This window comes from Ambystoma mexicanum, chromosome 9, assembly GCF_040938575.1.
Source record: "Ambystoma mexicanum isolate Mex_15411 chromosome 9, UKY_AmexF1_1, whole genome shotgun sequence".
In the NCBI taxonomy this organism is placed as follows: Eukaryota; Metazoa; Chordata; class Amphibia; order Caudata; family Ambystomatidae; genus Ambystoma; species Ambystoma mexicanum.
In genome coordinates, this window is record NC_090931.1 from 90,510,644 (window position 1) to 90,654,822 (window position 144,179).

Sequence of the window (144,179 nt, forward strand, 5' to 3'; positions counted from 1 at the left end):
CTCTTGGCACCAAATGCATGAACCTTCTTCAGGGGAAGACACTTTTAATTTTTTCTCCACCATGTAATCCAGGGCCCCAAAAGTACTCTTCAAACCGTACTCCTATAATTATTCAATACACAAAGAAAAATAGGGTATCACTACAGATCAACATCATCACAAATACATAAGTCAGCTACATAATGCTAACTATATTCCAGTAACATTCAAATATGTACCTATATACTGGCAAGATCAATTGAACCCAATGGTCACTACATACCTCACAAGTAGGATTGCTGCAGTGTAGGTGTGCCTCAGTGCACCCAAATGCCCTCCGACCGCAGTCGATCGAGGAATCAATGGTGATCAATTTATCCAATTACGAATTGAGCATTGAGGAAGAAATGGTTCTGAATAAAGGTTTGAATTTTGTTGCCACCAAATACCATGATCCATTCGAGTTCAGATCTGAATTCCACAGTTTTATGCGGAAGGTCCATTTGAATGAGTTTTTTCGTAATGACAATGTTTATGAGAATGTTAACCATACGGGTCTTAGAAATAAATCTACTTTTTGTGCCCCTACACACAGTTATACCCCTGAATCTCGTGTTTTCGAGAAACAGGTTCTTAAAGAGGTATATAAATTGGAACAACAAGGCATACGGCATCATTCAAATTTTGGTAATACTCAACGAGAACTGGTGTCACGGTTGGCCAGATTACAAGATGTAGTAGTGAGGCAGGCCGATAAAGGCGGAGCCATAGTGCTATTGAACCGTGAGGATTATGTGGGGGAATGCCAGCGTTTACTGAGTGATGGCAGAAGTTATCATTCCATACCTTCTGATCCATCTATTGCTATGATGGAGATCATAGAAGCTAAAGTACAGAGTGCATATGAAGCAGAAATGATCAGTAAACAGGAACGTGATTACCTCATTAGAAAACAAGGACGTGTACCGGTTTTTTATATTCTGCCTAAGGTGCACAAGAGCCTTACTAATCCCCCAGGCAGACCAATTGTATCTGGAGTCAACTCTATCCTTGAACCCTTGTCCAAATTTGTTGATTTCTATTTAAGACCATTTGTGGTCAAAATGGATAGTTACCTAAGAGATACTTCGGATGCTATCAACAAAATTGAAAATGTACCTTTCACCGCAGGCCAGTTCTTATTGATTAGTCTGGACATACAATCCTTGTATACAGTTATTCCTCAAAGGGCTACTTTAGAGGTCATAGAAGAAACTCTACGAGAGAGGGTAGATGGTCATCCCGTCAGTAATGCCTTCATTATGTGGTGTGCAGAGTTTGCTTTGACTCGTAATTTTTTTCAGTTTCAAGGAGCATTCTTTGAACAAATTGAAGGCACAGCCATGGGTGCTGCCATGGCACCCAATCTTGCTAATCTATATGTGGAATATTTTGAAAAAACAGTCATTTATCCAGTCACCAACCCGTATAAGAAACACCTTTTGAAATGGCTTCGGTATATAGATGACATTTTTATACTATGGGAAGGAACAGCTGTAGAGGCAGAACTTTTTGTCGAGTGGTTAAATGCACAGAACCCTTTCTTAAGATTCACTAAAGAGATCAATGCACAAGAAATTAACTTCCTAGATATCACCATATTTCACCATGAAGGCCACCTTAAAGTTAAACCTTACAACAAGAGAACTGACAAAAATGCTCTTCTCCATTTCTCCAGCCACCATGCTAATCATATCAAGGAGAATCTGCCCTTCGGGCAGTTTTTGAGGCTAAAGAGAAACAGTAGTCTGGGGCAGGATTATAAAGAAAGTGCAGCTCTGTTGTCAAGAAAATTGTGTAATAAAGGCTATCCTGCTGAGCTGGTAAAGAGGTCTTGCAAAAGAGCTTTTAACAATAATCGAGAGGCCTTACTAGAGAAAAGACAAACAGATGATAAAGGTGATCGGATTGTATTTGTCAATACGTTTTCGAACTTGTCATACAAAATCAAAGGCATTATTAATAAGACATGGAAGAAAGTGTACAATGCTGAATCGACTCCACCTCCATTGGTGGCTTTTAGGAAAAGCCAAAATATCAGACAGATGCTCATTAGGAATGACATATCCATCAAACGTCCATTAGCACCCAGGCAAACTACTTTATGGGGCCTTCCGCCTGTTAAGGGACATTTTCCCTGTGGAAAGTGTGTGATGTGTGCCACGACGAAGGAAACAAAATATATTATGTTAAATCCTGATATTAAGTGGGTTCTTAATGAAATGACCAATTGTAACACCGAAAATGTTGTCTATTTAATTACATGTCCTTGCGGATTACAATATGTAGGCAAAACCAATAGGAAATGTCGTACTCGTATGATAGAACATCGAAGTTGCATAAAAAACCGAGTACTGCTAGCTCCTATAGTTAAACATTTTGTACAGATGAAACATTCCCACGAGGATTTCAGTTGGGTGATCTTAAAGAAAACTTATGGCAAAAATAAATCAGAAATAGATGATAAACTCATTCTATTCGAACAAAAAATGATTTACAGGTGCCAAAGTCATATCATTGGTCTTAATGAAGAAATTGACTGGCTGCATACTCAGAGATGAAAGGACATTGGGTGGTGGTACATCCCTATGGAGATATAGATATATCTGATGGGGCATTAGTGAGAAATATGAAGAATTAGTAAGATGCACTATGTATAGAAATGGTTTTTTCAAAAATGACACTGTTTTAGACTTTGAAAATATAATGTGATGAGTCGGATATGGTTCAGGTATTGGAATATATTTGTGTAATGTGTTGTATGGTTTACTTCACTTTGTGTGGGTAACTTTGATTACCTAGAAACTATTACTTTCAGAACTTGGTCTGATAATGGTCCCCTGGTTATGTTTTAAACCCCAGGTTTTTACCTGTCGAATGGACTAGACTTTCTCCAGCATGTAATTCTGGGTAAATTGTAATTATGGTAACTAATTGGCCTTCCTTGGTAGGTGTATGTGAGCGGGTTTATTGTACTTATGAGAGCAGTGGGTTAGCAGCCGTACCGCCGCGCTGACCGGATTTTTGGTTTTGGGTTTCCAGAGCTGCATTGGGTGTAATTCGCGTCCTTATGCATTGTTATTGAATACATTATCGGTCGATTACCCATGATCGAGTTAATCTGTTTACTATGTTTATGAAATAAAGAAGGTTAGTCCTTCGTTTATGTCTCAGCAATAGGATGCACGACGTTCCATGAAACAAAGAAGGTTAGTCCTTCGTTTGTGTCTTAGCATTTGTTTACTTGAACTGCTTCTCATTATGAAAACATGGGTTTAGCAGCCGAACCGCCGCCCTTACTGGAATCGATCTCTGGTTGTCGGAACTGCATTGGATGAAGTTTCCGTCCTCAATTAAGGTTACAACTATTGATATTTAGTACACTGTACTGCAAACGTTACTAATTGGGTATTAAATGATGGGCCTTCGTTTTATACGAGCATTTATTTGGATTTTCTAAGAATGGTTGATATTAAGTAAACTACATTGTATTGGGCATAGCGTGCTACAGAAATACTTGTGATATATTTTTTGTCTAGAACATTGATCAGGTTTCTTCTGTTGTAGGTTACAATTTTGTGGACAATTTAACAGCGACGAAGAATATGTAAACAATCTCTTCAACCACGCAGGAGTAGTGGCATGGCGTAATAGGTATATATGCATATATTGTTTTAAATGAGTGATAATGCTTTGGTGAAGGTTGTAGTTTCAAAAGCTCTATAGGGTTGTTATGGAAGGTATGACCACATTGAATGATAGGAATACACATGGGGTCACTACTTAGATGAGTAGGTTCATCGGAGCACTATATAGTTTTTGCGGTCACGTGAATTTGTGATGAAGTGAGGGAGTAGTGGTTGTGTTGTTCACACCACTGTTCGTTTGTTGTTCCTTTCTCAGCTGGAATCAGGTTCATGGTTACCAAAGAACCATTTATAGAACAGGATCAGACTTATTGAAAGAGGTCGGAGGGCATTTGGGTGCACTGAGGCACACCTACACTGCAGCAATCCTACTTGTGAGGTATGTAGTGACCATTGGGTTCAATTGATCTTGCCAGTATATAGGTACATATTTGAATGTTACTGGAATATAGTTAGCATTATGTAGCTGACTTATGTATTTGTGATGATGTTGATCTGTAGTGATACCCTATTTTTCTTTGTGTATTGAATAATTATAGGAGTACGGTTTGAAGAGTACTTTTGGGGCCCTGGATTACATGGTGGAGAAAAAATTAAAAGTGTCTTCCCCTGAAGAAGGTTCATGCATTTGGTGCCAAGAGGAACTGAAACATGTCGGGACTGTTTATTCTGAGTTAATAACACTCAGTGATTGGAAATGTTTAAATCATTATATAAATTTTATATGTTGATGTATTGTATTGTCATGTTACAGGAATGGATGTGAGTGAAACTAGTAATTTGTATTGTAAATGTATCCACTGTATGTTGTGTTGTGGGGTCCTTTTTACTGAAAACACTGTTTTAGAGTTAGTTTTATAAAAGAAAATAAACTATTTTTGATATTATAAAAAAACAAATAAGTACTAGGTCTATTTTTTCAAGACTATTGGTATAAATAGGGTTTTTCAGCATCACACGATATGTAAAGATCACTGTTGAGTGGGGAATGTATTTTCTGTCTCCTTTATATGATGATTATGTTGGTTATCCCCTAACCGTGTGAGAGAGGGAATGTTAAAACAAGGGGAACGCTAGACCTTTGTATAGACAGAATTAATCAACATCCATGTAAAGCTGAAATGCAATGTCTGGACTCGCTGTTACGCTTTCATAACACATGAACATTGACAAAAGATCTCTGCCTACTGAGTTAGAGCCTGTGCCAAAGCAAATTGTGCCCACTGCTCTCTCTAAAAACAATGCATTACCCATAAACAACGAAATGACCCAGGCTACCCAGCATTTATTTTTGTCAACGGTGCATAAACCATTTGATAGGATACTATTGGATGAATATTAACCTATCCCATCCCCCTAGGCACTTTCAGGTAAGGCAAACACCATAGGAGTTGATGTAGTGTACAAGGGGGGGAGAAATTCGCCCTCCCAGGAAGTATGTAAAGGCACTAGAGCGCTTATAGGTAGATGTGAAGCACTAGTAAACCCATAGTCCATGACTCGATTTTGTATTAGGTCTAGAAGGGAAACTGCAGGCTATCGCTGCTCACATTCACAACGCCTGAATTCTGTACAACATACTGACTCCACAAGAGCCCTGTTCCCATGGAAGTCCACTCCCCCTCATTCTTCTAGTGTTGTGAATATTTTGTATTTTATAAAGGAATGCGCCCTGCAAGAGTGAGGCCACACCAGGCTCTGTGCTGCATCCATTGATCTCCACTAAAGTGCCATTGGGCCTCTAACTCCCACCCAGTCAGATCAGAGCCAGCCTCACACCACTCATTCAACCTCCACACCTTTGCATTCCCAGATAAGCAAGCAACCCCCAGGTTTTAACACAAATTAAGTGTCCACAGAGGATCTAAGCATGCAAGATGGTATTTATTCCCAGCTTGAAAACATATCCCTTGTAACAAGAGGTATAGGGAGGGATAAATTAAAGATCAAAACTCAGGGTAAAGACCTTGAGGGCGGAAACTGTGGTATCAATGAAGCCCTAAATGTGTGGGTCAGCATGACTGTATTCTATCCTCTCTTCCCCTGGCACCATTTCCTGTGCTGCCCAGGTGTCTGACTCAATGGCCCTCATTACGACCCTGGCGGAAATCGAAAAACGATGGCGGAAATGCAATACCGCCATCGAATAGCGCTCGGTGCGACTATGACCCGTCACCGCAAAGTACGAAGCCATTAGCGACACCGTAGTGAACGCCAACGCTAACTGCACCAAGTACGCGCGCGCGCGCCATGCCAAACCGTAAATACCACCATGGCGCAAGGGTACGCGAATTCCGACCCTAGCGGACATGTACCTAACGCCATCAAGCACGGCGGAAAGTACCATACCGCCATGGTGAGAAGTACGGCATCGCGAATCAACCGTAAACGGCCCCACTGAGTGCCTGTACACCGCAAGTACAACTCCCCGTAGGTGCAATGAAGTCACAATGCAACCAGTGAAATGTACAAGTCACCCATGCATGCCAACGAACAAAAGATCCACAAGAGGGGCCAATGAGAGCTGCAGGGCACAGATGGCACGAATACAGAAGCCATTCCAATGGACATGACCACAGTCCCCCACCAAGAAACGCACGCAAACACAGGCACCTGTGACCAGCAATATTTCGAAAATCACATCATTCCACCAGTCCACCTGGCTGACCGGCATCTGTTACACAAAACCTAATCCCCCGCCCCTGAGCATGACATCATTCAAACAGTCATATTGGCAGCCCTCATCCCTGACCTCACTGGGCTTCGTAGGCAAACGCGCCCAGCACAGTACCACGCAACTATACTCCGAAGCTGGAACCCAATGCAGATCTCCTCACAATACATCGCTCCCCAAATAGGAACATGCCACATCACTTGCAAAGAAGAACGCTACACGGCCCATATCAGAATAGAAATTTAATGCACAACAAATTCACCAAGCCCATACAGCCATTAGGCCATGAACTCCAAAACACATTTCACCATTGTGGGCTGCATCCGCAAGAAATGACCAGCTACTTCTTGTGTGACGTCCTGTTCCATCATGGTACACAGAGCCACATTCACGTACGAAAAGGCAACATGGAAGCGCACAGAACCGCAGGGCCGTCCCAATGGGGAGGCACTAGTCCAGCTGAAAGGCCGAAATGTTGCTCCGAGCCACTAGTACTGCGTAAGGGCATGTGGCCCATTGGCGATCGTCCCATAAGATCGTAATGCTGCTCCACTGATTAACACGAAGCAGCAGGTGTCGGGAGTAAAAGCCATCTGCAGGAGTGGCATACAGATGGCAGTGGCAAAAGGGGAGGAGATACCTGTCAACCAAAAGAAAAGAAAAAGAACAGAATGGCCATCAGAACGACATTCGAACAACTCACTTCAATGATCACACTAAATCCACAGCCATATGCATGCTAGCCCACTCCAAAGGATCATCACCACCCCAAAACCACTTGCGACTCATAACTATCTATATCGAGGTGTAAACACCATCACACACGAGTGTACATGTGCATGCGTCTGTGAAAACAGAATCCATCAGATGGGATTGGTAACGTGCATGGACACAAGTGTCTGAGGGCGCGTCGAGACAGGGAGGGCTCAACAAGGCCAGATAGACGATGGTCCCACTATGGCAGCCCTGCATCACATAGCGCAGGGGAGGCGAACAGATTCCAAGAAGCCCTGTACATGGCAAACTCTGTATCAAATCATCTGTCCATGCATCCATTCATCATTCCCTCATCCCTGGATAAAAACGCCTGAATATTTACTCACATAACATTAGAAATATCCATTGAGTCTGTGCGTTATGCAGCCTGCAAAATCCACTGTGCCCCAGCCCGTAATTCCAGTGTAGTGAAGTAACATGTATTTGGGAACGTCCGGCCTCATCGGCCACGTCGCTATTGCGCATCCCAAACTATTCATATCAATCATTGCATCCTCGCCATGGCCCCTGTCTCAAGGACATTGAACAATAGAACGTTATATTTGCAGTCAGACCTGTGGGCATCTCCTCGCCGCTAGCTGATAACCGAAAGCGCCGGCCTTCGAATTCCTCATTTGCAACATCACGTCGAAAAGGCATCTGTGGCCGCTTGAAATCACAAATTAATCCATCTAGTGCGGCTGTGTGTGAAAATGGCAACTGCCTTCACTCACAAATGGGACGCCCCGCCCGTCGTTGCAACTCGGTACAGTGATGCATGAGGGCCCACCGTCACTCGAGTACTACGTTCCACTGACCCATCACAAGTCTGTTCGCGACTGCAAAGATTGTATGTGAAACAATGGGACCATAGCCGAATGTACATATCAACAAATGTTACACGGCCATCGGGTACAAATACATGATTGCAATAGCAAGATGCCATTCCTCGAATTGCAGCGTTGTGTGCGGGACGTGCTCGGCCAAAGGGGAGAGCAGCTTGCACAGGTGGAATGAATCACCACAGGTGGAGGCCATACAGCCTGAAAACACATAAATTGCACACCCAGTCTCCTCCCACAACCACACCCACTCCGAAATGCTACCGGCAGGACTCGCGATGTTGGCCCTGGGGGACCTGATAGCACTGCAAGTACTCCAACTCCAAAAAGAAGACGAACACCAACTTCAACCGGCCGCACGGAGGAGACGCAGGAGGAGGAGGAGGGCAAGGCAGGGCCAGCAAGGGCCGCCAGCACAGCCACTACCACCACGCAGGCAGCCCGCAATCCCACGCCTCCGAGCACATCCGTTCAACCTCACTGATGAGCAGATCCACACCCTCTACCGTTTGGACCGGGACACCATAGCCGCCATTGTGGACATGACACAGGCTGACCTTGTCAGCATGATAGATAGCCCAACCGCCATCCCACCCCTACTGAAGGTGGTGTCTGTACTCCACTTCCTGGCCACAGGCACCTACCAGCACACAGTCGGACAGTTGCATGGCATTTCTCAGCCACTGTTCTCACGGACACTATTGCAAGTGCTCGATGCCCTCCTGCAGCACGCAGACGACTACATCTCTCTACCACGCTCGGAGCAGGAAATTACCAACACAAAAGTGGGATTCCATGCACTTGCCGGCATACCGGGTTGCATTGGTGCCATCGACTGCACCCATGTGGAATTGGTCGTCCCACATGCCATGGAGGCCCAGTACCGCAACCGAAAACAATTTCATTCCCTCAATGTACAAATGGTGTGTGACTCCAACAGGATCATTACACATTGTTGTGCCCGATTTCCTGGATCAACCCATGATTCTATGGTCTTGAGGAACTCTACAATACCACGCTACATGGAGCGACACGCAGGGAACAGATCCTGGCTACTCGGTGAGTCTCATTACATGCATGAAAATGTGGGGTATGTGATTCGGCAATGACCTGGCAGGAAGGGGGGGGGGGTGTGCGTACGTAGCAATGGCATTGCACATCATACGTTTCTCGTCCACATACAGGTGATGCTGGGTATCCACTGAAGAGATGGCTCCTCACACCAGTCCGGAACCCACGGGACCAGCATGAGGAGGACTACAACCATGCCCACTCACGTACCCGTGTAGTCATTGAACAGGCATTCGGCCTACTGAAGGGTCGTTTCCGCTGCCTCAGCAGGTCTGGCGGGGCACTCCTGTACCGCCATGAGAAGGTTGCAAAGATGGTCATGGCATGTGTCATGCTACACAACAGGTGCGTACGTAGAAATGTGCCCATGCCCCCTGACGCAGAACTGCAAGCACATGATGATGGTCATGATGAGGGTGGGGATGTGGCAGCACCTCAAGGAGTCCGCAAGGCACAGGAGGGCCGTGACATTCGTCAGCATCTCATTGATGCATGCTTCTAGCACTCACGCCTGGTGGCTGATACATGGACACGGGACTCGTGGCACTGTGTGTGTCTGGTACATGCACAATATGGACTGTACGCCTATGATGGCCTAGTACACAAAGATCATTGTCCACACATCTCATTGGTTGATCGTGCATTGTTTATGGCATATGTGATATCATGTTGAACACCCTATCGACCCGCCACCCAAGTGAGCCCAACACACCCCCTCCACCCTCCTACCTCCCCCCCGAACACCAGTGTCCAAAGATGCTCATTGTCAATGGGCAGTCGCTATTGCAAGCCCCCTCTGCGGGTATCAGGGGCACCCCTGCCTGTGGAGCGCAGGTTCCTCCCAGATCTACGTTGGGGGCTGCCCTGGACGGAACTTGCAACGGATGATGTCTCTGCCTGCTCACGTCCATGCATGTCCCTAAGGGTTTGTGAGAGCTCAGTGAGCACACGGCGCACTGCGGCAAGTTCGGCACATACGTCTTTGGACGTCGCATGCAGTTCCCCCCTCAGGCTCTCGGTGCTACTCTCCATTTGTGCCCTTAGTGTCTCTGTACTTCTCTCCATTTCTGCCCTAAGTGTCTCAGTTGATGTTTCTATGTCTGCCTTAGTGCCCCCACATTCATCGGCATGGTCCTTGAGGAGCGTGGCCAGTTGCTGCTGTTGCACGATTAACTGGTCGAGGGACTGTTGCCTCTGCTGGGCCATGGCCATTTGCGGGGGTGTCACAGAGGGGCTGTTCGCCTCATGTTGCCCTGCCACAGGGCTTGTGGGGGATGGCCAGTCGTCGTCTTGTGGGTGCCCCTGCGTGGAATCCTCATGTTGTACGGGATGGGACAGACAGGGGGATTGGGACAGGTCATGGATGGATCTTACTTCGACATCCCCGTCTTCTGTGTCGGAGCATGCTGCCATCAATGGGGTGTCACCTATGGTGCTGCTGCCACCAGAGGCAGTGCCTTCTGTGGCATCCGTTGGGGGGACCTGTGGTGGTGGTGTTGTGGGCATGCTGGCTGCTGGGGTGCCTGTTGATGTTCCCTCCTCTGTGCTGCCACCTGATTTGTGCTGCTGCCGTGTCTTGATGCGTGCAGCTGAGGTGGAGGGTCTTTGGCCGTTGGTCTTGGCCCTCTTTGCAGGTGTGCTGGTAGGGGTGTCCTGATGCTCGTCGTTTGGATCGGACCCTGTGGTGGAGTAAAGGAGGGCGAGGGTTATTGATGGGTCTGTGGGTATTGGAATGGCATTGTATCACATGCATTGGGGTGGTACCTGAGGGTGATTTGGGTCGGGGCCCTGGAGGTGGTTTCATTTGTGTGTGGAGTGAGGGTGCAGTTGTTTGGCAGCCTGCAGTTAGGGTGTGCCTGCTGCACGTGTAGTGGGTGTTTTTGGGGTTTTTAATTATTTATGTATTTATTGTGAGTTTTAAAGTGCGCTATCAGGCCGATGTGTATGGACGTTCTCCTGGACATGTGTTTCTGTTGCACTATGTGGACACATGGTACTTCACATGATTGGACATTGTGGATTTAGCATTGTTTTATTTGGCCCACCTACCTGAATCTTCGGATGTCTGCACTCCTTTCTCCATCCCTCCGACTCCCTCTATGCTCTCCATTCCGATGGTGGAGGCACAGATTTCTTCCCAGGGGGTCAACTTGATGGGTGATTCAGGACCTCCCCCGGTGGCTGTGGCAATGTTGCGGTTGGCAGAGAGTATGCTGCGGACGCGTATCCGCAGGTCGTCCCATCGCTTTCTGCATTGCTGTGGGGTGCGGGGTGCGGTCCCCACCGCACTTACCCGCTGTGCCACCAGAGCCCATATGGCCTTCTTGTTCGCAAGTGCCGTCCTGGTCATTTGCGTGGAGAAGACGACGGCAGCATTCTCCTGGAGGGTCTCTGTTAGCACGGTGAGTTCCTCACGGGAGAAGTGGACCTGCCGCTTGTGGTCGCACGCTTTCTTCGCTACTTTTCCCATTTTTCTTGGTTTCGCTAGGGTGGATGACGGGTTGGGGTGTGTCTCAGGGTAGTGTTTATAGTGGTTGTGTGGATTTTGTGGTTTTATAGGTGTACGGCGGGATGTTTCCCGTTCCGGGCCCATGTTTTTACTTCCGTTTCCGTATATTTAGGGTCACCGTACTTTCCGCTTGGCGCTCACTGCGCTGTCCGCTGAGATGGGTGGCGGTATTGCACCTAGGGCGCCGTACGGCGGCGGTGTGGGCCGTTTTGGGGTCATTTCCGCCATCGCGGACTTTGCACTTCCGCCATGCCGTGGTGCTCGTGCCCGATGGGTCGGAATGGGCCGCACTTTGCTCCTTCGTGCAATGGCGGAAACGCTATTTACGCTGTGGCGGTCCGGTCAGTCACTTTCCGCCAGGGTCGTAATGAGGGCCAATGAGTTAATATTCAATCTTAGCATGTCTAGTTTTGATAGAAACAATGTATTAATGTGTGACCCGACCTTCACAGGGAGGATGAGCCCAGCCAACCCACATGGATACAGACAATGTGAAGGAACTAAGCGATTACCGCCTGGCATCCCCTCTGGAGCAGGCCCAGGTGCAGGGTGCCTCCAATCAGTGACACCCATTTGTACTGTCAAGTGTGACGTTGGTGGGATTCGTAAGCCCCTGTTTGTAACTGTACGGGTCAGAGCGCTCACGAGCAGCAGAGTCTGTTGCTGATATTTGTATTCTGTAATTAAACCTTGTTATTCTTGCAACGCTATCTCCTGGCCTATTTCCCTAGCTCGTTGTTTTTATTCTGGAGTGTGTGTTCAGAGGGATTTACCTCATTTGGTGACCCCAGTGACGTGATTTCATTGCTGCCGTACTTGCGGAGGTATCCAGGGGGCCTCTCCGTAAGGGCCATGCCAATTTACTGTGACCAGTCTCAAAATGCATATGCTGAGTGGCCCTTGCGGGTGCCCTCTTTGCAGAAATACCGCCTGCTCGTTGAAGCGGGGTACAGCTCCAGGGAGAGGCAGAGGCCTGTTGTGGATTCCCAGTGAACAGGGGCTTTACAGAAGAACGTGAACATGTGAGTATAGCCTGCAAGGAATAAAAATGTTCAGGTGGGGCTGTAGAGCAGTATGAAACGGATGAACACGCAGTGAATGGAAGTGAAAGTATAGTATGACTTATTGTTTGTGGACGTTTTTATGGACATTTTTATTAATTTAATTTTTAAGGTATTTTGAGGATAAACAAAAGGAATACAGGAGCCTTCCCAAGTGAGGGGAGATGGTGGCACCACTTTGCACTGTCCCGACCAGTGCGAGAGAGAATTACCAGGAGAAAATTAGTAGCTCCACATAATTAGAGAGCTCAGGAAAAGTAGTGATTGTTGTTTTAGCATGTCATTTTAGTTTATTTTGTTAGTGTATTTTTATATGTACGGATGAGGCCCAGAAGGGGCGTGTTTGGTGTGTGTGAGCGCATCAGGGGAGCATGAAGGGAGTGAATGAAGGTGAAATTGATGCTTTTGTTATAAACAGTTTGACAAATTGACTGATAGTATTGACACAATTATAATACATATGTTTCAAAGTGATATTGGACGAAGTGTAGTTTTGGATTAGGTTGGGGGACAACTGTACAAGCACACTTTTAAAACACAATATTGACTGCACATAGCCATGGGGACAGACACACCCCTAGACCATATAAGTAAAGCCCTGCCCTGTGCTGTGAGAAAATCAAGACGTACCACAACCAATGGGTGACTGAGACAAAGGAGAAGGAATGCCCACTCCTGGCCAGAGTCGGGGTCATTTGACAGGTGCGCCTTGCACCATATGTCCGTGTACTTAACGGCAAAATGCAAGGGGAGACCATTACAGTATAGAAGGGAGATATTCGACCTCTGGAGAATGTTTGAGGAAACTGAGGCCCCTGAAGCGAATGGGATGATACCTGACACTAGAAAGAAAATGGGTACAGAGGAGATTGGGAAGAGTGGGGAGACGAAGAAGTGGGTCTATCCACTCGCCACACGCCCAGTAGAAGGAGACACCAACCTGACATATGTGTCCGGGGGAACAATGATGGCTGGTCCAAGCATGGCCACACCCCCACTGTATATTGCATGCCCTAAAGTGTCCACCCATACAGGGGGAAGCGCAAGACTTCTCGAGGTAGCATTGGCCACCACGCTCACCGAATTGGCAAGGTTGAGGGCAGCCTGTAAAACAGCACGGCCGGCAGAGGGTCTGATGCTGCCCCCAGGAACGACCCAAAGACAACTGGGGATGAATGGTAGTCATGGGACTTCTTGTTCAGGATTGAAAGTGCACCCATAAGAACTGTTCATGTAGAGCGGGAGGGAGAAACAGACAGTCTGGGGTTGAGAATGTGGGGTCCCAACGAGGGGACGAGGAATATTGGAGTGATTTTGACGACACAAAGGAAGACAGAGGAGGGGCAGAGCAGGCACCCGTTACTACACTGAGAGTACAAAGTATTTGGGATGGAAGGTTAAGAGAAGTGTTGTCGAGGGTGGGAAAGGAAAGATGAAATTGCAAATGCCCTTAACACGTAAGTGCCCTCCCAAAAATCACAACGGGAGCGGGGAAATGGATTTATGCCTTTGAGAAACACACCGCTGGGGTGTCCCTAGCCATCAGGGACATTAAGAGCTTGTTAGTAGCTGCAGTGGGAGATCAGGCAGAGACAGTGTGGGTTAAAACGAGGTACCCGGAAGTATCCCTGAGCAATGATGCCCATGATAGGGCATCATTCAATATGATCAGAGCACGGGTATGGGACTCCTTTTGGCGGACGTTCCCGGACACCGCGGATTTACAGTTGATAATGCAATGCACAATGGGGGACAAGGAAGATGCTGCACAGTACATTCTTAGGGTTCAGGAGATGTAGAGAGCAGAAGCGGGCAGCGCCTAGGACCAATGCACATCCTTGTTTTACTTTATTGTAAAAAGAGCGCTCCCTATGGAGGTACAGAAGGCCCTTGTTAGGCAGAATTATATGCAGTACCCTTTGGAAACACCACACACAGTTAAGACTACAAGTGACAGTACAAATTCACTTTTGGTACAAGCCTGTACTACACGGTAAAGTGGTAGCGATGGCTGAGCAGCCAGACTTATCTCAAGAGTAAAGTGAGCAATATCAATAGTTACACAAAGGACAGCAATTACTATGATTCAAACAAACACTGACTCAAGGTTTCTGAGTAAAAGAATATATATTTATTTACAAATCAGTTATAAAACATTTCACTATTATCAAGCAGTTGAAAAATCACAATCTTAATACACTACACCACACCCAATAGATTCTGGACAAGTTAAGTTCAAAACGAAGTGTGAGCAAAATGGCACTCCAGTAATTTAAAAGGGAGGGAAAAGACAACGTTAGACCAAATTGAGCAGCACCAACGAGCAAGTAAGCAGGGCAATCTAGAAAAAGTAACTACAGTGAGGGAATCAAATCAAGAGACCAGGGTCAAAGACTTTGCAGAGGATCACACATTTCAGAGTAGTTCACGGTTAATTCTTTGCCAAGAGTTCAGAACAAAGTTGGTCGGACTAAAAGTTACTTTAAAGAATTGAGAAGGACAAGCCCTTGGATTGGCAAAAGATTTGAAGCACTTTTACCACGGACGGACGGAACGAACGACCCAATTTGAACAGTACCTTAAATGGAGAAGAAGGCTGTAGCTGAAGTGGACGTTCCTTGCAGGTCCTGCAGGCTTACAGTTCCTGAAGCAACTGTGGGACTGACAGGCAGTAGGAAGACTGGAAGGTCCTGCACAGCCCAGGGAAGAAACCAGCAGCAGAGCAAAGCAATGAATAAAAGGTGCGCTCCTTAAAACCCAAGCAGGGTCCGGTGCTCCTGGCTATCCATTTCACTGTAACTGTACACAGCAAATTCAACCAGAGTGGGAGGCTTGGCTTGCAGTTTGGCAAACTGGTTGTTCCCACCAGCTCAAGGAGAGAAGATTCCTTGCAGATCTTCCCTGTCGTTGAAGTTTGGAGTTTCTGACACGCAGCAGGGCTTCACCGGGAACTTCAGTCGTGGTAGAGGTCCTCTTCTGTCAGCTTCTCTTCGGTTCTCTCGATACAGTGGCGACTCTGCCTTCTCAGTCCCAGAGACCTGATTTTTATGCAGTTTTTCCCCATTTACAGAGCCTGGCTGTCAATCACACAGCAGGGTGGCTGTCCTGGCGGGACAGTCACATAGCCAATCAAACAGGAGTGCGACCTGGGTTACCAAGGGAACCCATGGCAGGGGTCCTAAAAGCCCTCCCTCACATCCTGCCTCCCCAGCCTTTCAGGCGCCTAAGGAGGACTTCTTTGCAGAAGCCCCCAAAGGTCAGCGAACAAAGGGACCAAACCTGGTTTGGCGCGCAGAGTAAAACACAAGAAAGACCTTTACAAAAAGAAATGGTGAATAAACCCTGCCGGAATCAAATAAAAGTAAAATTAATTAGATTATTTAAGTTCAAGGCTACTAAGGTAACCTAAAACAATACCAAGGCTATTTAAAATAACTGCGGTAGGAAAAATAGGGAAGATACCACTGCCACCAGTCAAATCTTAATGAAAAGGGAACAAAACAATGTTCCATGAGAGACAGATACAGAGGATAACTATTAACCCTTTCCAGTACTCTATGCAAGATAGTTTGTACTGGGTCTGTGGTTTTGAAAAGACTAATAAAGTCAATGGCAACTTTACATTTTCTGGGAAACAGTAGTCAGTCCAAGAAAATTGAGTCTGAGTTGGGAAGTCTAAAAAGACAACCCTGTGTCACTGCACTAAAGGTGCTGTGTAACACACAGTAAACAGATGATGCCTATTGAGTAGGTGAGGCTCCACAGTCTATGAACACAAAAATGTTAAACACACAGAGCAAAACACATGTAAGAGTGGGAAAAAAGGTTCACACTCTTACCAGGCGAACAAAAATGTATACTAGAAATCCAGCAAAGCTGCTGAGGGACTCAGTGGCTAAGGAAAATTGGCAATACTGGAGAATTCTCCCTAACAGCGATCGATAAGATAGCTGGGGTGGAGGCGAAGGGATGGTCTGAGATTCAAAGCATCATAGTGCACCATTGTAGGAGGATCAAAGAGCGTGAGAAAGAAATGATTCGGAGGATACAGGCAGAGGAAGCAAAACTAGTTCAAAATAAACTAGTGAAGGTAGCAGTGGTGTCAGCAGTGCCGTTCCAGAACAGATGGGAGAGGAAGGGTGTGCCTCAGTTGCAACACAGGCGAGGATGGCAGTGGCATGGGAAGACAATGGACAAGGACAGTGGGGAGGAAAGCAGCACTTTCTGGGGGCCCAATGGCAAGGAGGGCCGCAACGAGGATGATGTGGGTCCCAAGGGCAGAGAGGAGGGGGATTCGGTGGATAGGGATTAAGTGGTGGCGGGCTAGGGCAGTGTTGGTCATGCAGGATGTGGGGACACTTTTCAAGGGAATACCACAGAAGTGAGGGAATTGCAATTACAATCAACAGCCCTATAGGTGCCCCCACCCAGGCAGTCCACAAGGACCTGTTCAGGGAACGTCCTTAATCCCATATGAGACTCACCAGGCCTATACGCAATTGCCTCCACAAATGCCTGGCCCTTACCGCCCACTGCACCAGGAACAGATCATGCAACCCCACAAGCCCCACCCAAACAACAAGTCACAGAAAGCAGACACTCATTTGCTACTGCACCTAACGGAACAGCAGCGCCATACCAAGAAGCAATTGTGCTAGGTGGAACCCCTTTTCATTCCCAGGGACAGACACCAACCCCGACTAGGACAGCCCACAGAGAGCACTTGCGTGTCCACTACTGTCAATTACCATACATTGAGGAGGGGAACCACAGGTCGGGGCAGAGATAGGAAATAAACAATTCTTCTTTATGGTGGACTCAGGAGCAGAGAAGTCGTGCATTAGTGAAGGAAACTTCCCGCTATTAGGAAACATTCTCGACACGCAGGGTTTCCCTGGGGCTGTGGTAACAGTTCCATATGCCAAGGATTTAGATGTCAAGGTGGGGGGAAGGTTGTTCGAGTGCCCCTCCTTTACTCCGAGAGTTCCTCTGTCAACTTGCTCTGTAGGGTTCTGGTTAGCAAATTGAACATGACGATATGCTTCATGGATAGGGGGATTATCTGCGCCGCCCCTGTGGAGGGTTTGGGTTGATTGCATCGAATCTATTTGGTCCTAGGAGAAGTGGTTGATTTTGTTTTTGACAGATTGGTTTTGCTGCATATATATGCAGGGGGAGACCCAACGCACCCCACCCACTTAACTAGCCAGCAATAAGTATTTGCCTAAACCCACCCCCCACATATATATGTGGCAGACTACGTTGAAATATTTGTGACAAATTCTCCTGCAATCAAATAGGGTGTGCAGTAATTTACCAATCAAGTGACTTGTCATTAGCTGGGGGCCCAAGCCAGACTGACCTTTTCCAACTGCAGTGCGACTTTCCAATTCATGAGGATGGGCTTAATCTTTAGAGTGGTCGCTACAGAGAGCGGACACCTGCAGGGCATCAAATGTGTTCACATTGGAATTAACCAAGATAATTTTGTATAACAATGTTTTCAGATTTGAGAAACAATTATATTTACAAGTGGCGTGTACATCAATGGGGTCAGCAATGGCCCTGGAATACGCTAATTTGTTCATGAACCATTTGAAGAAAGAATTAGTCCTGAATCACCCACATTGATCACCTAAATTGGTCGTCCTGAAACAATACATTGACGATATATTTGTAATTTGGCGAGGTGAGCAGGAGGAATAGGATGATTTCCTGACATACCTGAATTCTGTTCATGAATGTATACAGTTTACGATGGAGGTGGGGTTACCTAAATTACACTATTTGGATATTGAGTTGGAACTCAAGAAGAGAATGTTGACAACTAATATCTTCCACAAACCGACGGATGTGAACAACTCTCTGCATTACATGAGTCGGCATCAAAGGCTTCTGAAAGACAATCTGCCATATAATCAATTCTTGAGGCTGAAACACATGGTTTTTGATGAAACTATGCTGAAATTTGAAAACGACAAAATGTTTGATAAATGTCGACAGAGAGGATATCTGAACGATGTAATTGAGGCAGCCAAAACTAGAGCAAGTGGAATACCATGTGGGGAACTTCTTAAAACAAAAATTAAGACTATAGAAATTCTGTTTCTTTACACACTCTAATGCTCCAGTCAGAATCACCACATGACACAACTAATCAAGAAGAACAGTAAATTAATCCAACTTGACATGCAGTGACAGCAACTTTTTCCAAAACCGCTGCTTGAGGCATATAAGAGGGGCAGGAACTTCAGGGATTTACTAATCAAGGCTGAAAAGATAAAACTAATCCACAGATTGTTCTACCGAAGAAGAAATGTGGAACATTTGCTTGTTTAAATTGCAACAATTGTATTGATATCATAAGGGGAATAATGTGAGACATCACAAACAGGAACCAAGATCAAGTTGAGAGATTTTGCGACGTGTGATTCCATTTCAGTAATATATGGTCTAAGTTGCCCATGTGACATCTTTTACATTGGACAAACTGCCAGAAAGATTATTAAAGAAAGATGCAATGAGCATAACAGCAACATAAGGAAAGAAAATATGCGCTCACCAGTTGCAAGACACTTCACAGAATATAGACACACAGTTTCCCAACTGAGATTTATTCTACTGGAGGTAGTACACAAATCTAACAGGGGTGGGGACTTACCTAAGAAGCTGAGATAGTGAGAGCTGTTCTGTATTGACAAACTGGACAGCTTGAGTCCGAATGGCGTGAACAAGGAATTTAACCTGGGTGCATACTTGTGAATTACATTATTGACAACTCATACACGTTATAATTGTCAAAAACTGTAGTTATATTTAGATGAGAAGGAATATCTCTGGTGTACAACACAGGTGGGAGTACTCCTATTTGTGGGGTTAGCCTGCCAGGATATCTGAATTGATTGATTGATTTCTCTAAATCAAGTTAGAGACTTGAGAGGGAGATGATAATGCCAATGACCAGAAAAAGACAACACCATGTTTTTAGTTTTTTCATGAAATAGATTAAAAATAGGTAATAACATGTTTTTGCGTCTTTGTTTGTGAACTACATTGCAAATATGTAATAACAACAGTTGTAGAATGGGGGGCTATAACTCATTTACCATGATTGTCCCAGGCTTTTGTCATACTGTTAATATTGTGAGCGTGGCATCCCATCATGAGTTATTCACTTGGAGTGGGCATAAAACTTGAGTAGGAAGAATGGTACCCCTTTGGGTATCACGAAGATTAGGCATCTTTGCCCAGGCACGTTGTAAAGAATTCCCTTCACAAAACTAACAGTCATGTTTTTATTCAAATGATGCCTCTATCGGGTACTGGATAAATTTGGATTACCCTTTTCTTATTTTCCTGTGCTAAGGACCTGCAGGATTTTCAATAGGTATCCGTTAGATAGTAAGTAGTGATTGAGCATTAGAATCATCTTACAGCAGCCACTTAGGTGAAGCAACGTTTGTCTACCTATGACGCCCTCACGTTATAACGTGCTGATGACACAACTTTAAATGCTGGCAGAGTTCTGTTCTGCTCGCACGTCATAGTGGAGAAGACTGAGGAGGATTGACTAGTCTAGGGAACGGTAAGCATGTCTGTTTTCATAACTTGAACCTATTGCAGTAATTTATACCTGGACGCTAACGAAGTTGTCTCTGAATTGTTTCAGGACTTTACCTACTGACAGCCCTACGAGCCGTCCACCGGCTTCCAGCATCCTTAATACTTGAGGGAGACTGAGACGTGCGTATTCCGCTCAGCCCTCAATTGGAACAATGCATTAGGTGGTATATTACATGTTCTTGAATATTATCAACGCTGATGAACACTAGGTGGCACAGTAATTATTAGCATTTCTAATAGATAATGGTAGAGTGTAATATGTTTGAATAACTAGATAGCACACCTCATTGGACTTTTGGCAATGTATATGAGCATTAGCAATAGAACACCCTATGTATATTTCTAGGGACTATTTCCTCAATTTTATAGGTTGACAGGTCAGCACTACTCGGTTACTGAAAATTAAGGAGAACCTATTGGACCTTACCCTCTGGATCCACACCAGGTGAATGATGATTGACAGGTCATTACAGATAAAATGTTGTATTAAGTGTAAGTCGGGATGACTAGTTGAATAGAACATACTAAAGATGTTGTACTCTTTGTCGCTTTTTACTAGACTCGGTTGAATGTTGTAAAGGTTGATGGACATTGGTCCCGAAATGCCTAGAGTATAGATCCGCTGGATTCTACAAATTGTTTGTAATCATGTTGTGATGAATATACATATATTGCTTGTTTAGTCCTAAAAAAAGAATTTATAATAAGACAGTGGGCCTCATTATGAGTATGGAGGTAGCCATGCTGCTAAAAGTGGCATGGCTACCCCCATATCGGGTACCAGGTCCAGGTCCTGCAAAAAGGGATTTACCGGCCCATTCCGACCTTTGAGGGCCCAGTAAATCCCTTTCATGGGACCCAGACCCGGTACATCCCCATTCCCATTTGAGCCCCCACAGGGGTCTGACCAGGCCTTCCTTAGCGGTACCCGCAGCAGTCCTCGTAATATGGCGGCCCGTAATGAACAAGGCCCATTGTTTTACAAATAATTTTGTGTGAGTGAATATTTCCTTTAAGGAATCAAACATAAATAATTATCAATTGGTTTACATTCAAATCAGGAGTGAAAGGGATTTGAGTGTTCCACAGCTTGTGGACCGGTTTCCAGATTATGCGTGAGCAGGCAGAGAAGCAAGCCAGTAGGCAGCCCCTGGGAAGATCAAGGTGTACTGAGAGAATGGACTCCTTTACAGTGAGCCCAAGACTTCTGAGATGAGGGCTAGCTGGCATTTGGCGGTTCCCCAGTGCCACACAGGTTCCCGTTGGACTTGGCTCATGATATTCCATTAGCAGGTCCCCTTGGGATGATGAAAACAGCTGACGCAATGTGGACTAATTTCTACTGGCCCCAGAAAGCATTTGTCTGGTCCTGCCACCGTTGCCAAGCATCTGGGAAGGTGGACAGTGCCACAGAGGCCCCCTTAATTCCACTACCAGTGGTTGGGCGACCTTTTGAGAGAATATGTATGGGCATTGTGTGCCCTTTGTATCCTTAAACCTCCTCTGGAAACTGGTATATCTTGGTCGTAGTTGATCATGCCACCCGGTACCCTGAGGCCGTTGCCTTGAGGAGCATAGGCTCTCATCAGGATATTCTATCATGTGGGAAACCCTAAGGAAGTTATTTCCGACTGGGGATCCAACTACACATCTGCGTACATGAAGGCGATATGGGATGAATATGGTGTTACCTATAAGTTCTCCACAGCCTTTCACCCACAAACTGACTTGCTTGTTGAGTGGTTCAATAAGATCGTCAAGGGCATGATAGGGGGCATGGAAGAACCACTCAGGATAAAATGGGATATTCTCCTGCCATGCCTCCTGTTGTCCTACCGGGAAGTGCAACTGAGCAGTGTCAGCTTAAGTCCCTTCAAGTTCTTGTTTGGTCAACCCATTAGGGGTTTGCTTAGTCTGGTGTGGGAAGGATGAGCGGGCAATCCCCAAACTCCTTCCCACGACATAGTGGACTATGTGCTCCACTCTGATCATGTATGTCCAAGTACAGTGAACAAAGCACTCAGAACCTGAAGCCCAGCCATGAGCTCATGAAACACTGACATGACCAGAAGGCGACTATGATGGAATACATGTTGTGCCAACTGATCTGGATCACGGAACCCATCTAGCCCAGTGCTGTGCATAACAAGTGGACTGGGCCCTACATGGTGCTTGAAAGGATCAGTAAGGTTATCAACCCCATTGATATGAAGACCCGAGGCATACACCTCCAGACTTTCACGTAAACTGGATGAAATCCCATTATAGCTGTGGTGACTTGGAGATGGCTCTGATTATGGATGACGAGACAGAGGAGGAGCCACATCCCCTTCTTGATCTATTACAATCAGAGCCCTCTGATGGGTCTCTCAAGAGAGTTAATCTCTCGACAGACCTCACAGAGCAGCAGATGTGAGACTGCTAGTGGTTGATGGATCAGTACGCCGGCCTGTCCTCCCTGACTCCTTGGACAATCGATCGGTGCGTCCATAACATTGGTACAGGAGCCAGTAAGCCAGTGAATAGAAGGATTCACTGGAGGTCAGACAAGGTCAAAGACACCATCAATGAGGAGGTCTCCAAGATGTTTGCCATGGAAGTTATTGAGACTTCCTGCAGTCCCTGGGCTTGTGCAGTGGTACTTGTAGCAGGTAGACTGAGGTCCGGTTTTGCATGGATTATCGGGAGCTCAACTCTGTCACGAAGAGGATGCACACCATGTCCCCCGGGCAGATGTGCTAATCACCTGGTTTGGTGCATCCCACTTCATGAGTACCTTCGACCTCAAGTGTTGGCAAGTTGGTCCGACCAATCATGCAAAAGAGAGGTCTTCATTCTCGGCCCCCGGACAGGCATTTTTAGTTCACTATAATGCCATTTGGACTAAATAATGCCCCTGCCACCTTCCAGAGGATGGTAAACCAGATCCTAATGGGGCTGGAAGACTTCATCATTGCCTACCTCAATGACGTTGACGTATTGAGCAACACCTGGGAAGACCATCACTAGCCCACGTGGAGCAGGTGCTTCAAGCCATGCGGAAGGATGGATTGACTATAAAGGTGTAAAAATCCCAGATAGCACATGGTACTGTAACTTACCTCAGACACCAGGTTGGTGGTGGTAAGAGATAGCCTCTCCAGGCCAAAGGTGAGGCGGTGATGGACTGGGATGTCCCAACCACCAAAACTCAACTGAGGGCCTTTCTGGTCCTCATGGGTTATTACTGGCCTTTCATTAAGGGTATGGGGCTCTTGCCCTTACCATTAATGACATAACTTGCAAGAAGCTGCTGATAAAGATCACTTGGACCCCTGCCTGTCAGTCATCTTCCCAGAGCTTGAAGGATGGCCGGTGCCAGCTCCCCGTTCTTGAGATCCCAGATTTCTGCAAAGAGTTTATCACATAGACAGATCCTTGTAAATTTGGCATTGGTACAGTGTTAGCACAACTAAACTCTGAGGGGGGGTCAAATCGTTAGGCACTTGACCAAGCAAGCGCGCAACTGGGCCACGATTGTAATAGAGGTGTTTGCAGTAGTTTTGTCAGTACGCAAGCGGAAACCCTACATCTTTGGGTCTCACTTCACTGTCCAAACCAACCACAGACATCTGCTGTGGCTTATGACCATGCAGGGAGAGAACCCCAAGTTATTGCGTTGGGCCATATCCCTACAGGGATTATACATGGACATCCAACACAAACCGAGGGCACAACACTCCAGTGCAGATGGCCTCAATAGGTACTTTTGCCAGGAGGATGAGCCAGACCCTTAGAAGGGTGAGTCTCAACCTTTTTTGGCTGGGGCCATGTCAGGAATTGCCACCAGGCAAGGGTGCAATGCACTGGCGATTTTGACTTTTAGTATCTAAAATGGTGCGGGTGATTCCTTCTCCAAAGGGGCAATCTAATAACCATAGCTCTCTTTTACTCTACTCCACGCCAAAAGTATAGTACCCTTGTGACCTGCTGCATCAGTTGACTGATCCGCAGCACCCGCTCTGCTTGTGGCACAGAGCAGCTTTCAAAGGTCACAAGACGACCCACTCGACCGCCCCGGTGTCAGCAAAGTCACTGAAGAACAGAGGCGACATTTAAGATATGCCCCACTGTACCCCAAATAGCATTCATGACTACCCCATGCTAGTGGCAGGGTTATTTCTAAGAATAAGCTATGCCTGAATTTAGGAGCAGTGCATGGCGATACGTATGATTGTGCCCCCACAAACGAATTGATATTGCACATATGTCAGCTCCTGTTAGTCAGCTCTCCTATGGGCGGGGCATGTGCATTAGGGTCAGACGGGCTGATACTGCCACCCGGCAGGACAGAAACCCAGATGACCCAGACTCACTTGGATTCTCTTTGTGAGGCCGAGGAAACCCTCTCCACCAGAGTTAGCTGCACAGAAGTCCCATGCAGGATGATTAATCTCACACCAGGGTGCTGTGTGTCTAAAGGTCTGTTGCTGTCAGTAGGAGGTAACGGGGGCGGGAGTAAGAGAGGCAGGAGTGGTCTGGACAAAAAATGACACCTTTCATCATCTTGTTTCATGCTGTCTCTCTTTTCTTTTCTGTCTACTCCGCTTTCCCACGGAGCAAAGCACTTTGGGTGAAAGCTCAAGATGGCAAAGTCCACTCCTGCCAGGAGCAGGGATTGATCCCCTAAATCAGGCTAGTTTTAGACTAATCACCTGAGGATGTATGCCCTTAAAAGAAGGAGAACTTGTTCAAGTTAGACAATGCGGAAAAAGCAACACTTGAATTAGTTCTGCGGCAATAAAAGCTTGTAAAAGTGATATTAACAATTAAAGAGGAGACCTACACATCTTTGGAACTTGTTGCCATTGCTAAAAATAAAACTCATTTATTTATTTATTTACATTTGTAAAGTGCCCAAACCCATGGGCATCAGGGCGCTGTTGCAATCCGGTTACACTGAAATGATCAGAAAAACAGAAAGACACAAAGGGTATGCAGGCATGGCTGGCAGACTGGGTGACATTATTGATAGGCGACCATGACCAGATACCGGGAAGGGTAGCATGTGTCTGCTAATGTGTCATGGGCGAGAAAAAGTTATGCAGTGAGTAACGAAGCGCTAAAGGGAAATGTCCCATCCTACCAGTGATCCAACCATAATAGTCTTCTTGGAAGTCATAGGGATATAGTGCCTAGAATGCTTCTTTCCTCAGGACAATAGTGCCCACCCTGATTTTCTCTTCAGGCCCGAGACTTAATAAGGCCCAGTGATCCTTTTGGAGTCAGGTGGAGGTCTTGTTTTCTTGCTGTGTCTGTGCAGCCCTGCATTTTAATATGATTTCCTGACCTGACAGGGCAGGAGGAAGGCCAAAAGACAAGATGGCCAAGGAACAAACAAAACACCTTGTGGCATGGCCATGTTGGGATACTAGCCACTGTTAGTAGCCAAACGTGGTAAACGTGGTAAGGCTAACAGAACATACAGTAAAAAGTATGAAAAAGTAACAGCTGCCACCAGTTTGTCCTTAGGCACACCCTATATAAACCACAATATCCCTTTGTGTGTATTCTAGAGTGATACAAAAAAAAAACATTGCACTGCTTTGGAAGATGCATTGTGCAATGATAAAAAAAAAAAAACCTTTGTTTAAAGTAACAAATTCAAAGGACTATGGGAAACATAGATTCCCTGTACTGACAACCTGTAGGACTAGTGGGTTTCCCAATAACATTTGAGCAAAAGCCCAGTGGAGTGAAGCTGAAGGCTCACTTCACTGTAAAAAGTCAGGACAAAAAACAAAAACAAAAGCAACACGTTTGGGTGTCCATAGACTATGGAGGGAAAGTTGCCAAAAAGAGAAAACTTTCCTAACAACATAGCATACCATGTAATACACACATGTGTATATTCTGCAGCACCCCCATGCCAGATGTCAGTGAAAATTGAACTCAGTTTTAAGGTCATTAAAGTCATATCTTTCTGCACCTCTTCTCACGGTATCTGCAATAAATGCATGTATTCAGCAGATGATTAACGCCAGTCAAGACTTGCTTATGTGTTCTCTCCATCATCTGACTCGGAAACCTCTCAAAAGAGGATGACAGATAGGTAACTAAGAGCTTCACATGCCTTTGCAGCCTGCCAGGCCTCAGCTGATGTTTGCACCTGCAGCCTGGAGGGCTGACATTTCTCTTTGAACCTTTCTGTGGTGATGAGATGCACACGTTGACATGACAGATGGGTAACTAAAAGCCTTACATGTCACTCCAGCCTACCAGGACTCAGCTGATGTTTGCTCCTGTAGCCTGGAGGGCCGACATTCCCCATTCAAACTTTCTGTGGAGATGAGATGTCAACTTTGCTGAAATCTCTGAACAGACCTTAAAACCTGGTAAAGGCATGCACCCCCTATCACAGGAGACATGAATTGTTAGTTTGAATCTTCAGCTGGTAGGCTCTTTAGGACGTTCAGAGCCATTTTATATTGCAGCCAAAGCAAGAGTACCTTAATATCAACCAATAAAAAAAAATCAAATATCAGACTGTTATTAATTGAGTACAGTAAACTTGATGCAAAACACCATATACAGATGTGTTTCAATGAGAATTATTTGTAGCATACGAACCTGTGCCATAAACCCACATTATCTCAAATGAAGCAAAGTTGGTGCAGCACTAATGTGGGTGACCAGGTATCTTCCATTTGGCTCTAGCTGATCCGTACCGCCATCTCCCACACCCCTCCCCCGACTGCATGGCAATTATGTATTCTTTGCAAATTTTATTTATTGTTTTATTTTGGCTTACTTAATACTTTGCAGTCTGCATTTTGACCCTCTTTATTTTACATCAAGAATCATTGCTTCTCAAACCGGCAACAGTGACCCATTAATATGCATGTTCCATCTGCTCCAAGGGCAGAGGGTGCCAACAGCACACTTAGAACCCAAAAGTGATTACGAGTTTGGCAGTAGTGATAGAACATGCATTATTCAGAAATACTACATGCTTTACTGCTTCGCCAAATTCTGAATTTTAACCCTGAAACTCTTCAATTTCAACTGATTTTGTATGGAGCAAATTAACTATTATGGATTGCCATCTTTAAGCGTGTGAAAGCCTTGGCTTTTTTAAATTCTTTATAATTAGAAAATGTGCAGGTAATTCTGTTTCTCGTAGGGGAGTCTATTAATCAGACCCCCCTTTCATTAAGCTCTTTGCCAAAAGCATAGTGCATTCATGTACCTTTGCTTTACCAGTGTCCTGGTAGCTGCAACTCCTCTGCAGTGGATCAAGGCAGGCACACAGGTCACATGTGTACCTCTGACAGTTGCTGTGACCCAAAGTCACTGAGGGCTGAGGTAGCATTTTAATGCACAACTGATCTCAAATATAATAATTGTCTGCTTACTCAGTCTGGTGGCATGGCAATCTCTTAAATAACCCATACCTTGTTAGGGTATAATGAAGGATAATAGCACACAATTATTAAAGCCACAGCAATTCGATATCATCCAAATGTCAAACCTGTGCACCTCAGTAGTATTAGGGCAATATGGATTCATGGCTAGCCTGGCTGTCTTCACTGAACCCAGTGAGAAAATAGCCAGAGTGGTCTGTATTGATTTCCAGTGAGGAAGGGTAACACACCTTGCCTCCAGGTCCAGGACCTCTCAACAGGAGATGTCATTGAAGTCAGTGTTTCAAAGGCAGCACTGACATAACAAATTCAGCATCACCCGAGGGTGATAGACAGCAGAATACATTTGAAGTCACAGGCCCTGGAAAGGAGTAGAGTTAGAGTAGCCAAAAAGGGAATCACTCCAGAAGAACGTGGTGGTCAACCGTATCAAAAGCTTCCAACAATCAACAAGCAACACAGGTTTTACAGGAACGTAGTGAACTATCTGGGGGGATTCTTCCAGATGTTCAAGTAAAACAGACCCTGATTCATGTGGTGGAACCCTGATTGGTGCAGAATAAGAGTATGAGGTACTTCCAGAAAGGAACTAGTTGACACCAATCCATTCCAGCCCCTTTCCCAACAATGGCAGGATGAAAATGGGTCTGAAATTGGTGAAGGAGGCTCTTTGACAATGCTGAACCACCCCCTTAAATAGATCTCCCCAAACACACACAGCTTAATTGATCACAGTGCTGAATGCTCATTCTTCCAAATCAATAAGAGCCAAGTGAATCACAACAACCAACAGCCTTGTACATTGTTGCTTTTAAAATTGTTGTGGGTGTTCGAAGAAGCCTGGCTCATGCTGCTGTGAATACTAATGAGCCAGAAAGAAGTCCTAGAGTAATTTAAACACTAAATGCAAGATTGACCCACTGCACTAAGTAGAGTTTAGAGCAATGTGCAGCGTACATTTTTTGTAGACCAACACCAGCCAATGCATTACCTAGAAAATGGTCCCACATTAGTTGCTTGCTGTTTTACTCCTGGGCCAAGCGCTTCATAGGTCAGACTGAGCCTGAACGGTGCCCCACCTGTTAACTATTTCTGCTGCTGCTGCTGTGTGTATGTAGATATGTGATTTAGGTTAGAATTTTGCCAGCTGCATTTTTCCACCAAGTGATTCATTGTTATTATGTAAAGGGTTAATACAGGTGTTTGCTAGTGTTCCTATTGCAGTGCTTTCCATGCATTACAGAGCTTACTGCTTTCTTAATTAGTGAAATGAAACAGTTAGAGCTGCGGAGTCCTCTTTTTTAGGGGGCTGTGTGGCAAAGGACTACTATAAATCTATAAGACAAAGAGAATACCACAAAAACAGCTACCCGCCTACACACGTGCCAGGTGTATCTAGTTGCACAACGTGCTACCTTTCATGTCGGTCAATTATTTGCGACAGAAAACATAGAGAAATACATATTTTAATTCATGGATACAAAACACTTAGAAAAAATTATATTAAAACAAGAGGGACAAAAATGCATTTTGTTTACACATAACATTCCATAAAAGAACCTATACTGAAAATCAATTATCTTGACCAGTTGGTTTGAACAGAACACATTCGTCGGATACTGGTGATGTAGTGAGGTTAGTAAACATATAAGGTGACATCCTATTATTAAATGAAACCTTGATACAATTCACTATCCTTGAATTTGTCCGTTTTTCTGTCCTTGACTTTGTCGACACCAAAGAGTGTGTTTCTGGGTCCTGGCAAAAGATGGTTAAACAGGCTCAGTAGCTAGTTATTTAATGCTATCAGGCATGCGTCGGACCCGTCTTCAGGACTTGATTTATATAGATCTCCCAAATTGGAATTTCAGAAATAGTTCATTGGTTAATTTCCTAAAAACCAAACGAAAGAACCGTGTTGGTAACAAGATAAAAACAAAGTGTAATGTCTCTATGTGTGTGCACATGCAACTAATTCAACTAACCTTTTCATAGTTTATTGGGCGTGTGTGGCCTTGATTTTAGAACAGATGCGGACGGGATTCACTGGTCCCAACTGTGATTTCTTCTCAAAGATTTGGAAACTGCAACAAACGAAGATGATTTTTATGAAAAGTTTGTTTTCTCTTTTGCGCTACATTCATTAGAAGGCAAAAGTTCAAAAATGACTGGCAACAGAGCCACCTAAATGAGCCAAATCGAGTTTGTATCTAAAGTGGTACAGACTGCCTTTGAGTGTTTGTCTTTTATATTACATTCGTTAGAAAACGGGAGTTCAAAACGAAAATGAAAATGAAATAGCAGCGAAGCCAACTAATTGAGCTAAGTCAAGTTTGTATCTAAAGTGATACAAACTACCTTCAAATCAATTATGTTGCACTATTGTTTTGAGCATTTTTTAATAAAATACCATATGTTTTTTTGAAAAGGGAGGAACATACCTCTTAATCCAAGCGAAGATATGCTACGATATAGCTTCATTCGCGGACACACATATCACGTATGTGGTGTTTTTCGTATTGTAAATTGAAGTTTACCTACTTTGTTAAAGGAAATACGGAGATGTAACGATCCGTATGTAGCTAACAGAATAGTGCTGTTTACATATTACAAAGGCGTGATATGAGTACTTACAATTGCTGCTTTTCAAGGAACTTGCTTGATCACAAGCGTTGTTGCTTCCACTCGAAACGAGCGTGGGTAGTTACTGCCGGGTTCGCTTTCACTCACGTTAGAAAAGGCTAGACTCGCTGTATTTATAAATTCATCTAATCGCGACCGCCATCTTGGAAGGAAAAATGCCGGGCGCGGCCAGATTACTAAAGGGAAACGGCTGCAATGACTTAATGAACTGAGAAAAAGTAGGCTGCGCAAGAATGAAGCATCCTAATTGCAAGCATTAAATAGAATTGCTTTATTATACTTTGGTAATACTCTATTTGTTATTTCAAAGAAAATGTGGAAAAATGGTCAATACATATTGTGACATTTCCACCCAATATTGTGCACTCTTCAAGGAGAGGGCATTAAAAAGCTGTGTTGTAAGCATGCATATTTGATGGCTCAGCATGCACTAATGAATGTTTTACGTGTGCTTCATGAATGTCACTTGCGCAAAAGAGTTACTTGTGTAAAAACAAACTCCATTCAATTCCGATGTTAAGGCCAGCCTGAACAGTGTTTAGATTGTAAATCCACTTCTGTTCAAGCTGCCTCAGCTTTCGGTCGCGATCTCCTCCACGAGGGTGTGATGGAACTGTTTGAATAATATACCACTCAATATCCTCACTGTTGTGTTTTGCTTTTACAAAATGAGCAACTAAAGGTTTCTCCGGAACTGAATTTTTAACACATGACCTGTGCTCGCAGATTCTCTGCTTTACAGGTCTTTTTGTCTTCCCAATGTAAATTAATTTGCACGGGCAGATGATAGCATAAATTGCCCATGCTGTATTGCAATTGGTGAAGGCTTTTAAGTGCCATGTTAGACGCTTTAAGTTGACAGTTTTCACGTTTTTTGTCAAACGACACACCGAACAGTTACCACATTTAAAGTGACCGCTCACTGGTGGCAGATGCCACAGTGTAGCTTGTTGTTGTACTGAGGTTGTTTTTGGCAATTGGTATGTATGTACCAATTTGTCTCGTAATTTGGGCATACGCTTGAACGCAAATCGGGGTTTGTTTATAGAAAAGTCTTCAGTTTGAATTAAAGACCAGTTTTTTAGGATGCAGCGACGGAGGTCGTTGCTAATTGGGGAAAACGTGGAGACACATGTTATTTTATCTTCTTGTACTCTATGGCGTTTCTCCAGACATTGGTCTCTGTTTGTGTTCCTTGCTCTTTTAAGTGATCGTGGGATCACGTGAGATGGATATCCTCGTTCTTTTAGCTTTTGCGACAGATGACTACTATGAAGGTCAAAGTCTTCCCTAGTGGAGCAATTACGCCTGATGCATAGGAATTGACCAAAGGGAAGATTTTCCCGCAGTGATTGCGGATGAAAACTTTTATATGACAACAATGTGTTTTTATCTGTTGGCTTGTTGTATAGAGTGGTTCTTAATAAGCCTTGAGATGTTTTATAAATTTCTAAATCTAGAAAGGCTATTTTCTGATGATTGAAACTCATAGTTAAATTTATGCATGGGCTTTGTGCGTTTATCCACTCAAGAAATTCTGTCAGAGTTGTTTCACTTCCATGCCATAAAAGGAACACATCATCTATATACCGATGCCAGGCTTTGATGTTTGACTGGAAAGGGTTGTTTTCATGATACACAGAATTTAATTCTAAGCTGTCCATAAATAAGTTCGCTAAATCAGGAGCAAAGGTAGCACCCATGCTTGTACCGTGTAGCTATTGGTAAAATTTATCTTCCACCATAAAGAAGTTGTTGACCAGCGCTATTCGAATGCATTCGCAAATGAACTCAGACGGGACTGGAAGGTCTTCTCTGGTTTCGAGATACGAAAAAATAACTTGAATGCATTGTAATTGTGGAATACTGGTATAGAGAGATTCTACATCTAGAGTGACCAAAATATCGTTTGTGTCCGTGGCAAGTTCATCAATGATCTTAATCATGTTCGTGGTGTCCTGAACATATGACCTCATTTTTAATACAAAGGGTCTAAGGAATGAATCTGTGTAAATTGATAATGGTTCAAGTAATGAACCGATGGCGGCTACTATGGGGCGCCCTGGTGGTTGACTGGCATCTTTATGAATTTTAGGCAAACAATATAAAGCTGGGGTGGTAGGTTGACTTCTAGTGAGAAAAGCTTTTTCTTCCTCATCTATCCACCCCTCGTGTAGTGCATGAGACAAAAGGCTGCTGATTTCATCCTGTATGGTGTTAGTTGGGTTTCCTTGCAGCTGTTTATAGAATTTTTTGTTTGTCAATTGTTTATGAACTTCATTATTATATTGTTGAGTGTCCCACAGTACCACACCTCCTCCTTTATCCGCCGGCTTAATGACGAATAAGTCATTATTTTCTAGATTAGCAAGAGCTAGCTTTTCTTCTTTTGATAGATTGTTGGTGCATCTGTTTTTAGTTTTAACTAGAGTTCTCATCTCTCAAAGGACTTTGTTCTCGAAACTGATGATTTCAGGCGAAATCATTGAGATTGGTGGGATGAAGGAGGACGGAGGTTTGAGGCCTGTGGCACTCGATCACTTATCCGATGTAGATTCTTTTTCACAGAAAAAGTATTTCAGTCTTACAATGCGAAAGAAGTTGCGCATCTCCGTTTCTGTTTTAAACAGATCAGCATTATTAGTAGGCACAAATGATAAGCCTTTACTAAGAAGGCTGGTTTCAATAGGTGTGAGCGTGTGTTTACTCAAATTGAAAATTGTAATTCCCAATTTTGGAATTACCAAGTTTGGGGTGGCGGTTGCCATTGGCGAGTACGCATTCCATGATTGCCTGATTGCCGCATTCTCCCTCGTCTGCCCCGTCCTTGAAAAAACTGGCCTCGTGAAAGGCTGCCTCCCCTGTTGGGTGCATTATTCCCAGAATCTGAACCACTACTATTGCTAGAATTTGAGAAGGAAACACATTTTTTGTGTTGTCTAGGCCAAATCGGGACTCTTGAGAGGCCTTGATTAGCGTTCATTGATTGGTAAAAACCTGGAACCAAATATGGGTAAGTAATCTCTTCCCTATAATTTTGTATATCTTTTTTCAATTTCCAAATTTTTTTGTCTAGGGTGAATGTTTTAAATTTCACCATTTCATCTTGTTATTTGTCAAGCAGTGTTTTAGTTTCTGGGATCACAGATTCATCTAGGATGTTTTTTTCTAGGATGGCTAGATCTTTTTTCTGTTGTTTTCCCTCCTCTTCTGCCGTCGAAATAACTAGAATGACCCAATCCCTTGAGAATTTGTTGCCCACCCCACTAAACCCCACCATAAACTTTGGGTTATCTAAAAAGACCCGGGGGATGTTTTTTACCTGGAGCCCCTCTGGGATGACTCCCGCTTTTAGGTACTCGACCATAAGTTGGCCATGGGACTCAGTTCTAATGAGTTTCTTTTTTTTTGTGTCAACAGGTCTAAGTCATTGGTAGTTGGGGGTGGAGCAGAGCTGCATTCGGGGTGGGTGTATCTAGCATTGACGGAAGGTCAAAGAATTTTTTATATTCATCGTCGGAAAATGATAGGATATTTACATTCTCCATTGTTAATTACTTTAAGCTCAACCAACCAAAGGGGTTGTCCAATATAGTGAAATGGAGCAGTTAGAGCTGCGGAGTCCTCTTTTTTAGGGGGCTGTGTGGCAAAGGACTACTATAAATCTATAAGACAAAGAGAATACCACAAAAACAGCTACCCGCCTACACAAGTGCCAGGTGTATCTAGTTGCACAACATGCTACCTTTCATGTCGGTCAATTATTTGCGACAGAAAACATAGAGAAATACATATTTTAATTCATCGATACAAAACACTTAGAAAAATTTATATTAAAACAAGAGGGACAAAATGCATTTTGTTTACACATAACATTCCATAAAAGAACCTATACTGAAAATCAATTATCTTGACCAGTTGGTTTGAACTGAACACATTCGTCGGATACTGGTGATGTAGTGAGGTTAGTAAACATATAAGGTGACATCCTATTATTAAATGAAACCTTGATACAATTCACTATCCTTGAATTTGTCAGTTTTTCTGTCCTTGACTTTGTCGACACCAAAGAGTGTGTTTCTGGGTCCTGGCAAAAGATGGTTAAACAGGCTCAGTAGCTAGTTATTTAATGCTATCAGGCATGCGTCGGACCCGTCTTCAGAACTTGATTTATATAGATCTCCCAAATTGGAATTTCAGAAATAGTTCATTGGTTAATTTCCTAAAAACCAAACGAAAGAACCGTGTCGGTAACAAGATAAAAACAAAGTGTAATGTCTCTATGTGTGTGCACATGCAACTAATTCAACTAACCTTTTCATAGTTTATTTGGCGTGTGTGGCCTTGATTTTAGAACAGATGCGGACAGGATTCACTGGTCCCAACTGTGATTTCTTCTCAAAGATTTGGAAACTGCAACAAACGAAGATGATTTTTATGAAAAGTTTGTTTTCTCTTTTGCACTACATTCATTAGAAGGCAAAAGTTCAAAAATGACTGGCAATAGAGCCAACTAAATGAGCCAAATCGAGTTCGTATCTAGAGCGGTACAGACTGCCTTCGAGTGTTTGTCTTTTATATTACATTCGTTAGAAAGCGGGAGTTCAAAACGAAAATGAAAATGAAATAGCAGCGAAGCCAACTAATTGAGCCAAGTCAAGTTCGTATCTAAAGTGATACAAACTACCTTCAATTCAATTATGTTGCACTATTGTTTTGAGCATTTTTTAATAAAATACTACATGTTTTTTTGAAAAGGGAGGAACATACCTCTTGATCCAAGCGAAGATATGCTACGATATAGATTCATTCGCGGACACGCATATCACGTATGTGGTGTTTTTCGTATTGTAAATAGAAGTTTACCTAGTTTGTTAAAGGAAATACGGAGATGTAACGATCCGTATGTAGCTAACAGAATAGTGCTGTTTACATATCACAAAGGTGTGATATGAGTACTTACAATTGCTGCTTTTCAAGGAACTTGCTTGATCACAAGCATTGTTGCTTCCACTCGAAACGAGCGCGGGTAGTTACTGCCGGGTTCGCTTTCACTCACGTTAGGAAAAGGCTAGACTCGCTGTATTTATAAATTCATCTAATCGCGACCGCCATCTTGGGAGGAAAAATGGCGGGCGCGGCCAGATTACGAAAGGGAAACAGGCTGCAATGACGTAATGAACTGAGAAAAAGTATGCTGCGCAAGAATGAAGCATCCTAATTACAAGCATTAAATAGAATTGCTTTAGTATACTTTGGTAATACTCTATTTGTTATTTCAAAGAAAATGTGGAAAAATGGTCAATACATATTGTGACATATTGTAACGCTCACCTGATTCCCGCAGAGGCGCCGGTCTTGACTGGGTGAATGCCGTATCTTCAAAGGTGATGTGTAACACACGGTTGGCTCTTTGGGCTGGACCTCTGTGCACTGTATGTCTGACTCGAAGAGTAAGATGTCTGCAGATAGAAAATATGGGATTAATGAACTGGGGTTATTGAGTGCCTCTCTCCTCTTCCCTTTCTCTTCTCCTGTAGAACCCCAAAGGTTAATGCCCTCACCTTAGGTAAGTGAACGCCGAGCTCTCCATCTGCCTCGGGGCAGGGTGCCGTAACCAGTTTCTTCACTGGATAAGGGTGCAGGCCTCTTGACCTCAGAGGACTGCTGTCCGTCGTTAACTGCACGAACGGTAAGTTCTGGGCACTTCAAATGTCTTAAAAGTCTTTTGTAATGATATCTCTTGTTTTGCAGGGTTCCGGCGATGGCGGATGGTGGGCTGATGAGAGTTGAGGATCGAACCCGCGTGAGGAATAGAAGCGCCTGGAAGCACGTAAGTAAGCGCTTGTAGCCTGCTTCACGATGCGCACTAACTGTCCCTTTTATCTTGCAGGTACAAGTTCGGAGCTTTAGAGAAGCTGAAGGGTGCTGGAATACCCACTGGATTCGGCGTGGGAAGGAGTAATGGCACGTGAGTAATAAAGTTGCCCAATGTCTTTAAACGCACCTTCTTTTGTCTTTCAGATGCGGGATGCAGCGCCGAAGGCCTCCAGAGCGTGCGAAGAGCTGGTAAGCTTTTGTCTTTCAGATGCCGGAATGCAGTGTTAAGACCTCCGGAGCATGCGAAGAGTAGGTAAGCCTTTGTCTTTCAGATGCCGGAATGCAGCGCGAGGCGTTGGTGACAGCCGATGGACCAGGTAAGAGATGCGCTGCCACTGAAGACCGTAGTGCTAACCTGTTCTTTCTTTGTCTTTACAGGTGCTACTGAAGGCTGGATTCCAGGATGGTAAGCCTTTGTTCCCTTAGGCCCAGGATCAGAAGCAGAAGACACGATGAGCGTTCTGCTGCAGAGAATGCAGAATAACGCAAAGCAAGATTCATCCATCGGGTGTGGTTTAAATAGCCTCCTGTAGTGCTTAGGTGTGTCTCCTTCCACAGCCACGCCTAGGTAAGAAAAGAGTTCCTGCTTTCCAGAAGAGTTCCAGTGTTCTGAACCTAGGGAGTGGCTCCTGCCCCACCCAACAGGAAAAGTAGTCCCAAATAGAAGAGGATCAGGGCTTCAACTGGCAGGTAAGTAAGCAGCATGGTCTGCTGCAGGTAAGTCCACCCAAGCATTATGAGCCCGGCGCTTCCAGCGCTGGGACTGGGCATCTTTATGAGCCTGGTGCCACTGGCGCCAGGACAGGGTCCAGAAGGTCCCAATTGGGACTGGCTGGCACTCGGAACCGGGGTTATGGGTCTGCTTCCAAGGGAGTCGGGCAAGTCCTGATCTTTTGGAAGCAGAGATCATGACAGCACCCCCCCTCAAGGCCCCTCCCAAACCGGGCTTCTCCGGGGGTTTGGGCTTGTTAGGAAATGTTCGATTAAATCTTTTGATTAGACGAGGCGCGTGGACATATTCTGCAGGTTCCCAGGATCTTTCTTGGGGACCGTAGCCTTTCCAGTCAATCAGGTAAAATAGTTTAGATTTGGAGATCTTGGAATCCAGGATGCTTTTGACTTCAAACTCGAGTTCTCCATCAACTAGAATAGGTTTTGGAGATGTAGTTTGAGGTTGCACGGGTTTTAATAGAGAGACGTGGAAGACCGGATGTATCTTCATGTGAGGGGGCAAGTCCAACTTGACCGCTACTGGATTTACTATGGTAGTGATGGAATAGGGACCAAGGTATCTTGGGTTGAATGTGCGTGGTCCTTTTAGAGGTAGATATTTGGTGGATAACCAGACTTGATCTCCTACTTGATATTGGGGGGCTTCCTTCCGATGTTGGTCTGCTCCTTTCTTGTATTGTTCTTTAGCCCTTTGAAGGTGAGAAACGGCTTCCTTAAAGGCTTGGGTGATTGTAGAATGCAGGTGGTCTACTGCTGGTGTTCCAAGATCTTGGAGTGGATCCAACTCCGAGGTTCGAGGGTGACTACCGTATAAAAGAAAAAACGGGGTCTTCCCAATTCCCGAGTGGACAGAGTTATTGTAGGCATATTCGGCTATCCAAAGGATATCTTTCCAAGTTTTTTCAGTTTGTTGTAGCATGCAGCGCAAATACTGTTCCAGAGTTTGATTGGTCCTCTCGGTTTGTCCCTCGGTTTGAGGGTGGTGGCTGGTCGAAAGTCTCACATCAATTTGAGCCGACCGGCAGCAACTTTGCCAAAAATGAGAAATAAATTGACTACCTGGATCCGAAATTAGAACTGAAGGAAAACCGTGCAGTCGGACGATGTTTTTGAGAAATTCTCGGGCCAGAGTTGCTGCTGTTGGTAAGCCTTTGAGTGGAATGAAATGCGCCATCTTGGAGAATAGGTCCACGATTACTAGGATCGTATTGTATCCGGAGCATGGAGGTAGATCGGTGATGAAGTCCATAGAAAGCGTATGCCAAGGGCGAGGCGGGATGTCAATAGGGCGTACGAGGCCGGCTGGTTTTTCCTTTTGACTCTTGTTTTGGGCGCATACTCCACAGGACATTATAAAGTCTCTGATATCTTTTTTCCAAGACGGCCACCAGAAGTAGCGCTTGATCTTTTCCGAGGTCTTGGTCATACCGGGATGTCCTTCCATTAAAGAATCGTGATAACAAGAGATTACCTTTTTCTGTAAATCTGTGCTGGGCAGGTATAACCGTTCTTGGAAATATAATAGGTTGTCCTTCACCGTAAAGTCCTTTCCCTGCAGATGCCAATTCTGTATGTCTGCTGGAGTTACCAGTAGCCTGGCTTTATCCTTAACTTCCTCTATGGATTGTGTGGCGATTACACCTAGAATTCTTTGTTCGGGAATGATAGGTACAGGTTTAGGATTGATCAAATGTTCTTCCACTCCCATCCGAGAAAGGGCATCAGCTTTACCGTTTTTTGTACCAGGTCGATAGGTAATTATGAAGTCAAACTCGGCAAAGAATAGTGCCCAACGGAGTTGCCTAGAGGATTGAGCTTTTGCGGTTTTCAAATATTGCAGGTTTCGGTGATCTGTAATCACAGTAACGGTGTGTCGGGCCCCCAGAAGATAATGCCGCCAAGCCTTAAAGGCGGACTTGATAGCTAGAAGTTTCTTATCAGTAATAGTGTAATTGATTTCAGGAGGCGAGAATTTGCGGGACCAAAATGCCACGGGATGCAACTGATTGGTTACTGGGTCCTTTTGTGATAGAACTGCCCCCATGGCAAGGCTCGAAGCATCAGTTTCAACGATGTAGGGGAGTTCTGGGCGAGGATGTTTTAAGATCGGTGCAGAGATAAATCTAGTCTTCAAATTCTGGAAAGCTTGTTCCGCCTCGGTAGACCATTCAAAACGTTTGTTTTTCTTTAACAAGGCGGTGATGGGCTGGACTATTCGAGAGAATTCGGGGATAAACCTGCGGTAAAAGTTAGCGAAGCCTAACATGCTTTGAACACCTTTTACGGAGGATGGCGATGGCCATTTGAGAATTGCATCGACCTTCTTTGAATCCATACGCACTCCGCTAGGTGATAATATGAATCCCAAGAATTCAACTTCAGTCACGTTGAAAACACATTTTTCCAACTTAGCGAAAAGTTTGTGTTGACGCAATCTCTCGAGGACCATTTTCACGTGTTTCCGATGTTCAGTTTCCGATGAAGAATAAACGAGGATGTCGTCAATGTAAACAACAACACACACATCTATGAGCTCTCTGAGGACATCGTTCATAAAATATTGAAAGGCGGCCGGGGCATTGCAAAGTCCGAAGGGCATGACCTGTTGGGTGTTCTGACCCACGTTTGGACTATTATGCTACAACATTTGGTGCTGTGGGCTTAGGAAATCCAAGATGGCCGAAAAAGCCCACATGTGCGCCAGAATCTATGAAAACCGCGCAGTTGTGCACACTAAAATGGTTGCCTAACTTGCCACCCACCAATGCAAGCAGGATGGGCCGGGGTGCCATGAGTGAAATGTGTGCCAAAGGAAAAACCGCACTTTAAAATCACCTTTTGTTTCTCTGAATGCCAGCTCAAAATGCCTATTTGCAACACATCCAAAAATCTCACTGAACACCAGCGGACATCTGGCAGAATAAAGTATTGTGGGCATACAAAATCTGGAAAGAGGATGAAAAGTTATATTCTGAAGTGACTTGAAGGTTTATAACAAGACTGGCTGAGCTGTGGATTTCAGCAGTTTAAGTAAATTCGGATTGAAAGACACTAAAAATCTAAATGTTTAAAAGAAATGAGTGACCTACTTTTGAGTGTCACATAGGCTGCAATTGTTTAAATGTCATAGTTTTAAACTTAGAATCAGCATTCTAGCTGCATATGTAAAAAATTGTTAGTTATTTGAATGCAGAAAACTGGGGAACAGAAACGACATGTGGCTAAAAACTGGCTTAAAGAGATTCCAATTTTGCCTGGCAACTACCCCCATCAGGAGTGAAACTTGATTCACAAGTAACTTCCCAGGCCTGGCTGTTTCCTGCTGGCCACACTAAGGATATGCCATCTCTCTGATAATTGAATTAAGGGGAGCCCCCACAGAATACAGGAGCTCTGAACAATGCAACCCCCTTCACCCAGGCAGATGGTTTATTGCAGATGTCGTAAAACAGCTTCCTCTTGGCAGAAGCTGGGAGGGGCAGGGTCTCTGAGCTTGGCAGAAACTGGAAAGACTGGTTTCTGTACCATGTGACCTGAAAAGACACACCCCTGTAGTCAGAATATGGTTTTAGAAAAAGATGGATCATTCATAGAGCGGACTTGTGATAATTATTTAAATGATGCCATAATTCTTGTGATTTTTCTGCCCACATTTTAAGACGTGTTAGGACCCGGTGGTATGTTCAGGGGGGTTTTAGCGGAAAAGAGGATATTACTCAAAATGTGTGCATGTGAAAAATCTGACACTTCATCAACTAATGTCCATACTCCTTAGGCACATGTGTGTAAATTTGGGGAAATGTCCGATATTGCGAAACCAGTTAAAAAGTGCAAATGTCGCCATTTCTGAATGCAAGCTCCCAGGAAGAGCAGATTTGGACAGGGTATACCTCCTGTGATATGTGATGGGTGCATGTAATTTTAAACGAATGTGTACCTGTGCAAATATGTTTTTTTTTATCAAATATAGATTGTGTGCAATTTGACAGGGGAGGATCCTCTGACCCATAAAACCTACAGCATCACTCTGACTCACAGTTCCTTCCCCAATCATGGGAGAGGGGAGAATTGGGCCAATGGGCAGTTGAGAGAGGGGCTGGCTAGTGATGCTGCACACACACCCATTTTAAAAACAGATAAAAGCAGACAGACAGGACAGATAGGGACCTTCAAATCCATTTGCTGCGGGACGCTCTGCCGGGGAAATCCATACTTTACCTCCATCAATCTCTAGAGAAAGCTGTGCAGAAAGATCCAGACTTTAAATCCATCAATCTCCAGAATCCAGAGAGAGAGCAGACCCAGACCAGACCGCTGTTAGCAGAACCAGAGAGAGCTGACCCAGATCACTGTGAAGTGCAGAGACCAGACCAGAGTCCAGTCTAAAACCTGACCAGATCCGTGGCGAGGCCCATTTAATTCAAGAATATAGTGTGAGTACCTAGTAGAACTGTGCAGAACCAATCTCTTAGTTAAAATAATATAATTCAATCTATTTAATCTAAGTAGAACTGCCTCCTAACTGTCACCTGTCATTTTCTAGTTGCTAGCTGTCACTTGTCTTTTTGAACTTTAAAATTTCAAATCTGAAAAACGACCTTTATTTAATCGCTCATGTCTCCGTGACCGTTTGTCCTAGAGACTTGCAGTAACTTTCATCTGGAAGCTGAGATCCTAGGCTGTCCTAGGACCCCAAAACGATAGTGCTAGTCCCTATAGTTTTGCCGCAATCGTGAAAAACGCACTCGCGAATTTTGCCGCGATTTGCAAATTTCTCAACGTGTGAAAACAGCAGTTTTCTTGCTTTCAGTTGCCAAAAATTCGTTTAACCTGCTAGTTACTCCTAGATTCTTGCTAAAGTGAGCCTGGACTAATATTAACTTGATACCACTCACCCTGAACCTCTAGAGGGAATTAAAAGCATTTTAGTATATTTTTCACTGGGCCTGTGTTTAAAACTCCGATCTGTAATCTAAGCTTGCTGGGGTGAACTGAATTACATTTGATTGCATTTCTGAGAACTGTGTGCTTTCCTTCCATTTCCTTGCATTGCATAAAGGGGGGAGGGAATTGCCAGAGAAAAGTGATTACATTGTTATGTTGAAATCATATTGAGTATTTTCTGTATTGCATTTTTCATTCAACATTACATCCATCTGAACTTATATAAAGTATTCTCTACCACCTTCTTCTTCTGTTCCTATTCACAAGTGTGCTAGTGCCAGATTCTCTGTTGTTAATCTTTATCATATCAGATTAAGTGTGATATCCAATTATTAATTTATTATAAAGTGTGATATATATATCTATTGTTTAAATTATCAAATAAACCTTTTTAACTTGCAAAACAGAACTACTTCTTGGCTCAGTGGGGTCAGGAGGATTCCAAGAGAGGGGTGTTATATAGGGTTAGTCATCCAGAACGCATGAACTGGACATAAAGATATATCAATAAGGGTTTCCATTCAGTATCCCAGACTAGGCATTGACTTAGCTGTAGTGTTGAATTGAATCCTCTTACAAATTGGGGGCTCGTGCCGGATGTTTGGGTTAGATCTATCACTTGTGCAGATTAATACAGTGTGCCAGCTGACCAGATACACTATCCGGTCGGATCACCACTCTGTGTTACGCTGTAAAGCACTCCTCAAAGGAACGCTCTAAGAAAAAGGTCTGTTTTGCAAAAATAAAATACTAATTTCTGTAAGTCAGGACAGAGACCAATCTCTAGAATGACGACCTTAGTAGACATGAAAATAGCCAGAGAGCACTTCTTACATAAGTTATTTGTGAGAGGTGAGTGGACTCACCAGGACCGCATGGTCTGGTTGCAGGCCATCACGCAACAGGTCACTGAAACAGGGTCAGATATATGGGGAGATCAGGGTCCCCTACATGTGGCCCTGAGTGAACTATACATGGCTCCTAAAGCTAAGGATGAACAAGACAAGATGGTTAGGATAGCGGCATACCTGTACCTATATATGGGAGACATGCAGGATAAATGTACTGAAAGCCAAGATCTGGCGAATAAGCGACAGATGGCGTTAGAGAAGGTCCAATCTGACCTGGTCTCTTCTGAGCAGAGGCTGCAGGGGAGCCAGGAGTCAGAAACATCATTAAAATAAAGAGGGATATGGACATCCTGCAACAGGAAAAGGCTGACCAGGATACCAGATTTCTGGCCTTGCAGAAGGAGTACCAAGAAGGTTTGGACTCCCTACTGCAGAGCCAGAAAAAGCTGGAGCAACAGTTAGACTTCAATAGGGCATGTGCTGAGCAGGTAGTCACCCTGCAAAGCCACCTAGATAGGGAGAAGGCAGAGAGCAATAAACTGATTTTGAAAGACCTGGCTACCCAGACAGAGTTTGACCAGGAGCGCCAGAATGCTGGTGCCTTCCAAAGGCAAAGGGACGACCTGGCGGCACAGATGCAGGCTCTTAGTCAGGAAAGGGATACCTTAGGCCAGGAAGTCTGCCACTTAAAAAGGAAAATGGAAGAAAATCACCTGGCCCTCCAGGGGCTGGGTGACCTCCAAAAAGAACGCCAGAACTTATTAGAACACACCAGGAGGGTGGAAGATGCTCTGGCAAGAAAGGAGCAGGCCAATAGGGACACAGCTCAGGAGGTAACCCTCCTGCAGCAAAGACTGGCCCAGTGCTCCAGGACCAATCAGGAGGCACAGAGAGAGAATGAGGCTCTCTGCCAGCACAATGATAGACTCCAACAACAGGTAGCGATGCAGGAGAGACTGATAGAGGCTAGTAAGGCCTTAACTGAGGAACTGAAGGCGCAGGCTCTTGCATTGCAACAGGGAGCAGGGGCGGATAGAGATGAGGTTCGCTGGGAAAGAGAAACTCCTGAGCATAACCCCAGGAGCCCTAGTACCAGAGGCCTTTATTTCTCTCAGTCCCTGGACTCTGCCACCCCCATGTCCCCTGGCGCACATGAGCACAGGGCCACAGGGATGGCAGATTACTATCCAGCCAGAAGCATGGGGCTCATAGGCCAGTACCACCCAGGAATGGAGGGGCGGGCATCCGGGTATGGGCACCCAAGCACAAAGCAATTTGATGGGGAACCCCAGGAGAGTAGGCCCATTAAGGGCATCCTGAAAACCTCTGCCCAGTTAGGTCAGTGGGGGGGGTACCCATCAAATCCTGGCAGCAAGGAGGGATCTGAAGACTCCTCTGAGCGGTACAGGACACAGGAGACCAGGTCCCCACATTCTGCCAGCCATTCCCAGGCTCGCAGAATCCGGGAAAACCTGGAAGAACAGACGGGAACCTCTGGGAGCAGTGCCTCTGAGTCAGAAGATGAATGGAGAAGGGTTACCCGAACCAAAAAGGCCAATAAGGCAAAAAGGGCCTTGATTAAGGACCCATTGAAACAGATTAAGGCAATCAGAAGTGTCATCACGCCTTATCATAAGAACGCCAAGTACTCTGTTTGGGAACACTTGGAGCTCTATGAGCAAATGATGGAGACTTTTCATTTGAAGGACAGCCAAAGCTGTATCCATTATGTAAAGTGGACCTTCTCCCCGGAATACTCCAGTTTCTTTGCGTGGCTGGAGGACCAAAATCATTTAAGATGGTCCACCTATAAGGCGGCCATCCTGAAAAAATTTTCTACTCATAGAAATCCTCAAGAGGCTCGCAAGGCAGCCTACAATTTACAATGTGGGGAGGACCAGGCCCCACAAGAATTTGTGCAGGAGTTAAAGCGTGCTTTTGCACAGACCACAAGAAGGGTGCGCACGGATAGCAGAGAATTTATTAATACGTTTTTCCATGCCTTGCCCAAATACATAATGACCCAGCTCGTGAGGGATTTTCACGAGAATAGATCTTTAGACTGGGTCATTGAACAGGCGACCTGGATCTATGAGGTGCAGAAGCCCATAGAAAATAAAAGCAATACCCAGAAAAATCCCAAAACCAACAGCACCCCTGCTGCTGCCAAGGTGGCAGAGGTAAAGGTCACCCCCGTTTTGGATTTGGAGATAGGGGGGCCTAAAAACCTACCTGCACCTAATAATGCTAGGCCCAGAAGGTCCTCGGGCCAGGCACAGACAGGGAGCCAGGGAGGCAGCCCCACAAATGGGGTCCCTCGCTCTCCTGATTATGTAAGTCCCCGTTACAAGGGAAATCGACCCATCCTGGGTTATGTGTGGACTCCTCCAGCCCAAGGGGGGGGATCCAGCCAAGCACCTAACCCAGGGAACTTCCCTCCTAACTTCCCACCGGAGGGCAGAAATTCTCCAAATCCTGGGCAGAACTTCTTCCCCAGGTATCCACCCAATTTCCAGCCCCAAAATCCTCCACCCTTCTTTCCCCAATTCCCTGAGCCCAGACAACCGAATCCGGGAGAGGAGAGGCCAAGGGTGGAGGGGTATCCAAATCTTCCTAACCAGGGGTACTACCAAAGAAGGGATAGCTACCCTTCACGGGATCAGCTCAGGGGAGAAAACAGGGCCCCGTATCAGCCTGAGCGGGTTTCCCAGTTAGAGCGCCAGGTTCAAAACATGGCGCGGGATCTGGGTCACATACTGAGGGCTCAGCAGAACCCTCAGATCGGCATGCCGGCGCAGAACCCACCCAACTCTGGACCTGGTGCTCCAGAACAATGACGGGGGCAGCACCCCGATAACTCACCGGTTCCCAGGGAGGAGGCACAAAGGGAAGGGGGGTGTAAAGCCTTGAAGGAAGCTTCCTTCCTCACTTGTAAACAGCCCCTGGAAACCCAGGAACTGGAAACAAAATCTCTTGCCCCTGAAAGTCTGCCTCCTAAGGAGCAGTGGGGGGGTAGGAGAAACAAAAGACCCAAACAGACTCAGTTTGAGGAGGAGGTACAGATCTTCCAATTTGAGGGAGAGGGATCCTCAGAGGATCCTGGGAAAAGGATCTTCTCCTTCAGCGAGGGGGGAACTCCTCCCAAAGAAAAATGGGTCCCTAGGGATGCAAATCCAGACTGGGGAGATATGGAGACTGAGCTACCGCCGCCCACCATCTCATCCCAGAACCAACAGCAAGAAAATCCCCTGGTTCAAACCCATCCTGATGACTGCCTCCAAAAAGGGGGGGGCGGCCCAGAACCGGAGCCAGGGGAACCCACAATGACTCTGATATCCAGTTGCCAACTTTTTCTTTCAGACTCCCAAGGCTCTCCACAGAATTCTGCCCAAATCTCTTCGCGAGCGATGTCCAAAACCAGAAAGTTAGCCCACCAGTTGTCCAAAAATGTGCATTATCTGTGCCCCCTTGAGGAGAAGGAGGGAAGATACTATGCCCCGGTACATGTACAGGGGCAGGGTACAATTTTGGCACTGGTGGACACTGGATCTCAAGCTACCCTTCTGTCATGTACATTAGACGCCGGTTCCCAGGAGCGTTCCTCAGGCCCGTAACCCAACCAGTCCACCAAATAATATAACTGTCCTAGGCGAAAACGTGAATCTAAAATTGCCTTTACCTCGTACTCAGGAACCCCGGCAACAGTTATTGAGGGAGGTCTCTTTGGGCGGATAGACGCTGGGGCTGGTTTGAGTAATGCCACATGGAATACCGGGTGCACCTTCATTTGTGTTGGTAAGGTAAGGCGGACAGCAACTGGATTGAGGATCTTTTCCACAGGAAATGGACCCACAAACCTGGGCTGGAACTTACGGGGCCCTACCAAGTGCAGATTGTGCGTGTTCAACCACACCCTATCCCCAACTCGATATGTCGGGGCTTGTCCCCTGCCTGCATCAGCGTACTTTTTATAGGATGCTTTAGCTGCGTCCAAGTTAGTCATCATACTCCGCCAGACCTTTCCTAAATGTTCCTTGAGCGAGGCAACAGCCGGTACCTCTGTTCTTGTTACCACTGGTACTGGCTGAAAGCGCGGATGGAAGCCATAAGTGCCGTAGAAAGGAGATACTTTGGTAGATGCGTGCACGGCGTTGTTATATGCCAGCTCCGCCAACCAGATGACGTCTGCCCACAAGTTTTCGTTGTCGTATGTCATACACCGTATGTATTGCTCCAGTGTTTGGTTCACCCGTTCGGTTTGCCCATCCGTCTCGGGATGATAACTGGTAGACAATTTCAACTGCATACCTGCATTGGCGCAAAAAGCTTGCCAGAAGCGTGATGTAAATTGCGCCCCACGATCCGAAACAATATGTAGGGGTATGCCGTGTAGACGGACAATATTTTGGAGGAAAAGGTGAACCAAAGCCTGAGCCGTGGGGACCCCTTTACAAGGTACAAAGTGCGCCAGCTTAGTTAGTGAATCCACCACCACCATCACTGCAGTATAACCATGGCACCTTGGTAGGTCTACTATGAAGTCCAGAGATATTGTGTGCCAGGGCATCGGCGGCGTGGGCAAGGGGCGTAGTAACCCGGCTGGTTTTTGGTGATCCGCCTTGTTTCTCATACAACATTCACACATACGTAGGTGTTGTTGAACATCCTGCTTCATCCGAGGCCACCAAAAATGACGTGTTAACAGCTCATAAGTCTTGGCTACTCCGGGGTGTCCTACAAACGGGAAATCGTGACACCATTCAATGGCTTGTAGACGAGTTGCTGACGTTGGGAGATAAAGAGCTGTGCCGAAGAAAGGTAGACCATCTTTTACAGTTTTCTTCTTGTCAGGATCGTTCCACTGGGCCAAATCGTGAGCTGTCAAAGCTTTTCTGATATTTGCAAACATGTCATCTACCACCACACTACCCACAATGCGCGTTGGTGGTACTATAGGTTTTGGTTCTTCCATTTCACAATTGGATTCCAGTTCCGGGTAACGAGATAGGATGTCTGCTTTCCTGTTTTCTGCACCCGGGCGGTATGTGACTATGAAATCGAAGTCGGCAAAGTACATGGCCCAACGTAACTGCCGGGGGCTTAGTGCTTTGGCTGATTTCAGGAATTGCAGGTTTCTGTGGTCGGTCAAAATCGTTATGGTGTGTTGGGCTCCCATCAGGTAGTGACGCCACTCACCGAATGCCGCCTTAATAGCCAATAATTCTCTGTCTGCAATTACATAGTTGCGTTCCGCAGGTAACAAGGTACGAGAGTAGTATGCCACTGGATGTAAGCGACCGGTGTTATCCCGTTGGGACAATATGGCCCCGAGAGCATAACTCGAGGCGTCCGTTTCGACAATATAAGGATGAGTCGGGTCCGCATGCAGTAAAACCGGAGCTGTGGTAAAGGCCTTTTTTAAGGCCAGAAAGCTGGCTTCGGCGGCGGCGTCCCATTGAAAAGTTACACCTTTCCTCAATAGACGAGTAATCGGCTGCACCATGTTTGCGAACCCATTGATGAATCGCCGATAGAAATTGGCAAATCCTAGCACTGTTTGCACATCTTTGACAGTCGTGGGGGATGGCCATTCCATAATGGTTCGCACTTTGCTTTTGTCCATGGTTACGCCTTCCGGGGAGAGAACGAATCCCAAAAATTCCACTGTAGTTTGATGGAACACACACTTCTCGATCTTAGCGTACAACTGGTGCTCCCTTAAACGCTGCAAAACGGCCTTTACGTGGTCCTGATGCTCGTCCAGGTTTTGAGAATAAATGAGGATATCATCTATGTAGACAATGGCGAAGAGATCCAAATAACCTCGCAAAACCTCATCCAGGAAGTGCTGAAAAGCGGCGGGTGCGTTGCAGAGGCCGAATGGCATGACCTGATACTCGTAGAGCCCATACTTGGTTCTGAATGCGGTCTTCCACTCGTCCCCCTCGCGCACCCGCACAAGATGGTAGGCCCCTCGTAGGTCGAGCTTAGTGTAGACCCTAGCGTTTCGTACTTGATCCAGTAAGGTAGGGATTAAGGGCAGCGGGTATCGGTTTTTTATGGTTATCCGGTTAATCGCTCTATAATCGATACATGTTCTTAATTCTCCGGTCTTTTTGGGGACGAAGAATAACGGTGACGACACTGGTGACATGGAGTGTCGTATGAAACCGTTAGCTAAATTTGTGTCGATGTAATTCCGTAAGTGTTCGTTCTCTGATTCCGTCAAGGCATAAATGCGACTACACGGTAATGCTGCTCCAGGTTCTAGATCGATCCTGCAGTCAAACGTGCGGTGAGGTGGCAAGGTTTCTGCTGCGGCTTTACTAAAAACATCCCGGTAGGCTTGGTAGATGACTGGTAAACCCTCTATACTCCCGATCACGTGCTTCTGACTTGGCATCTGTTGCCCTTCCGGGGCCACGACTGGGTTTTGGTGGCAGTGCGTCGAGCAATGGCTGGATGCGAAACGTAACGAGCCTTGAGACCAGTTCACATCTGGGTTATGCTTCCTTAACCAGGGTAATCCCAAGATCATCCCAAACTGTGGCGCTGCAATTACATCAAAGCTGATGACTTCGTGATGCTCGGGGGTGCATTCCAGATGTACCCACCTAGTTTGTTTTGTTATGAGACCGGAAGTAAGCGGCGAACCGTCCACCGACTTAACTTCCTCCTGACGTTCCTTCACTAGGAGGGGTATATCTAATTTTTCTACTAGGTTCTGGTCAATAAAGTTGCCCGTGGCCCCAGAGTCAATCATCAGCAAGACTGGAACCTGTCGAGTGCCCCAGCTAATTTGCCCTGGGATCGTTACATGGACTACTTGCACGTGACTGGTATTAGCCAAAAGCTTCGGGGTGTTTTCCGCTTGGCTCGCCTGGACCACCCTCACTGGCGAGCGCTCTCGTTTCCCGGCCTTTCCCCTTTAGGTTTCGCGGGACATTCCCTAACAAAGTGTCCACCCTTACCGCAATATAGGCAGAGCTTTTCCCTACGCCTCTTGTCCTTTTCTTCCTTGGTTAATGGCCCACGAATTGTTCCAATCTGCATAGGCTCATCGATTGGCTTCTCAGGTTTGGTAGTCTTTAGGTGTTGGTCAAATCGAGCTACGGGTCTGGGTTCCCATTTCCTTCTATCCTGCCTTCTCTCGCTCTGTCGTTGATCCAATCGCAAAGCAAGATCAATCATCGACGAGCAGGTCTCTGGCTGGGGGTCTACTTGCACAATAAGGTCCTTCATATCTTCCCGCAACCCTTGGTAGAATAAGGCTAAGCGCTTCTCCTCTGGCCAGTCCGTTTCTACTGCTAAACGATTAAACGTGGTTACGTAGGTAACTAAGTCCTTGGCTCCCTGGCGCAGGGTGAGTAGCTCTTTATCCTTAATCAAGGTTGCTGCTTTGCGGTTAAATATCTTGCCAAACTCCTCCAGAAAGGTATCCCAGTTGTATAATATTATGTCATCTTTGGTTACCAAGGGTGTGGCCCAAGAAGCTGCATCCCCACCCAGATATGATATTACAAATGCAGTGCGAGACTGGGCGCTACGAAATATGTTGGGTTTGGTAATGAAGTGTAGCTGACACTGCATGATGAATTGGTTATAACGTTGCGGGTCCCCATGATACCTTTCTGGGGCTGCCAATGGTATTGGTGGCTCGGTAGATACGTGCACCTGGACTGGGGTGGGGGGAACGTGATCCCGGGGTAAAGGAGTAGCTTGGGCGGTGCTCTGCAAAGTCAATGTGTGTACTTGCCCTGCTAAATTCACATAATCTTGGCGGGTGGCCTGTAACTCCCCCTTCAAATCTCGCAAGGCTGCCAAAACCTCTTCCATGGTGACGTGCTACCCAGGCGCTTGAAGATACGTGGGCTTGCGCTACTGTCAGGCTCGCCGTCTTGCGCGGAGGCAGCACGTACACCTACCTCCCCGTTGGGTCTTGGTGCCTGGTTTGTTTAAGAAACACAGGCCACCGCGACCCGCCGGGGAAAGAGGGTTAGGGTCCTCTGGAGTGGATAGGTAAGGGGAATTAGGGTAACCGGGTAGGGGGTAAGGGAGTGGTTTTGGGTTGGGTAAGGAGACTGGGGAAGAGTCACCTTGATGTTCCCTGCTGGAGCTCCTGAGTTCGAGGTACACCTTCTCAGGCTTGTGCTCCCCAATACCTCAGGCTTAGACACCGTATTCGAACATTAACATCAAACCATATGCATGAGCGTTTCCATCACACCCCAAATCAAGCTTTTCCCTGGTTGGTATCTCCCAAGCACACTACTTGCCCAACAGGTAGAAATCGAAACTGCACTTAGCTCTGAGTGTTTTCTGCAAGGCGACTGCCTGTTCTTGCCGTAATGCCTCAGCGCTGATTGTTCGTGCTGTCAGTTCTGCGGAGCTCCGCTACAAGAGAACCAAAACATACGTGAGGCCAGGTCAAATCCGTGTTGTTTTCACACGGCGTACATACAAACATCAACATACGACTCCACTAGACGCCGAGTTGCTGCACTCGGGGTTACGGGTGCTCGTAAAGGTCTGCACCAAGTCTTGCCACAACACGTGGCATGCCCAAGCTTTCCCCAGCTGTCCGGCGCGTACGCGCGCCTGATTTGCCAAAGGAGTATTCCCCACGAGGGCCTCTACATATAACAAGCGATCCACAAACTCGCTTGTGCGAAAGCATGCACAGAGAAGGAGAAGCACTTATCTGTCTGGGTGCGCGGGGCCTGCAGTTCTCACAGGCGGGGGATGGCCCTGCACGTCGCTGCCTGCAGGAGCCCTCTGCCTAGACGTCTTCTCTGCTCCGTGTCCATTAGCGCAAGCAGGGATCCTTGCGCGCACCGCGCGCATGCGCTGAAAGTCGGGCGTGGTCCGGAAAGTAGTTCTTTGGCTCGCGGACCCGCGAGCATGCTGGGCAATGTAGTCTTTCACCAGTCTAGGTGCCGGATGGCGTTCTCTGCCGCCCCCAGCCTATCTCCTGCAATAAGGACACAACAGAGTCCTGAAATCTAGTTGTTTGTACCTCATCACCTTTGTCCCGAGTCCAGGTTGCTCCCTTCCATGCAGCAGATTCACCTTGGTTACAGTGGTGGCCCTGACACTCTCTGACATCTTTTTCTCTACCTGTGGTGTCCCCCAGGGATCTAACCTCTCTCCCTTGCTGTTCAACCAGTATCTGGCACTCCATGCCCACCGCATCGCCGCTCTCTGCCCCAACTTTCAGTGCTATGCGGATGATACCCAGCTCATTTTCAGGCTACCCTCAGCCTCCTCCACTCCTTCCCTCATCTCTGACTGTCTGTCTGCTATCCAGGAATGGTGTGCCGCCAATGACCTCTGCCTTAATGCCAGCAAGACTGAGATTCTACTCATCGGCACACCCACTCCCTCCTCCCTGCAGCTCTCTGGCCGGCCTCTCTTGGCCCTCTACCTGCTCCTACCTGCAAGGCAAAAAACCTCGGGGTCTTCTTCGACACCACACTCTCCTTCTCTCCTCACATTTCTGATGTCTCTAAGAAGTCACACTACCAGCTGCACCTCCTCAGAGGTATTCTTCCTTTCCTCTCCTTCCCCCAGAAGCTCACTGTCTCCAGAGCCCTGGTTCTCTCTAAACTGGACTACTGTAACAGCCTCTATCTAAATCTTCCTGCCTCTACTCTCCGCCCTCTGCAACTCATCCAGAACAGGACTGCGAGACTTGTCCTTGGCCTCAAGCCCAGGGACCGTATCTCTCCAGGACTGAAATCTCTACACTGGCTCCCAGTGGCTGTGAGGATCAAGTTCAAAACACTCTGCATTGTACACAAGGCCTTCTGGGGCCTGGGGCCAAAATACCTTCAACTCTCTCTTCCTAGATATCTTCCTTCTCAAGCTCTTCGTTCATCCGCCTCCAACTCCCTCAGGGTCAGCCGCTTCTCCAAGCAACGATTTGGGGGTAGATCTCTCTCCGCGGCAGGGGCCTCCCTCTGGAACAGCCTTCCTGCCTCCCTGAAACTTGAGGAGAACCATCTCCGGTTCCGGAAGCACCTCAAAACCTTCCTCTTTGCTTCTGCTTTCTCTCCCCCTCTCCCCTGCTAAATTCCTGACTGAACTTGCACTGAATCTGCAACTGGGCCACTCTCACCCATCTCGGTCCCTGGCCCTGCCACTCTCCCCCTGCACTGCCTGCCTGGCAACCCCTGCACTGCGGGACTGTCTCTGTAACCCTACAGCCCCCCTTCCTAGCACTTATCTGCACTAACCTTGCACTTGCCACCAGCTGGCCCTTATTTATCTTGTTATTCACTACCGCTGTACTGCACTTTCCCTTCTTCCCTTTCCCCTTGCACTTTTCCCTTCCCCTCCACCCATGCACTAGCGCGATCTGAATGACACCAGGCCTAGTAGGATCGTTGTATGTCTTCCCTTTTTTTTTTTTCCCTCCCTGCCTCGTCGCGCCTTGAAACATTTGTGTATAGGCACGTTACAAATACCATATCATACCATATCATTACTCTTATTTTTTCGTGTATACTTGCAAATTGATTCTCTCATACATCTGCTGTAGGTTCACTTTGGCATGGTGGAGCCTGATATTCGACAAAACTTGTTGCATCTTCCATCGAATAATACATAGACAAATCATAACCAAGCATTTCAAAGTCTTTTTGGTGGTTCCATATTAGAGAGGCGATCATTATAGTTTGATATTTACAAAGCATTCGACAATTGGGTACATAGGGGAGTCTGATCGAATCAATGTCGTTAGATACTAAGTTACGCAAAGCTGGGATTTGGTGGAACACTTTCATTAGTGACGCACGGTTTAGATTGGGTTTGTCAGCTTTTGCCGGGTCCACCGTCCAACCCATCACCAATTTCATTTCAGGAGACACTTCTTTATAATTTGGGACTCTACCTACTCCCTGTCCATCAGGTGTTGGTGTGTCGTTGGTAAAATGCTATTTTTCATGAACATCTAAACAAGCAGGAACCAACTGTGTGTTAGCAACCCCAAACACCTCCGGGGGCACTTTTTCTTTGTCCTCATTTAGTACTTGGCTATGCTCATTGCCATTCGATTCATTAGTAATCAAGTCAGTACCTTCAATGTTAATAATGGGGCCTTGAGAGTGTTGAGTAAAAGATGTTATTGTCCATTTTTTCGAAGAACTGTTGTAACTGTGTTTGAATAAGGAGGGGGTGGATATGACATTGACCTCTTTAACTTGTTCCAAAGTGTCTTCATCACACCCCTGTTCTTGTTTCTTTTTTAACCCCTTCAACAACACAGATGATGAGTTCACCTTATCATTACTCTCATTAACCCCCAAATGTGCCTGACTTCTATGTTTAGTTGTGTTAGATCAATGATCGTTTCATCCTTTACTTTCATGTCATTTTTTTATATGTCTGCTCTGACATAGACTTTTTTTAAAAATGTTTTTAAAATTATTATTATTTGTTGTATTGGCCCCCAAATGTGTACTGGCATTTTGTGCACTTGTCTGTGCCTGTCTTTTCTTTGCTCTAGCGTGAAGTTTTTTTGCTTTACGTGACATGAAGAAAGTAGACTGTTTTCCCTCCGAGTCTTCTGCCAGAGCTTCGATGAGAGAATGTACTTTCAAGTTAAGACCCACATCGAGGTCAATCAAGTCAGTAAGGGCCGAGGGACTATCAGGGCTGGTTTTCAGAGCAGATAACTTAGTTTCCTCAAACCCAGCCTGTTCTCCACACAAAACCTTGACAGGCACTAGATTTGCAGCCAACAGTATCTTTTCTAGAACCAAAATTCTCTTGTGTTGGAGTTTAGCAATTTCTGCGTATGGGGGGAGCTGGTTAATTCTCTGTTCGTTAGAGCTCACACCTGTATTGGTTTCTAGGCTGTCAGATTTGCCCCAAGAATTAGTTTGAGTAGATTGTGACTTAACTATAGGCACAATTTGTACATTTACCACTCCTACAGGCTCCAACAACTGATTCTCGTGCCTTGATTTTTCACTAAGGACTTGATCTGCCCAAAATGTGTGGCATTTCTCCTGTGCCATCAGAAAACCCTCTATTCTGCTCAATCTAGAAGCAATCTCTGAAGTTGCTGAACTCAGGGCACCAATTGCCCCATGGGTATATTCATGCCCTTTGTCCAGCAGGTTCAGGATCCTTCTAGAACAGGGAAGTTTTGTAGCTCTTGTTCATTAAGGGCCACTAGAGTGTCTTCAAGGGGAAAGTGTGGTAGTGATGAATTTGGTTGGCGTGATATTTCAGAGGTCCGTTTAGGTAGGAAGGGATCAGATCCTAGCACGGGTGAATGTGGGCAAGTTATATCATTTGGATTACTCACCAACTCATGTGTAGGTGAGCTAGCATTTTGTTTTGTCTCTTTTGTCACCCAACCTATGTCGTTCTTTCTTGTTTCTTTTAGTTGGTTCAGATTGGCCGCAATTGCGGCATGGAAGTGAACTTGTTCCCCAATGCCGCGCGAGCTCGCTGCCGGGGTCGATGGGCCGTTTGATAGGCACATTCTGCTGTATAATTCAGCAAGAACCACTGGGGCAACCAATGATGTGTCAGCAGTAGGTATGCTGTATCCGTCGCTTACCGCACCCAGTAGCGAGCTATCAGTAATGGGTACATTGCATATAAGGTTTGATGGGTAGGTGAGCTCGTCATTACTCTCCATATGAATTAGGGCTAGAGTGTCTATTTTGTTTTTGTTTAGTACAGCTTTTAGGTTCTCCGGCACAAGCAAAGTTGTAGTTAGAGTAGGTGTGCTTGGAGGTACTGAAGCAAGTTCATTCTCACTAGAGATCTTACGGGCACATCTCCCTTTTTTTTTGGTCTGATTTATGGTTTCTTGGGATACCTCTTCCTCTGACATATTCCCCTCACTTAGCATAGAGGGGAACCCGTTTAAACACCTTTTCCCGTTTCGCAACTTTTTTGACCATACTATAGGTCCTGAAGCAAAGACTACCTCAAACTCCAAACTGAACACCAACTAGCTGATCACAACGGATTACCTGTGATACTCTAAGTAGACCGTGCCTCCCCCGCACAGTCGAACAACCAAACTGTAGTACACTTAAGACTGCACTTCCGAGGGCACAATTTATCAATTGTTACGTGTTTCACAGAGTGAAGGAGAACATACGTCAACAAAATTCATAGCATAAACCATAAATGGCTATGTGTGCCAAAAGTGTAAAAAACATTCACCACACGTCACCGTCCCACCCAACAGCAAAGCAGCACCCTTGGCAACACTTAGATGCTTATAATCACAGAAGGGTCACCAAGGCCATCACCTGCTTCAAAGACCGTGCTATCATCTGGCAACACATAGAGCGTTACCTCTGCAACTCCGCATACCGCACCGCGCACCGTGAACAGTTAACAGTACTTGGAGTACTTGATGGGTGCGCGCGCAGGTGCGCTGTTGCGTGAGAATATATCCTGGACAGAGCGGGACGTGAGCACCAGGGGGGCGGAGTCAGCGTGCTTAGTAACCTTTAAACAAATTAAAGAGAAATATTTCAATGCACAGCTGGAGGTGTTACAAAATCAGCACACTGTTTTCTACTTGGGCACAACGAGCACAACTAGTCTAACGTGCATAAACGTGCACAGAACAGTCACCTTCTTTTGTTTCGGTCCTCGAGGCAGTGCAGTGTTGCTTCTAAAGACGTCCTTACAATGGACAAACACCAAAGCAACGATGAATAGGCAGCAAAGGAACGTTCCCGGCTCCAATAAAGACGAGTTCAAAGTCACACGAGCCCAGATCCACACGAGCTCAAACCGCCAGCCCAGTAAAAAGTACTTGGAGTACTTGACACTTTCTAAAGCCCTTCCTCGCTTGCACTAGACCTGGTATTTCTTCTGTCTAGAATTGGAAGGGTCTAGATGAACTTTTCAGGGTCTAATCAACAACATTTTCAGTGATCCTGTAAACCTTGCATCATCCAGTAATTCAAGTAATTTAACTTTTCCCAAAATTATTTAACCAGGATCTGCTGTGCATGGAGCTAAAATGAAATATTCTTGCAGGGTACTTAATGATTTACTTGTTATAAGTTAATTAATAAGTATAGTAGAAGCATAGTTATCCATCATCTGTTAACAGTTGGCAAGAGCCCCCGTGTTATCAGGATCGTCTTTAGGAAACCCTCAACGCGCTACTAAGTAAATAAAGAACCTACATAGCATGATAATGTGGGACCTTGCAGCATGATCAGTGTGCTTACTCTTTCTTTATGTGATATTGTTCGGTGAGAAGAAGTGTGAAACGAGTGCTCCAAAGCACTCACTTTGAGATGAAGAAAGAGCAGAATGAAGCTCTCATGGGAACCTCTCTTTGCCGACTGCCAACTCATATGAACACTTTACAGGAGGCTTTATTGATCAAAAGATTAAGCAGAGGAGCGAGTGGAGACTAGGCTCATTTCATAAAGTATTCTGACAAACATGTATGTACTTTCTTTTAATTTTGTAGCCCCATGTTATTGTATTGTTATAGTTTTGGATATTAGGTTAGTTACATATATAAGCTGAAACTAGTGCATTGAATTACAGGCATGGGAGAGAAATGGGATGTGAGGAGAGACACACAGCTTGTGGGTGTTGCTGTGGTTTTTACACACCATTGACTGGCCATGTCCATGCTTATCCCTAAAGCCCTTCCCACCAACTACATGCCCCTTTCTGCCTCAAACACATCTTCCTGGAATCACTTTGGGTTAGCTCTAAACATCAAATAGTGTGCTGTATAGGGCCGGTCATTGTTATTTCCAAAACAGTTTCCTGGCATTTATTGACTTAATTATAGTTTTAAAGGAGAAACTGCTGTAATAAACATGGCTTAACTAATTGTTGTGACTTCAGCCACTCGAGTTATTAGCAGTATGTGTGTTCCCACATCTGTCCCTTGCACTGGAACCCTGGTAGAAACTGTTTTGTCTTGTGTGTAGTTATTAGATAGGCATTTTCCAGGTACTGACATGACAGATATACCACAGAGAGCATCGCTTGAGGTATTGGAAGAAAGACTATTAACAGAAACGATGAACACCAACACTCCAGTGTCTTTCATTATGTGGTGTGCCGAGATGGCACTTATGGAAAGCTATTTTCATTTTAATGGTTCATTCTTCAAACAAATACAGGGCACGGCCATGGGAGCCACCCTAGGCCCAAGTATTGCGAACCTGTATATGGAAGCCTTTGAGAAACACTGCATCTATAACGAGACTAATCCATACAAGAAGAACATATTGGTATGGAGGAGGTATATAGATGACGTGTTGATCATCTGGAGGGGTGATGAAGACGAGGCAACCAGTTTCTTTGATTGGATTAACCATCAAAACCAACATTTAAGATTCACGGAAAGCACAAGCAAGGTAGAGATTAACTATCTGGATATTACCATCAAGGTGGATCCAGCAAGGGGAGAACTCTTTGTGAAACCATATAAAAAATCCACGGATCGCAATACTTTGTTGCACTCTACAAGTTTCCATCCGAGGCACACGCGTGACAACCTGCCCTTTGGTCAATTCATTCGACTAAAAAAGAACAGCACTAATAGTGCAGATTATAGAGAAGGAGCACAAAAATTGAGGTCGAACCTACACGAAAGAGGCTACCCGGCTAAATTGACAAAAAAAGCAATGAAGAGGGCAGATAATAACAACAGAGAAGCCATTCTCGAGCAAAACCCAAGAGAGAAAAATAAAGATAACTAAGTGTTTGTTAACACGTTTAGTAATCTATCTAATAGAATTCAAAAAATAATCCACCGTAATTGGGGGATTCTTGAGAAAGGCAAAGTACCTCTGCAGAGACCGTTGATGGCATTCCGACGAAGTAGATCTATAAAAGATCAGGTTATGCGGAATGATATTACTAAACAGATCAAACCACAAATGACACTAACAGAGAACTGGGGGATGCGAGCCCCAGAAGGGCATTACCCATGTGGATCGTGTACCTGCTGCCAACAGACAAAAAAAACCATGGAAATCGATCTAGGTCTAAAGAACCCTTGGAAGCAGAAAGTTCTGACTAATTGCAACTCAGTGTTTGTTGTATATGTCATCTGGTGCCCCTGTAATAAGATATATATAGGGAAGACGGAAAGAAAAATTAAAATCCGTATCACAGAGCATAAAAGCTGCATAAGAAATAGAGTCCATTCGGCTCCCCTTGTGGGACATTTCATTGAAATGATACACAAAGTAGAGGAACTAAGATGGTCTGTGGTCTATGTGGTTAGACCGACGAACGATTTGAACCTTGACAGGAGAAAGTTAGCACAGAAAGAAAAAGAATTAATTTTTCTCACAAAAAGTACAGAATTGGGACTGAACGAGAAGAGTGAATAAATAAAATCAACTCTGGCCTGTGCTGTTTTATGTACAACCTCTCTAGGATGACTGTGAAGAAAAAACGACCAAGAGTAAGGTCCAACAGGAAGTAGGAAACAGTCAATGTGGTATAGCCAGTTTTGTAAGGGAACCCTAAAATCCACTCCCATGGGTCCCCCTTCCATATTCAAATGACTCAATCAGGAATATCAGTAGTGGTTGTTTGTCGTGCACATACCCCCGTGAATATCATACGATCACGACTACAATGTGGGGAAATGCTGTGGCGCGGTGTTGGTGACCCGCCAGTCAAATAACAAATGACATTAACCATCGAGTTGAAACGATGTTAAGCGAACGTTAAGAAAAAATGAGCGGCGCAGGATGTTTGGACATTAAAAACTAAACCAACGATACTCACGTAGCGGGAAATATGTGTCAGCCAATGCCGATGGAGTTTTGCCTGCCGACTTCAATAGAAACCATGAGTTTTTCCCGTGCGGTGCGATGATGTAGCGACCACATTGGGCTGGGCTAAGTGGGGGCCGAAGGCAAGATAGGTTATGACATAGTCTTTAAAGAGAAAGAGACCATTAAGGTGCTGTCTCCCGATCACGTGACTAATTGGTCATGTGGGGGGCGAAATCCAATAACAAGCGAGAGAACGTAATGAGAACAGGTAGAAACGGACACCAGGCGGAGATAGGAGTATGACTTGAGAGAGAGGACAGCCACATGTGAGCATCGACTGTTACCCCGTACAACGCAGCAAAGGCAAGCTCGTTAAAGGTAAGAGCATAAAGCCTTTTGGCGATATCCCCACTCTAATTATAAATGAACAGCGGTACGAAGAAGAATCACGACCGAGTACCTGATGTGCCTCTCTCCATTCTAGAAAACTATATATAGAGAGTCGTTCCATCCCACGTGAGAAAATTTAGAAGATTTATCTAAATGAGGAGCGGCACGGGATAAAGTCAACTATTAAATAGAACAGGAATCCACAAAGTAATCACGCTAGGTCAGTATACAGATATGCAGGGTTGTTTTGAGCACAATGAACTGACAAATAGAATAAACATCAAGCCAAGCTACACAAATTGGTTTACCTGTGTTTTTGTCTTAAATAGGAATGCCTCCCAATGATCGCAGATAGTGGTATCCAGTTGAGAGCCAAGCACACCCCAACATCAGACAGACTTTAACTAGGAAGAGGATTGTAAATCGAGGGGGACCCCCCAAGAAGACACATAAGAAGAAGTCAGCCTGTAGAAGGTAAAGCAAATTCATAGACAGACTTGGACAACTTAACTGTACCGCATGATTGGGTTAATTGATTATAAAGTTGTGAAATACTCAGTGTCGTAGTTAAAGATTAGACCTGAAGTGATAACAGCATGGGTGTGGTCTTGAAGGACCTAGTTGCAGATAGGGGTGGAGGTGTGAAGATATAACAGATGTAAAGAAGGTGATGGTCTAAGTAATGACACCCTTCCGCTGATGATTGACACTTAGCAGGTTGTGCATAATATAAATGTCGACCGGGATATTATCTCGAATACTAAATTTCGATTATCCCACACTTGCTTCCCAGAGTGTATACGTTTTTGAAGGTTGGACCCTAAAGAAAAGTGCGATGGGATCTCATTGAACGCTGACCCCGCAAGAAATTAAGTCTACAAGAAGACTGATACGATTGTGCATTTAATTGAATGGTGTGTAAATTTTACCCCTGAAGAATTTCCTTGTCAATAGTGTGTAAGTGTGTAAGGAATGAAACATGTCGGGTATGGTATGGATGTGGTATGAAAGTAAACATGATTTTTAGGAAGAATAAGTGAAAGGTTGTTACGGACTGGGTTGCTTGTCTCGACGATAGGGGTGAGCAACTTGTAGATCCAGGTTAAGAGATTAATTTTTGCTAATTATTAAATGGTCAACTGTTACATGAGATTAAATGTATACAACGATATTGCATGGTAATGGTGCAGATATTGTGATTTGCATACTATCAGAAATACTCCTTTTTCAAAAAAGATTAAAAAATTGGAACTGTGAAGAAGAAAAGATAAAAGAAAAAACGTTTTTTACTGTTGAAATATGAAAAATAAAATACTATTTTTTGATACAATGTGGTGTAGTATGAGAATCTAATGGCTATTAACCTCATACAGTAAGGTTCAACCAAATATGGACTTGGGGAAGCAAGGGACCGAGTGAACATTGTGTATTGTTTAAGAGTTCTGTTTATAGAGGGCTGTTCACTATCGGTCATAGGAAATATTACCTCTAGTCTCTCTTAAGTTTATTATGACAGATACTCACAGCATTTACCAGCTGTTACCATTCTATTGCCAGGTAGTACTGTTATGAATGTGCCAGGTAAATGCCGATCCTATGCCTACACTAAAGTCACAACTGGGAGCATTGCCGATAGATGTTTGGCTTGCCAGTAGACTGTAGCTGCTTGTAGTAGCTAGTTCTGTTTCTTACCAAGGCTTGCATGACTGGGCTAAGGGTAGGGTGTGTTGCCTTTTTAGGTCATGTTGTGTGTGTTCCGGTGGACCATAAATGCATAATACTTTGTTATAAAAATGTGTTCCACCTAAGAGTACAAAGACGTTAGAGTGGTACCTGAAAGGCAGAATCTGATTTGGTTGCTCCTCTGCATAGTCATATAGTGGTTGCCATTAACCTCCCTCTCATACCATTAGTGGGCAAGATGAGGGGGAGGGGGGGTTATGCTTGTAGGCTGAGAAAGCTGCCACTTGACCATTCCTGCTATTGTTGTACTTGGGTGGAAGAACAGACATATCCCATGTGGGGGGAAACGTGTGTTTGAATAAAAAGAATAAGAGAACATTAAAATACTCCTCCAGGAATCTGCAAAAGGAATGCATGCATTTGTTTTGTCAGCAAATCCGTCACTAGAGTTTTTAGCGGGCCTTCGCAATACTTTCATTAAGGTGCTGCTGCCTCAAAAATACACAAGGGTCCCCAGTACTGCAGTGTTGAAGTCTATCTCCTGTCCTCTTCATGTTCGTTCCTTCATTTACCATTGCGGGGTGTGGGGGGGAGTTCTGGCTGCAATTCCCAGCCATTGGTTTGTATTTAGGCACAGTGCACACTTGTCCATCACTCCGCCAGTGTAAACCACGGGGGAGTTACACACTAGGAATCATTCATGAGGCTGCATGTATCCAGTGCTGGAGTTTTAGCGCCATTCTAGTCCTTGAGCTGCTTCATCTTTATTGGAATTTGGGGGCGATTCTGTTTCCTAGACGTGAAGCTCCTCCCTGGATTAGCTTCTGAGGGGACCTAGTATGGGTTCTGTACATGGAATGGAACAGTCTCTGTAACCATAGATTGCCATATCTACTTACAGATGGTTAAATGCCTTTATACATGTACACATGGAAAACAAGTACATTGCATGTCAATTATAATTGTTCATAATTTGTGGAATTGAGGAATTTTGGAATTGAGGAGTGGATAATACAGCTAATTGCCTGCTGTACTGAAGGCCAGGTGGAGATACAAACGACCAGGCTAGGAAGTTTTAATGAAGCCACAACGGGGTCCTCTCGGACGAAAGACAGCACAACTGAGTGTTTGGCCTGTTTAGAAAGTCCAGCTCTTGACCCCTTTGATTCAGGGTGTTCAGTCCTCTGTGTCAGGTACACTTGGCTATAAAATGGGGCTTGTCCTCCATGTTCAAGATGGATGGACTCTCCAACCCTTCGAGAAGATACTCAGGCTCAGTACCATCAGGTGTAGATAGTACTGGAACTTCAGGATATTGGAGAGGTTGAGCTAGAAGCCTTATAACCTTCGCCAGTCATCCCCGAGATCCCACTGATGTCTTGAGTCTCCACAGCTCTAACTTTCCTGCCTGGGTCTCCTTCCTCCTCCCACCTCTTCATCTTTCCGCAGGTTGACCTGGTCTTGCTAGGCATTTCGCTCATATGAGCTCTGACCTTCACCTCCAAAATGACCACCTGACACCATGTTGTACCTTCCCCCAACCCTCAGAAAGTCAGGGGCCCATACAGCAGGTATCTACTTCTGATGCCCATTTGATAATGGTTAAAAGACACAAGTGACAATATTATATATTGTGAATCACAAACCATTGGTCCAAACCTTTATATCAGGGATACACGACTTTATGATATATGCTGTATATTGATCTCCCATTGGAATGGGGTAGACTCTTTACATGGTACAGAGCGGGTCCTGCTGATGTTAGAGTGAAATGACTTTATCAAAGGCGTAGTACCTACATGTTTTATTTCTACACTGTCTATTTTAGGGAGAGTTTATATTTTTAACTCAAGCGGATGCCATAGACCTACTATCAGTGCATGGAATAGGTCCTATGAATTTAGATAATCTGAGAAATTTGTTAGAGCCTAAGGGATGCATGTTGGTCACACGACTGCCAGCATAGCCATCTTTGCCATACAGGGGTCCCTTAACGATGTTGGAAATAACCTTATCAAATGTGGCTGATACATTTTAGAGCTCTTTCACCCCAGCATGCACTGATATTGCTTGAAGGATGTTTCCACTGTATTTGACAGATCCTCTTTCACCATTAAGCTTTCTATTAAAGGCCTTCTGTGATTTCCATTGAGCAGGGGGTAAGGATGCCCATTGCGGTGGAAGGAAACTGGCCCCAAGGAATGCGTTTATGAGGAGGACCCCCCTTTAAGATGCTCAGGGTTGTGGAGAAGGGGGAGCGAGGGTCTCGCGTCCAACAAGGGAATGATTAGGTGTTTAATGGTGCAGATAACAGAGCACTAAAATCTCTCAAACAACTATTTTATGATTGCCTTAGATTTCGTATTTTGCAGTATGTATCATAAGTGTTATTTAGTTAATGATTTCTTTTTAGCTTGCAATTTTGTATATCTGAACAGATAAATTACTGACAAAGGTCCTTTTCTTAAGAATGCAGTTGAGGCAATATCTAATATAGTCAAATATTTATGACTCTCCGTTGGGAATTTATTGAATCCCAGTCTAGGTGTAATAAACTAAAGACACAAAAGAAAAATTGACTTTTTCAATTGTATTCATTCTTATTTATATTATGCTATATTGTGTTATTTCCTCGCCCTGTGAAATGTGTATTCTAGAAATAGATTTCCATTGTTCCACTTTTATGGCATGAAGAGTTGTGCAATTCACTGGCAGATTAACCAAGTAAAATAGAATTGATAAACATGGGCGACCCGGACATTAACATTTGGTCACTTTTATTGGCATAGACAATATTTGCTTTATACTTCAAGTTTTTAATGCCTTTTAATTTCTTTTTTATCTAATTAGGTTTTGTGAAAGGACACACTTTGATTCACTTGACCGTCCCCCCCTACATTCATTACAGTTTTCCAGCCTGTGCATATTTTGAAGAAATCATCGTCGGAACCTCGACTGACAACTGTGTCCAAGAGGTAGAGATGTGGAGGAAGAACAAACCCGGTGCCTTTGACATGAGCCATTTAGCAGAGTTTATTTGTGAATGTGAAGGCGACAGGTATGAAATCAGCAGTGATGCACCTATCTGCATTTATGTAATGAGTAAAATGGCCAAAGATGGACCAAATGTCTTCCATTTTGACTGCAAGCCAATTTTTGTGGCGTCAAATGCCCACTCATGCTCATTTCACCCTCCGTCTCTCTCAGTTTCATGTATTCCCAAATCTTTATAAACAAGCCCACATGCTCATCTATTATGTAGTGATGTACCACACTTAAATGCCAGACAATATAACATTTATTGCACATCTAAACAATCACATTGGCAGGTCATTTAAAAAAGTACTCTAATTTTTTTATACAGTGTGATGTTAGTAGTGATAACCACAATATCATACATTAGTGACCCCTTAAGTGCTTAGGGTGTGTATGTTCATATTTTGAGCATCGTAATGCATAAGATTCCTGCAGTTAGGATCACCTGATAATCACCTGTATTATCCGAACGCATTATGCTTTATGCTGGGCATTACATTTTATTATATGCCAAAGCCTTGTTCGACTAGATTGCTTGCTCCTTCTTTTTAACTAGATATGTGATACTGTTTTTAAACCCTCAGCTACATTTTATAGAATTGAAGAATTTTAAATAATTGCTAAATTTACTTTTGCCTATTTGTACAATTTATCCAACCTACTTGGATTTAAATATTCTGCTTGGTTAGACTACCGCATGCTATACACATTGTGAGGAAACATTGTTGAGCTCGATTCAAAAACCACCTTGTGAAGCTTCCATGTGTTAATATCCCCGCAAAAATATTGCAATACAAAAATATCGGCATATTTCTGCGGCAATAATGAGCCATGGACCCTGCAGGGGACACCCCCGTAACCCCTGCATTCTTTTTAAATGTGCGGGGGATACCCCGCAACCCCCGCTCCCACAAATTATTCCCCCAAAAATAGACAAATTACCATATGTACGGTGGTATTTTTGGTGGGGATAATATGTGGGGATACCCTTCTGAAGGAACTACAACTCCCAAGGGCATTGTAGTTTGTCCAGGTATTTCTTTCACGCCAGGTGCCCCATCACCGGCGTGACAGAGTCAAGCCGGTCTATGTCGGTCTTTGGTGTACGAGTGCTCATACATGGGATAGTGGCCACAACATCATATACACTACTGTTTGCCCCTAACCATGAAGGTCTCCTATTCCCACGAAACGGTGATGGCTCTGAGGAATAAAAATGCAAGGTTCTGTATCCTTTCGATCCCTAAAAAAAAATCTTCCTGCTCCCACCTGTGGGACTAAAAACCTCGGGGTCATCTTTGATTCCACAATCTCCTTCTCTCCTCACATCTCCGACGTCTCTAGGAAGTCACACCATCAGCAGCTCCTCCTCAAAGGTAATATTCCTTTCCTCTCTTTCCCCCAGAAGCTCACTGTCTCCAGAGCTCTGGTTCTCTCTAGGCTGGACTATTGCAACAGCCTCTTTCTAAAGCTGCCTGCTTCTACTCTCCGCCCTCTTCAACTCATCCAGAACAGTATTGCGAGACTTGTCCTTGGCCTCAAGCCCAGGGATCGTATCTCTCCAGGACTGAAATCTCTGCACTGGCTTCCAGTGGCTGCGGTGATTAAGTTCAAAACCCTCTGCATTGTCCACAAGGCCTTCTGGGGCCTGGGGCCTCAATACCTTCAACTCTCTCTTCCAAAATATCTCCCTTCTCAAGCTCTTCGCTCATCCGCCTCCAACTCCCTCAGGGTCCTTCGCTTCTCCAAGCAATGAGTTGGTGGTAGATCTCTTTCTTCGGCTGGGGCCTCCCTCTGGAACAGCCTCCCTGAAACTTGAGGAGAACCATCTTGGGTTCCTGAAGCACCTCAAAACCTCTTTGCTTCTGCTTTCTCTCCTCCTCTCCCCTTCTGAACTCCTGGCTGAAACTGAAACTGCACCGGACCCCTGGCCACCCTTGTATCTCGGGCCCAGGTACCCTCCCTTGTCAGTTGCACACCTGCACTGCCTCCTTAGCTATCGTCACACTTGGGGCCTGTTTTCTGTATCCCTACAATCCCCTACCTGCACTCGACACCTGATGTCTGTACTTACCCATGCACTTGCCACCAGCTGGCCCCACTTTTTACCTATTGCTTTCATTTATTCTATTTATTTTTTACTGATGATCCCTTGTACTGCCCCTTCCCCCCTCCCCTGCACTTGCTCAATCTCAATGTCACCTGGCCTAGTAAGATCGTTGTCTCTGTCGTCCCTCTGTTCCCCATCCTTTGCCTCGTTGCACCTTGAAACACTTGTGTATAGGCGTATTATAAATGCCATATCATATATCATATATCATATCATACATGCTCCCTGCCATATTCACATGACAGGAAGCATCTACAATATATCGCAGTAGGGTTTGAATGCGGTGTGTTCCGCCCCTCGACTCTGCCATACAAATAATTGAAAATGAGCAGTGGCATGATGGCAAGGCATTAGCGTCTTTCTCAAGGCTTTTACACCTTGCAATCATGTTACATGTCATGTTCAACTGGTATAGAAACAAGGGGGTTGCTTCTGGATCCTGAGTCCTGACACCAAAATGTATCCGCCAGAGCGTGGCCAGTGATATTATGCACAGTAATGTCACCATAGGAATGCATGTTAATGCTGGCTTTGCAAGCATATGCCAGCATCCCCATGTACACACATTCTCTTGTTGGCATTCCCCTTAATGCCAGTAAAACTCTCCTGCCACAAGAAGAAAGGAGAAGAACCTATATTAAATATTGAAATTAAGGACCCTGTTGGCGATGGGAAGTGAGAACAAAAACACAGCTATGCAATAAGATCCACAAACAAGAGATGTTGCGCCAAAATTTAGAACCTCCCAAAAGCAGAAGAGCATATTGGTACTTGCCCTTAACAAGTATGGCTGCCGAGGGATACAGGCTACCAGAAAGAGAAACGGCTTTAGAGGTATTTCCATTCACCTGACATTAAAGGAGCCACCTCCTTGCCAAATGATGTATAGGCCATCTCACTTGAGTGGAGCAGCATCCCACCGATAGATTACAACAGCTAAAACTGTTAGGCCCATAGGGGCTTTTGGACTGCAATAAAATGGGAAATGTGCTAACCGGGCAGTCAATGACTGGAGCACGAGCCTCTGAAGACACTGATAGCAGAGTGTACCAGTGACATGAGATGTGGCACCCAATTCCTCCTGGTTAGAGCTGGTTTAAGGTCTGCAGGCTCTCATGAAGCCAAGTAGAAGCAATTTTAAGCAAACACAGAGAGATACATTTTTTGAGTTGTATTAGGGGCATTTTCAGGTTTGAGCCAAAGGATTCTTGTGCTATGAAAAAGTATAAACAACAAAAGGGTGGCTTCTAATTAATTCTCTGTGTGTATCAAGTCTAACACTGTGTTCCCTTCCTGAGAAGCATCTTTAATTCTCAGTAACTCACAGTGTTGGGGTTTTCAAGTTGCGCCCAGACTTCTTTCTTGTCGCTTGGGTTTGTGGATTGGGGTCACCTGCTTTTCAGCTGCAGATTTCTAGTGTTGAACAAACCCCCCAGAGCATCCACCAAGAGGCAGGTAACCTTAGTTCCTCTACTGGCTGGGATGTAATACTCTCTCTCTCTACCTCCCTGCCTCGGGGACCTAGCACTGTTCTGCAGTGCCCTGTCCTCACTTTACTTCTCAATGTGTCACACAGTCTCATTCTTAAGGGACCGCTCCTGCACATGCAGTCATCTCTTCTCCACTCTGTCGCTCCTCCTCCTGTACTTCCTCTGTGCACAACCAGATGCCTCTACCTCCAGTCCTGTCAATTGCATTCTTCTCAGGCTTAAGAGTGCCAGCTCCTTCCTTTCTTCTCTCCTTCTTAGATTCTTTTAGATTCTCCTTAGATTCCCCTTTTTTGAACCTTTTTTGAACCTCGAACTTACTTATATCTGTCCTACCACCACCTCCTCCTATCACTTGACAGTAACCTCCAAGCTCTCCTCTGGTGGCTCTTCCAACCTTGTCTTTAATCCTTTTTTCCACCTCCCTCCTTCATGCTTTTTCCCACCTTGTCCCCAACACTTTCTTTCAACTATCACTTGATGTCTCATCCTCCAAGCACTTCTCTCTCGACGCTTTCCACATTCTCCCAACCCTATCTGTAATGGTACCTCCTACCACCTCTGCAATGCCTTTCCTTTCCTCTCCTCCTTCTATTCCCCCTCTACCATCATCTCTCTCTATCTCTAACAATATCGGTGTTGATCTTGACAACTTCCAACCAACACACTCTGGCAATATTGCATATAGTTTTAATTGTAACTTAGTCTCTCCTTGGACTGCTTCATGAGAGCATGGCTGCACCTGAGACTTCAGGTTGTGGGTGCTGTATGATTAAAAGGGCCATTCCAAGTGCCTTAAATCCCTGGTGTGCCAGGGAGATTCCCTTCACTATGCAGTGAGTGACGTGGATCGAGCCTGTACCAGGCCAGGCTGCCATACTTGATTCTACATGCACGTCTGGGATGCTGGCCTGCAGAACACACTTGCAATGAGCCACAGTGGTGAGTCTTCCTGAGTCCCTGAGACCTGTTGTGGTGATCAGCCACAGTGAGTTTTCCCTTCCATTTCGAGGAATTGTTCAAAGCAGGAGTAAAGGGCAGAGCGTCAGCAGGGTTCAGCCTATTAGCACTTGCAGGTCTTTTTCATAAAGGGGCCATCACTAACCTGTCTGGGTCCCAGTGACAGTCCCCTGACTTAGACCCTGGAAAGTGGGGTGGAGCAGGAAATCTCCAATGCAACTCCCCTGGACCCAACTCCAAGCTGCAGGTGGTGGCACCCAGCCCTCATAATTACCCCTAGGGACGGGCATGGGACTTCGTCAGAGATGACTGACATGACTGATTATGAGATTAATAGAGTTTTTGCTTAGATATCCACACGCAGTAATTGTCATAAAAACATGGGGAAATCTTAGCGACTCCATAACAGATGCAGACTTTCACAAATACTGCATGCAGTATTCATGAACACCTGCACTTCACGTTGGGCACATCACACCAATCCTCAGGAAGGTGCACTGGCTACCCCGACAAGCAGGCATCAAAATCCTGCATCGCCTACAAAGGAGTCACCATCTCTCTGGGCCCAGATCACCACCAGAAGCCACAACTTCCTGCGTCTGGAAACAATGCACTGCAAGAGATTAAACCCTAGGAAACAGGCCTTTTCCTTCTGTGCACCCTGTCCCTGGAATAAATGACCAGTTCAGATGAGACTGCCCCCTTGCATCTTACTCATAAGAAAGAACCTAAACATACTATTAGTCCAAGAATTTCATGCAAATCTCTATATTCTGCAATCCACCTTGCTTCACCCCCTGCGTACTCTCTCCACTGCTCAACAACCATCCAAGCTTCTCTGCTAGCGCTGCACTCTACCTCTAAGCACCTGCGTGAATCACTGGTACATGTGATCATTGCGAAAAGTGAGCATGATATTAAGTGCAATGTGGAAACAGTAATGAAGGGGGTTGCACAGGAAGTGAATGCACGGGGGTTTGGCTTCAGAGATACAAGCAGAGGGAAAAGACTAAGGGGGACATGGACAGTCCACAGAGGTGACTGTGGCGAGTGTGCATGCTGGATGCAAAGGTGGAGTGGAAGCAGGAAATGGGTGGGTGAGGTGACAGGTGAAGAGGAAGTGGGGTTTCAAGAAGAAAAGATTGGGGAATTTGCATCAAAGTGCAGGGGCATGGTTGGTGAATGGGTGGAAGGAGCATGGTTGGAAGGGGACTGAGGAGGGCTTTGGGGGTCGCTGGTTAGGAAGAGAGAGGGCAGTGCAGGGACATCAAGCACAACCCCAGGACCGAGAGAGAAAAAGCAAATTGTGCAAACATAGTATGAGAGAGCAGGTAGGGGAAGGCCAGCATTATGGCCTTGCTTATAATGGAGGGGAAAAGTGGGCGCAGTCGGGGGAATGAGGTAGGTTCCAGTGGTATCCCCCAGATAGGGAAAAAAGAGGCAGAGGAGAAAAAAGGCACACTACACAAACACATGAGCAATTTGTGCAAGTCTCATTAAGAAGTGTCCAAATCTGACTGTGTCCCCTATGTTCAACTCTCACATCTTTGAAGATTGGTTTGCACTTTATGAATCCTAGGCATACACAATGCACACTTTGGCAGCCCAAACAAATTCATTTGTATCCCTGTTGGGGGAAGTAAATGTATTGCATTCAATAGCAGTGCATGCTGCTACTGTACCATGTACTAAAATGTAGCTTCAGTAATGACAATGCTGCGCATTACACTGGAAATGGCGTGTGAAGGCTTCTATGCTGGACCTATCACCTCCATAGTGGTCTTATGGTGCCAAAGCTTGCCTGGGTGACGGCATATTGGGCCCCCACCCAAGGTGACCCGTACCGTCGTGAGTGGTGGAAAGGAAATGTGGAAAAGTGTGAGATGATAAAGGAGGCAGGAGTAAGATAGGAGTAGACAGACAGAGGTACGAGGAAAGGGGAGCGTGTCTGCTCGTTGTGGTAGAGGTGCATGTGCAATCATTGGTAGTGGATCAAACAAGGGATAGTGGTTTGGAGGCAATATTCCTCCTAGGTTTGATTTAGGCTCTTCTGGGAGCTATGCTGCCCAATCCAGCCTTGCCTATCCTTCTTCACATGGTTTGTAGTTACTTTGCCCTGTTCAAAGAGGACAGCACGGGGTGTGTTCCAATAAGGGTATGCACGGGTCTAGTTTGAGCATTGCAGACCTTTCCATTAACCAAGTGCTCTCAATGGTACTATTTATTTATTTGGTGGTTTAGTAAGTGCTCACTGCCACCTTCTGGGTACGTCAAAGCACTTGCCAGCCTTGTAAAGGGCAACATGACACTTATGTGAAACAAGATAAGAAAACAATGCATAACATAATCTGAACTCATACAACATAGTCACGTATACATCTCCAGGCTAATGATTAGGTGGTTCTGTTAAATCAGGCGGTATTTGAAATACTTCCTAGTATCAGCATTACTGCTAAGATTATGAGTTCCATTGAGCCTTAATGTATTTTTCCTCATAAAGCTTTAATCGAGAATCAACAAGGAAACCCAGACTGGACGTTTGAAGACAGAACATACAGGTCTTCTCGGTATTCTAGTGGACTAGTGAGGAGAGTCTTCAGGTGTCAAGTAGAGTCTTCAGGTGTCAAGGAGAGTCTGCAGGTGTCAAGGAGAGTCTTCAGTAGTCAAGGAGAGTCTTCCGGTGTCAAGGAGAGACTTCAGGTGTCAAGAGAGCCTTCAGGTGTCAAGGAGAGTCTTCAGGTGTCAAGGAGAGTCTTCAGGTGTAGGAGAGTCTTCAGGTGTCAAGGAGAGTCTTCAGGTGTCAGGAGAGTCTTCAGTAGTGTAGGAGAGTCTTCAGGTGTCAAGAAGAGTCTTCAGGTGTCAAAGAGAGTCTTCAGGTGTCAGGAGAGCCTTCGGGTGTCAAGGAGAGTCTTCCGGTGTCTTCAGGTGTCAAGGAGAGTCTTCAGATGTCAAGGAAAAGTCTTCTGGTGTCAAGGAGAGTATTCAGGTGTCAAGGAGAGTCTCCAGGTGTCAGAAGAGTCTTCAGGTGTCAGGAGAGTCTTTAAGTGTCAAGGAGAGTCTTCAGGTGTTAAGGAAAGTCTTCAGTAGTCAAGGAGAGTCTTAAGGTGTCAAGGAGAGTCTTCAGGGGTCAGGAGAGTCTTCAGGTGTCAGAAGAGTCTTCCGGTGTCAAGGATAGTTTTCAGGTGTCAAGGAGAGTCTCCAGGTGTCAGAAGAGTCTTCAGGTGTCAGGAGAGTCTTCAGGTGTCAAGGAGAGTCTTTTGTTGCAAGGAGAGTCTTCAGGTGTCAGGAGAGTCTTCAGTAATCTAGGAGAGTCTCAGGTGTCAAGAATAGTGTTCAGGTGTCAGGAGAGTCTTCAGGTGATAAGGAGAGTCTTTAGGTGTCAAGGAGAGTCTCCAGGTGTCAGAAGAGTCTTCTGGTGTCAAGGAGAGTCTTCAGGGAAGGAGAGTCTTCAGGTGTCAAGAAGAGTCTTCAGGTGTCAAGAAGAGTCTTCAGGTGTCAGGAGAGTCTTTAGGTATAAAGGAGAGTCTTCAGGTGTTAAGGAGAGTCTTCAGTAGTCAATGAGAGTCTTCAGGTGTCAAGGAGAGTCTTCAGGTGTCAGGAGAGTCTTAAGGTATCAGAAGAGTCTTCCGGTGTCAAGGAGAGTCTTCAGGTGTCAAGCAGAGTCTTCAGGTGTCAATGAGAGCCTCCAGGTGTCAGAAGAGTCTTCAGGTGTCAAGGAGAGTCTTCAGTAGTCAAAGAGAGTCTTCAGGTGTCAAGAGAGTCTTTTGTTGCAAGGAGAGTCTTCAGGTGTCAGGAGAGTCTTCATTAGTCTAGGAGAGTCTTCAGGTGTCAAGGAGAGTCTTCAGGTGTCAAGGATAGTCTTTAGGTGTCAAGGAGAGTCTCCAGGTGTCAGAAGAGTCTTCTGGTGTCAAGGAGAGTCTTCAGGTGTCAAGAAGAGTCTTCAGGTGTCAAGGAGAGTCTTCAGTAGTCAAGGAGAGTCTTTGGCCAGTACATAAATAAAATGGTGTTGCAATACAGGTCTTGAAAGTAAAATGACACTGTTATCCGCTGTTTCTGCATATTATAAAACCCACAAAAATCCTTTTCCTTCTGCCCAACTATTTAGTCTTGTTCCTCTAAAGTCTTTGCGAGTGAAATGAAGGTGATATCTGCATGCTGGGTGGTGTTGCATGAAGCTCGGGACATTTAGTCTATATGCTGGGAGCAGGTCCCACTTCTCGTTCTTTCTATGCCAGCTGCCTTGCCAGCCATGAATCCTTTTCTTGTTCCTGGGTGCCATCCATCTGGTGTGATCGCTACTCATGATTTGATGTTGGCAGGTCTATAATGCAAATATGCCATTTCGAGGTGTTAGCCTCTGCATAGCAAATGTGTACATTTTTCATGGTCGACTTCACATTTTTTTTTAAATGTTACTTTGATTTTGTTTAACCGTTTTTAACATAGATCTCACCACAAATCTTTGAAAATCGACGTGGACAATTTTGAGATATGAACAATTTAAGATTGAAATATATATGAAGCAAGTGCAATGACAAACATATTTTCCATTATAAAAATACATCATTAACTTGACACTGTTCATCTCATTGAAGACCAATGAACCCATAGATCCTCTCTGAGTGCTGTGTGCTCACCACTTGGACATTCAAACCAAAAACACATTTGCATCTCATTTAGACACAATCCCTTATGATAACACATCTCATCTTTCTGTGTATAAACACACAGCATCTAATATATTGATGATTCAGTTATTTAGTCATGGAACATGTAGGGCATGGTGAGGAAACATACTCATATGTATCTGAGCCAATGCATTTCAGATCAAGGTCCAACATCAGTGCAGGGTCTACAGAAATCAAGAAGAAAATAGAGAATGTAACACTCACCTGGCTCCCACGGAGGTTCTGGTCTGGATTGCTGTGGCCTCTTCAAGCATGATGCGCAGAATTCGGACCACCGATTGAACAGGACCCCCAAATCTTGCTTGTCTGGCCCGTAGGAATATCCTTCTCCAGATGAGAAAGGGGATTAACTGTCTGCTGAATAGTGTGCTTGCTCCCCCCTTTCCCCCTTCGTTCTTCTCTGATTCCTCCAAAACCCCCGGTTCAAGCTCACCTTATGGTTTGGAAGGATGAACTCTCCCTCCTGCTTCTGGTGCAGGGGCGCGCGTTCATCCAGTTACTTCACTGGTTTTCAGAATGGCGCTGGCACATCCACTTGACTTTTCTGAGCGATACGCCGTAAGTATGAAGATGAAAAAGTTCAAGTGTGAGCCTCCTTTTATGTTGTCTTTTCTGTCCTTTAATTCAGGTGCAGAACAAAGGCGATGCGTTGAGGGGTTAAATTGCCAGTGGTAAAATCAGGTGAGTTAGTGATGAGGGCGACCCCTCTAAATGTCTATAATTCCCCAGTAATGTCTTTTGTCCTTTCCCCATAGGGGCCGGGGTGCGGTACCTGCCAAAGATGCGGCGCCGACCCGAGATCTGGAATGGTTCACCAAGAAAAGCCGGTAAGTAATATGGCTGAAAATTCGGCTTTCCTCTTGGGTTCCCTTGCTCACCTTCTGTCTCTTCTTCTCTCCCCTAGGTGCAGAGATGTGGCGACCGGTGCAGAGAGCTGGGATGGAGCTGGGCGGCGTCTCGGGAACAGGTGAGTGAAGCGCAGCGCTGCAGCGAGCAACGCTGTGCTTTTAAATGGAAGTCTTCCTTCAGGAATGCTGGCGTGAAGATTCCGGATGCTGGTAAGAAGGTTGAATAAGTTCTTGGTTTTCACCTTTCTCTTCTCTTATTCCCTTACAGGTGTTCCAGGTTCGAGGCGGGCGTGGCTGGAGTCCAGGTGCAGGAGCAGACACGGTGAGGGTTCAGCTGCTGGGATGCAGAACAACGCGAAGCACGTGTGGCTGGCCAGGCGTGGCTTAAATAGCTTTGGAAGAAGTTCCAGGTGAGTATTCTTCCACAGCCCCACCCAAGTAACAAAATAGTTCCTTCAGAAAAATAGTCCCTCCTAAGCCTCATTTGGCTTGGTTCTTCATGCAGCATGGTCTGCATCAGGTGAGTGTGCAGCATGGTCTGCTTCAGGTAAGTGCACCAAACACTTCCCCTTATGAGCCTGGCGCCTATGGCGCCAGGACTGATGCCCAACATGAGCCTGGCGCCAACGGCGCCAGGACAAAGTCCAAAGAGCCCCTATAAAGGGCCGCTGGGCTTTTACCCGGGGGCGTGATGCCTGCTCCCAGGGGTGCTGGGCCTGGCCTGGTGCTCCGGGGGTAGGCATCATGACAGCACTCCCCCCCAAGGCCCCTCCCAAGGTCGTTTCCCCAGGAGGTTTCGGTTTGTTCGGGAAATTCCGATGGAACATTTTTACTAGCCGAGGTGCATGTACGTGGTTGCTGGGTTCCCAAGATCTTTCCTGAGGCCCGTACCCCTTCCAATCAATTAGATAGAAAAGTTTTGATTTTGATATCTTAGAGTTCAAAATGTTCTTCACCTCGAATTCAGGCTCCCCATCTCTCTGGATTGGTTCTGGTGGCTTTATTAATCTGGTTCCTGGTTGCACTGGTTTCAAAAGCGACACATGAAAAATGGGGTGAATCCGCATGTTAGCTGGTAGATCTAGCTTGACTGCCACTGGGTTAATTATAGCTTTGATCGAGTAAGGGCCTAAATATCTTGGATTAAAAGTCTGAGGTCCCTGGAGCGATAAGTGTTTGGTAGCCAACCATACTTGATCCCCTATTTGGTATGGAGGCGCCTCCTTTCGATGCAGATCCGCATTCTTTTTGTATTTCCCTTTCGAATGTTGTAAGTGTGCAGTAGCATCCTTGAAGGCTTGAGTAATCGTAGAATGCAAATGGTCCACCGCGGGCATTTCGAGGCTCAAAGGTGAGTCCAAGTCTGAAGTACGAGGGTGATGTCCATATAGGGTATAAAAGGGGCTTTGACCAGTTCCAGAGTGTGTCGAGTTATTGTATGCATATTCAGCAACTCATAAAATATCCTTCCAATTACCCTCCGATTGGTGCAACATACATCGTAGATATTGTTCAAGGGTCTGGTTCGTTCTCTCCGTCTGACCATCGGTCTGTGGGTGGTGGCTGGTTGAGAGTCTTACGTCAATTTGTGCCAGTTGACAACACTTTTTCCAAAAATGAGAAATAAACTGGCTTCCCCGATCGGAGATTAGTATGGACGGGAATCCATGCAGACGGATGATATTTTCGAGGAATTCCTTGGCAAGAACAAAAGCTGAAGGTAATCCTTTCAACGGAATAAAATGGGCCATCTTGGAAAATAAATCCACCACAACCAGAATAGTATTGTATCCATTACACGAGGGCAGGTCCGTGATAAAATCTAGTGACAAGGTGTGCCAAGGTGCTAGTGGAATGTCTAAGGGTTGAAGAAGACTGGCGGGTTTTGTTTTTTGACCTTTGTTTTGGGTGCAAACTCCACAGGACACCACAAAAGATTTAATATCCTTTTGCCAGGACGGCCACCAGAATTGTCGTTTAATTTTTTCCTCTGTTTTGGCAATGCCAGGATGTCCTTCCATCAGAGTATCGTGATGACGGGAAATAACCAGTTCTTGCAATTTCTTTTCTGGCAAAAATAAACGTCATTGGAAGTAAGGTAAGCCATCGTTGATTGAAAAGGCAGACCCCTTTTGATCCAATCCTGCAAGGCTGAAGAGTCCAGGAATAGTTTTACCCGTGCTTGAATGTCTTCAAGGGTTTGTAAAGTGGTTATCCCCAAGATTCTTTGTTCGGGAATTATCGGCACAGGTTCTGAGTTTGTGTCCATTTCTCCCATTCCAATTCGAGATAGCGCGTCCGCTTTGCCATTCTTACAGCCGGGACGGTAGGTGATTACAAAATCGAACTCAGCAAAGAATAAAGCCCATCGGAGCTGTCGTGAAGACTGAGCCTTGGCAGTTTTTAAATATTGTAAATTTCGGTGATCAGTGATCACGGTGATGGTATGCCTGGCGCCCAGAAGATAATGCCGCCTAGCCTTAAAGGCGGACTTAATGGCTAATAATTCCTTATCGGTGATTGCATAATTTATCTCCGGCGGCGAGAACTTTCTGGACCAAAATGCTACGGGGTGCAGTTGGTTGGCTTCGGGGTCTCTCTGCGACAGGACAGCTCCCATGGCTAAGCTGGATGCGTCGGTTTCGACTATATATGGGAGATCAGGACGCGGGTGTTTCAAAATAGGTACGGACGTAAATTTAGCTTTTAATTCCTGAAAGGCCTGTTCAGCTTCCTCGGTCCATTCAAAACGTTCATTCTTCCGCAAGAGTGCAGTGATGGGTTGCACCACCCGTGAAAATTCCGGGATAAACCTGCAATAAAAATTGGCAAAACCAAGCATGCTTTGGACACCTTTCACCGAACTAGGTGATGGCCATTTGAGGATGGCATCCACTTTCCGTGAGTCCATTCGGACCCCTTTAGGTGTCAGGATGAATCCAAGAAACTCAACCTCGGTGGTATGGAAAACGCATTTTTCCAGCTTTGCAAACAGTTTGTGCTGGCGCAATTTCTCAAAGACGGCCCTGACATGTTTTCTGTGATCAGATTCCGAAGAGGAGTACACCAGAATGTCATCGATATACACGACAACACAGACATCGATGAGTTCCCGAAGGACATCGTTCATGAAGAATTGGAAGGCAGCAGGCGCGTTGCACAACCCGAAAGGCATCACCTGGTATTTGAATAGTCCATATTTTGTACGGAATGCTGTTTTCCATTCGTCGCCTTCTTTTACTTGTACCAGATGATAAGCCCCCCGGAGATCTAACTTGGTGTACATGCAAGCGTCCTTCACCTGGTCAAGGAGTTCAGGGATCAAAGGCAGAGGGTAACGATTTTTAACAGTTATCTCGTTCAATGCGCGGTAATCGATACAAGTTCTAAGGTCGCCTTCCTTTTTTGGCACGAAGAACAAAGCCGAGGATGCCGGAGACTTTGATGGGCGAATGAAACCATTGGCTAGGTATTGATCTAAATATTGTCTCAAATGCAGATTCTCTTGCTCAGTAAGGGCATAAATCCTGCTACAAGGGGGTTGGGCACCGGGCACCAGATTGATTTGGCAATCGTACGATCTGTGAGGAGGTAACGTGTTTGCCTGTTCCTTTTGGAAGACGTCCTGAAAGTCTTGGTATTCCGGAGGTAGTTGCATGGAGACAGAGGTTACTGATGCTAGACTGATCTTCAGATTTTCTGGGTAGCAGGTTCGTGCACACTCCGGAAAGATTATTCTCTTCGCTCGCCAATCAATTCGAGGATTATGTGTCTCTAACCAAGGGATTCCGAGAATAACCTGAAACTGTGGAGCCTTGATTACATCAAACACAACTGCCTCCCGATGGCCGTCCGGACCTACAAGTGTCACCTCAGCTGTGGAATGTGCTACCGGTCCCGAGGCAATTTCGGTTCCATCAACTGTGGTGATGACATCTTTGCTGGTTTTAGGACGCAGGGGAAGGTTAATCCTGGAGACCAATTCACGATCCACGTAGTTTCCTATAGCCCCACTGTCGATGTATGCCTTTATTGCATGCAACCGCTTAGGCTGTTCCGGATCTACGAGGACCATTGGCACAGTGAAATGCGAGGATTTGAGAGTTTGTTTTCAAGCTCGGCAAGCGGACCCCTACGCTTGTCGGGCGGGGTCGTTTCCCGATACAGAGGTTTCATGGATTTTATCAGCGGCTCCTACCACCTTCCTGGGCGGCCTTGCCGGGCAATCTCGTAGAAAGTGTCCAGAGGATCCACAATAAAGACATAAGTGCATCTGCCGTCTTCTTTCACGTTCCTTTTGCGTTAAAGGTCCTTTAACTCCTCCGATTTGCATTGGCTCAGAGGCTTCAGCCCCCTTGAGGTTAGCGTGGGTCTTGACTAACACCCGGGTCTCAAACTTGGACCGATCTGCTTTTCTGTTTTGCACTCTGTGATCCAATTGGACCACTAAGTCTATATATTCTGAGCATTCTTGGGGCGGATTTACAACTTGGGCCAGGACATCTTTAAGTTCTCCGCGTAGACCTCGATAAAATAACGTGATTCTTTTATCCTCTGGCCACCCAGTTTCCACAATTAGTCTATTAAAGGTTGCAATGTAGGAAAGGAGGTCTTGATTGCCCTGTCGCAGAGATAGAAGTTTGTCATCTAGAGCCTGCGCCTGGGAGTGACGAGCAAATAACCTTTCCATGCTTGCTTGAAATCCTTGAAAATCACGACGAATCGGGTCATCTTGAGTTACCAGTGGAACTGACCAATCGGCAGCACTGCCGCTGAGATATGACAATACAAAGGCTACCTTGGTCTGGTCATTAGGGAAGGCCCCAGGTCTGCACAGGAAACGCAAACGACACTGATTCATGAATACGGCGAATCGTTTGGGGTCCCCAGCAAAGCGTTTGGGTGGGGCCAGCGGCATGTTTCCAGGTAGATTAATCTGCACCGGGTTACTGGAAAGCACAGGAGTGGGGTTCCCTCTGGAACCGGGTAAAGGAGTTTGTCCAGCTTGACCTTGCAAAAGCTGTCTAGCCAGGTCATCAGCTCTTTCCTTTGTTATAATCACTTCCCTCCTGAGAGCATTAGTCTCTTGACGAGCGGCGTGTACTTTGGCCCGTAATTCCCCCAGTAGTTGGGCCAACTGGTCAGTCTCGGAAGTTTCCACAGCGCCTGGGTGGGAATTTGTAGGAAGGCTTCCCGTTCTGTAACGCTCACCTGGCTCCCACGAAGGCGCTGCTCTGGTCTGGGTTGCTGTGGCCTCTTCAAGCGTGATGCGCAGAATTCGGACCACCGATTGAACAGGACCCCCAAATCTTGCTTGTCTGGCCCGTAGGAATATCCTTCTGCAGATGAGAAAGGGGAATAACTGTCTGCTGAATTGTGTGCTTGCTCCCCCCTTTCCCCCTTCGTTCTTCTCTGATTCCTCCAAAACCCCCGGTTTAGGCTCACCTTATGGTTTGGAAGGATGAACTCTCCATCCTGCTTCTGGTGCAGGGGCGCGCGTTCGTCCAGTTACTTCACTGGATTTCAGAATGGCGCTGGCACATCCACTTGACTTTTCTGAGCGATACACCGTAAGTATGAAGATGAAAAAGTTCAAGTGTGAGCCTCCTTTTATGTTGTCTTTTCTGTTCTTTATTTCAGGTGCAGAACAAAGGCGATGTGTTGAGGGGTTAAACTGCCGGTGGTAAAATCAGGTGAGTTAGTGATGAGGGCGACCCCTCTAAATGTCTATAATTCCCCAGTAATGTCTTTTGTCCTTTCCCCATAGGAGCCGGGTTGCGGTACCTGCCAAAGATGCGCGCCGACCCGAGATGTGGAATGGTTCACCAAGAAAAGCCGGTAAGTAATATGGCTGAAAATTCGGCTTGCCTCTTGTGTTCCCTTGCTCACCTTTTGTCTCTTCTTCTCTCCCCTAGGTGCAGAGATGTGGCGACCGGACAGAGAGCCGCAATGGAGCCGGGTGGCGTCTCGGGAACAGGTGAGTGAAGCGCGGCGCTGCAGCGAGCAACGCGGTGCTTTTAAATGGAAGTCTTCCTTCAGGAATGCTGGCGTGAAGATTCCGGATGCAGGTAAGAAGGTTGAATAAGTTCTTGGTTTTGACCTTTCTCTTCTCTTATTCCCTTACAGGTGTTCCAGGTTCGAGGCGGGCGTGGCTGGAGTCAGGTGCAGGAGCAGACACGGTGAGCGTTCAGCTGCTGGGATGCAGAACAACGCGAAGCACGTGTGGCTGGCCGGGCGTGGCTTAAATAGCTTTGGAAGAAGTTCCAGGTGAGTATTATTCCACAGCCTCACCCAAGTAACAAAATAGTTCCTTCAGAAAAATAGTCCCTCCTAAGCCTCATTTGGCTTGGTTCTTCATGCAGCATGGTCTGCATCAGGTGAGTTTGCAGCATGGTCTGCTTCAGGTAAGTGCACCAAACACTTCCCCTTATGAGCCTGGCGCCTATGGCGCCAGGACTGATGCCCAACATGAGCCTGGCGCCAACGGCGCCAGGACAGAGTCCAAAGAGCCCCTATAAAGGGCCGCTGGGCTTTTACCCGGGGGCGTGATGCCTGCTCCCGGGGGTGCTGGGCCTGGCCTGGTGTTCCGGGGGTAGGCATCATGACAGAGAATTAAACCAATCAATAGCAATCTACTATTACAGAACATGGCACATGGATATGGAAATCCATGGGATAGATCACACATGTTTGGACCGCCTGTGCAGACGCACACAAATGTTTTTTGTGCATCTGCACAGGAGGTCCTTCCAATCTTCTTGATCACTAAATCAAGGAACCTGCACATCTTGTACTTTGGCCCTTTTTGCAAGAGAGGCCACTTTTGGCAACAGGACCACATACACTACTCTATATTTCAGACAAATCAGTAACCTTGAAAACAAGGTTGGTGGCCACTGTCCAGTGTTTTCCAGAGAGTAAGGATAGCTCAGGGGTAGCGTGTTTGTCTTGGAAACAAGACAAGCCCATGCAGCACAGGTTCAAAACCCAATCCCATGCTTAGAAACCACTTGCTGGTATTAAGCACATTATAAATGAACAATAAAATGAAAAACAGATCATACATGTGTCATCAGGCATTGATAACCTGCATCACCTTGGTAGGACTGCACTAGTCCTTCCTAGTGATACAGGTACATTTAATTGTTTTGCACAAGCTCTGGATTCATCAGATCTATATGAATAATATTTATGTAATGGTTCTAGAATATTCCATGTTGTTAATTAGTCACATGACTACACAGGTTTTGATCATTTCCTTTGAATGCAATAAGCTGATTCTGGTAATAAATGCATGATGACGACACAGGCATGCTGTGGATTGGATGCCAATCAGAAGGTTTGGAATGGGGACTTTATATACATTACAAGCCCACTGTCCGAGCAGCCTGAATGTTGTCGTTCATGCGCCCATCACATACTTTCTTTTGGTGGCCCCTAAGCAAATGGCTTTACACACCTTAGGATGCAAATAACCAGCACATGTGTGCCAAAACTCTTTTGAAACATACACATATAAACAAACCTTAAATGAGAAATCCCTGAAGCCACTCTGATATCATGGTCATCAACTGGAACAGGAAATAGTCCATGACTTCTGGGATTGGAGAGGTGATCTTTGTTTTTGTTTTTTTTGCGCGAGCCCTTAGCACCCACATGTTGTTTTTCCTAGATGCCAAATGGCGATAGAACCCTGATTGACCCTGTTGGTAACTGAGCTGCCACCCCCGCTAGCATCAGGGTTGCCCCACAAGGTTATAGCGTCTTATTTTCCACTGCATTCCGAGCATTATGAATGGGGAAGAGGGGGTGAATGATGACTTCCTTATCATCTGATTAAGGACACATACTTTTTTAAATTTATTTATTTGGCATTTGTAAAGCGCGCCTAACCCGTAGGTTCTGGGCGCTGGACAGACAGACAGAAAGTAAACATAGTGGAAGCATAATGCATTTATACATAGATTACAATATTTACAGGAAGTGCAGCCAGCACGTTGTTTAAGTGTGCAGCGGAGTTCCAAGAGAGTGAGAGTACATTAGGAATAGATATGACGTGTAATGCCCTGATTACAAGGCTTGATTTATTGTTCAACACTCTTCAGGATATCATTTTAGGGCGGCGCCTTAGTTATTTTAAAATGTGACCATGGGAGAAGACGGTGGGCTTTAGGTGAACTAGGCGCCTTTCTCCAGCAGTAAATCACCTTAATGAATTAAGCACTGGGACGAGGAGGAGTATGACCCAGTGTGATGAAGATTACTGATAAGTAGTCATGCTTTTCAGTATATGCAGAGACATCAAGATTCCTTGTAATACTGTAGCAAAGAACCAATACAAAAAGCAAAACCGAAACCAGCCCCAGGGGCAGCGGGGGTGTCACAAAGAAATGATGTATGGTTAGAATTGGCTTCATGAGACAAGAGAGATTATTCCATTAAAATATGCAATACAAAAGAGAAGCTTCAAGGCACTTGAGCCATCATTGTGAAATCTTGTATAACACTTTCGCTCTCGTTATATAATGGGTGATGGGTTAAAGGTGGGAGTACGAGTAATGTGCATTTAACCATTTAATGTTCCATACATGCCAACATTCTGTGACCAAAAATCTGTAGGAATCTTAAAGTTTCATAAATATTGAAAAAATCGGTATTTGTTGCCACTAAATCGGTAGGCGGTAGGACTACTTAAAAAGCGGCATCCTACCGCCTGAATCGGTAGGGTTGGCAAGTATGCAGCAGGTGCCGGAGAGAGGGGTGCTGCATTGTGCAGCTATGCTGAAGAAATAGCATATTGCACTTGCAGGCGGGTGGAAGTGGCGAGACTCGTGCTGGGCGGGGCTGAAACATGCGGTTTCCCCCCGGCTCCTGGCGCAAGCTCACCCCTGCCAGAACTCATTAGGAGGAGTGGCTCTCCATTGCTTCAGCGGCTCACCCCAGCATGTAGATGACTGGCACTGGGGAGCTGAGGTACAGTGAACCATGTGGCTGTTGATATCCAGAAGTGCTGGAGCGGATCTCACGGGCGCCTCTGACAGTCTGGGGAGGTTGCACTGGCCTGCTAACTGCTGCCAGTAAGAACACACCATTATAAAAGCAGCAGCTTGGACACATCCCCACTGAAGAACGTTCCTCGGATTCTGTGTACTTGTGCACCCTGCAACCATGGCTGAATAAACTGCTAAATCCAGGGCAAAAAAAAATAATAATCATGTTTGACGTCACATCAAGAGTCACATATAAGAATGTCCCCAACTGGCATTGAGATCTCGTATGTCTTTCACAGGAAGAAGAATCTCCAGTACGACGATATTTCTGCCAAGAGTAACGACAACTTTGAAAAACCCTTCCTGTGGCTTGCAAGAAAGCTAATTGGTGATCCCAACTTGGAGTTTGTAGCAATGCCTGCTCTCGCACCCGCTGAAGTTGTTATGGACCCAGCATTGGAAGCACAGTATGAAAAAGACTTACAGATTGCCCAGACCACTGCACTGCCAGATGAAGACGACGATCTGTGAGGGAGTGCGGCTGGAGCCCAGCATCAGAAGGCAACTGTCCTGTGATGTCGATGGTGCAGCGTGTTTGCCACTTTATTATCCAGCTGAGCAGAACATGTGCTTAATCTTTGGGATGCTGAAGGAGATGAATGGGCTTCGGAGTGAATGTGGCAGTAAAATTAATTCCTTCATATTTTGGACTTGCGTATTTAGCTGTTTTGGACTGCAATTACTTTACCCCTCAAGTTTCAAATCTAGTTTAAAGACTGCTACAGTCACATCACTTCAGTGGTGAACCCTGTTTGTTACTGTCATTCCTGTTCCTTTTTTTCGTTTAGACCATAATAAAGTTGTATTTCAAATACCTAAGCAAGTGAACTTGTATACACTGTAAGTACTTCTTTTAAGGATGCAGTTCCTGTGCAACCACCAATACTGTTTGTTTTAATTGATTAACAACAATTCTGTTTGTTTTAATTGATTTTCTGGTTCTGTGGCACTGTAAAGACACTAGTCCATTACCCTGTGTATAGAACATGCTACTTGAAAGGACTTGTTGCTCTGCTGGTTAGTGTGAAAGTGACTCCATGTTGGCCGGTTAAACCATGCTGAAATGTTGCTCTTGTCTGCAGCTGCAGATGTTAACTATTTGACAAGTCATTACTACTCCTGTCTGTCTTTTGGACCTCCGGTAGGAAAAGGGGCACCTCGAGATACTATATAGCAGTCTAAAACATTACTGTTGGTGCTATCCAAGCTGGTTCAACCGCTGGCTTTGTTATCTTTGGAACATAGCATACAAGTTGCAGCTGGTTCATACGTGTCCGAACGGATGCCACTTTTACACGCCAATTCTAACTTTTCATTTTGATTGGTTTGGCAAAATGATAATTTGGGTGCTTTCAGCTGTAATCCGGGGTGTATACAGAGATGGAATATTAATCAAAATAGATTGCATTGTGAATGGTTTGTAATATGGGAATTAAAATGTTGGAGAGCTTGGACTCACACGGACCCAATGTCCACATATTGGCTAATAAAATATTTAAAACCCCAGATTGCTCCAATTGCTTGACCTAAAGTTTTGCTTAAGTTTGATACAGTGCCCACCCTCAGAGTCTGTTTGAGTGCAAAACCATTCCCACCCTCAGAATTCACATCATGTGCAGGATACTAGATGCACTCTTGACTCCTACGGATAAGGGTGGTGGCTCAGGGGAAGGTGGCAGAGGGCAGAGCTCAGAGACGAGGCATGGTAGCTGAAAGGCAGATAGGTGGGAGCCGGGGTCTGGCTGTTGGTTGGTGCTAGAGTCTGTGGGGAGCGCTGGGGGGTTCAGGATGCATGAGGGAACAGCCAGGTGATCCATACTGAGATGGAGAGACAGGGGAAGTGAGTTCCAGAAAGTGGGTACAAGGACGCAGAAGCAGGCTCCTCCTAGTCTGGAGAACTTCAAGTGGGGGGACAACCAGGAGGTGTGTTGAACCTGATCTGAGTATTCGGGTGGGGCGGGAGCATGTGAGTTTGTTTTGGAGGAAAGCAGGGTCTTTCTTAAGGATGGCACACATGGCTTTGAAGGAGGCCTGTCGGCTGACGGGCAGCCAGTGAAGTACCCTGAGTGTGGGGCAGATGTATTCTCTAGGGGGGAAGTCATGCTGCAGAGTTTTGGATATGTTGGAGCTTTCTGAGTTGAAAAGCAGGCCCCCTAGATAGAGGGAATTGGAGTAGTCTAGGTGCCAGAGGATGATGGCCATGATTGCAGATACTTTATAGGGGTAGAAGAGCTATGGAAAGATCTGCTTGAGAATGCAAAGGTCGACGGTGCATGATCTGGAGACAGCATAGAGGTGGTGCGAGATGTGGCGCGAGAGGGTCAAGTACGAGCTAAAAGTGCATTCTAGGTTTTTGACAGAGGGCGATGTAGTGGCAGGGGTCCCATGGAAGGCGGCCATGAGGTAGGTTGGGGAAACAGAGCTGTTTGGCCACAGATTAGGATTTCAAGTTTCCCAGGATCGAGAAGGAGGTGGTTGTTCATCATCCAGCGGTCTACGTCTGAGAGGCAAGATGCAAGATCTGGGAGGGGTGAAGACGGGGAGTTGGGGATCTTGAAGGTGATTTGAGTGTCATCGGCATAGTTGTAACAGGGGAGATTGTGGGTGCGGATGAGCACAGGAGGGACACAATGTAGAGGTTGAAGGGGAAAGGGAGGCTCCCTGAGGGACTCTGTGGGGGACTGGGTGGGGGCAGAGGCGAAAGGAGGGAGGAAAATAATTTGGGAGCAGCCATAGAGGAAAGAGGAGATGCATCTAAGGGCAGTGTTAAAGAGTCTGTTTGTGTGAATGGAGTGGTTGATCCTGCCGAAAGCTGCTGAGATCTGTGTACTGCATTCCACAATCCCTAGGCACAGGTGGTCATAGTAGGCACTGCATGTGAAGGGCAACCAGTAACCATCCAGATGTTTTGGTCTACAACCCCCATGATCCTTCACCTATGACACTGCTGGTTAGGGCTGATGGGAATTGGTGGCCAAAACACCTAGTGGGTCCAATGGGCTAGCCTTTTACATACATTTTCCTCTCACAGAGAAACCAATATAGGTTCTCCTGTCCCCCCGCTGAGAGGATGAGTGGAAAGGCCCAGTGACTGTTGGAACTCAAATGAATGCACGGGGATAGATATCAGGAGTAGTATGAATCCTCAAATGCATAACACCTGGATTGGCCTTTGGTCTGATTTCCGAGCAATACCTCAGCAAGAATCACTGTGAGGAAAGATGAAGCCCCAAGATTCACTGAACCTTTGCTGCAGGATGAGCGAGCACATGGAGTCTCAATTGGGTGCCATAAGGTCCTTCAATCCTCACCAGAGGAGGGGCTTCAGATGTACAGGACATAGCTGAGGCAATGCTAGTTCCTTGGTTTTGCAACAGGACTAGTTGTCAGAAGAAGGACCAAAGGCTCCCTACTAGCATACTTGCCAACCCTACCGATTTTTGTAAAAAAAAAAATTTTTTTTTTTTTTTTACAAAAATCGGTATTTGTTGCCACTAAATCGGTAGGCGGTAGGACTGCTTAAAAAGCGGTATCCTACCGCCTAAATCGGTAGGGTTAGCAAGTATGATGTTCCAGGCCAATGTTCAAGCAATAATGAGATGTAGGAAGGGAACGGAAACGAGCGAACGGGGAGAGGGGGTCATTTTTCAAAAAATGCTAATTGCATTCCTGTAGAGATATCGCGAGAGCCGCAACTCTCGCGAGATCTCGGCCGCGGCCACTAGGGCCGCCCCCGCGCGCTCGGCGCGCATTACGGGAGCATCAGAGGACGCGGGAAGACGTCCTCTCCCAGCTCCTCGGAGAATAAGGCCCCAGGCCTAAAGGAAGACATTACAGCCTCCAGCTGCAACCCCTTACTTTAGAGGCAAGCTGCCCAAGGGGATTTATCACCCGCTCATCAATATATGTTGAATGATGTCGTATGCAGAATAAAGGACATCACTGTTATCAAGACGCCTCCTGTCATCCTTACAACTATTATACTACATAAATTGGCGACGAGGATCACCACTACAACCCACGTGAACCATGCAAGGCGCGACACCACCTCCGCCCTTCCTACAAACTCCAGGTAAACCTGCCATCCCGTGGCCGCAATGGCAACCGTTATTTACAACATACGTAGAGGCAGTGGGCGGTGCAGGATTCTCGGCGGCACGGCGCAGGGCATTGTTACTTAACGCCCTAGGGGTAGAAGGACAGAGGGTGTTTGAAAGTCTCACACCGGGCCAGGTGGTTGGTGACAACGATGACGTATTCAAGGAAGCGGTAAGAAGAATCGTAAAAAGGTTTGCCAGTAAAGAGAACACGGTTCTGCACAGAATACATTTCTATAGCCGCAGACAGGAAGCCTCAGAACCCGTTGACGACTACGTCACAAAGCTACGCAAATTGGTAGCGCTGTGCAACTTTGGCAACAATGCCGAGAGCCTCATCTGCGACATGCTGGTAGTTCACACCAACAGCAGGAAAGTGCAAGATAAATTCATTATGGAGAACGAACTGCTGTTAGAGAAAGCAATGGAGATTGTCAGAGCAGTCGAAGAAACAGCTGGGAGACGAAAAGAACTCACGGGAAGCCATAGCTCCACTGAAATACAAGCAGTGGCGTTTTGCCCGGAGAAAGAGAGACAAGTATCGAACACGAAAGAAGAAAAAGGGAGCACGACAGAACCACTGAAATGCCACAGGTGTACAAGCACGAAACATTTGGCGTTTGACAGGGAGTGCCCAGCCAGAGATAAGGAGTGCTCTATCTGCAAACGCATTGGCCATTTCTCGATTGTGTGTCGGTGGAGAAACAAGAAAGTCACAAACGTCAACATGAGTCGCAACACGGAAAGAGAGTCGTCCTCGGAAGATGAAGGGAGACCCACCGTCATCATGGTGGACAGCACACGGGCCAGGAAAAACCCCATTGCATAATCAAAATCGACGGGATGGAAACAAAAGTCATGGCGGGCTCAGGTTCTGACCTCACCATAATCCCCCTACGCACATACAAAGAAATGTTGGGGATGGAAAAGGTTTGAGTGCTCACCACACGGCACAAACCCACGGTTTTTGGAGGTGCGTCAGTTGACCTACTGGGCTATATCAATGGGAAGGTGGAGTTTAAAGGAAGGGAAACCACCACCAGAGTATATTTCAGCCAAGAGGGCCCAGCAGTATTAGGATGGGACGACCAAGATAAATTGAAAATCAAACTGGATCCCAGCACGGAAGATCAAGTACTCTCTGTCTGCGGGAGGAGCATACCAATAGTCAAAAGTGATTATCCCAAACTCTTCTCGGAGAAGCCGGGGCACATCAAAGGCTTTGTCCACAAAATAATGCTTAAAAGGAATGCGGTCCCAGTCAAACATCGCGTGAGGCCAGTACTAGCAACCGCGAGAGACACACTCAGGAGTCAATTGGACAAAATGAGGATGGATGGCGTCATTGAAGAAGTTGAAGCTTCAGAGTGGCTGAGCCCAGTCGTGCTCATAAAGAAACCCAACTCACAAGAGCTAAGGGTTTGCATTGACCTTCGCAGTGTAAACTTGGAAGTCATTACGGACAGATACCCGCTACCGAGCATAAATGAACTGATTCTTATGATGAAAGAAGCCAAAATATTCTCAAAACTGGATATGAGAAACGCGCACCACCAAATACAATTGCACAAGGAATCCAAACCCCTCACAGCATTCATCACTCCGTTTGGCACCTATCAGTTCACCAAGATGCCATTCGGCTTATCTTCGGCTGCATCGGCTTTTCAACGAATGATGGATGTCCTACTACGGAAGGTCAAAAATGTGGCATATTTTCAGGATGACATCCTTGTCTATGCAAGGGACGAACAGACACACGATGCCACATTGAGAACTGTCCTAACCAAGCTGCAAGAAGCAGGGGTGAGGTTACGCCACGAGAAATGCGTATTCAAGGCGAAAAAAGTTGAGTACTTAGGGTACAAAATATCCGAGCAAGTGATAAGTCCCAAACAAAATTTAATGCAGGCCATAATTAAGGCACCGGAACCCACCAGCAAAGAAGAAGTAAGGTCATTCCTCGGACTGGCGGAGTACTACGCAAAGTTTATCCCTAAATTCTCGGAAACCTCAGCACCCCTCCACGAACTCCTCAAAAAGGGGTCAGAGTACTCATGGCAAGAACCCCAAAAGAAAGCGGTAGAAAGCATAAAACGCCACATAATGGAAGCGCTGTGTCTTCAACCATTTAACCCCGAGTGGGGTACTGTCATCACCACAGACGCCAGTGCGTACGGATTAGGAGCTGTCCTAACGCAGAAGAAAGGTGACACGGAACATGTGGTAGCCTTTGCCTCGAAAGCCTTATCCTCGGCCGAACAGAATTACTCCACCATAGAAAAGGAAATGTTAGCGTGTGCCTGGGCGGTAGAACATTTCAGAACATACGTGTGGGGCACAAAATTTAGGTTGGTAACCGACCATAAACCCCTCATCCACATGCTCAGCCCAGGAGGCACCAAAGCGTCAACACCCAGGTTGGCACGCATAGCAGCCAAACTGCAGGAGTGCACATTTGAAGTACAGCACATCTCAGGATGGAAGAATTCGCAGGCAGACTGCATGTCAATATTACCTGAGGATAAAGACAAGGCCACCATGTTTTTGCAAGAGGAATGCATCGTGGCATCCATCACAGATCTCAAAGCACCGGACTACTTGGAACTCAGTGAGAATCATTGGTTGGAAGAAGACGGAAAGGACCCAACCATGGCGAGAATACGAGAGTGGATCAGGGAAGGGTGGCCGAATGAAAAAGCAATGCCAGAAGGCATGAGGCCTTATTGGAAGGTGGCAGATGAGATATCAGAAACAGATGGAATAATATTGAAAACGGACCAGATAATCCCACCCGTAGGTATGAGAAGGACTATTCTCTGCAGAGCCCACGCGGGCCACCTAGGGAACACTATGACCCGTCGCAGAGTGAGAGAGGCCTACTGGTGGCCGTCCATGGATCAAGAGATTCGCACCATGATAGAGAGATGTCATGAATGCCTCAACAGCGACAAGCGCTTAAAGGTCAGACAGGCGCCTCTGATTCCCACAGAAGTACCAGAAGCGGTGTGGTCAAAAGTAGGTATAGACTTTATAGGACCCTTGGAGGCGATGGCGCCCGAACATCGCTATGGCATAGTACTAGTGGACTACTTATCAAAGTGGGTTGAGGCTGAGTTTGAAACATCACCACAGCGACAGTAATTGAAGTCCTCACTGAAATTTTTCAAAGGGAAGGACTCCCCAACGAAGTGGTAACGGACAATGGGGTACAACTAGTTTCAAGGGATATGGAACAATTCCTGAGGAAGCACCACATACACCAGAAGAAAGCAGCGTTGTATCATCCTCAAGCCAATGGACTGGTAGAGCGAGCCACCAGGTTTATAAAAGGTGCAATCCAGTTAGCAACCGCTTCCGGAATGGACCCGCTCAAGACAACCAAAGAGGACATAGCGGCCCACAGACTTACTCCCAACGGGATCACTCAAATATCCCGTTTCGAATGTTAAGAGGGAGAAGAGCAGCTTCGACGCTTATACCACCATGGCTGACCAAAGTAAGAGAAGATGAAGAAGTAGACATGTCAGAGATGGTGTGGAGAATTGAAAACAGCAAAACACGCATGAAAACGTGGAGTGACAGAAGAAGAAGAACCAAACAAGCGTCAGACGTTAAAGAGGGAGATTGGATCAAAGTACGACTACCGACAAAGGATCAAATCACGGGCTCTCGATACAGCAGACCAATAAAAGTGATCCACAGAGTAACCAACCACGTCCGCACCGAAGACGGGCGCACTTGGAACCTGGAAAGAGTGGCCCTGTTCCAGAAGAGACAAGAGAGAGCAAGGACCCCGGAGTGATCAGAAGCGGAAGGAGGAATGGACTGCGAGAGAGAAGAAGAACGTGAGCCGGAGAATGATGACGGAGAAAGGGAGGAAACAGAGATGGAACCGGATACACCTACAGCAGAACGAGAACTGGAACACCAGGATGCCCACAGCGAGAAAGGTGACCGGCCAAGAAGAGAACACAGAAGACCGGTGAGATACAATGACTATGTATTGCAATGAACTGCCTTTGCATTATCAGGGGGAGGTGTGTAGAGATATCGCGAGAGCCACAACTCTCGCAAGATCTCGGCCGCGGCCACTAGGGCTGCCCCCGCGCGCTTGGCGCACATTACGGGAGCAGCAGAGGACGCGGGAAGACGTCCTCTCCCAGCTCCTCCGAGAATTAGGCCCCAGGCCTAAAGGAAGACATTACAGCCTCCCAGCTGCAACCCCTTACTTTAGAGGCAAGCTGCCCAAGGGGATTTACCACCCGCTCATCAATATATGTTGAATGATGTCGTATGCTGAATAAAGGACATCACTGTTATCAAGACGCCTCCTGTCATCCTTACAACTATTATACTACAATTCCATCGACCACCAACACTTGCACGAATGAGGTGCTGGTCTCAAGCGTGCAACTTTCAACATTCCCAAAATGGAGTGCAATTGTGAAGAGTAAATGTCGGCGAAATCATCTTTACGCTTCACTTTGACTTTCTGCTGTGTGAGAGATAAAACGCTACCTGTACAATAGGCTTTGCAGGGGCTGCTTTCTAATGGATTCCAATGGAATATTAGCAGGTGATAAACCAAACCATATTTCAGTGGAATCCTTTGGTTTTACGCCAGCATGAGAATCTCATGCAGGAGTAAAAGTAAGAAGTGCTCTCCCAAGACGGAGGCGGAAAGCAAAACAGAGACGCAAACTCCACTTTGCCACCCTCTTTACACCTTTGAAAGTCCCAAAAATGAGCTGCAGCAGAGAATGGTAGCAGGCCCAATACAAGGCAAGTGCAAATGTTGCTGGTCCCCTGCAAGCGATTTATAATTTTAAAATGACCCTGTCTATTTGCTTAGCGACCATGATTGTTCATTTCACTTTGAAAACAGTAGGACTTATTAAATATATTTAAATTCATAAAAATGATGCAGCAATTCTCTTATTGCAGGGAAAGATGGCCCGAGAAGCAAACTTTGCTGCAAAGTAAGATGAAGCAAGTACTCAAATTCAACATCACCAAAAGTAACCCAGTCTGTCCAGTCGTCCTGGCCCCGGTGGACTGCCTGCTTCTGACGCACAGCATAGAGCTCCTTACCTTGAGCAAAGGATATTTCTGCAGGGCCCTGAAAAATGTCTTATCGCTCTTAAAAATTGGGGGGCAACTAATAATGGTTGTTGACATGGAAACAACATTTTACATGGATGGCAATATCAAATTTCCCCATTTGTCGGTTGTTGAGCCCTTTCTAAATGGATCTCTTATTGATATGGGTTGTTGTATTGAAGAACTACACGTGCTTCCACGGAAAGCAACACATGTATTCGATGTATGTGATTACACTGCTTTAATAGTTATACATGCACGCAAAGAAACTGAGTGTTAGTCATGTGAAAAGAGAACCTCTGTGAGGGAGAACTCTGAGTCCCAGGTCATAGGTCAGATTTCTTCCTTCTTCACTCTTACCCTTCAGCATATTTAAAAAATGTTTCAACAATAGATTATATTCTAAAGTAAGCTATGCATACACCACTGGATGACAAAAATAATTAAATCAATCGTGAGTAAGCCCAGAGTGCTGAATTAATTATCTTCCAACCTTCTATCTTAGAACCTACATTCCATATCATATCTTCCTGCTAAGCACAATCAGAAATGTTCCTCTTTTTATCCCACAAACAACAGGCTCTTCTAGTCATGTGTAACCTCATTCAACCACATTCCAAACAGCTCATGTCCTTCAGGTGTTCAGAGTTAGACAGCTGCAAACTATCAATACTGCAGTATCACCATCCCCATTAGTACTTGTGTAAGTAACCTCTAAAGATGAATGGCTGTAGTGTGCATGACTCAAACATGACTGCTGCTGTTCCAGATCTGCAGACCTTTTATAGGTATCACTATTGCCTTCCAACTTCCCATCGACCGCAGTCTGATGAGTCTGTGACACTTAAGCATGCACCACCCTTAGCCCCACCCACTGGAAGTTTCTTCGTCTCTTCATTCTGCTGTACCCTCCTCTTGCATTACACTCTGAGGTTTACCCGCTAGGCCTGTGCTACACAAATCCTCATGCACACATACCTGCAATGCACTATTGCTTTCCCTATGATAAAAACCTTGATGGGACACATATAAGACATCTCAGAAATATGCAAGGTTGCCTCGGGCTGATCCTGCCCCAGCCCTTATAGACGTTATGAACCCTCCCTCTAGTAATTTCACCAACTGCAGTGGTTCCCATGTAAACTGCCCATCCCTGGGTATTATTATAAATCTCGAATGTGCAAATGTAACAGTCCACAGAAGGATGACTGTCACATACTGAATGCTTGAAATGAGACTGCTCCTGCTGGCCACTGCAGCCGTTTAGAATGACATGTATGTCACCAATTCCCCCCACGCCCCCCCCCCGACTCTATGTGAGTGTCATTAGGAAGATGAATGCCCGTATCAGCCATGCTTGACCTGGGCCTTACTATACCTCAGCCACGTTTAGGGATATATACACGTCATTAACTGTCACTATGCTTGGCATGTGACAGCCCATGCCCAGTGCTGCAGGCATGTAAGGAACATCTGCAGGGTGATTGGCCGGATACTGCCTACCTGGCCACCCCAGTCCTAATGGCCTTTCCTGTCACTGATGAAATGCTAACAATATCATTGCAACTCATGCAAGCGTCCGTAGAAGCATTACCACCCACTCAAAGGTGCCTATTTCTTAGTCTCCAGCAGCCTCAAAGCCTGCCTTTCTCTAGATTATTACATGCCTACCAACTGCACTTTGCACATGTTCACATCTCTTCCTAACCAACCCATCAGCTTTAAACCACCAGGCGCCCCCCAAAGACAAGTGGCATAGGACCCTTTTTACTCCCAAAAACAGGTCACTACAGCTAACAAGAAATAGGGAGTCATAACACTCCTAACAAAAAAAGGGAAGTAATGGACACCGAGTATCCCGTCCCCCAACTTTCAGACTCTCAGCTCGGCCGCTGTGTTTCATCAGTGGTGCCAGCACTGAGCGGGTGCTACCATTGTGATGACCTAATCTGAAGAGGAACCTCAAGGAACAAAATACATCTTTTGCTTTGCATGAAATATTAGGAGCAAAGAAATATAGATTAAAAATAGACACCAGATTAAAAGTTCAAATGTATGTTAACTTGTTTCGAAAATACACTGATTGTGCATCAGAGCTATACCTGCACTCCCTATCCATAACGTTACACCCAATTTAAAAAACAAATGGGGATTAACATTCATGTGCTTCAAAATCTCCAGATAAGGTTTCTTTTAGATTGAACGTATTTGCTGACTCTCTGCTCTGATTTGCATGTATACAGACATTGAGAAATTACAGAATATCCTCACATAGCATTCAAACTGTATTTATTATTATTTTGTTTTTACTAGGCTTGCGCCACTTCTTCCCCAGACTTTTAAATTCATCTCATCAGGTTTTCCTTCTGCCTCCCTCCATGTCTTATGGATACCATTCAGTGAAAACGTTTTAACACACATTTTGATGTGCCTAGAAATCTTATAGAATCTTATAGAATCATATAGAAAGCTCTATGAAGAAAATGGCATAATTATATATAATTGATATCTGAAATTTATTGCTGATTGTAAATGTAATAAACATCTACGAAAATTGGCTCCTGTACATGATGCTTAGATCCGTAATGACTGGTACATTCTACACGCCCAGCTGCAGGATTGAATTCCTGCCGGTCCATCTGGGCCCAAAAGTGAGGAAATCTTGTTTCTTTTTGTTTTTTTTTTGTTACTTGTTGCGCTCCGAGCGTGTGGTTCGTATGTTCTCCCTCCCCCCTCCCCTTGCAGCCTCTTCCTGGTCCCCTCCTCCAGCCCGCCTCCCTGCCCGCCCTGCCCGCCCACCCCACCCTTATCTTCCATACCTCCTCAGCAGCCCCACTGCCCAGCAGCCCCCACGGCTAAGGGCCCCTCAGGCAAAGGGCTGCTCCTACAGCTACGGCTCCCACTGTGTCTGTAGGTGTCCGCAGGGGGTGCTTGGCGCCAGTTTCACTTGCTTTCTCCACCTTCTCCCAGCCCACCCCACCTACACCTGGTCACTTCTTTCGCATGGTGTCTTCACCTCACTGTGTTCCACAATTGTGGTAAACTAGGGTTTTTTCTCCCCTCGTAGGATTCTCAAACTTAGTTGGCTTCTCCACTGTGTACCTAACACGCATTTACTGTTGTTTTTCTGAAATGTGGTAAACTAGGGTTTTTTCTCCCCTCGCAGGATTCTCAAACTTAGGTGGCCTCTCCACTGTGTACTTAACATGCATTTACTGTTGTTTTTCTGAAATGTGGTAAACTAGGGTTTTTTCTCCCCTCGCAGGATTCTCAAACTTCGGTGGCCTCTCCACTGTGTACCTAACACGCATTTACTGTTGTTTTTCTGAAATGTGGTAAACTAGGGTTTTTTCTCCCCTCGCAGGATTCTCAAACTTAGGTGCCCTCTCCACTGTGTACCTAACACGCATTTACTGCTGTTTTTCTGAAATGTGGTAAACTTGGGCTTGCCGCTCACTTCCTGTCTGCGTGCTCTCGTATCGTCTGTCTTCCCCCCTCACTCCCTCCTACTCCATGGTGCTCTCTATCTCGCCTATCTTCTCAAACTGCTTCTCTATCCACTATCCTGCTCTCCTCACTAAATCTGGTAGGAAAAGGTTTAAAAAGGACATCCTGGTCTCCAACCCAGGCCTCCCTATCGCTGACACCTACACTAGTGCCTGCTCCAAGGAAACTCTCACTGACATCCTCTTTTTCATGCCTTCGCCTGACCTATGGACACTTCATATGGTCTCTGTGCTGTCTCCTTTCTCCTTTTCTCCCATTAATGGTGGCACCCGTTGGGATGTTCTCTTGGCCTCCTTCCACTCCTCTAAAGCCATCATTAATGTCTATGCTAATGGGACCGTCTTGGTCCAAGGCCCTCAGGCCAACCTTCACCTATTTGATAGACGCTTCCCACGCCTCATCAACTTCCTTTCCTCTCCTGCTGTCCCCCCTCCTCTGTCCTCGGCTACTTTGCCTCTACCCTCCCTCCCTGTCCCCTCTCGTGCTCCATCTTCACCCCCTTCTTCTACACCTCCGCAGGGTGTGCCTCTGATCTGTACCCCTCCCCGGAAGTCATTCAAGGATGGCAACCTTCTCCACTTTGCCACTCTAAACTCTCGCTCTGCCATCAAGCATTCCTCTGATATCTGTCGCCTTCTTGAGGAACTGGACCTTGACGTCCTCGGTCTCACTGAGACATGGTTCACGGCCAGCTCTGTCACCACCTTTGACACACTCCTACCTGACGGTTACAAGATTCTCTCCATTCCCAGGCCTAACCATGCAGGGGGGGGCGTTGACCTTATCTTCCCTGAGTGGATTCCTGCCACTGTCACTCTTACGCAGACCTACTCCTCTTTTGAATGTCTTGTCTGCCGACTCTCTCTCTCTCCTAGCCATTCCCTTACCGTGGCTACTATCTATCGGCCACCTGGTCAAATTTCCTCCTTCCTCTCTGAGTGGGCTGACCTCTCCTCCTCACTCCTGTCCTCAACCACTCAACTCCTCTTTCTTGGTGACTTCAACATCCACCTGGTTGCCTCCTGTCCCCCCACTGGACTCTTTCGTGACCTATGCGACTCTCCCTCACTCTCTATTCTCCCTTCTGGGCCTACTCATTCCTCAGGGCACACTCTTGATGCTCTGATCTCTTCTGACCTTCCCCTCTCCATCTCTCTCTCCACTCCTCTCTCCTGGAGTGATCATTTCTCCTATCTTCCCACCTCACCCTCCCTACCCCACAGGCAAAGCCACCCTCATCACTGCCACCCACCTTCCCGGTCATCCGACCCATGAAGCGCGTGTCAGTTGAGGCTTTCGCTGCCACCTTCTCGCCCCCCCCCCTTCAGCTGACTCCCACCCTGACACAGCCCTCTCCATGCTCCACTCTGCTATATCTGACACTCTTGATGTCCTTGCCCCCGTCATGAGAATCCGCCTGAAGCCCAAAGCCAAATGTAACTCCTGGTATGACTCAGATCTCGTCACCCTAAAACGCAAGAGCAGGGTGGCTGAGAGGAAATGGCGTGCTTCGTGTTCATCCTCTGACAAACTGGCCTGCGCCTGCTCCAAAGGCAATACCGGCTCTCCGTTCTCACCAAGAAGAGAGCCCTTATCCAAGGCCGCATCTCTGCGGCATCTAACAACTCGGCCGAACTCTTTAAAATCTGCAAGGAGCTTGCCAACCCTGCTGCAGTCTCTACCTCTCCTGTCCCCACCCAGGCCGTCTGCACTGCACTGGCCTCTCACTTCATCTCTAAAACTCAGGACATCCTGTCCTCATTCTCCTCCTATCACCTCCCTCCCTCTCTTCCCGGCTCTTCCTCTGGCCCTTCTGCAGCCACCCCTCCTCCCTCCTTCTCTGCCTTTCACCTTTTTTCTGCTGACGAGGTTTCCAGACAAGTCCGATCTATGAAAGTCTCGTCTAAACAGGTTCACCCCTGTTCCTCCAAAACTATCAAGGACCACATCGACTCCCTGGCTCCTGCCCTAGCTGACTTTTGCAACCACTCCTTCGCCTCTGAAGTCTTCCCATCCCCCCTCAAGCACTCCCTTGTGCACCCTCTTCTTAAGAAACCCTCTTCCGACCCCTCCTGCCCGGCTAACTATCGCCCAATCTACATCACTCCCTTCCTGGGCAAGCTCCTGGAGAAACTGGCCATCTCCCAGTTTAACCTCTATGCTGAATCTGTTGGTAGTCTTCACGACCATCAATCTGGCTACAGACCTGCCAGAAGCATGGAAACTGCTCTCCTGAACATCCGTGAGGACCTGCTCTTGAACCTCGACTCCAACACTTCGTGTGTTCTCATTCTGCTCGATCTCTCTTCTGCCTTTGACACTGTCAACCATGCCATCCTGCTCAACCGTCTCTGTGATAACCTGGGTATCACTAGTCAGGCTCTGGCGTGGCTGACCTCTTTCCTTTCCAACCGACCCACCCAACTGGGGTCCTTCCTCTCTGACATCTTTTTCTCCACCTGTGGTGTCCCCAAGGGATCTACTCTCTCTCCCTGGCTGTTCAACCAGTATCTGGCACTCCTTGCCCACCGCATCGCCGCTCTCTGCCCCAACTTTCAGTGCTATGCATACGATACCCAGCTCAATTTCAGGCTACCCTGGGCCTCCTCCTCTCCTTCTCTCATCTCTGACTGTCTGTCTGCTATCCAGGAATGGTGTGCCGCCAATGACCTCTGCCTTAATGCCAGTAAGACTGAGATTCTACTCATCGGCACACCCACTCCCTCCTTCCCTGCAGCTCTCTGGCCAGCCTCTCTTGGCCCTCTTCCTGCTCCTACCTGCAAGGCAAAAAACCTGGGGGTCTCCTTCTCTCCTCATATATCTGACGTCTCTAAGAAGTCACACTACCAGCTGCACCTCCTCAGAGGTATTCTTCCCTTCCTCTCCTTCCCCCAGAAGCTCACTGTCTCCTGAGCCCTGGTTCTCCCTAAGCTGGACTACTGTAACAACCTCTATCTTAATCTGCCTGCTTCCACTCTCCGCCCTCTACAACTCATCCAGAACAGAACTGCGAGACTTGTCCTTGGCCTCAAGCCCAGGGACCGTATCTCTCCAGGATTTAAATCTCTACACTGGCTCCCAGTGGCTGCAAGGATTGTGTTCAAAACCCTCTGCATTGTCCACAAGGCCTTCTGGGGCCTGGGGCCTAAATACCTTCAACTCTCTCTTCCTAAATATCTTCCTTCCCGAGCCCTTCGCTCATCCGTCTCCAACTCCCTCAGGGTTAGCCGCTTCTCAAAGCAACGAGCTGGGGGTAGATCTCTCTCTGCGGCAGGGGCCTCCCTCTGGAACAGCCTTCCTGCCTCCCTGAAACTTGAGGAGAACCATCTCCGGTTCCGGAAGCACCTCAAAACCTTCCTCTTTGCCTCTTCTTTCTCTCTCCCTCTCCCCTGCTAAATCCTTCACTGAAACTGCACTGAATCTGCAACTGGGCCACTCTCACCGACCTCGGTCCTGGGCCCAGCCACTCTCCACTTGCACTGCCTCCCTGGCAACCTCTGCACTGCCGTCTGTCTCTGTATCCCTACAGCCCCCCCTTCCCAGCACTTGTCTGCACTTACTTTGCACTTGCCACCGCTGGCCCTGTTTATTTATTTATTTTATTCTACTTACTTGTACTGCACTTCCCCCTCTCCTTTCCCCTTGCACATTTCCCTCCCCCTACCCCTGCACTTGCGCAATCTGAATGACACCTGGCCTAGTAGGATCGTTGTCTGTCTTCCTCTTGTTTCCCCCCTCCCTGCCTCGTCGCGCCTTGAAACACTTGTGTATAGGCGTGTTACAAATGCCATATCATATCATATCACATCATATCATATCACGTAGATGAGCAGACTTAGTTTGGCCCTCACTCGAAATCAAAAGCAAGTTAAAACACAGTCAGATAAAGTATAAACACCTCCCTTGATAACTATTAGACAAGTCTGAGTTAAAACACCACTATTTGTTAGAACAGATGTGAGTGCGTAACCTAGATGGCACTCCAATAGTTAAGTTAAAGGGAGAGAAAAAGGCAGAGCATAAAATAATTCAATTCCCAACACTTTTCCAAGGTCAAAGCAAGTCAGCGAAGGCAGTATAAACTGTAGAGCCAAAGTTCATAGGCCAGGCCCACTTTAAATGGGGCAAAGCGAAATGTGCCCAGGATCACACAGTTTAAAATGCACTAAAAGTCTTTGCAGAGTGTTCAAAAGAGGTTGGGGTGATTCGAGAAGTAAAGTTAGAAGGACTGGAGCCAACCCAGTTGGAAAGCCAAGGATTTAAGGGTGACCTTTAGCAATCCGAAGAAAGGGAGGCCAGGTGGAACACAGTACCTTAAAGAGAGAGGAAGCTCCAGCGGTGGCAGTTATTCCTGGCAGTGGTTGCAGTTTGTTGTTTCGACCAGGGGGAGAGAGGATCTCATTGAGGAGGAAACTTGGCATTGATGCACTGCACAGGGATGAAACCAGCCGCGGAGTTTGTCGGTTAAAGGTGCTTTCCTTTTATTTGCGGTCAAAGTGGTGAAGCTTGGCTATCCGGCCGCCGGAGTGCTTAGCACGGGCGACTCGACCAAGAGATGTCTTTGGAAGGCGAAAGGGGCGAACTGGTTGATCCCACCAGCTCAGAGGGAGAAGACTCTTCCAGCAGAAGATCTCCTCTTGTCGTCGGGAAAGTGGTGATGTTGTTGCAGCAGGGCTCCACCGGTGGTGTCATCGTTGCAGATGGCTCAGCTTCTTCCCTCTTCGGATTCTTAGGTCATGTGGCGACCTCTGAAGTTCCAGTCCCAAAAGCCCTGCTTTTATGCAGAAAAACCCCCATTCAACAGAATAGCTGTCACTCAAACATGCTAAGTGGTGAGCCGGGCGGCTCACCACTGGGCCAATCAGAACAGAGTGCAACTTGAGTTGCTAAGGCAATGCAGTCCAGGGTGCCAATTCCCCTCCCCACACATCCTGTGGAACCCAGACGGAGTGGCACCATTTGGAGGGCTTCTGTGGAGAAGCCCGCCAAAAAGTGGAACAAAGGGCTCAACCTTGGTCAGAGTTACAGAGACGGACACGAACACCATTTTAGAAAACAGTTCTGGCAAAAAGACCCAACCGGTGATCTAATATTAAATAAATAAACCGGCGGTATCTTTAACATTACACCAAAAAGTGGTGTGTTTAAAATCAATGGGAAAAACCCATAGAGAATATTCCGGTGGAATAACCACTGCCACCAGCCAGAAACTCGACAAGGGGGGACTGGACAGTGGCCCCTTGAAAACAGACCCAGAGGCAATATAATTAACCCCTTCCAGTACTTCCACAATATGATGGTTTGTACTGGTTTTGTTCACAATTTAAGACTAGTAAAGTCAATGGTGACTTTACATGCCCTGGGAGACAGTAGTCAGTCCCAGAGTGTGGAGTCTATGCTTGGGGGTCACTATGACCCTCCTGTGTTACTGCACTGAGGGTGCTGTGTAACACATACACAAAAACAGATGATACCCTATGGAGTAAAAGACCCCATAGCCCATAAGCACACAGAAAGTCAAAGACATACCTCAAATCATGCCTAAGAGTGGGAGTAAAAGCGTCTCACTCTTAGCAGGAGAAAAAAACAAACCCCAAAAATCCAGCAAAGCTGCTGGGGGACTCACTAGGTTTGGGAAATTAGCCTTATAAGAGAATTCTCCCTAACATGAATGCATGCCAAAAAAGAGAATATGAGAGGGGAGAACTGAACTGAACTGGGACTGGGAGAACTGAAAGGTCAAACACATAACGAGCAGAGCAAATCATACCTGGAACATTCCTTCTGTTTCCACTTTTTTAAAGGAGATATACTTAAAAAATAGTTGTATTCTATTAATACAAATCCAAACTCTTGCGTGGCTTACAGAGTAAGGACACATAAACAATACTACTTGCACAGACACATTGTATATCGTACACCCACAGTGCAGTAATAAGTAACTGCCCGCACTTGCCCTCCCTGGTTTCTTTAAAAGAAATGTATAGGCACAGCAAGCCCCTCTTAAAGCACATTCCTATTGGTCCATCTTCTCATTTCTGTAACCATAGCCACTAGGCCTGGGCAAACCTAGGGAACCGAATGCTCAACAGTCGTAATATTTTGGATGTCCAGAGTTTCACGTTACTCTTGCGTTAAGCTCATGACGAATATTGTCTGATCCTAGACCTCAGGAACTGCAAAGAGTCCCAGAATATTTTACCCATTACGCTGAGCATGTTTTCGAAGTCGCCATGTTCCATAACTTCCTGTTTTTCCAGCTTCTAGAGGGCGACATGGCTTTTGAACACCTACGCATTCAAGGTACCGCATTGCGTATCAGTGTCAGCCATGTTGTCCTCAAGCGTATCTAGTTCAACACCTTTCAGCCCAAGTCACTCTAATGGCTCACTAATGAGAAACTATTCCACCTGTACCCTAAGGAATGCCAGGAAGAGACAGAGCCACAGAGCCACTCTAGGCTGTAACCATCCATCGCCCTTGTATCAGTTGTGTGCTTTGTCATCTGACTGAGAAATCAACCACAATAGATGGGGGGACTAAAATTCCAATGGATTAAAAAACACATAGGAACTGTAATTTCATCCATGTCACGTGTCTTCACGTGTCTGTGACGAAATGTTCTCGGGAACAGAGATCATGTATCGGGACAAATAAATAGAACGCTCCAATAGTAGGCCATTTTGGGTCAGGTTCTCAAAACCTTTTTTGGCACGAGTCAGGAGATGCGCAAGCACATCTCCTCACGCGCTAAAAAAAGTGTTAGCCCAATTCACAAAGTGCATCTGAATGCGCGCATTTGAGATGCGCTCATTCAAATGCCCTTTTTTCCAATTTACGCATTTGCTCAAATAAGGGGACGTTTCGGGGTTTTTAAAGTACAACTCAAATTCACAAGGTTCTTCCTCTGGTGTGCCTTCCTGAGCTCAGTCTGATAAACCTGGCAAGGGTCTGTGCCATGGCAGGTGATACTAATGCAGCACAGCTGCGAAGCGACCTTTTCTTTCTTATGTGGTGATCAACATGCAGTTTTATTTAATGCCAACACTGAGTGCCTGCTGGCTTCTATTTGTTGTTTTAAACTGAAAGTGGTCACTTTCGAACCACATGTCTAGGGGAGGAGGTCTTTGAGCAAGAATCACCAGGAGTAAACACTGTGCATATGTGCAGGGATGCTTTGCTGATGTACTTGCAAGATCGAGGGGCACAGAAAACGCAGCCATCAGGAGGACACCAACCAGCTCAAATGTTGCCAAGTGAACTGAGCATGTCCAGCTCAAGAATGCCTTAACGTGTTACATTCAGTGACCACGACCCCACATTCAGCATGCAAGTTTGGCACCTTGAAAGACACCGGCTGCAAATCTGTAGAGGATCCCTTCACAGCAATGGGGTGAGTCGCACAGGCACCACAGCAAAGATATACATGGGTTGAGAAAGACACTACCCAGCCCTTGGCTCGGAAATATGAGTTATATGTAACTCTGTTGCATTTTCCTTTTCCAGACAGAGTGCCTTATCTGTACATATGTGATAACTGAGTTTTATAAAGAGTATTTGATGTAATAAAGCTGAGACTCGGAACACAGACCTGCTGTGCAGTCATAGTGTTTGATCCAGGCAGCTTTATTTACATAATTACAAATGTACATCATCCAGTTTCTCTTGAGGGTATTTACAGAAGACAAGACTGTAGAGCAGAAACCCACCAGCCATCCTTCACACTCCAGCTCAGGCCCCCAACTGACACTCACAGAATATTCACTCACAGATACACCCAACATTCTCCTGAACTGCATTCATGCATCAACATTCTAACATCAAGCACTTCAGGCCAGTGACATAAGACAGGACTACATTATAACATCTCCCTTTCATATATTGACAGAACCATCACAACATCTCCCTTTCATACCAGACTCAACCACAACATCTCCCTTTCCCACGACACAAACCTTCCGACACAACAACATCCTTCCGTCCAGACCCACCACATCTGGACACAGAGTCTGCCACACTCTGGCGCAACCAAACCAACCAATGGGGAACATTCCAAACATACAGGTGGGGAACAGGAGGGGGGACCACGGGTTGACACACTACGGACCTGGATGCAACACAAACAGTGAGCAGAGCCAACGGAACTTTGTCCTGGGAATCCACAGACTAACATACAGGAGAGGGGTGTTGCCACACCCAGACAACGTTTACAGGAGGGATGCATTGATCACTCTCCTTCCACTCTCACAACCAAAACTCAATCAGCTACAACCGGCTCCCACTTATTGCCACACCACACACCCCACAGATCACAACCAAATGAAAGCAAACCGACTTCCAACCAATCCAGCATCAGACACATGCACACTGCCTCATTCGCTCAGTGCAGACATACTTATAGGGGGACGGTGGATCGAAGCACACACATACAGGTGCAACCTCTCAACAACAGGCAGGCCATTATCTCACCCGTGCCACATACATCCTTACCAGTATACTCATGCATGCGTCAACCAAACCACACACTACCAGAATCACGCACACAAAAACAACATGTAACAAATAATGTGCCCCTGGTAGCACTAATGCATTGAACAACTTAACTTTGACCTATAGGGAACAATAGCTAACATTAGGATAAAGAAAACCTATTATCTAGAGTGCACTCTATCTACATTATAATTACACCCACTGGCCAGTTCAACCCCCTTTGGTTAATATCACTTTACTTGCAAAGTTCAACTAAATTATTCCACTATACTCGCACCATAGCAACCTTGAAATGGTTGACCATTAACTTAGACAAATAATACCCCAACTTAAATATTATTATTACTCTCTGGCGCAGCCCTTGCCCGTTTGGCCACCCCAGTACCTCAAGCTTGAGCGTACGCATCACACATGTACCTCATAAGTGAGTGTACATTCCACCACATATAATGGCAACCTCGGTAAATTTGGAATTACTTACCCATATTCCAAATACCTACAACCTTGAACACATCACATAGATATGCGACACGATAAAGTACCCGGAGTGGCGGAGAGTGGCAGTCTTGGTCTGTCCTTCACACTTCATTCCAGTCTTTCTACAGTGCCTATCCAGTCTTTCTACAGTGCCTTTAAAAATCTACTACCTCCGCGGAGCGGACGCGGAGTGGCGGAGAGTGGCAGTCTTGGTCTGTCCTTCACACTTCATTCCAGTCTTTCTACAGTGCCTATCCAGTCTTTCTACAGTGCCTTTAAAAATCTACTACCTCCGCGGAGCGGACGCGGAGTGGCGGAGAGTGGCAGTCTTGGTCTGTCCTTCACACTTCATTCCAGTCTTTCTACAGTGCCTATCCAGTCTTTCTACAGTGCCTTTAAAAATCTACTACCTCCGCGGAGCGGACGCGGAGTGGCGGAGAGTGGCAGTCTTGGTCTGTCCTTCACACTTCATTCCAGTCTTTCTACAGTGCCTATCCAGTCTTTCTACAGTGCCTTTAAAAATCTACTACCTCCGCGGAGCGGACGCGGAGTGGCGGAGAGTGGCAGTCTTGCAGTCATGCCAGGCAAGCCGGTCAAGACTCCCTCTCTGCCGCAGGCCCAATCCGACATAGAAGATGCTATGGGCAGACGCTTGAGAAGTGCTAGCATGAGTGCGTTTCTAAAAAAAAACACAGCAATTTCCACGCTAAACCCTCCCCTCGACACAAGCTTGAGGCAGGACGATGCTAGCCAAGACTCGACACAATCAATCTCTTCAAAGAAGTCTCATGACATGACCCCTGCTCCTACGGTCCCTAACCCTTTGCTGGCTTTGCTTAGGAGTACACAGGTCCTACCTTCTGATGCGCGGTCGGCGCCGCCAGAGAAAGCGTCGGAGGGGGTCGTGGAGGTTCCAGAGAGGATAAGCCAGCCTGCGGTAGCTCCGGTGCCTTCGCCACGTCTGGCGGGGGAGGTGGCACTGAGAGCCCGGAGCGGCCCTCAGAGTGGCGAGGACGCCGAAATGGTGGCGAGGCCGAAGTCGGGGTCCCCTCTCGGGCCGGAGGTGATGAGGGTGACCCCTGACAGGGCCGGTTGGTCAGCTTCGGCGCCGCTGACGGGGCCAGACATCGCACGAGTCTCGCCCACCCGCTGTCCGCGTCTACCTTCGGCCTCGACCGGCGCTCCGCCGCCTCCCGGAGGGGAGGCGGGGTTGCGTTCCAGGATCGGGCGGTCGGAAGACGACGCGGACGCGGTGGTCGTTGCGAGGTCGCGGAGTGGCCGCCCCCTCGGGGGAGAGGAGGAGAGTGAGATGCCAGACGGGGCATGGGGGCCTGCGCCGATGCCTTTGACGGGGAGCGATACTGCTCGTCTCACGGCCTCACAGGCGGCCTCCTTACTGCTAACCCCGCCCCCACCAGTATTGACGACCCTGGCCCAGATCCACCAGGAGGCGGGGATAGAAGTTCGCTCAGCCACGGAAGAGGATGACACGCAGTCCTGGCACAACGTGGCAGTTTCACCACCCCCAACCACGGAGGTGCAAGAACCGGTGGGGAAACCAGCTCCTGCCCAAGCCAATACGAAAAAGAGGCCACGCACTACGGGGGCCCCCCGGAAAATAAATTACAAAAACACACAAGAAAAAAAAAAGAAATTGAAAAAAAAGAGTGCTACTCTATCAACAAATCAAGACATAAAGGACCAGTCCGAATTTATAAATAAGCCCTGCAATGTAAACATCACAAAAAACTCAAAAAAGGGAAGCAAACAACATCAACAACCATTGAAGCTCCTAACGGATTTTTTCCGCAAACACTCAACGGCCTTTCAAGCACTAAGGCAAGACCTGACTGACGACGAAATATTGGAGGCGACCTCGGAAAGCTCGCCGCCAACCAAACAACGGAGATTAAACGTTTTACCTATCGCGCCCCCACGGAGGCATTCAAAAGCAGTAGATGACCTAAAATCAAACAAAGAAAACGACCATTCCGTCGAACCTTCCCCAACCAGGTTGGTCTCTCCAAAATTGACATCTGTATCTACAAATTGTAATACAGCGGAGGAAGTTGACACAACAACAGTACTCGAACAGGGGAGGCCAAACGGCTGCGACACTACGGGGGTAGTGTTGGTGCCAGTCGAGGCAAACACCGCTCCATCGTGCCCAATTGGGAGCCACCCAACACATTCGGTCTATCAGCAGCAAGAAGAAGCCATTTATGAGATGAGCCTAAACGGCACCAGGAACAATCAAAACCCAACCAACATAGTCAAAACCCCATTGACCTTTCCCACTCCCACAAAAGAAATTCCAGAAAAACAAGATCCGTCGGGTCAAGCAGCGAAGTCGTTACCAGGGAAAGACCCAGCAAGCAATTCCCTTCCTCAGAGGAGAGATGAACGCTTTAGAACGCACGACTCACCCCCAGAGCTTTTGTTGACGAAAAAGCCGCCACCAGTGCACAAAGTCAACTTTTTATCTGAAAGGCCCTTGGACACCTTTTTCTCCAACCTCGATACTTATAACCTCCATAGAAGACACTCACTAGACCACCCCCCCAGAAAGCTATACTCAGGAATCTCAGCAATAAATTCCACGACCACACGGTGCAACAGCCCTCCTGCTCAAAGTCCAGTAACCCCAAATGACCCACCTCCAAAAAAACTTGACATGTGTACTCTGATGTCGGCATTGACAATTGCGCTCGCTCCATTTACTAAACTCTATGAGACAATTAGCGATACCCTGAAGGATCAAACTTCACTGCAGGCGGCCATGTCAACGAAACTGACTTTTCTCGAAGGATACATAATGGCCCGAGAGCAGAATCGCAAACAGGGTGACTTCCCGGAACCTCAAAACCTTTCCTCACCAATTTCCAATGAAAATGACCCTGAAAAAGAAGCGCGCTTGATATCTATTCACACATTGCGCGAACCAAAAGCCACTCAAACGGTAGCATTCATAGATCTAACAACGTCCTCCAAATCACAATCAACGGCCGGAACAACTACAAAAGACCCCTTTGAAGGAGCCACAAAACTCACGAGCACAGTAAGCCCGGAAGCATTAACCCAAAACCGAGCTTCACTTAAGAGTAAATTACCACCATTGATAAAACAACTAGTAACCCAACCAGCTCCACAGCTAACATTGAAAGGCAACCATAGTCCACCCCGGAAAGAAAACAACCAACCAAACTCATCACCGAGAGGGGTTCAAGAGTTCTTAAACAATGAAGAGCTGATGAATATTACACAACACTTAATCGAGAATTGGACATCTCCTCCAACGAAAGATAAACCCATTCTCGATCTACCTATGCCACCTGCACCATATCAACCTAGACCAAATCCAGATGACCTAGGTCTCGACCCATCATTCTCCACTCGAAAGAGCAGCAGAAAGATCTGCACTAGGAAACAAGACACCGACAAAAAATACTATGCTTCACATGACCTTCGCGAGAAAACAAGAAGGTCGCCATCTCAAAGGCGCGAATTCCGATCACGCTCCTATCGCGAGTTGAAGAGAAAACAACAACACGACAAAACAAATCATGCTTGCCTCGAAGCCGGTCAACCACCAGCTCGGACCGATAGAACCCACAACAGATACATGACACCGACGAAGACACCTAGAGCCTTACGACAAAATGACTCCCATATTAGATGGATCTTGAGGCTCGAACAAATTCAAGAGAACCAAGATAAAGTAATCCTAAACAGAAGAGCAATCCTGGACCTTTTCAGTTACATTCCCAAACTACGTGCGCTGAAATCAGCCGACATCAGGATAGTTGACCCGAGCCATAGGCACCACAAAGCGATTTGTCATCTCTACATCTCATCCTCTGCTACGAATAAATTATTAAGAGCAGCAGTCGAAGACCTCCTAACTATGGGGTATGAACTAAGAGAATCTACAAGACAAATAAAAACTGGTAAAAATGTTATGCCAGAACCTCCCACGACATGCCCAGAGGAGAAAAGTGACACTAAGCACGTTCACAGACAGCAATATGAAAACGCAAAACCTGCTAAAAACATCAGAAGAGGGAAAGACTCCTCAAACCAAACGACTCTGAACTCCCAGGTTCCGCAGCGACCTACTCAAAAGGAACGGCTACCAACGGATCCAAGGAGAAACCAAAGCAAGGTCCAAAATGAGACCTACGCGAACGCGGCAAAACCAACACCAGTCTCTACTCTTGGTACTATGTGGTCATGGTTGCCTAAGGCCCTGAAGTCCCAGCGTCAAAAATAGCCACTATCGAACCAAACCAATGGCGACAGAGCTACTGATCATCACATCCGGACGCAGGACCGTATAAAACTATGCTCATGGAATACCAGAGGCTTCTACCACCTAACCACCTCAAGCGATATCAACTGGCAGGAATATGACATCATCTGCCTCCAAGAAACCTGGCTGCTCCACCCTCCAATCATTGACGGATTTGTGACCCACATAGCTCCTGCAAAAAAAGGTTCAACAGGCAGACCTACCTCCGGCCTACTGATCGCAATCCGTAATGGTTGTGGCATAACGAACATCGAAAAACTGAAAGAGACCCAAGATGCGCTGATGATAAAGCTAAACTGGTCGTCTGCAACAGAGCAACCGGGGGGTTACCCAAAATCGGTGGTCATCATCACTACTTATTGGAATCCGGCCACGACCAATACTTCGAAATTCATTAAAGAAATGGAAAGAAACATCGACGAGATCCACTTATATCGTAAAATTGATCTCATCCTCATATGTGGGGACCTCAACATTAAATGCCACAACCCTGATAATCCACCTCTCGTCAAATCAAAAGATTCACTCACCGACCAAAGGGCATCAAAATGGCTAGAATTAATGGAATCACGATCTTTTCTAAACCTGGACCATGCCTTTCCGGACCCAAAGAGGCCCCCGACTTGGGAAAGAGCCAACTCCAAATCTACTATTGATCACATCTTCGCCACGCGGCCTTTATTAAACCTGATAACCACATTTAACGTGAGAAGAACAGAGGAGAGCGACCACAACCTCCTAGAAACTACTTGGACCTCACTGGCGACAAACAAGATCTGGATGCCAAATAATATGGAGTTAACACCACAAGGCACCAGATTGAAAATGACAGAAAAAGCAATAAGCTTGTTAACAACAGCGTATAAAGCGCTCATAGCACCAAATCAGCTGCCTTCGGCGGATTACACTCCCCTGTTGGTAGCTTTTAACATCCCACGGGGAAGGAAAAGGGAAAACCATCCGCAGCGGAGACACATATTCGATAAACTCATACAGGAGAAAAAGAGAGAACTAAGGAGAGCAAAAAGACTCGCCCTGACCTCAAACCAACCGGCGGCTGCATCAACAGCCGAAAAAACCTATAAAAATTGGTTAAGAAGTTACCGACACAACCTGCTCCAGCATGACTCGGAAAATATTCTCAGGGCCATTAATGGCAATTATGCCAGAGACTTCTGGACGCTTATCCACTCGACTACGCCAGGCGCTCTCCCTGACCAACTAAATGGAATCACGGCGGCAACATGGGAGGCCCACTTTGCAAACTTATTCAAAGAGTTAATACCTATGGAGAACAAAACACCTGACACTACCACGCCATGGATCAATATCACCAACGAAGATGAGATCCTGTCTCAGATAAAGAAACTAAAACCATCCCGCGCTCCTGGCCCGGACGGGATAACAAATGTCGACCTTAAAACTCACCCTGAAGCATGGTCACACCTCTTGAGTATAATCTTTTCGCGCTGTGCAACTTCTAGATCAATACCCCCATCGTGGACTCGTGCGAACATAGTCCCGATTTATAAGAAGGGGAACAGAGCGGACCCATCTAACTTTCGCCCAATAGCCCTTTTGGATTCAATAGGGAAATTATTCGGATCTCTCCTCCTGCAACATTTTCTCAGATGGGCAACTAATGCCCCCTGTCAAGACAACTTTCAAACAGGATTCAAGAAAAATCTGGGTACGAACGCGAATATTATGTTACTGAACATCCTGAAAAACAAGATATTCGAAGGTAAACCAGATTTATACATCACGTTTATTGACTTAACACAGGCCTTCGACAAAGTGAACCGTACCAGATTATGGCAGAAACTAACCAACTGGAAATGCCCACCAGAGATCCTGAATCCGATCAAAGCCCTATACTCTGATACAACTATGAGAGTAAGATTAAACCAACAAGGACTCCTGTCGGAGGAAATAAAAACATCGAGAGGCGTAAAACAAGGTTGTCCCCTCGCCCCCGCGCTTTTCTGGACTTATCTGGGAGACTATCAAACCTCCGAAACACTAATCCGATCCTTCCCACCTAAACTGGGAGGAACCTTGATTAGCCGTCTACTCTACGCCGACGATTTGATCCTACTAGACCAGACTCCTATTGGTCTCCAACGGCAGCTAAACAACTTGCAAAGGTACATGGAAGAAAACAATTTGGAAATCAACGCGTCTAAAACTAAAACAATGACACTCCAAAAAAACTTCAAAAAAACAGAAAAGTCCAACTTCCATCTCGGTTCCATCCGAATCGAAAAGGTGTATAGCTTCAAGTATCTAGGAGTCATAGTAGACAGCTCGGCGAACGACAAATCAATGCAAGAAACCCTCATCGATAAAGTCAAGAACCTATCGAACCAGGGAAAGGCAATTGACCTTAAATTTGGTCGTTATTCCATAATTCCAGTAAGGGACTTCTACAAAAAGAAGGTTATCCCTACAGTAACTTATGGTACAGACGCGATGCCTAATCTACCGGCGGAACTGTGGCCCAAATTGGAAGCGCTATTCTGGAGGAAAATATTGGGTCTCCCGAAATCGACACCGATAGCGCCGCTCAGGCGTGAACTTGGCCTGATATCCTTAAGTACCTTGGTGGCGTTGAATAGTGTCCTACTATACAGAAAATGCATCATGCCAGAGAGCCCATACGTTTATCGTCTGATAAACCAGGAATTGGAAATGAAAGCATGTAATTCACTACTGAGATGGGAATCCAGCATGCTAGCCCTCCTTCAATCAGCCGACAGTTGTAAGGAAGAGCTTATAAACAACCCAGTTAAAACCTCTAAAAAAATCAAAGAGTGGGACTGGATTCAAACCATAGAATCAGCAAATAAATACAAACTTACCAGTCACCTTCCATCGCTCTTCAAAAAACAGGATACACTGCAAAGATACCTTAAACTTTTTCCTAGTAGAGCAGCTCGGCTCTACTTCCTGAGAATCCGTTTAAATCTCTTGGAAACAAACGAAATCCTGGCAATAAGAGGCAGATCAAACACAAGTAAATGCTGTTACTGCAAATCTCCATCAGCAAAAGAAACGATTTGTCACCTGCTGTTGAATTGCCCTAAGACCCGAGAGATTCGGGGTATCTACTTGAAGAACTGCATCTCCGACTTCACAGCAATCGACGAGGAGAATTGTTGGAACAAGTTGATTGCAGGTGATAAACAGGGTTGGGCCCTGGCCACGTTAAACATTATGCAATACATCATGAACTCAAAATGTGCCGGGGAAGCTTAGCCTCTAAATTCCGCCAGTAGATCGCACAAACATAGAACAGTCACAAGCCAGAGCTTTTTGTAAAAATCCAAAGGGATTAAACACACAAAAAAAAAAAAAAAAAAAAAAAAAAGTACCCGTACTTCGACCATGAACATCAACACATGGGTCATGGTCGGGATGAGACAATTAACACTTAGGGCCGCTACACCACACAAACATCACAAGACAATGGCCCAACACTATTACAGGATATCTATACTGTCCATTCAGCAATACAGTACATACATAAATGATCACTAAAACCCAAAAACTGGTTCCCAAGCTCATAAACACTTCCACTTGAAAACATACATTTTTAGCTTACACTCCTGTGTGCTCTTGTACAAATATTCCATTAAACTCCATACTCCTAACATAAAATGATGGCTGTATTCAAAACACTTAAAATAAATTCTTGCATATGTACCAAAACGTTTCACTTTTGATAAAACCTTACTTAATTTCATTGCATTAAATGATTACTTAATTCAGTTCGTATGCTGTAAATAAAACGCTGCATTCACAATAAAATAATCTATATTAGCTCAATAAACCTCTCATATTGTCTTTGCATAAAAAACGAATGTGCATTCATCCCAAAGTTCACTTTAAAAAAAGTCCTTTAATCTACTCTAATGCTGCAATCTCACCCAAAATTTGTTTCCACAAAAGAAATATATATTTTTTTTCTGTGGTGGCTTGATCAGAGCCACACCATTACATTCCCAAAACATGCATTATAACATGTCTCTTGTAAAAGAAAAACACAATATTCTACTGAGCTTTTCTTTTTTTTTTAAATCAAAATGTCAACAAACTATGAAACAGCACCAATCCATGACTTCTGGCTTCTATTGCTCATTACGAAGACCTCTGTGGTTTATTATGTCTAACATTCCCATTTCACTGTACTGTAGTTCTCAACTGTACTCCATTCAATTAAGCACAACATTTCATTTCAATCAGATGAACATCACCCTTGAAAAAAATGAAGGTTTCAGAGTTCTAAAAGCAATGGACTTCCACATCAGTCATTTTATCCTTCTTTTATTTGTCCACTTCCAAAACTTGCTGTGACTTCCATTCAAAAAAGCATGATTACGGTGCCAGGCGCACAGCTGGTGCATTCCACGAAACGAGATTGGAACCCTGCAGGGACGTCATTTGGGGGTCGCCAGAGGTCGCAACTGCGACCTCTGAGGTCTCCCTTGCGACCTCTGAGGTCTCCCTTGCGACCTCTGTGGTCACCCTTGCGACCTCTAGAAAAAAAAAGAAAAAAAAAATGTATTTTTTTTAACTTTTTTTTTTAACTTTTTTTTTGTGTAATACAAGCTCATGGGCTGTGGCCAGCACCACGTGGCTCTTTAGTTTTGGAGTGGCTGGCTTTCTTGTTAAAGCCCCTTAAAAAAAGAAGAAAAAGAAGAAAAGGAGTGACACAAGTCTAACACTTTCAGCACTGACCCTAAATAAGAAAGAATAGGAATACCAAATAAAGTGTCTTTCTGGAATTCTATACAATAATTGATACTCATTAAAGGTTTATTTCAGGCACACTTCAGGGGGTGAGTCACTGAATTAGTCTGTTCTTAAACGCCTCAAATCAGCCTTCCATCCTTCTGAGGTCGATACATGAGTACCAACACAGGTTGGGTGATATTGGGTGTATATTTTTTCTATATAAAGCGCTTAAGCGTAAGTGCTATATAACAACACATCATCATTTGATCATGGTGCTTGCATTCACAGTAATTTGGTAATATGGGCCTATACACACTGATCTTAATGATACATATGGCGATCCATTCTTGTATGAAATGTACATCACATTATAGTGATATCGTAACCATATTTTTTGTAGTGTACAATGCTATGCGATAGCACTTCCTGTTTTATCAACGGGTGAAAGATTGCGTTCCATCGCATCCCGCAATATCACTTCGGGGTGGGATCAAATGACATCACTTCCTGTGATGTCACCAGGGAGTCAAGGGTCGTGTGATGTCACTTCCGCTACCTCTGGCATTTTGGTGAAATGACGTCCCTGGAACCCTGAGTGTTGATAATTGAAGGCATTGCTCCTGCCAGGTTCCAATCTGCCCCTCCCATCTCACACAGCCGTCACCATACCCTGTGGGAGTTCCACATATGGCATCATAACACTGTAGGCATCGGGAAGGGAGGATCACGCTGGCCCTTTAACAACCAACCCTAACTTCAAGCTGGCATAGTGACACACATATCCGGCAGGTTTAATCACCATTCTTCTTATGGAACAGGTACGTTGCTGCACATATGCTACTAATCCTTGTAACTATATCACCGTCAATGCACCGTACTTATTTATTGATATCGAAAGAGCCGTTCATCACATTTTCGTTTTCTCATTTATCTTGACCAGCACATGGAGCACTGGCGCCACCTGCTGGATTCTTGCAGGCAGTGCGCCATCCAGTCATTAAATGTCTATTTGTATTTCCCACTCGCATTCATTTATCCTTAGCTAGACTTGACATGTTTACAGCCTTCCATGTTTCGTTTTGATGCCGATACCTGGGTATTGCTTTTTATGGGTGTGGGCCTCCCTCCCAGGGAATCACATGAGTTTATTTCTTTACCCATTATGCTTGCTGGACAGTATGGTTTCATTGTATACATGGGGGAACAGTGGGTCTCTCATTAAGCGGCTGTTACGCCCCCACGCCCCCCACAGCTCTCCTTACTGTCTGTTTCAGTAGCTGTAGTCACTATTCCTGTCTTTTCTTTTCTCTTCACTTGCATCTCTGGGTTCCTCTAGACCTCGCCGCCATTGTTATAAAGTGTATTTGATGTAATAAAGCTGAGACTCAGAACACAGACCTGCTGTGGAGTCATAGTGTTTGATCCAGGCAGCTTTATTTACATAATTACAAATGTACATCATCCAGTTTCTCTTGAGGGTATTTACATAAGACAGGAGACAAGACAAGACTGTAGAGCAGAAATCCACCAGCCACCCTTCACACTCCAGCTCAGGACCCCAACTGACACTCACAGAACATTCACTCACAGATGCACCCAGCATTCTCCTGAGCTGCATTCATGCATCAACATTCTAACATCAAGCACTCCAGGCCAGTGACATAAGACAGGACTACATTATAACACTGAGAAACCTGGACCGACAGTACAGGTGGAAAGATGGGGACAGATAGACGTGTTGTTATTACTCTAAATGGCCCACCTTGAGTATGTCATATTATGAAATCAGGAGCGTTTGTAAGTTAAGGAAAGCCAGACCCATCTGGTCCTTTCTTTTCTCAGACTTGGCTGCACAGTGCCATGGTGAGAATAGTGAAGAAGTCCTATTTCCTATATTGATGACTTAATAACGCCCTAAGGCAATTGCCACAGGCACTGAAAAGTTAAGGTCTGTAGGTTTTATTTATGTGATGCTATTTGCCAGGTCGTAGAGCCGGGTCTGCCATTGAATTGAGGCAGCAGATTCAATATTAAGCTTTGCCTCAACCTTGTTGACAAAATCTTCCATGGTTAACCTTTTAGTGTGGACCATCGCAATCAAGGTGGCCTGGTCCTGTAATGAAGTGTTGATGGATTCATAGAGCTTACAGAAGGGGGACAATGACATGGATCGTGCTGCCATCAGCATGGTCTGTATATGGTTTACATCTACTCTTAGTGGCATAGCATCCCACTTTCTGCACTTTCTTTCCTCACTATGCAGATTTTGGAAGCTTCTCTCATAGGAAGAAGAGCTGCTACAATTTCTTGATCCGTTTCCAAAAACTGAATCTTCCCGCTCTGCTTGAATCATTCTTTTATGTCTATCAGCTGGAAAACTTGTTGCTCCATTCCAACTTTGCCGCTCTTCCTCCCGCTAATCTCTCTTTCACTTTTAACCTTAGCGGCTGTTAAAGATGCCTGTTTGCTATTTTCACTGTCCTTTTCTTGGCAGCAGTCTCCCAACCTTTGGGAAGCTCTGAGCATCACACTACCTGGTGGATCTAATCTGTCCGATTGAATCACTCGGGCACTCGTTTTCCCCATGGTAGTTATTTCGTGATTTAATGCTGCCAGACGATCTTTAATGTTAGATAGAAGTTTCCTTTTTTGTACAGTGATTTTTTCGGTGAGATCCTTTGTCAGTTGAGCAGCTAAATCTGAATTTCTCACTTCTAACTTCCCAGACGGAGTCATCTGATGTATTGGTGATTCTAGAAATACATCTTCAACCAATTGACCAGCCAATGCAACTTCCATTGGCTCTTAAACAGCCACCATCATTTTTGAGTCAGCATTTCCAGCACCTACAAGAGAAGGATGAAGACCCTGCATATCTACAGCCGGCCTTAATGACACATGTATTTGGGCCGGGGCAGCATTGCCCACCGTTACTTTAATCAGGTCTTGGGAAAATAACACCTCACTTGTGGCGCCCCAGTCCCTATCACTGGTCCTCAGAGCACTTGTAGACTCACCGGGCTTTCATCACTGCAACTGTCCGTATCATTTCTGAGGCTACACGTCGCTGCCCGCTCCACCTCTCCCAATGATACCTCTGAGCCACCCTCCTTCCTCCAGTCAGTCCTCCCATTCATGATATGAAGGGCTGCCGAACTTGAATCTAGTATAGGGGAACTACCCATGTTCTCACTAGGGCTACACCTCCTAGCCCTCTCAGCCTCTTCCTGTAGTGCCTCATTGACCAGTTTCCTTGGTGTACAGCCCACGGGGTACAGCTCTCCTCTCCCGCTTTGATTTTTGCATTTTTGTCATGTGTAGGTTGATTAACTATCAAGTGAAAGTCTTCAGCAGAGGAAGGGGGGAGGGGGCACGGGTAATGACTTCGGTAGCAACTGAAGTGGCCTGCCTTCTTATCTGCAGCCGTGTTTGGCGGCGGCAGAACCTTTACTCCTCCTTGGTGTGAGTTCCATGTGCAAATCCAAACGGGGAGGGCTTACACGGGGAGAAACTTCCCGACACCCGCGAACACCAGCAAACACCACTTGCCTCCACTTCACTGCGGTTCTCGGAGGAGGCAGGTTTTAACTCTTTTCCCAGCAAGCAGAGTCAAAGAGACAGGTCGCCACAAAATGCAGGGGCCAACAACAGCAAACACCACTTGCCTCCACTTCCAACTATGTACCACATTCGATACGTTGCTTAAACTTTTTAGGGTGACAATATGTGCATAGTTTTTATTCCAATCAAAAAGACTGAATTTTGCTTTAAATGATAGTTTCAGATTTTGGTATACAACCTTTATTTTCCAATTCGGGTACCAATTGATAGCAAGGAAAGTAGACATCACCCAATCGTCAAACGTTTCACTAATTAAACTGCCTCTTCTCCCACAGCTTGTCCCCATAATGTGTAACATGTGACATATAGGTGCCATCTTGGCTTTAAACTAAAGCTCAGCCCTTTTTCTTTCAAGCTGTCTTCCCAACGAGATCAGCCCCAACTCCAAGCAGACAACCACCATAGGGACAGAAGGTCTTAATCTCAACAGCTTTCTCCAAAATGTCCCCTCAAGGCTGTTAAGCCATTTTAGGTCCCTCATCCTCAATGCCTCTAATCCATATAGGAACACTGTCTGCAAAGGGCCAATTCCCTTCAAGGGAATATACTGCCATTTGAAGGGCAAAGGTGGAAAAGAGTTTGGTCAGCTGAGCTACTTTCCTCGTCTTATTCGCAATAATCTAGGGGTAGGTGGGCCCTGCGCTCATTTCCAGCCCGAGATAAGGGTACATATGATATGATACTTCACCCAGAGAAGAGTCTACCTTCAAACTGCTGAACATTTTCCCCACTATTAATGGGTCTTTGTTTTATCTATATTAATCTCAAGGTCGATTTCCCTAGCATTTTCCTTCAAACAGTTCAACATGGATTTGCAACCACTGAGTGCATGGTCAAAAATGACGAGATCATATGTGTATAACATGCTCGTGATCCTCATTTCCCACCATCACCAGACCCCAACAGAAGAAAAATGGCAAGCAATAGCAGGTACCAGTACATGTACGGTACCCAGTGCCTGAGCAGAGCTTTCCCAGAGAAAGAATACAACAAAGATCAGTAACAATTTAGAGATGTGGGATTCCAAGACCGACATGTGGCTAATTGAGAATCTTAGAGGATGGTTCCTATCCATGAACTCAGCTCACACGCCCTTTCCACAGCATTCTGTGGAACTATTTGCTCGTGTGTATGTGGAACCAATTGCATCCAATCTATTCCCAGGCTCCATTCCCACAAGCTCCCTGGTGAACTCACTCCCCCAACACCGTACACTGAGGGCTATTTAAGGAGAAATGAGAAAGGATGTAACACCCACATAGAATGACCTGTAGAGGCGAGCAGGAGAAAAGTGGTTGGAGAGCAGAGTATGGAGATAGTAGGAGGTTGGAAGGGGAAGTAGCAAAACATCAGGAGGAGGTGGGAGGCGAAACATTGGAAGGAGGAACAATGAGAAGGTGAATATCAAGTAGAGGTGCAAGGACAATAACAAGTGGGAAGAGGAGGTGGTCTATAACATCAGGAGAGAGGAGAAGAACAGCAGGTGGGCAGAGGTGGGTAATGAGGCAGCAAAAGGAGGATGGAGGAGAAAGAAAGGAGGGTATGGGGAGCACATTGTAACCTTAAGCGAAGGAGAAAGGCTGACATATTAAGAGTTGTTAGAGAGGGGTGTGACACCCTGAAGAAGCTGGTGAACTGAGGAAAAGGAAGAGAAGGGAGACACACCCCAGGTCCTCAGGGCTCGATTCTTAGAGTGGTAGAAAAATTACAACTTTCTGAAGAATGGGTGAGAAGCAAATGGAAGGAATGTAGAGACAAGGAACAGGAGACATCCCCATAGGTATGAGCAGATGGTGAGACATCGACAAGAAGGGAAATATTAGGCTGGTGGGAAGTAGTGTCAGGGCACTACAAAAGGGCGGTGATTGGAGCCCCAAAGGAAAGCCAGTGGGAGGCCAATGTTGGTCCTGAGTTTGCCAGATACTCTGAGCCTTGTTCTTCAACCAGCTGGTACTCTGTCCTTGGTAGAACCTCCGGCAGTGAGGAGTTGTTTGTATAATGGGTGGTAGACTCCCACACCTTAGAGCAGGTACTCAAGAGCCAAGTGAGAACCAGGAGTAGAGAAATGGAGAATGTGAGTGACCAATGGTACAACCCACAAGAGACTTTACTTTGAGAGACATTGATGCATCTTTTTGAACCCTAAAGCTTTCCTAACTTTTGATATGAGTTGATTATCTCTTCCGTTTGCCTAAAACCTTGTTAAACCCCAAATAAATACGATTACCAGTCAATTCCAGTTTGTTTCATTTGTGGAATCCATTTGTCCATTGTAACAAGCCTAGAAGCCTACATTAGATCTCCAAGAGCTAACTTGAAGGAAGGAAGTGTATCCTGATGAGCTATGGTTCAGTACAAGGCCACTCCATATCAATCAGCTAAGGATGTCACCATATATTGAGGGGGTGCACGCTTGGACTTCCCGTAGCTTAAACTGACCTAGACTCACCTAGAGGACACTTTTTGCATGGATAGCTCTGATGTCTGATATAGCCGTTGGGCGTTAAATTGAAGTTATGTTGGCTCTAGGGAAGTTGATGGTTACTACAGAGAGCTCCGCTATGTAGTCATGGAGTAAGCGCTTTAGTGACAACAAATCATGTGTATGGTCCAATTACTAAACAGCTAGAGGAAGTTGCAGACCTGAGGACTGAGAGTTGTGAGCAAGGGTTTGGGTGATGCCATTTATCACGGGGTAGCCCTGTCAGAATCTCTCCTGAGCCTAAACTACCATCACCGCCTTAAGGACAGGATTCAAGATCCCTCCACCCAGGTCTGGTCCCCCTTCAAAACAGAACACATTCATCCAGCTATTTAGCTCAGAATTTGAAGATGTCCTAGGAATGGTCCCCGCATTAGATCACCATTTAAAGAGTTGATTTTGGCCAACGGGTGCAGGCATAAGACATTACCACTGGTGGAATTGGGAGTGGGAGTGGTAATTTCGCAAATTTTAAGAGGAAAACGTGGAGGATGCACCTCCAGCATGGTGCTGGAGGTGAATGTTAGGGATAATTCTCCAGAATGGCTAATTTCCCTTACTTACTGAGTCCCTCAGCAGTTTTGCTGGATTTCTAGGATTTATTTTTCACCTGGTAAGAGTGTGAGCCTTTTTTTCCCACTCTTACATGTGTTTTGCTGTGTGTATTTAACATTTTCTTGTGTTCATAGACTGTGGAGCCTCACCTACTCCATAGGCATCATCTTTTTACCCTGTGTTACACAGCACCTTCAGTGACACAGGGTTGTCTTTTTGACTTCCCAACCTCGACTCCATTTTCTGGGACTGACTACTGTCTCCCAGAATATGTAAAGTTGCCAATGACTTTATTAGTCTCTTAGAGTTCTGGAAAGGGTTAATACTTATCCCTTTTTTTCTGTTTCTTTTGGAGCATTGTTTCACTCCTTTTTCATTAAGACTTGGCTGGTGGCAGTGGTAACTGCCCTATTTTTCCTACCGCAGTTATCTTAAATAACCCTGGTATTGTTTTAGGCTATCTTGGTAGCCTCGAACTTAAACCCACTAGACCATATATGTTTTTATATGGTTCCGGCTGGGTTTAGTCACCAGTTTTTTTGTAAAAGTCTTTCTCGTGATTTTTCTCTGCGTGCCAAACTAGGATTGGTTCCTTTGTTCAACGTCCTTTCACGGGCTTCTACACAAAAGCCCTCCTTAGGCGCCTGTATGTCGGGACAGCCACCCAGCTGTGTGATTGACAGCCAGGCTGTGTGAATGGGGGAAAACTGCATAAAAAGCAGGTATCTGGGTCTGGAAAGGTAGAGTCACCACTGGGACGAAAGAACCAAAGAGCAGTTGACAGAAAAGGACCTCTACAACGACTGATCCACCCGGTGAAGCCCTGCTGCAGGTCCAAATCTTCATACTCCAACGACAGGGAAGATCTTCAAGGAATCTTATCAACTTGAGCTGGTGGGAACAACCAGTTTACCAAACTGCCTTGTCAGGTCTCCCTTCTCAGGTCGAATTTGCTTTACAGAGCTCCAGTGAACCGGATCACCAGGAGGAATGGACCCTGTTTGCCTTTTAAGGAGCGCACCTTTTATGAGTTGCTTTGCTTTGCTGCTGGTTGTTTCCCTGGGTAGTGCAGGACTCTCCCGTCTTCCTACTTCATGTCAGTCCGACAGTCACTTCAGGAACTTTGAGCCTGCATGACCTGCCAGAAACGTCCGCCTCAGCTACAGCCTTCTTCTCCATTTTAGGTATTGTTCAAATCCGTTTGTTAGTTTAGTCCTGCCGTGGTGAAGGTGTGTGAAACCTTTTGCCAATCCGAGGGCTTGTCCTTCTCCTTTCTATAAACTAACTTTTCTGCCGGCCAACTTCATCCGGAACTCTTGGCAAAGACTTAACCGCGAACTACCCTGAACTGTGTAATCTTGAGCAAAAGACTCTGACCCATTGACCTTGGACCAGGCCCTGTTTGAATCTGATTTCCTCATTGTAGTTCCTTTTTCTAGATTGCCCTGCTTACTTACTTGGTGTTACTCAATTTCTGCCTAACTTTGTCTTTCCCTCCCTTTTAAATTGCTGGAGTGCCATTTTGCTCACACTTCATTTTGAGCCTAACTTGTCCAGAATATATTGGTTGTGGTGTAGTGTATTAAGAGCGTGATTTTTCAACTGCTTTACTTTAGTGAACTGTTTGTTATTCAACTGATGTGTAAATAAATGTATTTTCTTTTACTCAGAAACCTTGAGGCAGTGTTTGTTTGAATCATAGTAATTACTGTCCTTTGTGTTACTATTGATACTGCTCACTTACTCTTGGGATAAGTCTGGCTGCTCAGCTATCGCTACCACTTTACTGTGTTGTACAGGCTTGTACCAAAGGTGAATTTGTACTGTCACTTGTAGTCTTAATTGTGTGTGGTGTTCCCAAAGGGTACTGCATATGATTCTGCCTAACTATGAATCCTCCACTTTTCGTCCAAAAAATCAGCGGTATTACCACTCGTAACTCCACCAGTGCTAATTCCACACAAAATCCCCAATGGAGTCCTGTGGACTCCAGAAAATGTGGATTTACACCGCCTGCCACCACTTGTAATCCTGTGGTAAATCCACAGGTACAAGTGGTGGTAACTGTTAATCCCTTTGGTGGTATGTCAAAGGATTTACCTCTGAAATACTTCCAAATGCACAATGAGGCCCAATGCTTTTTAAATATGCAAGCTCCATCTTGCCTATAAAACGATACTCTTAAAGAATTGACCATACACAGGAACATTAATGACCTCTACATTTTTTGAGGGATGCTGGTCTCAAACTAGTTTGTCAGTATTCACAATGCTGCATACAGCATGTGTCAGTAGGTGTGGAGATGATGCTCTTCTATCGGCAGTCTGTAAACACTTGCCACCGACTGAGAACAAATCAACGAAGCAAAACCTCTGCGCGGTCGGTACTTGCAAAGACGCCATAGTTAAACATTATTTTAAGGAGGCCTGGTCGGGAATACATCATGTATCATGATAGATACATCATGATGCTTCAAGAAGACATAAGTGTGCTGAAGCCTGTAACTATAGATACGAGTGAATCGTATGTATGTGGTCTTTGGACGCCACTTGTGGGTGAATATGAGCGCCATGTTTTAAATTCTTCACAAAGACCCCACAGACAGAGTAACACTGGCCAGAATAAAGGAACGTCCAAACATTCTCTAGAACTCATTGGGCCTCATTCCAAGTCTGGTGGTCTGGAAATAAGGGTGCCAGTAGCAACGTACCGGCACCCTTTCTGGACCACCAGATTACAAGAATGCCTGCAGGGAGCGGGCATCCTGGCAGGTCTGACCTGCCGGGAGCACCGGCTCCTGCAATCATGGTTTTCATGGAAGCACCGGCACCGTTAGCAATGGTGTCGTTGCTGCTGTGTCCCCAATCCCATGGAGTGCTATGAGACACCACGGGAATGGAGATTTACAGTTTCTGTCGCCTGACATCCCTGGCTGCCAGGACTTCCCAGTGATATCAGGTTGTGGAAACAATGTTACCAGGCTGGTGGTAATCCGCCGATAGCACCAGCGGGTTACCACCAACCCCGTAATGATGCCCATTGTGCTTTAACATGGGTGGAAATGCAGTGATCCACACACATACAAAACCTGCTTGGCAAGGCATTTTTTTTATTGCAGAAGCCAGAACAAATACGGCGCTTGCAGAAGGCATGAGCCTTCTGAAGCCAGTTGCCATGGACGCTGAAAAGCTGTGCGTATGTGGTGTGAAAAAAGCCACATGGGTGTAAATATGTGTGCCATGTTATAGATTCAACCAACGGGCATGGCAAATAAAGTGAACACTGGCCTGAGAGGAGAAGGATTACCCCAATGTTTTCTGATGATTGCTATACTTTTGAATATGGCAATACACTGTCTGGCACATACATGTGCAAATAAATGCAGAGCCGAGAATTACTCCACCAAAATGGCTCACTCCTCTCTCTCATTCAAGCCATTTCTGACTGCATTAAAAAAAAATATCCAGTAAGCTTCTCTATTTTTTAACTGTTTGGCAGGACCACCCTTTCTGTGGTACTGAGTGCTTTTCTCAATGATAGTCCAATGCAGATCACTGGATGTGTGTCCATGCTGGGCAAAATACTCAGTTATTTAGGAATTCAGATACATGTCTCACCAGACCTCCACAAGTGGTGTGGCGAGGTCCTCCTTACAACTCTTAATTATGATTGACATACTATCCTATAGGATGGGAATTGTAATGGGAGCCCTAAAGCTGGAAACAGGAAAATCGTAGTGATCGCTGACTATGCCAGACATTACCCTAAACCTTTGCACTGAAGAATAACTCCACATAAGTTTAGGCATTCAGTTCACCAATTCACATGAGTGTTGTTCTCCAAGGAAATACTCAGAGATAAGGGGTACATTATGATGTCAAAACTAATGAAGGAAGTGAAGAACTTCCTGCATATATTAACCCCCTGCTCTTCCTTTTACAGACCCCAAACCTAATGAATCGTTTCGACCACAACTTGAAAATCCTATTCCAGAAAATGGTCAACGAAAGTGCCAGGAACTGGGACAATCAGGTTTTTGTTTATTAAATGGGCAGTTGATGCTCTCAAATACAAAGTGGTTGGTAGACAATGTGTGCTGGGCGCAGAAATGCCCGCTAGCCTGGTTGGCCAAGATGGAAGAGACCAAACCTAGGCTAATGTGATGACTCCTACCTTACCATCATTTACTTTGATTGCAGTAGATACGGTAGAACACCTGCAGACCCCTGTTGGTTACCTTAGCCACTGTCCCAAAGAACCTTATAGGAAGGGTCAGAGTGAAGGAGGGCAGGTATTGACAATATCCCTTGCCTGATCATCGATTGGGGTGGTAGAGTACCTAAAGAGGCCGGGTGAGGCATCCCGCTACATAACGCTGGGCCAGTGGTGGACTCGGGAGGATCTTCCCCTGCTACCTCCAGCATGCTACAGGGAGGGGTCAGGGACTCATTGTCCCAGCATTGACACTGGCCATTTAAGAGTTGTGAGTGAAGACCTGTAGGAAGTGGACTGTGTCCACCTGGTACTATAACCCAACCGAACAACAAGAGCAAGCAAGAGCACGTTTCTGCTTGCCCGCCGCCGGAACTTAGCTTCCCCAGTGATGAAATATGCCACGGACCAGTAACACGCTAGAAGAGGTGGCTCCTAGCAGCACATTTGGAATCCTAAATGGCAGTGCCCACTTTCTATCCCTCGGCTCCCACACACATTCTGCGAGAGATGATGGAACTATGTACACCTTTGCAGTCTAAGCCAATTACGTTCCACCAATCCCTGAGCTCTTCAGCCAGGCTTCCAGCTGAAACCAAGATCCGGTTAATTAAAGAATGGTCAGCCACTGTGGGCTCTTGAGAGGAGAAGTGGGTGCAGGGAGGAGGGGAAATTCAACATTAGGAAGTGGTGGTGGAACGGCATTGGAAGAAGAAAGGAAGATGAGTTGTGAGAACGACACCAGAATGGGGAAAGAAGAGTTAACATCAAGTGGAAGTGGGAGAAAGACATTGAAAAGAATAGAAGAAGGCAGAGAAGGTGAAAATCAGGCGGTGATTAGAGGAAGATAGTAGGGGAGGGGGGATGGACTGTCACTCAATGGCTCTTGTAAGTTGAGTTCAAGAGAGCTGCACCATTTCATCATAATGATGGGATGTATTGCATTAAGGGGAAGGTGCTTAGCACAGGAGCCATTTGGGCGAGCAGTGTTTATGGTGGGAGGTCCTATGAGCACAATGCACTTAGAAGGAGTTCATATAATGCCCTTATGACATGGGATCCATTTAGGATTTTGCAAGTAGCAGATATTGAGGTAATCGAGGTGTTTCTGCCCCAGCCCACCCGGAAGCACTGCACTGCCCCCTACTGTAAGTGGAGCTCTGCCAGGAAGTGGGGCATGTGCTGCTGGTATGTTTATCCTACAAAAAAAGAGTCCATGCTAATTAAATAAGTTTGAAATTGATAGCCAGGTTTGTGTTGTTTGATCTCTAAAAGGACACATTGTGATACTGAGCATAACAAAGCAGATACAATGTTCTATTTTTGAATCAGCGATTAGCAATTTAGCAAATGGCCGCCACAAACGTGCACACGTTCACGGAGGACTATGTTTGACACGACCAGAAATTAAATAGAAACACATTCAGAGCTGCTGGGCAGAGAAGGCCTTTCCTTGGAATAAGCAGCGCAGTTGCCTGTGAGCACACCCGCACCCGTTCTTGGGCACAAGACTAGATTTGATTTAGCCAAGAACAAATATAAATGGCTAAGTAGAGAAACACATTGTGTGCATTAGGCGTTTTTTTCCGAATTCGCGCTCTCTTTCTCTCTCCTTCTCTCTTTCTGTGTCTCTCTCTGTCCCTATCACTCCCCTCTTGCCACCACCCAACCTCTCTCTCTTTCGCTCTCTCTGTCTCTTTCTCCCTCCCCTCTTGCCATCTCTCACCATCCTCTCACCCGCGTTCTCTTTCTCTCTTTTACCCTTCCCGTATCACTCTCGCTCTCTTTGTCTCTCTCTTACCTGACTCGCCCTCTCTCGTCTCACATCCCTCCTCCTCTCCCTCTCTCCTCCTTCCTCTTTCTCTTCCCCTCTCTTTGGCTTGTTCTGTCTGTCTCTTTATCACGCCCTTCTTGCCCTCTCTCTCCTCTCTCGCACTTTCTCTTTCTTTCTTTCTGTCTCTTCCTCTGCCCCTATCATCCTTGATTGCTCTCTCTCTGTCTCTTTCTCTCTCTCTGTCTGCTTCCCCCCTCTATCCCTCTTTCTCCTAACCCTCTTCTCTTGTCTCTTCATCTCTCTCTCTGCTTTTCTCCCCATCTCATCCTACTGTCTCTACCTCTTCCTCTCGCGCTCTCCCCCTTTCTTTCTCCCCATCTCGCCCTCTCTCACACATATTTCCTCTCTCCCGCTTCCTCTTTCCCTCTCTCTCTCTCTCTCTCTCCCTCTCTCCCTCATCACTCCCTGCTGCTTCTGCCTCTCCTCTCCTGGAGGATAATAATAGTAAGCATCTCTCTCTCTTGCGTCATAACCTCCAGAACGAGGTTTCTACTCCATTTCTCACTTGCAGAACATAACTCAGCTGCACGGAAATGACACTGCGCCCCCATCATGCTCGGCCAGGGTTCTATGGGTGCCATTTTGGCACTACAAAAATAAAATCTGCCAACACTACTTGGGGAGCGGAGGGGAGGCACTTAATGGACACTTTCTGTGTTAGCACTCACTGCACTTCTCCTCCCCGCAATATAAAATCCTACACCCCAATTCCCTGGCTCTGTGCTCAGAAGTTGAACCCTGATTTAAAGAACGCAATTATAATACCGTTAGCTCGGTGTGGGATAGTTTGTAGTACACGGAATGGAAATGTGGTCTCTAAAACATATTCCTTGGCTTTAGGCAAGCTGTTACTAGTAGTTTAAGACTTAAAATAGTCAAATAATTTCCACTGAATTATGAAAGGTGGTTCTTGGGTTTGTGAGGCTAGTGTGGCAAACTTGATCCAGCCCCACCACCCCTAACTTTTCAAATATATTGACATCCAGACAATCAGGTAATAGGGGGTGACACCAGTCTATGATACTAAAGGAATCATGGGAAGTTACATTTAGATGTTCAGAACATGAATGAATATGGACCTATTGCATTGCAAGGAACGAAATACCATGCATCAGGTTATTTTTTTTAATTTTTTTTTTAATAGCGAACAGTGTGAACTGAATCACTTCCAGGGTCTTCAAAATCTGGCAGATAAATCACCATGAGACCCAGTCATTTTCCCAGGATGAACCACTTTAGTTAAGCGGCAAAGCTAGGATTTGAGACTCTAGTGCAATTGGCAGAATTACATGGTAATATTTTGCTTTTAAGAATACTCTGCTTTACAGAAATGACTTGCAAATTGCAAATCATAATAAATCAACCTGATAAATCTATGCATACATGTAATAATAATACTAATTATCCAAATACACAAAAAAAGTCTGTAGTTTTATTTTCCTGCTGTGCGCTAGAAGCCTGAGATGGTTGAGTGTTTTTGGGTCACTATGATTTGAATGTGTGGGGATTTGAAAAAGGGAACACATCTCCCAAGCCAGGAAAGAGGCCCACTGGCTACCAATAAAAGAACGTATCCTATTCAAATCCATGGCCATCACCCACAGATGCCTCACTGCCGACGCCCTGCCCTATCTTTCCGAAAAAATCACCCTTAAAACGTCCACCAGACCCACCAGGTCGTACCTGACTAACCAGACCTATGTTCCCACATTCAAAAAAAGCAAAGCCGGAGGGTCCAGCTTCCAACACCTAGCACCAAACAACTGGAACGCACTCCCCACTGCACTAAGGAACGAAAAATCATACCAGGCCTTCCGCAGACTACTGAAAACCACTATGTTCAACTAACCCACTCCACCCTCCTCTTCTTCCACTGTATGTATCTATGATATGTCCTCACACAAGTACTGTACTCAATGTCTGTAAGGAACACCCCCTACTATTTACCTGCTGTAATCTATGCACCGTGTATGCTATGTACCAAGTGAGACTACTTTCAGCGCCACGATGACCCCGGGCAGATGTGCGCTATACAAATTAAAATAAATAAACAATGTCCCATCCGTTCTATCGTGGGGTCCCATCATTTCCAGGAAGTCCGTGCAGGAGAGTCCGTGTGACCCGTTCACATGGGTGAATTTGGTATGTACATATGTCTGCTGTCGCTGTAAACACATCATTTCAGATGCAACTGTGGGAATGCACAGTTAGATAGGCCAGGCCTGTGACCAGTTAAGTTGTATCTGACACTAAAATGGCCATGAACCAGACGTTCTCCATCTCCCCTTTACCAACTGCAACGTCATTCTGGCCAAATCACTTTACCACTAACTGTGCTTTGTTTGTATCAACTGCTAAAACTGTGAGCACCACCCCAAGGTCACTGTTTTACTCCAATTTATGCCGGCATCCATCAAAACTCAGGAATGCTTCAATGTGTGACACGTTTCCATTCTCAGCAGGTAGGACTATGCTTTATAATAAATCACAGCACATTTGTGCAGAGCGGAGCCTCATTGTTTGCTGTCTCAGCTGGGAGGCCGTGGCTGGAATGGTCATGCATTACGGCCTATTTTAGGGTTGTCAGAATTTCTTGATTTAAAATTGTCATTATGATATGGTAGACCTTTTGGACATGGACACCGTTATGGATTAATGTATTAGACGCAACTGCACGTGAAAGCACATGTGCATGGAAAGATTGCCGGCAGTAGTGGTAACTTAAATGAGCTGTGCTTTATATTCAGAAAGCTTTGCTTGGACTCGTCCGTTGGATGACATGCAAAGCGTTATGCTCTGCTCCTCTAGACACCTTAGAACAGAATCAATCCCACGTGTTAACCAACGATTTTAAGGTGTTTACAACGTGTTGCTGCCAATTCTGATAACTTTTCAATATTAGTGTTAAGGATTGGGTAGGTAAAATTTAAAAAAAATATCGCCCGTAATGAAAATCAAAAGTGGGCGTCCATGCTAAAGATGGTAGCAGTGTCACGTCTATGTGGACGCCCCCATTTCCACTCCAGGGAACGCGCATTGTTTTTTAAGGCAGCGGGTGGAGGCGGAAATAGTGTTACATTCCCACCTCCCTTTACCCTTCGCTTCAAAAACAGCTTGGTTTTACACAAGTATGAGATGATGAAACGGGCGTAAAGCTAACGATTTCCTGCGGAATAGACCCGTTTTTGCACAGTCTGGTGTATTCCATAGGAAATCTGTGTAAACGCTGCCTGCCATGCATACATGGGGAGTGCAAAAGAGAGGTGTAAAAAGTCTTCCCCCATTTCTTTATACTTCTCTTTTGCACTCAAGAAATGACGAAAATTGCCCAGAGAGGAAATGTTTGCACATAATATAACCTGCCCATCCGGGCAATGTAAGCAAAGGAGCAGCGTTTGCTCCACAGTGTAGGTGCTTGAGGGTGTGCTCTGGGGTAAGGCCGGGTTGCAAGCTGCATCCCCTAACCCTGGAGAGCTGCAGATACAGTGGCACAGAGACACACAAGGGAGCCCTGGTCAGCTGGAGTAGGCAGTGGCAAGAAGAGCCAGGGAAATGATCAGAAAGATGGACTGGAATGAAGGGATACTCATTGAGGAGCAAAGCTTGTGCTTCGTTTTTGGATTAATCAATGTGGAATAGGCTGGGTTAGGCTAGTCTGCTTGGCCCACAATTGCCAAAGTCCATGAGGAAGTCAGGACTCACAGTTCCAAAGGAAAAAGCAGTCCCGCATTCAATCCCGATGAGGAAGGTGCCTGTCCCGCCTACTGTGAGGTGTGAGGTGAAGAAAGGCCAAAGCGCCACCAATTATATTCTATAAGCCACAGTTGATGAGCTGTGTGACAGTGACAAAAGTGACTGCAGCCTGACACTCTACCAGGACAGGGAAGAAAAAGGCTATCAACACCTCACGTCATCAGAGTTGTGGGACTCAACACCTCCCATCACTCCACAAGCCCAAGTAGCCCAACCCTAATTCAATATGATGCTGATCCCAAGGAAGCCATGGTCAGAATCCCACTGTCTGCTACATGTGCCCATATGTTCCTTCCAGCTTTCCCATGGATGGAATGTGGCCGCTCGCGGCCTAGGGGAGTATGTAGAAGAGCTTTGCAAGGCTGTGTTTTCTTGGGCATGGTTTCTCTACATGTCCTGGCTCACCATGAGACTGTGGAAGGCTCAAAGTCTGCCCGTAAGCACCTTCTGCTCAACCCTAGGATGTTGGTAACGAGGTGAGGTTTCTTTATTGCTTTTCAGGGAGCTTTTGCAAACTTGGTAAATTTTGATTTCTAACATACAGCCCCTCCCAAATGTTTTTGGGGGCGTAGAAAAGTCATCATAAGGGCTTTTCCATATTTGTTTTCTTGGGCATGACTTCCCCAATGTAGTGAGCAATTTCCAGACATAACCCCCTTGCACAGAGAACACCTCCTCTCCAGCTGTCTCTCCTCTTGGCGCTGCATCCCCGTAGTATACAGTTGAGTCCCCCGATAAATTCGCTACAAATGTACACGTGGCTCCTCCACCTTTTCCTTCTCATGCCTTTCCCAGCATTTATTTATCCCTGCACCCATCCCAACTGTCTACCTGACGTTGCTTCTCCCTCCCACTACTGATTCTACCATCGTACTCCTCGAAGGCATACATTATGGCATGAGGCGCTATACAAATGCAAGATAACATATCACAACATAGAAGGGCACAGTAACCTTTGGAGCTTCCAGGAGCTGTGAGTGACCTTATGTGCACAACCCAGGGTGATGCAGCCCTCACAACAGACTCAGGACCTTCACAATACTCGGGCTTGTATAACCCATTATCTTCATGTTGTATTCCCTGAACTGTCATACTGTCATATTGACATATATTCCTGTTTTGTTCGATCATCTCACTGTTAGAATATGTTGGATGGCAAACTCTCTGTTTTGTCCCAAAAAATGAATTGTACCCTAACTGCCTCACACATTTGCAGCAGTAGCTCACAATCTGCCCAAGTTTCCTTCTGAAGAGGTTTCTGACCTCCCACCAAGCTTCTCAGCTCCATTGCTGGAGCCAGACTCTAATACATCTCAGGATAGATACTGCTCCTGACTTCGCTTTCCACGTTGCTGCAAGAAACATGACTAGGAACAGAGCTTTTTCTCTCATCGGCTTGCTGGGTCCCTCCACACAACTCTCTAAATTGAAAATGTGCCATTTTCTGAGATTTGCTCCCTTGTCCAAGCTGGGGCCAACGTCTTCCCCGATCTTTCGTGCCAACCACCCACCTTTGAGGCCTCCCTTCTAAACTCTAGTACTGCTTAGTCAATTGGAAATGGCCTCCCTGATCACCCTTGCTTCTCTTCCCCCAAGATCTCAGCTGCTCCCAACTAGTCCCTAATGGGGGGTACTTGTGTGGCCAAGCCTTCATCTCACTAGGCCCTGCATCATCCAATGTCTCTCCTACTTAATTTCCCTCCACTTCTGACATATATAACAGCAGGGCCGCTGATTAGGATGTTGGTGGGGTGTCAGGGGCCCTCGTGAGATGGGCAAGGTGTCCTCGTGAGATGGGGTGCAATATGACATGCGTGTCAAAGGCCTACCACCGGGCATTCCAGCAAGGACTTTGCAGAGATGGGGGTTCACCCGGTGTATGTTGGCCGGCCTGGGCTCCAGAGAGTGATTGGCTGTCTTGCTGCAGAAAAGCAATTCTTTACAAGCGACACAAAGATTGGGCGATAACATGATATTCATAACTGGAGCTTGTTAAAGAAAGCAGGCAATGCCCTACTACCCCATTGGGGGTGCCAAGAACAGACGATGGGCTGAGTAGTTTTAGAGCCACATGATTTTGAATTTGCCCGTCTGCACCCAGCTGTCAGAAATGGTTGAACAGCGTGTGTTTGTTTTGTTCAGATGCCTTCAGATTAGCACCATTCGTGCACACAAAGCACGGATATGAGTTCCTGCTTTGCTGAGGAGGGAGGCATATGATGTTTTTAATCAGACCTCTGTCTAAGGATCACAAGAGAACTAATTATGCAAATAGAAACGATGAGCTAGCACACATTGCCAGAGCCAATATTTTAACTACACATCAAGTGGTACATGTTTGTTAGGGGCCTGTTTTTTTGCATTGAGATTAATTGGCTGCATAAGTATTAACATTGAAATCGTGAAGGGAAGTGATGCAATGGGCCACATGTCTCCCAGACTACAGCAAGCCCAGGCCTAAATGAGTTCCAGCCTCTTCGCATGCATGCCCTGCCCTGCCCAGTGCATTCACAAGCTACTCATTTACCATCATGTTTTAGGCCTTTGTTTTGTAATATGGAAACTTTAAATCACTCTCTCCAGCACACACATGCACACACAGGATCTGTGACAAGAAGTCACAATTAGAAATAACGACCATATCAAGCAGGTGCCAGAGGCGATGGGTTACCAGACAACTCAAGCACAGAATGTCCCTCTAAGAAGCTCTTTATCTGGTTAAAGATGAATAAACTGAGACCTGTTTTTGACTGGGTCCCACCTGTTAGGGTCACTGGACAGTAGTCAGTTCCCCTCCCTCAACGCCAGATTGCAGTCACTCACAGTCTGTGGGAGTACCACATACTTCTTACCTGGGTTTCTTGGCTGTTGTTGATGTGATCAGGAGTTGGTGTCAGACTCTCCTACTAGCTCTGTGATGACTCCAATGGAGATTCCCCGGCGGTGACCTCCTCCCATGTGGCCAGGGGACGGCAGCCACTACCCGATCCTGACCCTACGGGAGCATATATGAGGGAGGATCACATGGGAGAAGACAACTACCGGGGAGAAGTTTTGAATTCATTGAAAAAGACATAGTATTCGCCCTTCCCAGGAAGAATACTCTCTAATAGCCAAGTATTTAAAGGCTTATCGTCATTCTGGTCTTGTCCCCACCTTTGACCTAAACACCTACAACTCACACACTACAGCTTTTGTTTCTGATGTGCCTGTATGCAAAATCCCTCCGAAAAACCATCTAAGAGTTAAATGTCCATTGACATCCATGGACTCCAAATACCATAAACACTCCTGTACTGAGACAGGGAGGAGAATGATGGAGTTTATGCAAAGTGGCAGGAGATCGAAGTACAACATGCAGGATAGTTGTTTTTCCAGGTTTTCAGTGTGCAAGACATTCAAAGATGATAACCGCACTATTGAATCGAGAAGTGCAGGAGAAGACATTGAACCCCTTACTGAGGCTCAGTACCACAAGGCACATGGACAGACGTGGTGGAACGGAGAAGGCTGCCAGGACAGGAGGAGGAATGCCATGTGCAAGCAAAAAGGGCCGCGGAGACGCTTGGATCTTCACGGAAGCTCTTGGATGTTGGGCCGTTCGATAAGACAACGTTTGCCAGTCCGGCCCAAAAAGGAAAGCTCGTTTGTGAACACAGAGCCAAGCAGGACGATGGAAGAATGTCTGAGCACTCCAAAGAGGGAAGCAGGTGAAGGAACCGAACCACAGAGATACAAGAATAGTCAGAGATACTGGAAGGAACCGATGAGTCTGGCCAAAGCAGCTCGGGACCAGAAAGCTTTCGGGCAAGTATGCCAACAAATGTTTGAATGGTAGGAAATTGCTAATGCAGAAAATACATGAGTTTGTTTGAATGCAGTCATGGCAAAGTACACGTTCAACACCCAATAAGAAGAATGTTTGAATGCAGACAGATGCATCAGATGCCAGTGTGGGAGAAAGGTTTGAGCAAATGTTACCATAGACATATACCAAGCACGTGACGGTATATGCTATTGTGGTATTGTTATGTTTGGACGCTGTCGATGGTCATTGTGGCATCATTTGCGCCGTGTTTTGGATTCGCATTTTGGGCCTTGCAAGATATCGTTGGCTCCCCAAAGCAGCGGTACATGCATCTCGAAGGAACTGGCAGGTGTGACTCTGCCCTTTGTTCCTGAAACAGTACTTCAGGAGCTGCGCCCTGAGCAGCAGTGCATTGCTACTTTTACAGGCGCCACGCTACGTGAGTTTTGCTACTAACTTTAGATTCATAGATCTTCATTAGCATAGTGCATCTTACCTCTTTCTCTATTTCTCTCATCTGTCTGTTTCCGTCTACTCCATGCCCGGCTTCCCACCCGCTTCAGACACATACACTGCCGATCATCAGAACTCTTGACAGACCCGTGAAGTACATTCTTCAGTCCCATCCTCAGTTCACATTCATTCACTATCCAACTTCCACACACACTCACTGATCTCTATCTTGGCCATAGCAAAAACGATGCATGCTCATCTCCGGACTACACTTACCAGCAGCCTTCGCTTCTGTTCGTGTCTCACATACACGGTCTCCTTTGTTTTTGTCAGAACGGCATTAAGTTCCCGGTAGGTCTGTATTCATGCCTTAACCCTCTCCATCTCTTTCACCACTTCTTTATACTTACTTGGATCTCTGTCCACTTATCATCCTCCGCAACGACATTGTCTTCGGAAACCGACAAACCATTCCTTTCCCATTGGAAACAACTGACAATGGACTACTAAAGCAGGGTAAATTATTAACAGTGCATGCACGGTAATAATCCAAAATCCCCTCTTACCGTGAGCATTTCATTCCCATACAGACATGCTGAGCTGAAGGGAAGTTACCCAGGACGCTGGACTACAAACCTGTCTTCTCAAACCCACGCACCCAAGCTACACAGGGTTTTCTCCCCCACTAGTGTTTCCCTGGTGGCCTCCCTCTGCTCCTACATTATTGAGATGGGAGACCATGTAGATTCTCATATCAGCAAGCTGTGTCAAGGATGCAGGTTGGTGGATACCATTTATTTTGACTGTTAGTAATTTGTATTTGAAAGAGCATTTACGCATTAAAATTACAGGTATAGCCAAAGAACTGTGAAATGCATAAGAGGTCCTGGCAGGCGAGTAGACCAGGCAGCTCAAATTTTATAAAGATTCCTGGCAGGGGAGTATACCAGGCGATCAGCAAAGTTAGTTAAAAGAAATTCTATAGAAAGACTGTCATAGAACATTTTGTTTAATCTAGAACTTTGTGAGTCAGTGAAGAGACAAAGGAACTGTTAATAAGGGACATTTTGCAATCATATTTAAGAATCCAGCAGTAGGAGACCACCCTCCGTATTCAAGGGTCTTCACCTCGGAGAACATTTTCTTTGGAGTCCTTCTTATACTTTTGGTTTTGGACACTTTTGCCAACATCAAGTTAAAGACATTTCCTTGCACCCCTTTGTTGGCTGGTTTGAAGTGTGAGGGTCAGGATAGGACGTTTGGGACACAAGGACATCTTTTGAGTTACTGACATCCAGACAGACAGATCCTTAGATTTTGATTTCTAGATAGGGAAGATCCTCTTTAGAATAGGGCCAGAAAGCCATTTTCCCAACACATTTTAATATAATAAATGTATTTAACCAAAAACATGACAACTTTGTGTCCGGCTTTCATTTCAGACTCCTCACACTACCCTTAGGATTCCTCAAGGGGCCGGGAGTCAGGAAGTTGTACAAATGACAAGACCCCAGGGGTTTCCTGGATTCCTCACTGGGTGGCAACAAGTTGTCTTTTCTGTTGGGCTTTCCAGTTCAGGGCCACTAACCTTAGACCCATCCACCACTGTACATGCTTATGTAGAATCTGATACCTAGAATCTCTCACTCACTCCTGTTCACTTCCACCTTCCTCCTCCTTCTTTTCTTCCCCATCCTACATGCTTTTTTGCTCTCTGCCACCTCTTGGCCCTGCCGCCATGTTGTCCCCATGGCTTCTTGTTGCCTTTTTCTATGGTCACTCATCCTTGCTTTTTCTCATTTCCACCTCCTTTTCTCCTTTTTATCTTTCCTCCTCTCCCTTGTCTTTCTCCTCTACTATCTTTCCCGTCTTCACATTCTCTCCAATATGTCTTCAATCGTGTTCTTCCTCTCTGCTCTCTCCTCTCCTCCTCCTCAGCCCCTCTACATCCTCTCCTTTCACTGCTTGCTGAGCTGCTATGTTCTACAATGGTTCTTTCATGAACCGTGCCGTGCTCACTCGACTATGTGGTTTCTAGGTGGCATAGGCCAGGCAGTGTGCCACAATGGTTCCCTTTACAGAGCTTAGTGTGTTCCTTATTGATTGGACACATCACAGACCATCAGGGAGACTCATGTTTATTTTGGTTCTTTACTCTCACAAAGCTAGGGATGCACTGGGGGTGCCAGGGGCTTGACTACATACCACCGCTTGGGCTTGAATCATGCAGTGGGTGGTTATCCCTAGGCCTGAGAGGAAATGCAGTCCCCTCCCCAACCTCAAGCAGGGGACATTGTCCCATACTGGTCTAGAAATTAGTTTAGTGTGCAGCTGTACCATGAACGGACAATGGATACATATTTCAAAAATAATTTCTCCATCATTGTCAACATCTTCGAACATCTCCTCATTAGACAACTCCCTTAATGACTGGATGGGATTTACACACAAAACTGTGAGCCACTCACCTTCTTCCTCATCAGTCCCTAACAGTACAACCTTATCTTTTATTGTTGCCGCCTATTGATCTAATGTGAGGATGGTACTTTGGGCATTCTCTTGAGGGACTGCTGTCCTAAACAAGAACTCGGCTGGCACTCTGTATGTTTTTTCTTTCAGACCTGGCACCCATCCTTCAAACACCAGTACTCCATATAGGAAAAATCTGGATGTATAGGCGCCCCTCTGGTAGTGCCACCATTATAAATTGCTTGTATTATCGCAATGGCCCTAGCATAATGTATTCCTGGGATTGAGCACACTAATCCGTCCTCGGTAAATGCAATAGTCATGTTTCGTTTGCTCAGGAGGTCCCTACCTTGCAAGTTTTCTGAGGTATATTTTGAGAATATTAATGGGGTTACCGCCTCTTGGATACCTGCCTTGATGGGTACATCTTCTGTAAACAGAACTGACATTACTGCTGCAGAGAGCCTCTGTGTGTCCATTACTTTTCCTGATAAGGGAAAGTGACCTTCATTAATACCGGACTTTGGTGCAACCTTGTCTACAATCAAGGTGAATGTTTTACTATCTATCCTCTCAACTACCTGGGGCTCCTCTCCTGGGTCGGCACTGACTGACAGGACTGGGCACACCATGGCTCTTTGTGGGCTGTCCTATGTGGACCAGGTGTTTGACCCCAGAAATGGAAAAATGCTCCCTCCTATGACACGTGCTCGAGTGTAATGGGTGACCATACCATGTGGCAAAGGGTCCTTGTCTCAGGGCTCAGATGGGGACAGTGGGTATTGCTGCTGCTTATACTCCAGTTCAGAATTTCTGGTTTCTGCATTTGCTTGTGTGGAGGTGTCAGATACTGATACTGTGTTGGTTGCAGTGGTTAGGTATTTGTAGGGGGCCAGAGGCAATTGCGGGTATCATCTTCGATGGCAGGTGGTATGTATGTGCAAACGTGGGTCCATTAGGATAAGCATGGAAATCATAAGAATATATTGGCCTGCTCCTACATTCTTGCGCAAAGTGTCCTTTCCTGCCGCAGGTCCAACACGGTCTGATCTCCTAAACCTCAGCCTCATCCCCTAAAACCACGTCCTCCCTGAAAACTTCTTCATCCCCTCTGATAGCTTCCCACATCCTTTATATTGTCTGGGTACCCTTGGCAACCCTCTGTCCTTTCCGGTTCTTGCCTTGTGTCCTCCTTCCGCTCAGGTGAGCTTTTAATCAGCAATCCTTCTACACTTAACTTTGCCAACTTCTTCTGTACTAACTTCGCTTCAGTCTTCTGTATCAGCTCTGCTGTTTACTTTTCCTTCTCCTGCCTTCTACTACAATGATGCAATATGATTGCCTGGATCTCAGCCAATCTCATTGCTTCAATCCCTACAACCTTATCTAAATCATTATGCAGATATATTCATGTCCCAGGACTCCCCTGTTTCCGTCCCCCACATTTCTTGAATCTGGTTTATATACAATACAGGGTCTTCATCTAACTTCATGGTACGGGCCATAATCAAATTGATATCTGGTGCGTGTGGGCATGCTGACCTTAATGCATTCCATACTCTTGCTCAACAGTCATTATACTGTGCTCCATCATGATTGTCAATATTCATATGTATTCCTCTGTCCACCTTCCTCCTTATGTCATGTGCCTGTTCTTACAGCCTTGCAAATAAACTTTTCATGTCTCCCACTGCCAATGTAATCGCAGAAATCTGTTTATCTAATGCACATATCCATTTGCCTGCCCCGCTGTGAGTGAGGGAAATGCCTTCATTCAATTGTGTCTGTCCGTGTGTGGCCAGGGCATGTTTTGTGCCCTCCCATGTCCCTTGTGTAGTAACGGAAGCTGTGTTCCTAACTGTTTAACCTATACGGTCCTCCCTCCTCTCTTCCCTTTTAAAACCAGCATTCAACCTGGTTGTGTGCTAAGCTTCGGCCCCCATAAGCTCTCTAAACTGAGTGTTGGTATTGGTGGTATCGCCTCCTCCTGATTCTCCCCCTGCTTCTGATGCCTACTCATCTTCCTCCTTTGCAACCTCTGCATCTCTGGTTGTTCAAGTCAAGTCATAATCTACACTGATGGTATGCAATGAACCCTCTGGAAGCCCCCCCGCATTGGGTTTATCTTCGCTTGCGGCTATCTGCACACCACTATTCACTCTACTATCATTTCAGAACAGAATGTCTCCTGATCGTCATTCATCTGCACCTATCATCACTTTCTGTCCTCCTCCTGCGCTGCTCATGCCAGCTCTGCCTCTATTCTGTGGAGAGTCTTTTATAATTCTCTCTTCACCCTATTTTCTACTTCCAAAACCAAGGCGTCTTGCGTAGCATTAGGCACTGAGTTGCATGTGGCATTCACATTACCAGTGGGTACCTCCTGTCTTAGTATGGGTTGGTGTATTTACTGGGGGTCAGTATAACCTGCTGTGGGCTGCGAGGGGAAACAACCATATGGAGGCGGGGTCATGGGAATAACACTATGTGTCGGTGTTACCACTTTTTTTTCTTTCTGTTCCTCTGGTGCATCTTCTAAATCCTTGTCCATTCTCCAGAATTTGAGGATACCCTGCCTATTTCTCAACTTTTTCTCTTTACACTTCGCAGCCAGATACGTGTACATATGTGAGAAAACAACCCTGTTATTCGAGACCCCCTACTTGCCTCGGTTTTTACATTCCACCTTTTGTACTCGCATCCCACTCAGAAGGGCATACTCGAGTGGGATCTTCATAACTCTTCCCACTTCTCTCCTTATCAGAAATACTTATTTATCATATAGCCAATCCAGTGACACCATTGTTCCCTACCCTTCCAACATTGTGTGCACTCCCCACATCATTCTCAGAGTCCCCTCAACCCAAAACAAACCTTCCTTGCCCCATCCCGCTCACACACAACATTACCACCACACACCCCTATTCATACAACTGGGGAACCATTGCTCCATACCACAACAATTCTATGTACACATTAAACCACAATTAATATACAAAACAACATAAAAATAAAAAAAAAACACTTATTAACACAATGGTTTAGACCCTTCCTCTGTCTCCTTGCCTAGAGACGATGGAATTTCCCCTCCTCACACCTCCTTGTGCCGGGCAGAGGGATCCATGCCCCTCTATATTATGGACCACTACTCTACTTGCATCACTGCATTCCCTCTTGTATGAGGGGATGCCTTTTCATCTCTCTTCTTTTATCACTGTTATACTACTTATGACACCCTCTTTCCTCTTGTTGGAGGAGATCCCTCTGGCCACTGCTATAAAACCAATGCATCACCACATGGTCTGCTCTGTCCACACACTCACAGACACTCAGCTTCACACGTCTTCTCCCCCCTTTGTTTTCTCCCACAAAAGGTGTCCTCCTGAGCACCTCCGATGCAGGATCCCCGTCAATTTGCCTGCACAACTGGATGCAGCGCCCCACTCCAAGGAACAGGCAGGCCTCCTGACTTCAGTTCTCCTGCACACCTACTCAAGTCATGCACATGGGACTGGTCACTGCAGACGAGTGCTGCTACCCAGGATGCATGGCAGGGGCACCCCGACATCATGGAGAGTCTGGGATCATGTCAGGGTCACCAATTTATCAGGGTGAATGGCCCAAAACCCAAACGATAAAAAAAACCAAATAGGGCAAATAATTGATGCACCGTTTGCAAGGACAACAACTTTTTATTACATGCAAAAGTATCAGACGGCCCATGGTACCAAACTAACATGGAGCTCACCCCACCCAGGGAAAGAACATATTTTATAGTGGAAACAGAAAATTAACAAAACTATGTATAATAAAGATTACAACATGATCCTTTACTCCCCATTGCCTAATGCCTATATACAGTTCTAATTATCCCCTACAGTCCATTATCCTATTGGTCACACATTATCTAAAACACATTCCCCTAAACATGTAACATACTGCATCATCACTATGAAACTTAGGAGTTGATTGACTACAAAGTACATTGTTGCCATGATATAATTTGTTGATGAATAAACATTCTTGACCATCACGTGATGTGCACGCCTCTGTCAGATCCTGATCAAAGTGTGAATAGCGAGGTCACCTCTACTTGGATAATACAATGACCCTCCTTATAATACAAGACACTGGGGCTCATTCCAACTCTGCTGGTATCCTGGTGGATGTCAGGGAGAATCCTCATACAAGTGCTAAATTCCCTTTACCTTAGAGCCCTCCAGCTCTTTTGCTATATTTTTGGGCTTTGAACTTTTCATTTTCAATGTTTTTTACTTTTGTGTTCTTTGGTAATGGAGTTTTTAAAGCAAACACCATGGCATCATCATTTTCTGTGTGTCACAGAGCACCTTTAGGGCAGTGATACAGGGTTGTCTTTTCAGACTTCCCACTTTAAAATCAATTTTCTGGGACTGACTACTGTCTCTCTGAACATGTAAAGTTGCCATAGACTTTACTAGTCTCTTTAAATGTACAGACCCAGTACACCCTATCGTCCATAGAGTACTGGATGGGTTGATAGTTATCCCCTTTTTTCTGATTCTCATGGAACATTAATTAGTATGTTCCCCTTTCTCTAAGATTTGACTGGTGGCAGTGCTATCTACCATGTTCATTCTACCGTAGGCTATCAGTACTGTTAGAGGCTACGGTGGTACCCTCAAACTCAAACCCGGTTATCCACTTTAATTTTGACTTGGTTCTGGTCGAGTTGTTTCACCATATCTTTTTGTAAAGGTCTTTCTAGTATTTTACTCTGCGTGCCAAACCAGGTTTGGTCCTTATGTTCACTGTCCTTTGGCGGGCTTCTTCACAGAAGCCCTCCTTAGGCGCCTGAGTGCCCCTGCACAGGGTCTCCTGGAGTCCCAAGTCGCACTCTAGTTTGATTGGCTAGGTAACTGTCCTGCCAAGACAGCCACCCTGCTGTGTGATTGACAGCCAGGCTGTGTGAATGGGGGATTTGGTGCATAAAAAGTGAGTCTCTGGGACTGGAAGGCAGAGTCGCCACTGGAACGAGAGAACCAACGAGAAGCTGAAGGAAGACGACTGCTGCAACTACTGGACACCCTGTGAAGCACTGCTGCAGGTCCAAATCGCCTGAAACATCAACGACAGAGGAAATTTGCAAAGAATCTTCTTCCCTTGAGCATGGTGGGAACAACCAGCTCACCAAACGCCAGACACTGGTCCTCATCCTGGTCGAATTTGCTGTGCATCGCTACAGTAGATCGGATAGCTAGTGGGAAGAGAACCAGTTTGGGTTTTAAGGAGGGAAACTTTCATTCGATGTTTGGCTCCGCTGATGGCTTCATCCCTGGGCAGTGCAGGACCCTCCAACCATCCTCCTTCTAGTCACCACGACGAAAGCTTCAGAAACCGTGAGCCTGCAGGAACTGGCAGGAACAACTGCCTCAGCTACAGCATTCTTCTTCTTTTAAGGTACTGTGCAAATTCGGTCGTTCGTCCGTCTGACTGCGGTGAAAGTGCTTGAAATCTTTCACCTCTCCGAAGGCTTGTCCTTCTCTACTCCTTTGAATAACTTTTCCTTCAACCAACTTCGTTTTGAACTCTTGGCAAAGACTTAACCGCAAACTACTTTGAACTGTGTGATCCTCTGCAAAGACTCTGTACCATTAACATTGGCCCAGGCCTATTGATCTGAATCCTAGTTGTAGTAAGCCTTTTCTAGATTGCCCTGCCTATTACTTGTTGGTGTTGTTGATTTTTGATAACCTTGTCTTTTCCCTCCCTTTTAAATTGCTGGAGTGCCATTTTGCTCACACTTCATTTTGAGCTCAGCTTGTCCAGAATTGATTAGGGTTGTGTAGTGTATTAAGAGTGTGATTTTCTGCTGCTTTACATTAGTCAACGGTTTTATAACTGATGGTGTAAATAAATGTATATTCTTTTACTCAGAAACCTTGAGTCAGTGTTGGTTTGAACCATCGCAATTGCTGTCCTTTGTTTAACTTCTGATACTGCTCACTCTACTCTTGAGATAAGTCTGGCTGCTCAGCCATCACTACCACTTTACTCTGTAGTACAGGCTTGTAGCAAAGGTGAACACTGATGATAAAGGAAGAAAACAGAGACTGCAATCACTAAGTCTCAAAAACGACTGGATGATTAATGAAAAGATGTATAATCTCACCATTTTGCAAGGAGAAAATAATTCTCTATAGCGCAAACATGTTCAAACGTTTTTGAGACTTAGTGATTGCAGTCTCTGTATTCTTCCTTGATCATCAGTGTTCATAAAAACATTGTTTAATTACTTTACTTTGTGTTAGGGTCATGTACCCCAAGATACAGGCCAGAGACCCTCTTAGAACACATCATTTACACAATTTCAAGACAACAAGATGCTGCACACTCGATTGAAGGTGCACTTCATTGTTCTGTATCTCCTTCATTTGTTTTTTGAGATGCTAATGATTCATATATTGAGAGTAGACAGTGGATTAGTAAATTCAAGATATCATTGGGAGAGGGCATTGATGCCATTGAATGTCCATAATGAAGGGTTCTTTTGAATAGCATGAGCGAATGGCCCTGCAGCTTGATCATTGAAATAGAGGACTCTGAGGGAAAATGATTAGCGTCTAACCAAGATGGTTTGGA